Here is a 126,686-nt window from a genome sequence, read left to right as displayed (position 1 = left end):
CTGAGCCTGGGTTCAATCCCAGGTTGGGAAACTGAGATCCTGCAAGCCACGTGGCATGGCCAAAAAAAAAGAAATAAAAGAGGAAGATACTTTCTCTCTCTCTCTCTCTCCCCACACCCCCCGCCTCTGCATGCACAAACCGAGGAAGGACCATGTGAGAACATATCAAGACAGCCATCTGCAAGCCAGGAAGAGAGCTCTCACCAAGACCGAATTGGCGGGCACCTTAATCTTGGGCTTCCCAGACAGGAGTGAATTGGGAGAATTTCCAGTTAAACAGTTGTCTCCTGCCACACATGGAATCAGCTATATGCACTCATTTCAAGAGTAAGTTCTCTATGAGAAATGAATTTCTGTTGTTTAAGACACTCAACTATGGTATTTTGTTATGACGCCCAAGCAGACTAATACACTGCCCCATGTAGTGAACTCCACCTTGCTCTGACAGGAGTTGCTGAAGATGTGGCTGTAATCAAGGAGGATATTTAATCCACGGCAAGCAGAGGAAGAACTTCTGGGGCCTTAGAGTGCCCAGACTGGAGATGGCTGTGGACTTGGTAGATGGACTCCAGGGAGAAGAGGGACACATGAGACAAACTCCTGTGCTTGAGCGCCAACTTTCCTTTCACCCCCAATTTATGACCAGTTTATCTGTGTGTGTGTGTGTGTGCGCACACGCACACACACTAATGCATATTTTATTATGCCTCAAGTATCTTCAGAATTAAGACATTTTAAATATAGTTTAAAGTGAGTACAAGAAGAATGAAAGGGGAGGCATTAAAGAGAATAACCATAGAAAGCAAACAGAAAGAGGCAGAGAGAAAGAAAAAGGAGGAAATTCGAAGATGGGAATAAATGGTGGAGGAAACACGGATTACTAGCATGAGTTCCCTGCATTCACATCAGTTGGCAACATGAGAAGTGACTAAAGAGACAGCAGGGTCAAGAAATATTCAACCACGGACGTAAAATGTTACATTGATTATCACTGGGAGAAGTTGGGTGAATGCATATAGGAACTCTCAGTAGTACTGTTTTTGCAACTTCTTGTGAGTCAAAGTATTTAAAAATTGAAAGTATATGGGGGCTTCCCTGGTGTCGCAGTGGTTAAGAATCCGCCTGCCAATGCAGGGGACACGGGTTCGAGCCCTGGCCCGGGAAGATCCCACATGCCGCGTAGCAACTAAGCCCGTGCGCCACAACTACTGAGCCCGCGTGCCTAGAGCCCGTGCTCCGCAACAAGAGAAGCCACCACAATGAGAAGCCCGCGCAACGCAAAGAAGAGTAGCCCCCGCTCACCGCAACTAGAGAAAGTCCACACACAGCAACGAAGACCCAACACAGCCAAAAATAAATAAATAAAAATAAAAATAAAAAAAGAATATGCATATTTAAAATATATAAATATATTTTAGCTTAGAAGAAGAGCTACATCTAAAACTCCACTGAGCAGGTAATATAACATATTGTCAAATAAGAGTATAGTTTATATCTGTTAAGTGATCTGTTGAATAAATATTCTTTTTTTTTTAGTAATATTAAAGTTTTATTCGAGGGATAGACACCTACAAAATGTTAAAGGGCAAATGGCAGAGGTTTAGGTCTGATACTATTTAATTAATTTTAACTAATAACTAGGGAAAAATATGAGGGACATACAAAGAACAAAATATGGACATTTTCCACAGTTATGAAATTGAATAAATATTCTTTTATATAGATCTTGTGCCAACCAATGTGCTAGGAGCTATGAATATAGAGGTGAAAAGATAAGGTCACTGTCCACAAGGAATTGATGGTTTAGTGGAGAAATAGACACACATAAAATAAATATAAATATATTTAATAAATATAATGTGACCACTATTTAAAGGAGAAATGGACAAATTCGGTAGTGGACATTTGTTTGTTTTGGTTGGCCAGCTTCTAAATATCCTTCCTATTTGGAAGCAATCTCAAGACCAACAAGAGGTAGGGCTTCACTGCCCAATATGGAAACCTAAAGGGGGCCCTGCCATTGTCCCCTGTATTGGCAGGTGGATTCTTAACCACTGGACCACCAGGGAAGTCCCAAGTTACTGGTCATTCTTAGCTGCAGTGGTATGTTGGAGTCAGCTTGTACCTGCTCATGAAAGCTTATTGTAAGTTATTCAGGAATATTGTGAAAATATTGTGACAATGCTGAGTGTATTAATTTCCTGTATCTGGTATAACAAACTGCCACAAACTCAGCGCTTTAAAGCATCACAAATTTATTACCTTATAGCTCTAGAAGTAACAAGTCTAACATTGGTCATCAGGGCTGCATTCCTTCTGGAAACTCTAAGGGAAAATCTGTTTGATTGCCTTTTCCTTTCCTTGGCTGTAGGAATTACCTTCATCCATCTTCAAAGCCAGCAGCATAGCATCTTCTACTCTCTCTTTTTCTGACCTCTGCTTCTATTGGCATATCTTCTTCTCCTCCCAGTGATTACATGAAGCCCACCTAGATAATCCAGAATAATCTTTCCATCTGTAAATCCTTAACTTAATCACATCTGCAAACTCCATTTTGCCATTTCAGGTAACATAGTCACAGGTTCTGGGGATTCAGCTGTAGACATTTTTGAGGAGCCATTATTCAGCCCGCCATTAATGATCAATCTTTCAATTCTTACTGAGTACAGACTTGGTCTCAGATTCCTAACACAAGCACTTCATAGCAATAGGTCTGAGTCAGCACAGGAGATAAAAACCTATATTCCTCTCTTTAGCCAATGTTAAATTTGCCCAATCATTCAACATATATTTATAAAGTTTTTACTATGAGTTATGTGTTGTGCTAGACAAATGTTGATGGAAATGGATGCAGACCCTGCCCTAGTGGAGGTCAAAGTCTATGGAGGAAGAGAGGCACTAACCAAGTAAGCAAACCAAGAAATACAATAAAAAAGTAAGAAGAGTGCTAGCAAGGGAACAAACAGGGTCCTGATAGAAAGCAGGTGTGATGGTCAGGGAAGTCGTGTGTAAGAGGGTAACAAGCTGAGGCTTGAAGGATTGGGAACCAGTGCTGTGAAGAGTGGGGAAAGATGTTACCAGCGAGGGGCCTCTGTGTGGGAAAGCTCTGAGGCCGGACTAAATGCTTTCATGCAACCAACACTGACAGTGCTGAGAGAGAACGCTGTGGCAGCCCAGATTGCTTCCTTGAGGTACAGATTCTCTGAATAAAGCTGACATTTCCCCACAGAGGACTTACCATGGTGAGACTGTATTCACCTATGGCCAACTTCTGTCCCCACCTGGCCACAGCCCAAGCCACACCCTTTGACTAGAGACATCTAGCAAAGAAAGCTGTTAGAAAATAACCTTTGCTCTCATTCTTCACCTGTCCAGATTGCCACGCTGCAGCACTTGAGTTTGGCCAGAGTCTTTCAACAGTCTGTTTTCCTGTGTAGGAGGGAGAAATTGGACTTGTGCATTAGTTCAGAGGGATATAACATTCTAGACAAGTAGGTATTTCTTTTATTTTAAAAGAGCAACTAGTATGTTCTCTGCCCACGAATCTGTTACACACACTGACACTGTTAAACAGATACACTTTAACTGAATAAAAAAGGTACAATTTTACCTATCTGTTGAATATTTGAAAATGTCGTAGTAGCTTTTTTTCTTCCAGAACTGCTGTTTCCGTCTTGCTTCATATTTCATGTTTGATTAATACTGTCATTGTTCCTAAATGCCCCTACTGTTAACTACGTTTTATTCACTGGAACCTCTAATTTGTCTTTTATTATTGTCCTTTCTGTTTTCAAATTAAGGTATTGATATTATTCCCACTTTTTAAACTTTTTTAAATTGAAGTATACTTGATGTACAGTATTACACAAGTTACAGGTGTGCAATATAGTGATTCACAATTTTTAAAAGTTATACTCTGTTTATAGTTATTATAAAATATTGGCTATATTCCCTGTGTTGTACAATATATCCTTGTAGCTGACATTATTCCCATCTTAGGACAGAATTCTTGAACTCAAAAACAGAAGCTTTAAAAATCTCTATTGTCTCTTGTCATGAAGAACTCTTTGGTAGGAATGTCTATTTTAAGGAACTTCAACACAGTACAGGGAGGGAAGGCAGAGTTTAATTCTGCAAGTTGCTGTACTGACTCCATATGGCCACCAGGGGGAGACAAAACTGTTGAAGCTCTTTTATCTCCAGAGCTTCTGCAGTATTTTTCTTTAGCTGTAATCTTTGCCTTTGACTTGTTCCAACCCAAACATGTACATAAATTAGGGAAGCAACTTGCATAAAGCAGCTCAGTCCTGTTTTCCTAATATAATATAATTCCTGGGAGCCTTTCCTATTTATTTACTGCTCCACCAAAATGGTTAAGGGGCGCATGTGACAAAGTGAGCTTTGTAAGCAAAAGTGAGGTCATGAGGATCCAAATTCTAACCACTACTGCGTGCAGACATGCCCCAGTAGATCATGTAGCAGAGAATCAAAGCGAACTCAGCTTTTCACACAGATGTGTGCATCTTTTACACTTCAGATAGAGCTCTCAAAAGTGGCTGAAAAAAAAAGGAAGGGGCCCTGGATACTGAAAGGGTAACAGTGCCTTAGCCATGCTAAAAGCAGCACTAAACTATAAAATGACAAGTGCAATGTATTCTGAGTGCTCCCTGCCACTTCACAGAAGAGGAACTGAGAGCATAATCTCATGTAAAGAAGTTCTGGACAATATTGCAGTCATTTGATCACTGACAGGCAGCAGGAATTACTCAAGCAGGTAGAAGTACAGATGCAGAGGTGACAGGTCATTTTATAATGATCATCTAATAGATTTCATGAAAAAGTGCCTCTATTTATATCTCTATTGATGAATTTACTAAAAGGAATGTGCTCAAATTTATCAAAAAACTGATAGAGTCAATTCAATTTAGTGAATTATTGAATTATTTTAACCATGTCTTCTGGATTCTCTCCTAATGCTCCAATCACTCATGGACTCAAACAAACAAACAAAAAATGATTGGCACTGCCTTCTTAAATTTAGGTTCAATAGATGGGGCAATTGGGCTCAGATATCTAAATTTTTAAAAAGTTGTAGAGATGAGTTTGATTCATGGTCAGACCTGAGAAAAGGTGATATGGATTCACCAAGATGAATTCATTATTTCTGACAAATATGTCAAGGTGGGACTTCCATGGTGGTCCAGGGATTAAGACTCCATGCTCCCAGCGCAGGGGGTCTGGGTTCAGTCACTGGTCCAGGAACTAGATCCCACATGCGGAAACTAAAAGATCCCACATGCTGCCACCAAAGATCCCGCACACGGCAACAAAGTTCCTGCGTGCAGCAACTAAGACCCGGCGCAGCTAAATAAATAAATAAATAAATAAATATTTCTTAAAATGTGTCGGGACCTCCCTGGTAGCGCAGTGGTTAAGAATCTGCCTGCCAATGCAAGGGACACATGTTCGAGCCCTGGTCCGGGAAGATCCCACATGCTTCGGAGCAATTAAGTCCGTGCGCCACAGCTACTGAACCTGCGCTCTAGAGTCCTCCAGCCACAACTATTGAGCCCGTGTGCCACGACTACTGAAGCCCATGCACCTAGAGCCCGTGCTCCGCAACAAGAGAAGCCACCGCAATGAGAAGCCCTCACACGGCAAGGAAGAGTAGTCCCTGCTCACCGAAACTAGAGGAAGCCCGCACATGGTAACAAAGACCCAATGCAGCCAAAAATAAATAAATAAATAAATTTATTTTTAAAAATGTGTCAAGGTTATGGAAGATGGAAGCTGGATGAAGGGTATACAGGAACTCTCTGTACTTTGCAAATTTTCTGTAAATCTAAAATTATTCCAAAATAAAAGTTTATTTTAAAGTTAAAAAAAAACAATAGATAGAACAAATTTAATTAAATAACCGTTAAATATTTTATCTAAATGTTTCCGATCAAAAGATATTTTTTAATTGTCAAATTTTTTAAAAAATGAGATTGTAAAACAGTTTTATATGTATAATATAGATGAAATACAAGTAATTGAAAAGATAACTCCATACATTTGCCAACACTTGCTATTTTCTGTTTTTGTTTTGCTTTGTTTTATCATAGTTATCCCACTGAGTGTGAGAACCACCCACATTTTATATGTCATGTGTATTCTTAGCAAGCATACTACCAACAAACAATTATACTTGTTTGTTAAGATTTGCCACAATAATTAATAATTGACCCAGGACAGTTGAAAAGCAAAGTTTGCTGTTTACTGTCCCATCTCCAAGACAGTGTGTTAGAAAACAGGCACGGGACTAGATTGCCACCAGAAAGCAGGACTAGAGGGGGCAGGAGGGCTTCTGCTGGAAATACTGGAGAGGCAACCAGAGCCCAGAGGAAACCAAGCAAAGCCAAAAGCACACGGCAGGGGGCGCTTTCAAGATGGCGGAGAAGTAAGACGTGGAGATCACCTGCCTCCCCACATATACATCAAAACTACATCTACATGTGGAACAATATCTACAGAACACCTACTGAATGCTGGCAGAAGACCTCAGACTTCCCAAAAGGCAAGAAACTCCCCATGTACCTGGGTAGGGCAAAAGAAAAAAGGAAAAACAGAGACAAAAGAATAGGGATGGGACCTGCACTTCTGGGAGGGAGCTGTAAAGGAGGAAAAGTTTCCACACACTAGGAAGCCCCTTCACTGGCAGGGATGGGAGTGCATGGAGGGGAAGCTTGAGAGCCACTGAGGAGAGCGCAGCAACAGGGGTGCAGAAGGCAAAGCAGAGAGATTCCCGCACAGAGGATCAGAGCCGACCAGCACTCACCAGCCCGAGAAGCTTGTCTGCTCACCCTCCGGGGCGGGTGGGGGCTGGGAGCTGAGGCTCGGGCTTCGGAGGTCAGACCCCAGGGAGAGGACTGGGGTTGGCTGCATGAACACAGCCTGAAGGGGACTAGTGTGCCACAGCTAGCCAGGATGGAGTCCAGGAAAATGTCTGGACCTGCCTAAGAGGCAAGAGACCATTGCTTTGGGGTGAGCAAGGAGAGGGGGTTAGGAGCACCGCCTAAAAGAGCTCCAGAGATGGGCACAAGCCACTGCTATCAGCATGGACCCCTGAGACAGGCATGAAATGCTAAGGCTGCTGCTACAGCCACCAAGAAGCCTGTGTGCAAGCACAGGACATTATTCACACTTCCCCTCCCGGGAGCCTGTGCAGCCCGCCACTGCCAGGGTCCCATGATCCAGGGACAACTTCCCCGGGAGAACACACAGCGCGCCTCAGGCTGGTGCAATGTCATGCTGGCCTCTGCTGCCGCAGGCTCGCCCCGCATCCGTACTCCTCCCTCCCCCCGGCCTGAGTGAGCCAGTGCCCCTAATCAGCCGCTCCTTTAACCCTCTCCTGTCTGGGTGGGGAACAGATGCCCTCAGGCGACCTACACGCAGAGGCGGGGCCAAATCCAAAGCTGAACCCCAGGAGCTGTGCAAACAAAGAGAAAGGGAAATCTCTCCCAGCAGCCTGAGGAGCAGCGGATTAAACCTCCACAATCAACTTGATGTACCTGCATCTGTGGAATACCTGACTAGACAATGAATCATCCCAAATTGAGGAGGTGGACTTTGGGAGCAAATGTAGACCTGGAGTTTGCTTTCTGCATCTAACTTGTTTCTGGTTTTATGTTTATCTTAGTTTAGTATTTAGAGCTTATTATCATTGGTAGGTTTGTTTACTGATTTGCTTGCTCTCTTTCTTTTTTAATTTCATATATATATTTTTTTTCCTTTTTCTCTTTTTGTGAGCATGTATGTGTATGCTTCTTTGTGTGATTATGTCTGTATAGCTTTGCTTTTGCCATTTGTCCTAGGGTTCTGACTCTCCACTTTGGTTTTTTTGTTTCTTTGTTTGTTTTTTAGTATAATTTTTAGCGCTTTTATCATTGGTGGATTTGTTTTTTGGTTTGCTTGCTCTCTTCTTTCTTTCTCTTTTTTTTTCTTATTAATTTTTTAAAATAATTTTTCTCTACTTTAATTATTTTATTTTGTTGTATTTTATTTACTTATTTTTTCTTTCTTTCTTTTTCTCCCTTTTCTTCTGAGCCGTGTGGCTGACAGGGTCTTGGTGCTCTGGCCAGGTGTCAGGCCTGAGCCTCTGAGGTGGGAGAGCCGAGTTCAGGACATTGGTCCACCAGAGACCTCTGGGCTCCATGTAATATCAAACGGAGAAAGCTCACCCAGAGATCTCCATCTCAACGCTAAGATCCAGCTCCACTCAACAACCAGCAATCTACAGTGCTGGACACCCTAGGCCAAATAACTAGAAAGACAGGAACACAAACCCACCCATTAGCAGAGAGGCTGCCTAAAATCATAATAAGGTCACAGACACCCCAAAACACACCACTAGTTGCAGACCTGCCCACCAGAAAGACAAGATCCAGCCTCATCCACCAGAACACAGGCACTAGTCTCCTCCACCAGGAAGCCTACACAACCCACTGAACCAACCTTACCCACTGGGAGCAGACATCAAAAACAACGGGAACTACGAACATGCAACCTGTGAAATGGAGACCCCAAACACAGTAAGTTAAGCAAAATGAGAAGACAGAGAAATACACAGCAGATGAAGGAGCAAGGTAAAAACCCACCAGACCAAACAAATGAAGAGGAAATAGGCAGTCTACCTGAAAAAGAATTCAGAGTAATGATAGTAAAGATATCCAAAATCTTGGAAATAGAATGGAGAAAATATAAGAAATGTTTAAAAAAGACCTAGAAGAACTAAAGAGCAAACAAACAATGATGAACAATACAATAAACGAAATTAAAAATTCTCTAGAAGGAATCAATAGCAGAATAACTGAGGCAGAAGAACAGATAAGTGACTTGGAAGATAAAATAGTGGAAATAACTACCGCAGAGCAGAATAAAGAAAAAAGAATGAAAAGAATTGAGGACAATCTCAGAGACATCTGGGACAACATAAAACGCACCAACATTCGAATTATAGGGGTCCCAGAAGAAGAAGACAAACAAAAAAGGGACTGAGAAGATATTTGAAGAGGTTATAGTTGAAAACTTCCCTAATATGGGTAAGGAAATAGTCAGTCAACTCCAGGAAGTGTAGAGAGTCCCATACAGGATAAATCCAAGGAGAAACATGCCAAGACACATATTAATCAAACTATCAAAAATTAAATACAAAGAAAAAATATTAAAAGCAGCAAGGGAAAAGCAACAATTAACATACAAAGGAATCCCCACAAGGTTAACAGCTGATCTTTCAGCAGAAACTCTGCAACACAGAAGGGAGTGGCAGGACATATTTAAAGTGATGAAAAGGAAAAACCTACAACCAAGATTATTGTACAAAGCAAGGATCTCATTCATATTTGACGGAGAAATTAAAACCTTAACAGACAAGCAAAAGTTAAGAGAATTCGGCACCACAAAAAACCAGCTTTACAACAAATGCTAAAGGAACTTCTCTAGGCAGGAAACACAAGAGAAGGAAAAGACCTACAATAACAAACCCAAAACAGTTAAGAAAATGGTAATAGGAACATACATAACGATAACTACCTTAAATGTAAATGGATTAAATGCTCCAAGCAAAAGACATAGACTGGCTGAATGGATACAAAAACAAGACCTGTACGTATGCTGTCTACAAGAGACCCACTTCAGACCTAGGGACACATACAGACTGAAAGTGAGGGGATGGAAAAAGATATTCCATGCAAATGGAAATCAAAAGAAAGCTGGAGTAGCAATTCTCATATCAGACAAAATAAACTTTAAAATAAAGACTACTACAAGTGACAAAGAAGGACACTACATAATGATCAAGCAATCAACCCAAGAAGAAGATATAGCAATTGTAAATATTTATGCAACCAACACTGGATCACCTCAATACATAAGGCAAATGCTAACAGCCATAAAAGGGGAAATTGACAGTAACACAATCCTAGTAGGGGACTTTAACACCCCACTTTCACCAATGGACAAATCATCCAAAATGAAAACAAATAAGGCAACACAAGCTTTAAATGATATATTAAACAAGATGGACTTAATTGATATTTATAAGACATTCCACCCAAAAACAGCAGATTACACTTTCTTCTCAAGTCCTCAAGGAACATTCTCCAGGATAGATCATATCTTGGGTCACAAATCAAGCCTTGGTAAAATTAAGAAAAATGAAATCATATCAAGTATATTTTCTGACCAGATATCAGTTACAGGAAAGAATCTGTAAAAAATACAAACACATGGAAGCTAAGCAATACACTACTAAATAAGCAAGAGATCACTGGAGAAATCAAAGAGGAAATCAAAAAATACCTAGAAACAAATGACAATGAAAACATGACGATCTAAAACCTATGGGATGCAGCAAAAGCAGTTCTAAGAGGGGAGTTTATAGCAATACAATCCCACCTCAAGAAACAAGAAGCATCTCAAATAAACAACCTAACCTTACACCTAAAGCAATTAGAGAAATAAGAACAAAAAAACCCCGAAGTTAGCAGAAGGAAAGAATTCATAAAGGTCAGATCAGAAACAAATGAAAAGAAATGAAGGAAATGATAGCAAAGATCAATAAAACTAAAAGCTGGTTCTTTGAGAAGATAAACAAAATTGATAAACCATTAGCCAGACTTATCAAGAAAAAAAGGGAGAAGACCCAAATCAATAGAGTTAAAAATGAAAAAGGAGAAGTAGCAACAGACACTGCAGAAATACAAAGCATCCTAAGAGACTACTTCAAGCAACTGTATGCCAATAAAATGGACAACCTGGAAGAAATAGACAAATTCTTAGAAAAGCACAACCTTCCAAGACTGAACCAAGAAGAAATAGAAAATATAAACAGACCAATCACAAGCACTGAAATTGAAACTGTGATTAAAAATCTTCCAACAAACAAAAGCCCAGGACCAGATGCATTCACAGGTGAATTCTATCAAACATTGAGAGAAGAGCTAACACCTATCCTTCTCAAACTCTTCCAAAATATTGCAGAGAGAGGAACAGCCCCAAACTCATTCTACGAGGCCACCATCACCCTGATACTGAAAGCAGACAAAGATGCCACAAAAAAAAGGAAACTACAGGCCAATATCACTGATGAACATAGATGCAAAAATCCTCAACAAAATACTAGCAAACAGAATCCAACAGGACATTAAAAGGATCGTACACCATGATCAAGTGGGGTTTATCCCAGGAATGCAAGGATTATTCAGTATATGCAAATCAATCAATGTGATACACCATATTTAAAAATTGAAGGAGAAAAACCATATGATCATCTCAATAGATGCAGAAAAAGCTTTTGACTAAATTCAACACCCATTTATGATAAAAACTCTCCAGAAAGTAGGCATAGGGGGAACTTACCTCAACATAATAAAGGCCATATATGACAAACCCACAGCCAACATCGTTCTCAGCGGTGAAAAACTGAAACCATTTCCACTAAGATCAGGAACAAGACAAGGTTGCCCACTCTCACCACTATTATTCAACATAGTTTAGGAAGTTTTAGCCACAGCAGTCACAGAAGAAAAAGAAATAAAATAAATCCAAATTGGAAAAGAAGAAGTAAATCTGTCACTGTTTGCAGATGACATGATACTATACATAGAGAATCCTAAAGATGCTACCAGAAAACTCCTAGAGCTAATCAATGAATTTGGTAAAGTAGCAAGATACAAAATTAATGCACAGAAATCTCTTGCATTCCTATACAATAATGATGGAAAATCTGAAAGAGAAATTAAGGAAACACTCCTATTTACCACTGCAACAAAAAGAATAAAATAGCTAGGAATAAACCTACCTAAGGAGACAAAAGACCTGTATGCAGAAAACTATAAGACACTGATGAAAGAAATTAAAGATGATACAAACAGACGGAGAGATATACCATGTTCTTGGATTGGAAGAATCAATATTGTGAAAATGACTATACTACACAAAGCAATCTACAGATTCAATGCAATCCCTATCAATCTACCAATGGCATTTTTCACAGAACTAGAACAAAAAATTTCACAGTTTGTATGGAAACACAAAAGACCCCGAATAGCCAAAGCAATCTTGAGAAAGAAAGACGGAGCTGGAGGAATCAGGCTCCCTGACTTCAGACTATACTACAAAGCTACAGTAATCAAGACAGTATGGTACTGGCACAAAAACAGCAATATAGATCAGCGGAACAGGATAGAAAGCCCAGAGATAAACCCACGCACATATGGTCACCTTATCTTTGATAAAGGAGGCAAGAATATACAATGCAGAAAAGACAGCCTCTTCAATAAGTGATGCTGAGAAAACTGGACAGTTACATGTAAAAGAATGAAATTAGAACACTCCCTAACACCATACACAAAAATAAACTCAAAGTGGATTAAAGACCTAAATGTAAGGCCAGACACTATAAAATTCTTAGAGGAAAACATAGGCAGAACACTCTCTGACATAAATCACAGCGAGATCCTTTTTGACCCAGCTCCTAGAGAAATGGAAATAAAAAGAAAAATAAACAAATGGGACCTAGTGCAACTTCAAAGCTTTTGCACAGCAAAGGAAACCCTAAACAAGACCAAAAGACAACCCTTAGAATGGGTGAAAATATTTGCAAACAAAGCAACTGACAAAGGAATAATCTCCAAAATATACAAGCAGCTCATGCAGCTCAATATCAAAAAAACAAACAACCCAATCCAAAAATAGGCAGAAGACCTAAACAGACATTTCTCCAAAGAAGATATACAGATTGACAACAAACACATGAAAGGATGCTCAACATCACTAATCAGTAGAGAAATGCAAATCAAAACTACAGTGTGGTATCACCTCACAGCAGTCAGAATGGCCAAAAAAATCTAAAAAGTCTACAAACAATAAATGCTGGAGAGCGTGTGGAGAAAAGGGAACCCTCTTGCACTGTTGGTAGGAATGTAAATTGATACAGCCACTATGGAGAACAGTATGGAGGCTCCTCAAATAACTAAAATTAGAGCTAACATATGACCCAGCAATCCCACTACTGGGCATATACCCTGAGAAAACCATAATTCAAAAAGAGTCATGTACAACAATGTTCATTGCAGCTCTATTTACAATAGCCAGGACATGGAAGCAACCTAAGTGTCCATCGACAGATGAATGGATAAAGAAGATGTGGCACATATATACAATGGAATATTATTCAGCCATATAAGGAAATGAAATTGAGTTATTTGTAGTGAGGTGGATGGACCTAGAGACTGTCATACAGAGTGAGGTAAGTCAGAAAGAGAAAAACAAATACCGTATGCTAACACATATATATGGAATCTAAAAAAAAAAAATGGTTCTGAAGAACCTAGGGGCAGGACAGAAATAAAGATGCAGACATAGAGAATGGACTTGAGGACACGGGGAGGGGGAAGGGTAAGCAGGGACGAAGTGAGAGAGTGGCATGGACATATATATACACTACCAAATGTAAAATGGGCAGCTAGTGGGAAGTAGCTGCATAGCACAGGGAGATCAGCTCAGCACAGGGAGATCAGCTCGGTGCTCTGTGTCCACCTAGGGGGGTGGGATAGGAAGGGTGGGAGGGAGATGCAAAAGGGAAGAGATATGGGGATGTATGTATATGTATAGCTGATTCATTTTGTTATAAAGCAGAAACTAACACAACATTGTAAAGCAATTATCCTCCAATAAAGATGTTAAAAAAAACAAAAAGCACACGACAAAGAGATAAAAGAAGAAAAAAGGAGAAAGATTAAAGAGTTAAGGGGAGGGAGTAAGAGACCAAAAATTTAAAGGAGATTTTACCCAAACAGAAATATTACCAACTGCCACTCATCTGGATCAAGCCTGCCTCCAGAAAAGCCAGTTTGGCAGGTTGGAAAAAGAAAAGGGTAAAAATCAAAACTTCTGATTTGAGTGTTAAAAAAAACATATCTGGACATGACCCTTTTATATTTTGATCCTTTTTGGTTACTTCTTTAATCCCCACCCCAATTAAATTTCATAATTTCAGAAATTAAGTGATTTCTGAAATTAACCTGGGCATTACATAATCACAAAATTATTCAGGCATCTGCAGTGAGACTCCTTTCACCAGTTTTTAAGAATAGATGTCTGGGTGTGTGCAATCAGGTAATTACCAAACCTGCATGTCTCACACCATCCTGTCCCACAAAAGAATTTTGAAGATTGACAACATAGTTTATATTTTAAAAGATGTTTTCAATTTTTTACTTCCTATTTTTTTCTAGAACTGTTTGGTTTTAATGAAAGCCTTCCATTTCAACTGTAAAGGATTAATCTCTAAGCCTTGAGTAAAACATTTTAAAGTATATATAATATTTTTGGTTGCAATAATTGACTCCTATTCCTAATGACTTGTTTCCTCCATTTCACACTGGAACTTGGTGATCTGAAAAGAGATTTTTTTTAAAAATCTTAAAATTAAAAACAACACTTGTGAAAAATATTCTTCCTGAAAAATATTTTAAATATTCTCTTGAAACGTTTGTCATAGAAAAAGAAAAAACTGAATGAAAAATAGAAAAATTCTAAATGGGACCTTATCTATTATGCTACTCTCCCAAACTAATTTCATTTCTAGGCACAACTAACTGGACATCTTTGGAGACCTTCAGGGAAAACCTACTGTGCTTTGGGACATAATATAGGTGATTTAGTAAAACAAAATTTCCTCGTGAGTCAGCAGTGAGACAATCTTGTTTATACTTAAAATGACACATAAGGCATAAACAGGAATCTCAGGCTGACCTTTTAAGGTGCCAAGTAGGCATTATCTTGTCTATTTTACTATATGTCATTTCAAGAACATATTTATTTACAACTTATCTTCTTTTTCTTAATTTCTGCTGAGGTTCCTTTTTTATACTGTCATTCAATTCCTCTATATCAGAGAAATAATCACACACTGTTTACTGAGCCTCTTTTGTGGACAGCACACTAGCAGACATCATGAGAGACAGAAATAAGGTAAAACATAATTCTTGGTCCTTAAAAGAAGTGACTTTTTTTTTAAGATTTCACGAGAGCTGTGTGGCCTGTTTGTGAATGTACGTTTTGCCTTCTGATATAATTAGTTATTTAAACATCTGTCTCTCCCAATAGACTCTACCTGTGAATTCCTGAAGATAGGAATAAAAACTATCCAGGAACCAGGCTTTATTCTTCCATGGATCCATCACAATCCAATAAACAGATGGGCCACAATTTACAATATCATGTTTCTATAGTTTGTTAAGTTTCAGGAGCTCAGCACAAGATTTCCCATAGAAAATTTTAAAATTGGTGGTTCGATGACCAAACTGTTAAAAATGGGAGCTCAGTGGCCAAACCCACAACACTGGAAGTTGAATTTGGTACTATATTCTAGTACGTAAGGTGTAGGAGAGCAGGAAATGTTTCTGTCTTGGTGTATCAGTAAGAATAATTTTGCTACAACGCAACATGAATCAACTCTAGGGGAGCTTGACGTGTAAAGAATCATAATCAATGAAGCATATGACAGAAGAAGAGAGTAGACTATAAGAGCACACGATAGAGAAGGGATTTGGAAAGTTTCCAAGAGGTTGTTTCATTTAAGGTGAATCTTGGAGGAACAAACACATTTCCAGGCAGAAGAGAAGAGAAAGGACTATCCCAATGGAGGTGGCAGCCCCTGCAAATGTGAGAAGGGGAAGTGAGAGGTTACTTGAGGTATCCAGGGAATGGCTGTTTAATAGGACAGGAAATAAAATTTTCAAGTATTCAGTCATTGATTCATATAAAAATATTTATTGAGTGCTTACTATGTGCTAGTATAATGAATGTTTGTTGTTTTTTTAGCTACCAGGTATCCGTCTTCTCTTCCCAAAATCATCTTATTTCCTTTCAAGAAATTGCCTCATCCCAGTTCATCAGTTATATGGTACTTCATCAGGGGCCCTGCTTTCATGGCTAGGGATGGGCATAGCTAGGACAATTGGATATTCCTTTCTTGAACTTTGCCCAGCCAAAGAGCCAGAAAATGGTTGGAGTTCATCCAGTTTGCTCCAGCTACAAGACTGTTCTGTCCACTTCTGTTTCCTATTTCTTAAGAACAGCCCTGGACCCTTCCTACTTCCAAATCTGGCTCTCCATCCTTCCCTTCTATGAACTGATATCCCTCCTGTAAATTCCCTTTGGTTTAGGTTAATTAGAGTCGGGCTTCCATTGTTAATAGCAGAAGACTCTTAACAGATACAGCCAGTCCCTATGTTAGCAATGAGAATATACCACTAAAAAAGTGGTGGTTCTTATTCTGAAGAAGCATATTTTCCAGAATGGGGTTGGGGTCGTAGTGAGGATTATATAAAGAAACATAACTGGGACTTCCCTGGTGGCGCAGTGGTTAAGAATCCGCCTGCTAATGCAGGGGACACGGGTTCGATCCCAGGCCTGGGAAGATCCCACATGCCACGGAGCAACTAAGTCCACACGCCACAACTACTGAGCCTGCGCTCTAGAGCCCGCGAGCCACAACTACTGAGCCCGCGTGCTGCAACTACTGAAGCCCATGCACCTAGAGCCCGTGCTCCCCAGCAAAGAGAAGCCACTGCAATGAGAAGCCCACGCACTGCAACGAAGAGTAGCCCCCACTCACCACAACTAGAGAAAGCCCACACGCAGCAACAAAGACCCAACACAGCCAGAAAAAAGAAAAAAGAAAAAAAAAAAAGAAACATACTTGAGTTATGTAAAAGATATAATGAGAGCATAAGGAGAGCAACCCTACGTCTGTCTGGGAAAATCAAGACAGACTACACAGAAAAGGAAGCTCTTACTCTATCTCCTGAAGGAGAGGAAGGAATTTATGGATAGGGAATTGTGGAAGGACATACCAAGAAAAGAGAACTTTATGCAGGAAGGAAAAATCATGGCTTATTTGGGGAAACTACAAGTATATTTTAGAATGTGAAAAAGACCTTGTATAGGATGCAGAAATGTTTGCATTTTATCCTATCAACAGTGACAAGTCATTCAAGAAATTGTAGGCAGTAGAATTATATGACAGGATTTATATTTAGAAATATAACTCTGCAGAGTATTGAGAATAAACTAAAAGAAGGTAAGAGATGGGAAGAAGGAAGAAGTGTGAAGTGTGAGTAGGAGGGGTGGGATGGAGAGGAGGGAGGTATTAGCCTGGAAGAAGAAAGAGTTTACACAAACAAAAAGGTTATTTAGGTGAGAGATGGCAAGGGTTCAAGTCTAAAAATTATAGTGGGAAGGATTGAGTCTAGAGATATTTCAAAAGGTATTTGACAGATATTTCAAAGGTATTTGAAGGATTGAGTCTAGAGATATTTCAAAAGGTATTTGAAACCTATTTGCTGTGGGAATTGAAGGAGAGCTGAGGGAGAATAGTATGGTCTAAGATAAAGGATAAATCACTGGGTAATTGGTAACAACTAAGATAAGGCATGCAGGGGAGGAGCAGATTTAGGAAAAGATGATGTGGCACGTTCAGGAGGCTATGATTGCATGTCAGGTCTAGAGTTCAGGATACATGGATGTGAGTCATCATGAACCAGTAATTAAAGATGTGGAAGTAGATGAAATTACCTGGGAGAGTATGTGGAATGAGAAGGAAAGAAGGAGGGCCCCAGATGGAAGCTTGATATGTAGCAAGTCTCCAAACATGGCCCCAGCGAACCACACCTCCCACTATGTATGCCCTTTTATAGTCCCTGCTTACATCAAGTTTGAGGTGTCAATGTTCTATATCTTGATCGTAGTCATGGCTACACATCGACATGCATCTGTCAAAACTCATCAAATTGTACACCTAAACTGGGTGAGTTTTACTATATGTCAATCATACTTCAATTTTTTTTTAATTAAGAAGAGAAATAAAGCCAAGAGAATGATATTCTAGTTCTATTATCTCCAGTGTCCTTGAGAACCAGGATTTTTGGTGAGGAGAAAATAAGGCACAGTTGTAATATAGAAGGTTATATAAAAATCTCGTAGTCCTGAATTAGAATTGAAAATACCGTATGACTCATGAAGTATTTTATCACAAAGAATGAAAGGAAGAAAGAAAGAGATAAAGAAAAAACAGAAAAGAAATAATGACAAACTCAAAAGCAATTAACAACTCTAATACTCAAATGTGGTCTTGAAAATGCTTCTCGAGAGAAAAAGCTGATTCCAGGACTAAGGTAGTAAATGTGTAAGATGAACCTAGAAAATCATGTCATACCAGAGAGAAAAAAAGATCTATCAAAAACTGATAAACTACTGAGCCTGCGCGTCTGGAGCTTGTGCTCTGCAACAGGAGAGGCCACGATAGTGAGAGGCCTGCGTCCCGCGATGAAGAGTGGCCCCCGCTTGCCGCAACTAGAGAAAGCCCTCGCACAGAGACGAAGACCCAACACAGCCAAAAATAAATAAATAAATAAATAAAAAACTGATAGTATGTTACAAGGACTTGGGAGCTGGGGCAGTTTGAGTATCAATAAAGATAACAATATGTTTAAATCCATGTGTTTCATAATAATAAAAAAATAATAATAAGTTAATAACAATATAATAAATGTTATAAAATAATATAAAATATGTTATATTTTAATATATTATAAATAATAATAAAATAATTTTAAAATAATCAATTTATAAAATAATAAAAGTTCAGGGGACTTCCCTGGCAGTCCAGTGGTTAAGACTTTGCCTTCCAATGCAGGGGTTGTGGGTTCGATCCCTGGTCAGAGAGCTAAGATCCCACATGCCTCGTGGCCAAAAAACCAAAACATAAAACAGAAGCAATAAGAGGGAAGAGATATGGGGATATATGTATATGTATAGCTGATTCACTTTGTTATAAAGCAGAAACTAACACACCATTGTAAAGCAATTATACTCCAATAAAGATGTTTAAAAAAAAAGAAAAAAAAAAGAAGCAATATTGTAACAAATTCAATAAAGACTTTAAAAACGGTCCACATCAAAAAAAAACTTTAAAAAAAAGAAAAGTTCAGTCATCTTGGGAGGATGATTGGGAACCAACTCTTTATTTTGAAAATGGTTAAATAAAGCGAAAGACTCAAGAATTATCTTCCTTTCCCATGAATATACCACCAGATAGCCAAATTACTGATGAAGAGAAGTTTCTCCTTATAAAAGCATTTCAAACTACATGTGGAGGGACTTCTCTGGTGGCACAGTGGTTAAGGCTCTGTGCTCCCAATGCAGGAGGCCCAGGTTCCACCCCTGGTCAGGGAACTAGATCCCACATGCATGCCTCAACTAAGGAACCCGCTTGTTGCAACTAAGACTGGCACAACCAAATAAATAAATAAATAAATATTTTTTAGAAATGCGCGTGGCAGGGATGCTTAAATTGCGATATCATCATTTTGCATCCCCTGATGAATTGAGCCTCAGTGGCTGCTAGCAACGCAAAAAGAGCCACCTGGACACCATGTGCTTCTTGAGAAACAAGACAACACTACCTACAAAGGAGTCTCCCCCCATACCCCCCAATCAAGCCTGAATCTGATAAAGCCTCTAGATTCAACCATCAATTTGGGGGAAGTACAGAGGACAGACAGGGTATAATGATAAATAAACTGTTTTATAGGGTTGCAGTCAACAAAATCATGACTCTGGGAAACCTCTAGGACAAATGATCCAGTTTCTTCAACAAATAAATTGCAAGGGGAAAAAAGAGTAAAAAGGCGAGTCTATAGAGACCTAAAAGACATATTTCACAAAAAACAAAAAAAAAAACAAACACATAACTGCAATGTTTAGGGATTCATAGTTGGATAAAACTGCAAATAAAAGAAGGTAACAATGAACATAGAAGTCAGGATGGTGGTTATTCTTTGTGGAGAGGGGGAGGATTTGTGTCTGGGATTGGCACAGGAATTGCTTCTGGAGTGACTGGCCAGGTGTCTTCTGGGTGGTTACAGGGTGTTTGCCTTGTAACAATTTATTAAAATACATATTATTTTTTGCTTTTTAAAATATTTGATATAACTAGATTTTATAGAAGATTTTAGGTTTTAGATGGTGCAGTAAAGATGTTTCCATTCCCTTCGCCTAAAACAATAATGATAATAACAGAAAGACATCTATATGCCCTGAATTTTCCAAGCAATGATTTGTAAGGGGAACTAAACACATCACTAGAATAAATTTGAAATATTGTACCAGTTAACTTGGTTTTCCGCCTGAATCCTCACAGAACTGATAACAAATAAACAATATTTTTTTAGAGAAATGAAAAGCCATGCCTTGTTAGAATTGATGAATCTTTTTTTTATTATTGAGGTTTACTTGACTGATCTTGGGTGATTAATTTTGTGACCTGAATGTATGATTTGTATGATACAACTAAAAAAGGAGGCTCCAGCCCCAAGATTTTCCAGCTGACAGTTTCCTGGAGTCTAGTGGTCACAAAAATGAAATTCTTATACTGAATAAAGCATAGTGTAGGGCTAGTTACTGAGGGCAAGTTATTATATTATCTAAATTTTCAATGGTTTTAGGGGCTTCCCTGGTGGCGCAGTGGTTAAGAATCCACCTGCCAATGCAGGGGACACGGGTTTGAGCCCTAGTCCAGGAGGATCCCACATGCTTCGAAGCAACGAAGCCCGTGCACCACAACTACTGAGCCTGTGCTCTAGAGCCCATGAGCCACAACTACTGAGCCTGTGAGCCACAACTACTGAGCCCACGGGCCACAACTACTGAAGCCCTCGTGCCTAGAGCCCGTGCTCCGCAACAAGAGAAGTCACCTCAATGAGAAGCCTGCACGCCACAACAAAGAGTAGCCCCTGCTTGCTGCAACTAGAGAAAGCCCACGTGCAGTAACGAAGACCCAACGCAGACAAAAATTAATTAATTAATTAATTAATTAAAAAAAAAAAGTGTGGCACTGCCATTTAAAAAAAAAAATTTTAAGTGGTTTTATATGTCTCCCAAAATGTAACATGACACATCTACTTTGGAAAACTGGCAGTTTCTAATAAACTTATATATATGCCCTATGACCCAGAAATTCTGCTTCTTAGTAACTTCCCCAAAGAAATTAAAACATACATCCATGAAAAGAGTTGTATACAAATGTTCAGAGTAGCTTTATTCATAACAGCCTGAAGAGATCTGGAAACAGTCTAAATGTCCATCAATAGGGGAATGGAGGAATTCCCTGGTGGTCCAGTGGTTAGGACTCCATGCTTCCACTGCAGGGGGCACGGGTTTGATCCCTGGTTGGGAAACTAAGATCCCGCGTGCCATGTGGCATGGCAAAAAAAAAAAAAAATTAGGGGAGTGGATAAACAAATCTGTTATATCCATACAATGGAATAGCATTCAGCAATAGAAAGAACTATTCCATGCAACAGCATGGGTAAATCTCAAAAATGCGACGAGTGAAAGAAGCCAGACCAAAAAAAAAAAAAAATCACATATTGTCTCATTCCATGTATATGAAGTTCAACAACAGGCAAATCTAATCTACAGTAATAGAAGTCAGAATAGTAGTTATCTCAGGAGGGCAAAAAACTATTCTTCCCAGGAAGTTTGGAAAAGTATATATTATAAATCCTTTAGTCCGAGTCATTTTTATTAATAGAAAACTAGTTTCTCTCCACCCTTACTAAATAAATGTTGAACATTTGCAAAATATCTGTTATTTGAAGGGATACCAAATTCTCATTCCAGCCCTGGGAGTAACTGCCACCTGTATCATGAATAAGGGACATGGAGAAAAAAAGGAACCATACCATTGAGGTGTTGAGGAGGAGAGTGTAACTGAATACAGAAATACCTTGGCCTTCACCACCCCACAGAGAAAGCCAGTTCTCCTGAACCCCCCGAGTTGAGAGATTCTCCACTGCCTGGGTCCTTCTGGGAACGGAAGCTGATGATGGAGGGAGTTTAGAAAGAGGGAGTGTTGTCATTGCTGTCAGAAATGAGTGTTTTCAGTTTCAGCTGCTAGGGGGCAGAATTGCAGCAGCAGTAATGGTGGAATGTTTCCAGATACGGAGAGGCTGGAGGCCGAATTAGGCATCTAGCCAGTGAAAAAGCAAGAAAAGTTACAGGCCAGGAAAGGCACAGGAAACATAGGCTCAGCAGAGCTGGTAGGTTGGAACGAGGGTGTGGACGGACCAGGAGCATAATGCTGAGGTGGCAGTAGGCTACTGAAAACTACTGAGATGCAGGGTGAGAAGGGCCCAACCAACCTCCAGAACCTGGCATTGCCTCTGACAAGGGTACCAAGGTGTAGCTACTGCAAGCAAGAATCCGTAAGCCTGGACACTTAAACATATATTGGGGGTGGGGGAAAACTAGAGGAACAGTTTTCAGAGGAAACCTCCCAGGAAAGTTAGAAGGAATCCAGAAGCAAGTGCAGAGAGAAAATGGGGGTGGCCTCTGTGAAAATCGAGGTAGGATTTTTCAGGACAGTGGTGAAGAAATTCTCCTCGGTCAGTAAATTGATGATTGAAATCTCACTAGCTTGCTTCTTCTTTTTTTTTTTTTAATAAATTTATTTATTTATTTTTGGCTGCATTGGGTCTTTGTTGCTGCACGAGGGCTTTCTCTTTGTTGCTGCAGAGAGCAGGGGCTATTCTTCGTTTCAGTGCGTGGGCTTCTCATTGCTGGGGCTACTCTTGTTGTGGAGTGTGGGCTCTAGGCGTGCGTGCTTCAGTACTTGCGGCACACGGGCTCAGTAGTTGTGGCTCGTGGGCTCTAGAGCGCAGGCTCAGTAGTTGTGGTGCACAGGCTTAGTTGCTCTGAAGCATGTGGGATCTTCCCGGACCAGGGCTCAAACCCGTGTCCCCTGCATTTGCAGGCAGATTCTTAACCACTGCACCCCCAGGGAAGTCCCTAGCTTGCTTCTTCTTGATCTTAAAGCTTTGATCCCAGGTAAAATGCAATGCCCCCCAAAAATGGAATACTTGGAGTACTTGTCAGTCATCTGTACTATTGTGCAAATGACTGATTTATTAGACAAATGTTAATTGAGCACCTGCTTTGTGGGGCTAGAGCTTGCATTCTAGTGGGGCTGTACCAGCAATAAACAAGTAAACAGATACATAAATAAAAATTTCACACCATGAAATGGCAAAGAAGAAAATGAATCAGATACTGAGAAAGAGAAAGACTAGGCAGGTTGGGAGAATCTTCAGTTAAGGTGCTCAGAAAAGTCTCAAGGGTGATGTCTGAGGAGTACCAAGGAGTCTACAATGCAAAGATCTGTGGGAAGAACCTTCTAGGCAAGAGGGGACAGCAGTTCAAGGGTTCAGACTTTGTAAGCTCCAAAATAAGGGGTTGGATTTTATTCTACTTGCAATGAAAAGTCATTGGAGAGTCATAAACAGAAGAGTGGTCTAGCCTCATTTACATTTTTAATAGTGCTCAGTGAGACATCAACTCTAAGGAGGGCAGAATGGAAGCAGAGAGACCAATTAGGGACCAAGTGCAATAATTTCAATGAGAGATGATGGCGCCTGAACTAGGGAAGAAGCCGAGGGATGGAGATGGGTAAAGGGGTATTGACTATTTTCTAAGTGAATGAGAGAGGTCAGCAGAAGCACAGATGATGGCTAGATGTTTAGCTTGAACAACTGCATGGTGACGGTGCTGTTAAACGAAAGGAGGAAGGCTGCAGAACCAGTCAGTGGTGGTGTCGGTTGGGGGGATCAGGGCTCTATTTTGGACATGCTGAGTTTGAGATGCCTAACAGATATCCAATGGAGATGTCAAGTAGGCAGCTCTGGAGGAAGGTCGGGGTGGAACTGTACGTGCCATTAGCATATGGAGAGTAGAGGTGCTAGCGTTTGGATGGCATTTAAAGCCGTTTGCTTAAATGAGATCACCTAGCAAAAGAGTGCAGATGGGGCAGAAAAGGGAGCCCAGCCAGAGCTCCAGGCACGGGACCTGGAGGAATGAGGCCCGGGAGGTGGACAGCAAATGAGCTGAGAAGGAAGAATCTAAGAGGTAGGACAGCCCAACATGTGGAAATCAAGAGTTGGATGTGTTTCAAGCCCAAAGGGTGTGCCGCCGTGTCTAACGCTGCCGAGCTGTTGAGCAAGATGAGAAAGAAGTGATGATGACCTCGACAAGGGTAGTTCCAGGGAGTGACGAGGTTGAAAACCCACTGGAAACAAGGTTGTGATAAAAGGAAAACTTTTTGAGGACAGAGCTTCCTGGAGAGAGGAATACCCAGAACTGTCAGAAAAAAGTCTACAGGGGGCACCGAAGGCAAATCCCAAACAGAAGAGGTTCCCAACCTGGCTGAATGTCAGGATCATCCGAGGAGCTTAAGAATATTTACACAAGTTTCCTGGTCCCCGCCCAGATCTACTGACTTAGTAGGAGTGGGAATTGGAATTTATTTGTAAATTATTATTTTTATCATCGTTAGTTTTGAACTTAGTTTTTACTAATTGAACCTATATTGTTTTAAAAGCTCCTCGGGTAATTCTGATTTAGCTGATTAGACTGATTTAGCTGATTAGAGTAGAAGGTGAGCGAGGCAGGAATATTCCCACCAAAACAGGATAAACACTTTCTCCTGGTTTGGAAAAAAAAAAGGTTTATTAACCTATAAACATTTTGGTAGAACTTTCAAATTTTGCTTATCTCCTCTAAATATTTCGTCTACATTTAGAGCTTGCTGTCACTTTTCTTTTGATGAACTTTAGCAAAACACAAAATGAATATTCACAGAAAAACTCAGAAACAGGTAACCATACTTAGGCATCCTGCTCTTTTTCATGGATATGTCTGCTCACGACTGTGATTTTATACTGCATACATAGAATTAGAGGTATTTTTTTTCTGCCATTGAAACTGTTTTTTGTACTTAATAGTGGCGTTGTTTTTAGCAGTTTTGACAGTGTTATGCAAATTGCCATCAGAACAGGTTTGAGAATTGTTAAAAAGTGCCCTGAAATCTATTCATGCTCTCTCTCTCCCTTTTCTTCTCTAAATCTCTCTCCCTCTCTCTCTCCCTCCTCCCCCATTGTGTCCCCCCCCCCTCCGCCGCCCCACTATCACCACTTTTCTCTCGCTGTCTCTGCTCAAGTAAGCAATTTCCTCAAGGGAGGAAGGCCTGAAAGTTAAATTCCTGTCCCCCTTGAGTTCAGCCGGCTGGAAGAAAATCCCCAAACGGGAGTAATTTGATATGTCTGGAAGAAGCAGTAGAAACAAAATTCAAACTAGGAGCTTCCCTCAAAGAAGCCATTATAACGTCTATGTGCATCACTTCACAGTTCTCAGTGCATCACTATGTCTATTACTTCGTCTGACCTTCATACCAATCCTGGGAGAAACTACGCTCTTAACAACCCCCCCACCATTTAAAAGAAAAAACAGATGAATAAATGGAGGCTTAGAAGGGTTAAGACAGTTTCTGGGGGCCTTTAGGTAGAAAAGCACAAACTTCTAAGGGACTTTTTCACAATCACAGAGTGAAAAAGTGAATGAACTCAGCAATGACAAGGAACAAACTATTGTTACATCCAACAGGTTGGATGACTTTCCAGGTAATTATGCTGAGTGAAAAAAGCCAGCCCCAAAAGATTACATACTCTATGATTCCGTTTATATAAAATGTTTGAAATGATGAACATTTAGAAACACACTAGTGGTTGCCAGGGGTTAGGTATGGTGGAAGGAGGTAGGGCAGGAGGGGGTGGGTGTGGCTGTAATAAAGCAACACAAGGGATCTTTGTGATGATGGAACTGGTCAGTATCTAAACTGAGATGGTGGATACCTGAACCTGCACGTGTGATAAAAGTGCATAGATCTAAATACACACACACACACACACACACACACAAATGAATACGAGTAAAACTGGAGAATTCTGAATAATAGATTATTTCAATGTCAACCTCCTGGTTATGATATTGCACTTTGGTTTTGCAAAATATTACCATTAGGAGAAACTAGGTAAAGGGTACACTGTATTTCTGTTTAATTTCTAAGAACCGCATATGAATCTGTAAGTATCCCAATAAAAACTTCAATTAAAAAAAAGAAATGAGTCAGGGTGTGTCCCTGGCTCCTGGCTCTTGTCTGTGCATTACTTACCTTCCCCAAGTGTAACGAAATGAGATATGGCCTTACTCTTGGAATCCTTAGTTTGACTCAATGCCCTTGGAGTGAGTGAGTTAGAGATGGGGTATATCCAAATTTGACCATGGAAGGTATTGTTAAATCAGGCAAGGAAATAGTTTCCCTAAATAATTAAACTCAACAACAAGGATTTACTGTGTAGCACAGGGAACTATATTCAATATCTTGTAATAAACTATAATGGAAAAGAATTTTTTAAAAGAATATAGATATAAACATACATATGTATAATGGAATCACTTTGCTGTACACTTGAAACAAACACAGAACTGTAAATCAACTATGCTTCAATTTAAAAATTAATTTAATAGAAAAAAAATAGGGCTTCCCTGGTGGCGCAGTGGTTGAGAATCTGCCTGCCAATGCAGGGAACACGGGTTCCAGCCCTGGTCTGGGAAGATCCCACGTGCCGCGGAGCAACTAGGCCGGTGAGCCACAATTGCTGAGCCTGCGCGTCTGGAGCCTGTGCTCCGCAACAAGAGAGGCCGCGATAGTGAGAGGCCTGCGCACCGCGATGAAGAGTGGCCCCCGCTTGGCGCAACTAGAGAAAAGCCCTCGCACAGAAACGAAGACCCAACACAGCCATAAATAAATAAATAAATAAATAAATAAATAAATAAATAAATAAAATAAAATAGACTCCCAGAGTGTTTCCTACATTGAGATCCAGAAGAACTTAGATTTTTTTTTTTTGAAAGTATGGTTTTGGTTCCGCCTCGCAGGATCTTAGTTCCCTGACCAGGGATTGAACCTGGGCCACAGCTGTGAAAGCGCCGAGTCCTAACCACTGGACTGCCAAGTAATTCCCAGGAGCCAGGAGAAGTTAGATTTTACACCGAGCATTGCAACATTCTAATTTTTCTGAGCTAGCTATTCCAACACATACATCCTGAGTTTTCCCTGACTTTGGGGGCTCAGCTATGGATAGGGGACAGTGGTAAGGGTAGAAAGGAGAGGATAGTAATACAGCCTTAGATATGTGAGATGCGGCAATCGGGGTAGGTGGTGGGAAAGGTGCTGCTTTCTAAGTGATTATCTGTGTGACAGACCCAGAAGCTGAGGGTCGGTCTGACCAACAGGCTGGAGCAGAATGCTCACCTGTTCCATGCCTTAGATTTTATTTGCCCTTTTATTTCTCTTCTCTTCTTGTCACATAAATTTAGTTGCTTTTCTCTCCCCTCTCCCCACTGCAACTTCTTGTCTGTCTCTTTCTCTTGATTTTTCTTTTTCTTTTTTTTGCTACATTTTTCTACTAAGACCACATTTTAATTAATACACAATTTTAAAATATTAACCAAAAAAATCACAAGAGAGTGGCTGAAGGCTGGTACAGTTCTTGCCATGAGCTCAGGACGGCAGCTCCAGTCCAGAGTGGTCTCCACTGTGCAACAGCTCCCTGACACAGGTGTGCTTCATTGTGGGGAAGAAAACCTGAGTTACCACCTGGGCGACACCACTAACTGGCCACTTGACCTAGAGCAGTTTGCTTCCTCACCTACAGAACAAAAGGGATGCACTCAGAACTCCCTCTCCAAAGTCTCTAAGTTTTGTCTGAGTCTCAGAAACGAGCCTTTCTGGCCAGGAGTGGTGAAATGCTGCAAAAAGGCTGGCAGATGTAGGTGAAATTAGAAGGTCACTTCATTTGGAGCCTTTCCCGGAGGCTGGGTGTTCCTAGAGCCAGTAAGTTATGATCAAACCATGTGCCATCAACCCAGGGCTGTGCAGGCAAACGCTGTAATTACACTTAGGCCTTAATGGCCGGCAAGACCTGTAGGCATTGGACCACAGAAAGGGGGTGGGTCCTCAGGAGAGGAGGAGGGATCTGACCTGTGCAGAATGACTGTCGAACTAGAAAAGGGAGGTGATTCATTTCATGCATCTAGGCAAAAGTTTGGGTGGGGTGATTCAAACAGTGGCAGAGAGAAGGAAGAATTGGCTCTCCTTAGGGACTGAGTGAAGAATAGAAAACAGAAATAGAGTCAACTAGTGGAAAACACTGAAGAAAGAGAAATGGCTATTCCCCAGGCTGATTCCCATAGCAACAGCAAACCCCAACCCCTAGGCCCTCACAGGTTAGGAGCAAAGTGGAGGAGAAATTGCTCGTTGGGGGCAGGATACACAAACGTTTATTGTGCTCTTAGTCTGTGCCAGGCACTTTCCTGGGTGTTACCTCATTTATTCTTCACAGCAGTTCTACAAAATAAAAATATCTCCATTTTATTGGAAAAGAAACTGACACTCAGGGAGGTCAAGTCACAAAGTAGGACTTTGGGCAGAGCCAGCACTGGAACTGGGTTTGTCTGAGTCCTAAGCCTGAGCTCTTCCTCGGGGAGAGCTGGATACTTCTTTTTAGGTCCTTTTTAGCAGCTGCCGAGCCACCACCTACTCTGAAGTCACTTCTCACCTTGCCACTGACCATACTTGCTCATACACTAATGATAGCTCTAGGAATGCCCCATTATCTGGCAGTGGGCAGGGAGCTGTGGCCCAGATTTTGAATCAGAAAATCCTGAATTTGAATCCTGACTCTGCTAACTTGGTGCCTGTGGGCAAGATGCAAAACTTTATTAAGCCTCATCATTCATTTCTTTAAAGAGGGAATACTAATACTAAAGTCCTAGAGTTGTGAGAATTATATATAAGTGTAATGAGAAGCTCAATGCTTGACACATTATAAACGCTTAATAAATGATGGCTATTAAATTATATCAGCATGAGCTTAAGCAGGGGTTCTCAGGCTTGGCTGCACATCAGAATCACCTGGGGAGCTCTGGAAACACCGAGGCCTGGGCTGGCTCCACACACAGAGATTCTGGCTTAATAGGTCTGCAGCGCAATCTGGGTTTGGGAGTTTTACAGACTCTCCAGGTGATTCTCCCATGGTTCTCAAGACTTCAGAGCATGCTTCAGGATCACCTGGAGGGTGTGTTGTAACACAATTTACTGGGCCCCATTCCCAGATTCTACATCTGAAATCTGAAATCTTTCAGACAACCTCCAAGTTTTCCAGCTTCCTTAATGAAAATAACATTTTGATTGACTAGCTATCTTGTGAGGTTGTATTGACTAGCTATCTTGTGCAGACATTATACTAACTCCTTTACAGGTAGTGCATCTCATTTAATCCTTACAAAAACCCTATGATTATTTTTCATTTTACACATGAGGAATCTGAGGGACTTCCCTCGCGGTCCAGTGGTTAAGACTCCGTGCTTCCACTGTTGGGGGCGGCGTGGGTTCAATCCTTGGGCGGGGAGCTAAGATCCTGCACGCCGCTGCTCGGTGCGGCCAAAAAAAAAAGAAAAGGGATGTATAAAAAAACAAACAAAACAACTAATACTAAACTTTCATTAGGTTAAAAAAAAAAAAAAAAAAAAAGAAAAGGGAAAGAGGAATCTGAGTCCCTGAGTCTCTGAGAGGTTAGGTGACTTGTTCAAGGCCCCGCAGCTGCTCAGTGGACAGAGCCAGTTTGGACTCCCAAGCGCATCTTCTTAATCAAGACCCTGTAGGCCCTCTTTTCCCCCTAATGCAACTGTCCTTTGATCGTACTGAGAACTGCAGGCCTTGGCCTCTTGTTTCTCCCAGTCTCTCAGCTATCATCCTTCCTTCCTTCCCTCTCTATCCTCCAGCCATGCCAAGGGTGGAGCCTGAGAACTTGCATTTCTAACAAATTCCCAAGGTGATGGTGATGTTGCTGGTCTGAGGACCGCACGCTGAGAACAGCTAGCCTGAAGGAAGTGGGGAGGGGGTTGAAAGGTGGAAAAGCACTTGTTTTAAAATCCCACACCCAGGAATCATGGTTAGGTCTCCAGAGATTCACCAAGCATTTGCTTCCAGAAGCAGAACAAGGTTCTAAGCCTGGGTTTCCTCACATGTTGAGTGAGGTTGTTCAGAGTTGTTGGGAGATGTGGTTATAAGTGCCTGGGATCTGTGGGTGGCATCGAGTGGGCGTCCAACATCTAACCTGGTAACTGGCAGAAGGGGCACCTTTGCCCTAAGTCCTAATATATTTACAACAGGTAGTCCCATCAGGAAAGGAAACGTTCTTACAAATTCTTTACACCCTGCTAGACAAAACCTCCTGCCCTCTGCACAGCTGTCCTTCAATGGCCCCACTCAGGGAGTCACAAACAATGGCACTCAAACTCTGCACAGCAAAGCATCCTGGGTTTACTCTATGATCCCTCCCTCTGCAATTTAAAAGACTTTGATAGGGAGTGTGAAGTTAATCACAAATTGAATTACTATTAGATGGAACTATCTAGAGCTAATAAAAAAGCCTTTCATTGGGGAGATAGATAGCTGAGTTAGAAGCTATCGAGCTACCACCAGGCAGGGTCCTTCGCTCTGTTCAGTTTCCTTGTTAACTCAGCAGCAGTGTAGGGTCTAGACACGGGCTGACCTTGTCTGAGTAGAGGTTTAGCGAGGTCACTGGAGGGGGTGGAGGATGGATTTAAGAGGGCAACCCTGGAGCCAGTGTTCTGTTCAGAGGGTCTGAACAAGGCAAGAAGAAGCAGCCAGGGAGCGGAGGTGCTGGGCATGAGATTTTAAGGAACAAGAATCTGTAGGCCTTGTGATACACTGAGCATGAGGGGTGACATGGAAGAAGAAGGGTCTAGCATGATGCAGGATCCTAACTCCCAGAAGAGAGTTTAGAAAGAGGAGTGGGTTTACAGGTAGAGAAAATAACGAGTTTAGCTGGGGACACAAGCAATTGTATTCATGTGTTTGGAACAGCTGAGTGGAGGTATCAAGTAGCTAACATTTACTGATCAAAATAGATACTGTGATCAGTGCTTCATAAACCTTATTTCTCAAGTCTTTTGGAGAGGTACTTCATTTTCAGGTGAGACAAAGAATTAATCAATAAGCTAAATAAATTGTCTAAGGTGGGTAATAGAATTGGGGTTGAAGCCCAGTCCCTGCACTGGGAAGAAATGTTTGCCCTGAGGCCCTGAGACTTGGGAGTGGAGCTGGAGCCATGGCAATGAGGGAGAGAAAGAAGGTGGAGGGAAACGGGTGTTCAGAGGATGAGAAACCTGCAAAGGCCACCGAGAAGGCCCTGCTGGAGAGGTAGGAGGAAGACCAGGATAGACGGTTCCCTTAAAAGCCAAGCAAAAGGAAGCGATGCATCAAATGAAGGGACAAAGTGCCATATAGGAAAGGACAGAGCAGCAGCCGTGGGATTTAGCAACTTCCCGTTGGTGACCTTTGCCAGAGTAAGTTTCAGCAAATTGTGGGGACCTAAAGCTAGAAGATTATTGCTGGGTTGAAAGAGGCACAGAGGAAAGGAAGAGGAGAAAGATACTAAGTTTTTTGAGGCAGTGGCTGAAGAGCAGGAAAGAATAAAGGCTTTATCTAGAGGAGCATCCAAGAAAAGTTTTCTTAATGAGAGGGAAGATGTGAAAATATGGTTTAAAAATATGTGTATGTATTTATAATCACCTAAACTTCTTTTTTTTTTTTAAAAGTAGGTGAAAGCTTTTGTTTTTGTTTTTAATATTTATTTATTTGGCTGTGCTGGGTCTTAGTTGTGGCATGCAGGATCTAGTTCCCTGACCAGGGATCAAACCCAGGCCCCCTGCATTGGGCACGTGGAGTCCTAAGCACTGGACCACCAGGGAAGTCCCTAAACTTTGTATTATGAAATATTTCAAGCATACAGGAAAATTAATATTATATAATGAATATCCTCACCCACATTTGTCATATCTTAATGTTTTGCCACATTTTATATACATATACACATTTCATGTTAAAAAATTAGCTGCATCGTGCTTAAGTTTTCAAATGGTGACTGTTATTGCCTGTCTTCTGAGAGACTGTTGAGATAATGATCTGATTTATTTTCACTCATTAAGCGCCAGGGCCCTTTGCCTTGTGTGATGCCTGTGGTACAAGCCTGCTTAGACAGGGTGGGGAGACTTGACTCTGTGTAACAGAGTTGCGTTGTACCCACATTAAAAACAGGATTAACACGTAAGTTTTTTCTTTCTGGTTATTATTCTTGTCAAGTTTTTAGAATCAAAATCACATTAACCTCATGTTACTCAAAGGGTACAAACTTTCATTTACAAGATATGTAAGTTCTTGAAACCTAATTTACAGCATGGTGACTATAGTTAATAATTTATACTTGAAATTTGCTAAGAGACTAGACCTCAAATTGTTCTTACCACCCCCAGTCCCACTCCCATGCATATCCAAGCATGGTGGTAACATGTGAGGTGATGGATATGTTAATTTGATTGTGGTGTCAGGATGGCGGAATGGGAGGACGCAGAGTTTGAGTCTCCCCACAACTAGGGCACCTACAGGATGCTGGTGGGGGGCCTCGATGCACAAGGAGACAGGAGGAACCCCTGGGCGACCAGGTAGGACATGGGGGGGAGTGGGAGGAGGAGAAGTGGAGGCTGGATGGGACTGGCTCCCCTGAGTGGTGGCTGTGACAGGGGGAGGGGTTCCCACACCTGGAGGGACCCTCCGGGGCTCAGTGGATTCGGGGGAGTGCGGCTAGTGTTTCCCCCACCCAGTCGGCCCTGGGAAGCCTGCTGGGCTCCTGCGCAGGGTCCTCCTCCTTCGGAGGCCCCCTCCAGCCTCCTGGGTCCTAGGGGCATAGGAGGGAGGGAGAGGGGGAAAGAAGAGGAGAAGTGGAAGGGGAGGGGCCCTCTGGGATTGGAGGATCAGGGGAGACGCGACTAGTTTCCCCTGCCCACTCAGGTCCCAGGAGCCTGCTGGGGTCCCCGACCAGGTCTTCCACCTTCCAGGGCCCTCCCCAGCTGCATTGGTCCTAGGGGTGTAGGAGGGAGTGGGGGGAAGAAGAGGAGGGGCCAATGGAGAGGGACCCTCCAGGATCGGAGGATCGGGGGCAATGCGCCTAGCACTTCCCCAGCCCACTCAGGCCCAGGAAGCCTGCAGGGATCCTGGACCTGGTCCTCCACCCTCTGGGGCCAGAGGCACTCCTGGGCCCCTCTGTGGCACTGAGCCTAAGCCCTGCCCCCAACACCCCAGGGCCTTTTCCAGCCCTGTGGATCCTAAGGATAGCCCCCCCACCCCCGCTAAACCTCGCCCCTGACTGAGCCCCTCCCACCACAGCTAAGGCCTTTTCCAGCTTTTTTTTTTTTTAATTTTTTTCTTGCTGTGGTGGTTCTGTTTTACCTTCCAGTTGTTGTTTCATCTATATTTTTATTTTTTCTAATATATCTTATTTTATTTTATTTTTTACTTTCTATTATTTTATTCTTATTTTATTTTATTTTTTACTTTTTATTATTATTCTGCTCCTTTTTTTTTTCTTTTTGCCACCCCAAGTGGCTTGCAGGATCTTGGTTCATGAGCCGGGGGTCGGGTCTGAGCTCCTGTGGTGGGAGCTCTGAGTCCAAACCACTGGACTAACAGAGAACCTCAGACCCCAGGAAACATTCACTGGAGTGAGGTCTCCTGGAGGCCCTCATCTCGGCACAAAGACCCAGCTCCAGCCAACAGCCTAAAAACTCCAGTGTTGGAAGCCTCAGGCCAAACAATCAGTAAGACAGGAACACAATTCCACCCATCAAAAAAAAACAAACAAAAAAAAGCAATGAGACAACAAAAAAATATGTCACAGATGAAGGAGCAAGGCAAAACCCTACAAGACTAAATGAATGAAGTGGAAATAGGCAACCCACCTGAAAAAGAATTCAGAGTAATGACAGTAAAGATGATCCAGAATCCCGGAAATAGAATGGAGGCATGGATTGAGAAAATACAAGAAGTGTTTAACAAAGACCTAGAAGAACTAAAGAACAAACAAACAGAGATGAAAAACACAATAACTGAAATGAAAAATACACAAGAAGGAATCAATAACAGAATAACTGAGGCAGAAGAACGAATAAGTGAGCTAGAGGACAGAATGCTGGACATAACTGCCAAGGAGCAGAAAAAGAAAAAAGAATGAAAAGAATTGAAGACAATCTCAGAGACCTCTGGGGCAACACTAAATGCACCAACATTCGAATTATAGTGGTCCCAGAGGAAGAAGAGGAAAAGAAAGGGTCTGAGAAAATATTTGAAGAGATTATAGTCAAAAACTTCCCTAACATGGGAAAGGAAATAGCCACCCGAGTCCAGGAAGAGCAGAGAGTCCCATACAGGATAAACCCTAGGAGAAACACACCAAGACACATACTAATCAAACTAACAACAATTAAATTCAAAGAAAAAATATTAAAAGCAGCAAGGGAAAAGCAAAAAATAATATACAAGGGGATCCCCATAAGGTTATCAGCTGATTTTTCAGCAAAACTCTGCAGGCCAGAAGGGAGTGGCAGGATATACTTAAAGCGATGAAAGAGAAAAAACTACAACCTAGATTACTCTACCCGGCAAGGATCTCATTCAGATTTGACAGAGAAATCAAAAGCTTTACAGACAAGCAAAAGCTAAGAGAATTCAGCACCACCAAACCAGCTTTACAACCAATGCTAAAGGAACTTCTCTAGGCAGGAAACACAAGAGAAGGAAAAGACCTACAATAACAAACCCAAAACAATTAAGAAAATGGTCATAGGAACATACATATCGATAACTACCTTAAATGTAAATGGATTAAATGCTTCAACCAAAAGACACAGACTGGGTGAATGAATGCAAAAACAAGACCCATATATATGCTGTCTACAAGAGACCCACTTCAGACCTAGGGACACATACAGACGGAAAGTGAAGGGATGGAAAATGATATTCCATGCAAATGGAAATCAAAAGAAAGCTGGAGTAGCAATAATCATATCAGATAAAATAGACTTTAAAATAAAAACTGTTACAAGAGATAAAGAAGGACACTACATAATGATCAAGGGATCAATCCAAAAAGAAGATATAACAATTATAAATGTTTCTGCATCCAACATAGGGACACCTCAATATATAAGGCAAATGCTAACAGCCATAAAAGGGGAAATCAACAGTAACACAATAATAGCAGGGGACTTTAACACCCCACTTACACCAATGGACAGATCATCCAAACAGAAAATAAATAAGGAAACACAAGCTTTAAATGACACAACAGACCAGATAGATTTAATTGATGTTTATAGGACATTCCACCTGAAAGTGGCAGAATACACTTTCTTCTCAAGTGCACATAGAACATTCTCCGGGATCGATCACATCTTGGGTCACAAATCAAGCCTCGGAAAATTTAAGAAAATTGAAATTCTATCAAGCATCTTTTCTGACCACAACACTATGAGATTAGAAATCAATTACAGGGGAAAAAAAAACTATAGAAAACACTAATACATGGAGGCTAAACAGTGCACTGCCAAATAACCAAGAGATCACTGAAGAAGTCAAAGAGGAAAAAAAAATGCATAGAAACAAATGACAATGAAAACACGACCACCCAAAACCTATGGGAAACAGCAAAAGCAGTTCCAAGAGGGAAGTTTATAGCAATTCAATTTCACCTCAAGAAACAAGAAAAATCTCAGATAAACAATCTAACCTTACACCTAAAGCAACTAGAGAAAGAAGAACAAAGAAACCCAAAGTCAGTAGAAGGAAAGAAATCATAAAGATCAGAACAGAAATAAATGAAATATAAACGAAGAAAACAATAGCAAACATCAATAAAACTAAAAGTTGGTTCTTTGAGGAGATAAACGAAATTGATAAACCTTTAGCCAGACTCATCAAGCAAAAAAAGGAGAGGACGCAAATCAATAAAATTAGAAATGAAAAAGGAGAAATCACAACTGACAACACAGAAATACAAAGGATTATAAGAGACAAACAACTATATGCCAATAAAATGGACAACCTTGAAGAAATGGACAAATTCTTGGAATGGTACAACTTTCCAAGACTGAACCAGGAAGAATTAGAAAATATACACAGACCAGAAAAAATATAAACAGACCAATCACAAGTAACGAAATTGAAACTGTAATTAAAAATCTTCCAACAAACAGAAGTCCAGGACCAGATGGCTTCACAGGTGAATTCTATCAAACATTTAGAGAAGAGCTAACACCCATCCTTCTCAAACTCTTCCAAAAATTTGTAGAGGGAGGAACACTCCCAAATTCGTTCTAGGAGGCCACCATCAACCTGATACCAAAACCAGACAAAGATACTACAAAAAAAGAAAATTACAGACCAATATCACTGATGAACATAGACGGAGAAATCCTCAACAAAATACTAGCAAACAGAATCCAACAACACATTAAAAGGATCATACAGCATGATCAAGTGGGATTTATCCCAGGGATGCAAGGATTCTTCAATATACGCAAATCAATCAATGTGATACACCATATTAACAAATTAAGGAATTAAAACCATATGATCATCTCAATAGATGCAGAAAAAGCTTTTGACAAAATTCAACACCCATTTATGATAAAAACTCTCCAGAAAATGGGCACAGAGGGAACCTACCTCAACATAATAAAGGCCACAGCAAACATCATTCTCAATGGTGAAAAACTGAAAGCATTTCCTCTAAGATCAGGAACAGAGGAGGATGACCACTCTCACCACTCTTATTCAACACAGTATTGGAAGTCCTAGCCATGGCAATCAGAAAAGAAAAAGAAATAAAAGGAATCCAAATTGGCAGAGAAGAAGTAAAACTGTCACTGTTTCCACATGACATGATACTGTACACAGAAAATCCTAAAGATGCCACCAGAAAACTACTAGAACTAATCAATGAATTTGGTAATTTTGCAGGATACAAAATTAGTGCACAGAAATCTCTTGCATTCTTATACACTAACAATGAAAAATCAGAAAGAGAAATTAAGGAAACAGTCCCATTTACCATCGTAACAAAAAGAATAAAATACCTAGTAATAAACATACCTAAGGACACAAAACCTGTACTCTGAAAACTATAAGACACTGATGAAAGAAACCAAAGATGACATAAACAGATGGAGAAACATACCATGTTCTTGGACTGGAAGAATCAATATTGTGAAAATGACTATACTACCCAAAGCAATCTACAGCTTCAGTGCAACACCTATCAAATTACTAATGGCATTCTTCACAGAATTAGAACAAAAAATTTTACAATTTGTATGGAAACACAAAAGACCCCGAATAGCCAAAGCAATTTTGAGAAAGAAAAACGGAGCTGGAGAAATCAGGCTTCCCTGACTTCAAACTATACTACAAAGCTACAGTGATCAAGACAGTATGGTACTGGCACAAAAACAACAATATAGAGTAATGGTACAGGATAGAAAGCCCAGAGACAAACCCACGCACGTATGCTCACCTAGTTTATGACAAAGGAGGCAAGAACATACAATGGAGAAAAGACAGCCTCTTCAATAAGTGGTGCTGGGAAAACTGGGCAGTTACATGTAAAAGAATGAAATTAGAACACTCCCAAACACCATACACAAAAATAAACTCAAAATGGATTAAATACCTAAATGTAAGGCCAGACACTATAAAACTCTTAGAGGAAAACAGGAAAAACACTCTTTGACATAAATCACAGCAAGATCTCTTTTGACCCACCTCCTAGAGTAATGAAAATAAAAACAAAAATAAACAAATGGGACCTAATGAAACGTAAAAGCTTTTGCACAACAAAGGAAACCACACACAAGACGAAAAGACAACCCTCAGAATGGGAGAAAATATTTGCAAATGAAGCAACAGACTAAGGATTAATCTTCAAAATATACAAACAGCTCATGCAGCTCAATATCAAAAAAACAAACAACTCAATCCAAAAATGGGTGGAAGACCTAAATAGACATTTCACCAAAGAAGACATATAGATGGCCAAGAGACACATGAAAAGATGCTCAACATCACTAATTATTACAGAAATGTAAATCAAAATTACAATGAGGGGGCCTCCCTGGTGGCGCAGTGGTTAAGAATCTGCCTGCCAATGCAGGAGACACGGGTTCGAGCCCTGGTCTGGGAAGATCCCATATGCTGCGGAGCAACTAAGCCTGTGCGCCACAACTACTGAGCCTGCGCTCTAGAGCCTTCGAGCCACAGCTACTGAAGCCCTCGAGCCCAGAGCCCATGCTCAGCAACAAGAGAAGCCACTGCAATAAGAGAAGCCACCGCAATGAGAAGCCCGTGCACTGCAACAAAGAGTGGCCCCCGATCGCTGCAACGAGAGGAAGTCTGTGCACAGCAACGAAGACCCAATGCAGACAAAAATAAATAAATAAATAAATATATTTAAAAAAAATTTACAATGAGGTATTACCTCACACTGGTCAGAATGGGCATCATCAAAAAATCTACAAACAATAAATGCTGGAGAGGGTGTGGAGAAAAGGGAACCCTTCTGCACTGTTGGTGGGAATGTAAATTGATACAGCCACTGTGGAGAACAGTATGGAGGTTCCTTAAAAACCTAAAAATAGAACTACCATATGACCCAGCAATCCCACTACTGGGCATATACCCTGAGAAAACCATAATTCAAAAGGACACATGTGCCCCAGTGTTAATTGCAGCACTATTTACAATAGCCAGGACATGGAAATAACGTAAATGTCCAATGATAGATGAATGGATAAAGAAGATGTGGTACATATATACAGTGGAATATTACTCAGCCACAGAAAGAACAAAATTGGGTCATTTGTAGAGATGTGGATGGACCTAGAGTCTGTCATACAGAATGAAGTAAGCCAGAAAGAGAAAAATATCGTATATTAATGCATATATGTGGAATCTAGAAAAATGGTACAGATGAACCTATTTGCAGGGCAGGAATAGAGACATAGACATAGAGAACAGACATGTGGACACAGGGTGGGAAGGGGAGGGTGGGACTTATAGGGAGATTAGGATGGACATATATACACTACCATGCATAAAATAGATAGCTAGTGGGAACAAGCTATAAAGCACAGGAAGCTCAGCTCGGTGCTCTGTGACAACCTAGATGGGTGGGATGGGGGGTGGGGGTGGGAGGAAGGTCCAAGAGGGAGGAAATATAGGTATACATATAGCTGATTCACTGCACTGTACAGCAGAAACTAACACAATACTGTAAAGCAATTATACTCCAATTAAAAAAAATTTGATTGTGGTATCATTTCACAATGTACAGACATACCTTGTTCAACTATTGCAACTGGCAGATATTGTGTATTTTACAAATTGAAAGTTTGTGGAAACCTTGCGTCAAGCAAGTCTATCTGCATTATTTTTCCAACAGCATTTGCTCACTTCTGGAATTCTCACAATATTTGCCTCTGTGTCACATTCTGGTAACTCTCACAATATTTCAAACTTTTTCATTATTATTATTTTTGTTATGGTGATCTGTGATCAGTGATCTTTGATGTTATTACTATGACTTGCTGAAGGCTCAGATGATGGCTAGCATTTTTAGTAATAAAGTTTTTTTTTTTTTGGCCGGGTGGCTCGCGGGATCTGACCAGGGATTGAAACCTAGGCCCTTGGCAGTAAAAGCACAGAGTCCTAACCACTGCAATAAAGTATTTTTAAAATTAAGGTATGCACCTTGTTTTTTTTAGACATTATGCTATTGCATACATAATAGACCACAGGAGAGTGCAAACACAACCTTTACATGCACTGGGAAACCAAAAAAAATTCTTATCTGTGTTGTCTGTATTAATTATGGTTTTCCCATTAATAATTACTTACTTGGGGGACTTCCCTGGTGGCGTAGTGGTTAGGAGTCCGCCTGACAATGCAGGAGACGTGAGTTCGATCCCTGGTCGGGGAAGATCCCACATGCCACGGAGCAACTAAGCCCATGCGCCACAACTACTGAGCCTGTGCTCTGGAGCCCGCGAGCCTAGAGCCCATGCTCTGCAACAAGAGAAGGCACCACAACGAAGAGTACCCCCACTCGCCGCAACTAGAGAAAGCCTACGCGTAGCAACGAAAACCCAACGCAGCCAAAAATAAAGAAAGAAATAATTAAAAAAAAAAAAAAAGAGGTACCATACTTTGCGAAAAAAATAAATAAATAATTACTTACTTGGAAAGTAATGTTATTAGGTCCTGGTATTAAAAAATCATTGATGATTCACTGGTTTATATGCTGCAGTATCTTCATTTACAGTTAACTTTACTAATTTTTACTTCACTTTGGATCACTGTTTAACAAAGATACTTGGTCTTGTGTTTGTTTTAATGAGATATTTAGGGTTATAGAAATGTTTGCCCTAATAAAAGTCTACTTGAATATTGCAATATTCACTTTATTGTGGTGATCTGGAACTGAATCCACACGATCTCCAAGGTCTGCCTGGTATATATGTGTATCAAGACATCATGTTGGGGCTTCCCTGGTGGCGCAGTGGTTGAGAATCCGCCTGCCAATGCAGGGGACACGGGTTCGAGCCCTGGTCTGGGAAGATCCCACATGCCACGGAGCAACTAGGCCCGTGAGCCACAATTACTGAGCCTGCGCCTCTGGAGCCTGTGCCCCGCAACGGGAGGGGCCGCGAGGGTGAGAGGCCCGCGCGCCGCGATGAAGAGTGGCCCCCGCTTGCCGCAACTAGAGAAAGCCCTCGCACGAAACGAAGACCCAACACAGCCAAAAATAAATAAAGTAGCTATTAATTAAAAAAAAAAAAAAAAGACATCATGTTGTACACCTTAAATGTATACAACTTTTATTTATCAATCATACCTTAATAAAAAATAACACATTAATCTCATAAAATAAGTAAAATTGTAAAACATGCCCCCATCTTTTTTTTCTGGGACATGGCTTGCAGGATCTCATGTCCCCACCAGGGATTGAACCAAGGCCACGGCAGTGAACTCACAGAAGCCTAACCACTAGACAACCAGGGAACTCCCAGCCCCCATCTTTTTTAAAACTGTAATGTAATTTAACATATGTAATGTAATATGGGGTTTGTACAGTTTTTAAAAGTTTGGAGAAGTCTTCTCAGAGTCTTTTGAGACAAGTGACCATTTTTTCCCAAATATCTTCACTGATTTTACCAATTTTAGTCACTGTAAAAAAATCAATTAGAAATGTTTTAAGTAAAAGAGAAATCTTCAAATCTTATTCATTAGAGATAAACACTATTACAGTTTCATACACTTCATCCTCCCAGTCTTTAGAAAAATTTCAAATTGGATTATATATATATATACCTTTGTAATCTGTGTTTTTTTCTTCTATCAATAGATTTTGCCCATCACTTATGTCATTACATAGAAAATTATACTGTTTTTATACCACATCAAATTTCCAAAATTTTTACTCTTAAAAACAATCTATGGGGCTTCCCTGGTGGCGCAGTCGTTGAGAATCTGCCTGCCAATGCAGGGCACACGGGCTCGAGCCCTGGTCTGGGAAGATCCCACATGCCGCGGAGCAACTAGGCCCGTGAGCCACAACTACTGAGCCTGCGCGTCTGGAGCCTGTGCTCTGCAACAAGAGAGGCCGCGACAGTGAGAGGCCCGCGCATCGCGATGAAGAGTGGTCCCCGCTTGCCGCAACTGGAGAAAGCCCTCGCACAGAAACGAAGACCCAACACAGCCAAAAATAAATTAATTAATTAATTTAAAAGAAAACAATCTATGATAATATTGTAAATCAACTATACTTCAATTTTAAAAATCCTTTGAATTATCATTAAAAAATATTTGTGATGAACAATCTCTCTTTCTCTCCTTGGAACATTCATATTCAAACATTTAGTAAATATTTAAAGTATAATTGCAGGTTCAAATATTTGCTCCCCCCCCCAAAAAATCTTGATATTTCTAAATGTTACTCCAGAAAAGTTCTACTACTTACACTCCCAGTAACAGTGCATGAAATGGTGGCTTGTCTGTTATTGTTCTACTAATCATCTGGTAAGTGCCTGCTGCTTTCTCTGCTGTGTAGATCTTCATGGAGTCTCTCTGGCCACCTTGAGTTTGCTAACCTTACACTATCATAGGCAGTATCCTCTTCTATTTCTTTAGCACATTTTATAAGCTTGTGGCTTAAAATAACATTTCTGTCATTAAAACATATGTCTGAGTTATACCACTTTTTTCTGTCTGTGATTTTGTTAATTTGAATTTTCCTTTTATTTTATTAATTAAGCTAGTGGTTTCAATAATTTTTTTCCAAGCCATACTGTTTGTCATCAATTACATAAAGGTAAAAAATAGAATTGATAAGCAAACCAATATAGTTCTTTTAAAAATTAACAAAACTAATTTTTCAAATCCCTAATTTTATATGAAATATGTCAAAATGTTAAGGTATGGCTCAACTGGGTTGTAAATGAAACAGATACTTTGTTTCTTTTTATCATCTTTAGTAGAGACTTAATTCATCATTAGTTTCTTTCTTAAAAAATTTTTTTATGAATATTTTAAAAAATTATTTAAGAGCAAAGAGATTTTCTTCTAAATACTGACTTAACAATATCTGATATGTATTATACCTTACATTTTTATTTTTGTTCTTAAGAAAACTGATATTTTCATCTGGATTTGCTTTATTACTTAGGTCTTATTTAAGAGACTATATGTATATATACATATGCACACACACATTACACATACATGTATGAATGTATTGATTTGAAAAAACACTGCACTAAAAACATATTTAAATTTTGTTTTGTCATTGTCTAAGAATGTCCTATATAGAAATATTATCTTGAGATATTAACTGTATCTTTGTCCTATAATACAGGATAAAATTCTGTGAATCTCACAACTACACTTGCGGAGAGTGTGTTCCCCATGTTCTACCAGTAAGATCTTTTCACATGAAAGTCTACCATGAATTTTCCAGTTCTGTAATTTAAATTTTTCAGTATTAGGAGAGTGACATATTAACTTTTCAAATATACTCTACTGTTATGGTTCCTTTTTATCTTTCACTCTGCCAGCTTTCCAATGGGTTTGGTAGCTTTGTGATTTGGTTCATCCAGGCAGTGGGAACAATGTGTACAAAGGAGGTGCCAGACCATACACTGGTGGGGTACCTGTGTGGTTTGGTGGGCCTAGAGGATAGAGAGTAAAGGGAGGAAGGGTGATGGCCAGGAGAATGGGGAGAAAAAGGAGGCCAAGGCCTCAGTAAGATCAAAGAACAGTTGCCTTAGGAGGAAAAGAGGCCCTATATGGTCTTGATTAAGAGGATGCACTTGGGAGCCTAAACTGACTCTATTCCCTTAGCAGCTGTGGGGCCTTGAACAAGTCACCTAACCTCTCTGAGCCTCAGATTCCTCTGTAAAGTGAAAAATAATCATAGGGTTGTGAGGATTAAATGAGATACACTACCTGTAAAGCAATTAGCATAATGTCCAGTACATAACAGCTGATCAATAAAAATGTTATTTTCATTAAGGCAGTTGGAAAGCTTGGAGGTTGTCTGAGGTTTAAGATTCAGATGCAGAATTATTCTTAAGTATAAGTAATTGTTTCCTACACGTAAGTAATTTTTTCCTAATTTTGTTTATTAAGGAAATTTCCATATCATTATATCACTTGCCCATTATAGCATGTATTCACATTGTATTTTAATTATTTGCTTCCCTAATGTAAACCTGGGGCTCTGAAAGCTGGGATGGGCCTCATTCTTGTTTATATTCTCAGTGCACCAGGCATTTTGTCACTCCCATAACATTTGTTGAATTGATTTTGGAAGTCATTCACACAGAAGCTGATGACTAAGGTAAACAAGAAAGATCTCCAGGAGAGAACTTTGGGTCAGGAACTGCGCACTTTCCTAGAGACTAACAGTCTACAGATTTGATTTCTGTTCTCATTAACTGTGCACTTACAAGTCTCGCAGAAACATATTTTCACAATGTTGCCATCTGCTGCATTCATTACTTGGCTTCATGACTGCTGCCTGTTTATAGAATTGATAATAAGCACAGTGGTGATTTATTAAAAATTAAAAAAGAGCAAACGTAGGGACTTCCCTGGTGGCACACTGGTTAAGAATCCGCCTGCCAATGCAGGGAACACTGGTTCGAGCCCTGGTCCGGGAACATCCCACATGCCGCGTAACAACTAAGCCACAGCTACTGAGCCTGCGCTTTAGAGCCCGTAAGCCACAACTACTGAGCTTGCGTGCCACAACTACTGAAGCCCACCTGCCTAGACCCTGTGCTCCTCAACAAGAGAAGCCACCGCAATGAGAAACTCATGCGCCACAACAAAGAGTAGCCCCCACTTGCCGAAACTAGAGAAAGCCCGTGTGCAGCAATGAAGATCCGACGTAGCCAAAAATAAATGAATAAATTTTTTTTTTTTTAAAAAGAGCAAACCTAACAGTTCTCTGTTGCCTTATTGTTTACACATAGGCAGAGGCAGCTGCCCCCAAGAAGTCAGACCTTCTTGTCTCAGAAAGGGGTAATGGAAAAGCAACCAATTAGAGGTAACAGCGGGGTACCCAAGCCGACTTTGCTGCGTACTAGCTGTGTGAAATGAAGGAATCATTTAACCTACCCAAATCTCACTTGCCCCATCTGTAAAATGAAGATAATACTTCCCCTACCCTTTTTAATAGATTTGAGTAACAAATGGAATATTGCATGTGAAATCCTTAAATACTGCATAGTTCTCTTCTATTTAAATGCAAGACAGTATCCTCACTCATTCACTGGAGCCTGGTTTTTAAGCTCTTTCTAAAATGTTGCTACTAATAGCCCAGTGGAAATGCTTCAACTCAACATTGGACGCTGTGACATATATTGAGAGCACACTTTATTTATTCACTGCCATATCCAGTGCCTGGCACAATGGCAAAAAGTAAGTGCTTGATAAATATTTGTTGAATGAAAGAAGGGAGGTATGAAGCTGGGCAAGTAGGTACAAACAGTAGGTTTCTGGTTTTAAACTGTGTGAAAGCAGGGCAGAGTAGTGTGAATGAAGCATGCTGATCACCTTAGGCTTTTTTTTGGCCACACCCTGCTGCTTTTGGGAACCTGTGCCCTCAGCAGTGAAAGCGCGGAGTCCTAACCACTGGACCACCAGGGAATTCCCACCTTAGGCTTTTTTTTTTTTTTTCTGTAATTGAGACAAGTCTTTTTCCTATTTATTTTGGCTGTGCTGGGTCTTAGTTGTGGCACTCGGGCTTTTAGTTGCAGCAGGCCGACTCCTTAGTTGCGGCATGCGGACTCCTTAGTTGTGGCATGCATGCGGGATCTAGTTCCCTGACCAGGGATCAAACCCGTGTCCCCTGCATTGGCAGGCAGATTCTTAACCACTGCGCCACCAGGGAAGTCCCCCACCTTGGCTTTGAAAGCAGGATTTCCAGAGTGAACAGAGTTGGTTGTGGCAGACAAAGATGAAACTATTTTCCTTCTCTGTTTTGTTCCAATTGAAGCAAATTCCTTTGTACCTTTGTCTAACCTAAGGAGGTAGGAAAAGGCTTTAGGAGAGGGCTTGAATCAGCATTTTGTCTGAAAATATTTTTAGTTAGTGAAACACCATCAGTTAACAATATTTAACAATAATTAAAAATGGAACACACTTAGCAGATAGTACCACCCTTACCACCCATATCTAGACTGCTTCCTCTCCTGTGTCTCCTAGCCTGGGGAATTGCTGGCTGCTCCAACCTGGTGCTTTTCCTTCTTTACGCCTCTGCTCTGCCACCAATAATCTTTCCTTCCAACTGCCTGCTAAAGTCTTAAACTTCTTTCAAAGATTTCAAAGAATTACTGGATCAACAAGTATTTATTGTGTTCATTGAGTACCTCCAATGTGTAAGGATGAAGGAAGTTCATAGTCTAATTCTAGTAGGGGAAGAAATACATATGAACACACAATTTTAATGCTATATGATAGGTACTTTTTATACACCAGCTTTATTGACATATAATTCACACACCATAAAATTCATCCTTTTACAGTGTACAGTTCCATGGTTTTCAGTATATCACACAGTTGTGAAACCAACATCACTATCTAAATTTAGAACATTTCATCACCACCAAAAGAAACTCCAGGTTCATTAGCAGAAATTTCCCATTCTCCTCTCCCTCCCTGCCCCTGGCAACCACTAAACTACTTTATGTCTCTATGGATTTGCCTGTCCTGGACATTTCATGCAAATAGAATTATACAATATATGGCCTTTTGTGACTGGCTTCTTTCACTCAGCATAATGTTATCAAGTTTCACGCAGGTTGTAGCAAGTATCAGTACTTCATTCCTTTTTATAGCTGAATAATATTCCATGGTATAAATATACCACATTTCTTACAGTTAGGTCTATGATCCATTTTGAGTTAGTTTTGGGTACAATATAATGGAGGAGGCCTAACTTCATTCTTTTGCATATGGCTATCCCATTGTCTCAGAACCACTTTTAAAAACACTATTCTTTCCCTATTAAATGGTCTTGACACCCTTGTAGAAGATCAACTGACCATAAATTTAAGATTAAAAAAATATATTTTTTAATTTTATTGAAGTATAGTTTACAATGTTGTGTTAAATTCTACTGTATAGCAAAAGGATTCAGTTATACATATGTATATTCTTTTTCATATTATTTTCCATTATGGTTTATCACAGGATATTGAATATAGTTCCCTGTGCTACACAGTAGGACCTTGTTGTTCACCCATTCTGTATATAAGAATTGCACCTGCTAATCCCAAACTCCCAATCCATCCCTGCCCCAACCCCCCACCTTGGCAACAAGTCTGTTCTCTATGTCTGTGAGTCTGTTTCTGTTTCGTAGATAAATTCGTTTGTGTCGTATTTTATTTTATTATTTTTTAAAAAAAATTTAATTAATTTATTTATTTTTGGCTGCATTGGGTCTTCGTTGCTGCATGTGGGCTTTCTCTAGTTGTGGTGAGCGGGGGCTATTTGTTGTGGTGCGCAGGCTTCTCATTGCAGTGGCTTCTCTTGTTGTAGAGCATGAGTTCTAGGCACGTGGGCTTCAGTAGTTGTGGTGCACAGGCTCAGTAGTTGTGGCTCACGGGCTCTAGAGCGCAGGCTCAGTAGCTGTGGCGCACGGGCTTCATTGCTCCGCGGCATGTGAGATCTACCCAGACCAGGGCTCGAACTCGTGTCCCCTGCATTGGCAGACGGATTCTTAACCACTGCACCACCAGCAAAGCCCTGTGTCATATTTTAGATTCCACATATAAGCGATATCACATGATATTTGTCTTTCTCTGGCTTACTTCACTTAGTATGATAATCTCTAGGTCCATCCATGTTGCTGCAAATGGCATTATATCATTCTTTTTTATGGCTGAGTAGCATTCCATCATATATATGTACCACATCTTCTTTATCCATTCATCTGTCGATGGACATTTAGGCTGTTTCCATGCCTTGGCTATGTAAATAGTGCTGCTATGAACATAGGGGTGCATGTATCTTTTCAAATTATCATTTTCTCCAGATAAATGCCCAGGAGTGGGATTACAGGATCATATGGAAACTAAGAGTTTCTTTTTTGATTCTCAAGTCTATTCTATTGATCTATATGTCTATCCATATACCACACTGTCTTAATTACTATAGCTTTGTAGTAAGTTTTGAAGTTAGGAAGTGAGAGTACTCAAACTATTTTCTTCTTTTTCAAGATTGTTTTAACTATTCTGGTTCCTTGGCCTTCCATATGAATTATAGGATCTGCCTGTCATTTTCTGCAAAAAAGGCCACTGGGGTTTTGATAGGGATTGAATCCATAAATCAATTTGAAAAGTACTGCCATCTTAACAACATTCAGTCTTCCAGTCTATAAACATGGGATGTCTTTCCCTTTATCTAGGTCTTCTTTAATTTCTTTCAGCAATGTTTTATAGTATTCAGTGTACTCATTTTACACTTTTGTTAAACTAATTTCTAATTATTTTATTCCTTGTGATGAGATTGTGAATGGAATTGTTTTTTAATTTAATTTTTGGGTCATTCAGGACTACTGTATAAAAATACAACTGATTTTTACATATTAATCTTATATGCTATAACCTAGTTGACAGTTTTTTAATTTTTTTTAATAACTTTTATTGAAATATAGTTGATTTACAATGTTGTGGGGGGTTTTTTGGTTGTTTTTTTGGTTGCATTGGGTCTTTCTGTTGTTCAGGTTTCTCATTGTGGTGGCTTCTCTTGTTGCGGGGTCTAGAGCGCAGGCTCAGTAGTTGTGGGTGGCGCATGGGCTTAGCTGCTCTGCGGCATGTGGGATCTTCCCCAGCCAGGGCTTGAACCTGTGTCTCCGGAATTGGCAGGTGGATTCTTAACCACTGCACCACCAGGGGAGTCCTTGTTGACAGTTTTTTAGTTCAATTTTTTTTATGTCGATTCCTTAGGATTTTCTATTACAATATCATGTCATCTGTGAATAGTTTTATTTCTCCTTTTCCTATCTGGATGTCTTTTCTTTCCTAATTTCTTGGGCTAGAACTTTCCAGTATAGTGTTGAATAGAAATGGCAAGAGCAGACATTCTAGTCTTGTTCCTAAACTTAGGGAGCAAGCATCCTGTCTTTTACCATTAAGTATGAGGTTAGCTGTGGGTTTTTCATAGATGCTCTTTATCAGGTTGAGGAAGTTTTCTTCTATCCCTAGTTTGTTGAGTGTTTTTATCGTAAAAGGGTGTTGGATTCTTTCAAATGCTTTTTCCGTGTTAATTGAGATGATCATGTGATTCTTGTCCTTTATTCTATTAGTATGGTGTATTACATTGATTTTTTTGTATATTGAGCCAATCTTGCATTCCTGGGATAAATTCCACTTGATCATGGTGTATAATCTGTTTAATATGTTGCTGGATTCAATTTGCTTTATTTTCTATATTCATAAGAGATACTGGTCTGTAGTTTTGTTTTCTTGTGATTTCTTTATCTGGTTTTGGTATTAGGGTAATACTGGCTTCACAGAATGAGTTGGGCAAGTGTTCCCTTCTCTTCCATTTTTCAGAAGAGTTTATGAAGGATTAGTCACTTCTTTAAATATTTGGTAGAACTACCTGTGAGCCATCTGGGTGGATAGGTTCTTTAAATACTATATGATAGGAAGTTTGAGCAGTTGTGGGAGGTTGGATGAACAAGTGACCAACTCTGCCTAGAAGAAAGGAAACTGGAAAAAGAGGAAACAATAAGAGTTTTATTTATATAGCTGATATGTTCAGGGTAAGGAGAATGAGAGGAAAGGGGCTAGAAAGACAGGCTGGAGACAATGAAGCAGGACACTGAATGTGTGATCCAGACCCTCACCAGAGATGATCTGCTACTTCTCCTATGTGGTTGTTCTTGCCATTGTTTTGAGGGCAGGGGAGGTGAGGGAGGTTAGTTGAGGGTTTTTTTTACTAAAGAGCAGAGCCACTGACCAAATGATGGTGGAAATTTAGCTAGCAGACAGTAAAGATCACATTTCAAGTGGAAGAATGTAGTTGAAGGCTGAGTGGCCAATAAGGAAGATGGAGAGCTGATAGAGTAGGTACAAGTTGGCGGAGGTAACAAAGTGAGGATAGAAAATGGGTTAGCCACACTGGTGACCTAGGGGTTCAGAAAAGCATTCCTGTGCAGATCATCTGCTGCAGCATCCTTATGCTTATGCTTTCTCTGGGCTAGGGCCATGTTCTTAAGGGGTCCACATCTCACCAAGGTCTTTGAACTTTGCCTGTTTTACCAGATTTCGGTCTCCTTAACAGCAGAGATCATGTCCTGTGTGTCTGTATCTTCTACAGAGAGATTTACTAAAATCAAAAGAATGCATCCATTAAAATTTCTTTGGGGCTTCCCTGGTGTTGCAGTGGTTAAGAATGTGTCTGCCAACTCAGGGGACAGGGGTTCAAGCCCTGGTCTGGGAAGATCCCACATGCCATGGGGCAACTAAGCCTGTGCGCCACAACTACTGAACCTGCGCTCTAGAGCCAGCGAGCCACAACTACTGAGCCCGCGTGCTACAACTACTGAAGCCTGCGTGCCTAGAGCCCGTGCTCCGCAACAAGAGAAGCCACTGCAATGAGAAGCCTGTGCACTGCAACAAAGAGTAGCCCCCGCTCACCACAACTAGAGAAAGCCCGCGTGCAGCAATGAAGACCCGATGCAGCCAAAAATAAATAAGTAAGTAAAATAAATAAAATTTAAAAAGAAATTTCTTTGGACAGTTTAAAAAAACAGAATGGCTCATCTAAAGTCCACCTCCTACCTCCTGCCCCACCACCAAAACTCTTCTGAATTCTCAATGTGTCAGGCACTAGCTCCAGAATCAGACTCCAGGAGAGTAAGAACTGTGTCAGCATCAGAGGTGGACTCCCAAGTCTTATTTCCACCCCCTAGGCTGCAATGAAGAAAGAGCTCTCAACCAAAATGTCTTTTCCCTACCAAAAGAGATAATTGTAACCAAAACCAGCTACACAGACATCTCTGAGTCCCATCTAGAAATCCTGTTGTATTCTCAGAGGGAGCACACTGTCTGGGTAGTCATGGACACAACAGGGAAAGAGCACTGGGTTGGGAGCCAGGAGACCTGAGCTCCAAGTACAGTCCTGCTGCTAATTAGCTGTGTCATCTTGGTTGGGCAAGTCACTTAACTTCTTTGGCCTCTTGTGAAACAAGGATGTAGGAATAAAATTTTCAAAAGTCTCTTTCAAATATGAAAACAGTAGACTTTGATGACACATTTGATACTTATTTTAACTACCATGCTATTTATAACTATTCTAGAATGTTACTTCTTCTAATGGGTCTCAAGGATACTTTATAATTCATGATTATCTTGTAAACAAGCTGAAGTATAAAATGCAGATTACTTTATAAAATTTAAGGTGTGATATTACTAAACTGTTAAGTCAGTTTACCGTAGCTTTGCTTTTGTGGCTTATTATTGGTCATGTGTATGTGTTGAAGCTCAACTCTCATAAGGAGATAGGTTTTACTCTGTGACAGTTTGCCTATTCCATTTTTTAAAAAAGATTTCTAAAGTATAAAAGTGGTTCACGTTGAGTATAGTATAGTGGCTAAACACAGTTTCTGGAGTCAGAATCCCTAGGTATAAGTCCCAACTCTGTCAATGCCACTTGTCATTTTCACCAAGTTATTCTTTTTTTTTTTTAAGATTTATTTATTTATTTTTGGCTGCGTTGGGTCTTAGTTGCCGCACAAGGGATCTTCGCTGAAGCATGTGGGATCTTTTGTTGTGGCGTGCAGGTTTTCTCTTCTCTAGTTGTGGCGCGCAGGCTCCAGGGCACATGGGCTCTGTAGTTTGCTGCACGTGAGCTCAGTAGTTGTGGCACGTGGGCTTAGCTGCCCTGCCACATGTGGGATCTTAGTTCCCTGACCAGGGATCGAACCCATGTCCCCTGCATTATAAGGTGGATTTTTTACCACTGGACCACCAGGGAAGTCCCTCACCAAGTTATTCTTAACCTCCGGTTTCCTCAGTTGTAAAGTGGGGGTTAAAAAACAGTACTTTTAAGTACCTGTGAGAATTAAATGAGATAATGCTTGTAATGGTGTTTGGTATGTAGTGATGATTCAATAAATAAAAGCTATTTTATTGTTGTTATTTATATATGTAAGGAGAAAGATCTCCTTTCTCTTCTCTCTGCCATCAACTTCCTCCCAGGGAGTAAGTACAAATGATTTTTTTTTTTTAAAGATGTCTTACCTTTTTTTAAAAATAATTTATTTATTTATTTATTTATTTTTGGCTGCGTTGGGTCTTCGTTGCTGCACGCAGGCTTTCTCTAGTTGCAGTGAGCGGGGGCTACTCTTCCTTGCGGTGCACAGGCTTCTCATTGCAGTGGCTTCTCTTTGCTGCGGAGCATGGGCTCTAGGCACGTGGGCTTCAGTAGTTGTGGCACTCAGGCTCAGTAGTTGTGGCTCGCGGGGTCTAGAGCACAGGCTCAGTAGTTGTGGCACACGGGCTTAGTTCCTCCGCGGCATGTGGGATCTTCCCGGACCAGGGCTCGAACCCATGTCCCCTGCATTAGCAGGCAGATTCTTAACCACTGCGCCACCAGGGAAGTCCCCAAATGATTTTTTGTGTTGCCTTTCAGAATGAAGATGTGATTCAAAATATTGTTTGCAGAAATGAATTCTGATTAAAATCAGATATTTCCCCTACTAGCTAAAGCAGGGATACCAATTTGGACAAGAAAGGAGCAGTTCTATTTCAGAAGTGTTTATTCTTCCCTCTAAGGCTAGCAAAACTGATAGATACCCTCACCAAATTTCTTTCCCAAGTTCTAAGCATGAGCAATTCTACTGGTTGTTAAACTGCATATAAAGAGAATTTAACAATGGGAATGAAACCAGCCATAAGGACAGTGACCAATAATTGAGAGTCTAGAATTTTAATAAAAGAAAGTCATTGTTCACGTGAAATAGATAATACAGGGCAGCATTTTAAGTATATAGTCTATAGTGGTAACCACTAAGGGCTTTGCTATCTGGGAAGCATCATAGATGCATTTGAGATTTTACAGATATACAAAGAGTATATATTTTATTCCATAGCTCCAGTTCAATTTGAAAAGCGGAGCAACACAACTGAAGTTGGCTTTTAGACTTTAAAAAATGGTGTTTAGGATTAGTAAGTACTTGTTATTTACAAACGAGGAGGTAACTACCAAAACAGAAAAACAGCTTAATGTGGATAGTAGCTGCCTCTGGGAAGCAGGAATCAGAGTGCAGGGGGAGTGCAGTTCTTTATTATAAACCATGTGCAACTACTAGATTTATAAAACGATGTATTTATATTACTTTGACTTAAATAAATACATATTAATTTTAAAACAAGTGAGTTTTAGGAAAATCAATTTGTTGATAATTTTCAGAAGCGATCAAGGCACTGGGCTCCGAAACCCTGGCATATAATTTTCCCAATGTGAGGCTGAATGAGTCAAAAAAGGACAATGTGGCAAATTTTTCACAAAGCTGATTCATACAACTAATATAAAAACTGTCTCTTTTTCTGAGATGAGACTTTCTTTTTGGTGTTAAAATAGCCTTTCTTTTACGAAATAAAGGAGACAGTAAATGGTAATTGGTTTTGTTTTGTTTTAAAATACCCTTCTTGGGAATTCTCTGGTGGTCCAGTGGTTAACACTTGGTGCTTTTACTGCCTTGGGCTGGGGTTTGATCAGGGAACTAAGATCCCACAAGCTGCACAGCATGGCTAAAAATAATAATAATAATAATCCTTCTTAGCAAAATTAAAAATTGAGGGACTTCCCTGGTGGCGCAGAGGTTAAGAATCCACCTGCCAATGCAGGGGACACAGGTTCGAGCCCTGGTCTGGGAAGATCCCACATGCCGTGGAGCAACTAAGCCCGTGTGCCACAACTACTGAGCCTGCGCTCTAGAGCCCACGAGCCACAACTACTGAGCCCGAGTGCCACAACTACTGAAGCCTGCGCACCTAGAGCCCGTGCTCCGCAACAAGAGAAGCCACTGCAATGAGAAGCCTATGCACCGCAACAAAGAGTAGCCCCTGCTCACCGCAACCAGAGAAAGCCCACACGCAGGCACGAATACCCAATGCAGCCAAAAATAAAATAAAATAAATTTTTTTAAAAATTGAAATTCTTTCTATGGCAGTCACTGTTCCCTCCTTTTTGGTTTAATTTTAAAGGTCTGTGAAATCCAGTATTCCTAGAAACTACTGGATGTGCGGGAAAGGTTAGAGCACACAGTGGACGGTTGCAGCCATTGGAAAGTTTCTGCAGTTTTGGCCCAGAAAAGTCACATGAGGAATGGAGCGGGAGTGAGTGTGGAGACTCCAAGGGACTTGGTGAAAACGTAGACATGGGGGGTGGGGGGAAGTCAAGGGTGATGCCCAAGGTCTTGCCTTCTCCTCAAGCACCCTCAGTCTTTATTTCCATAGCCAGCACCCTCCCATCATAGGCCTCTGCACACTGTGCTGCTGAGACAGCTCTTTCCCTCTTCCTTACCTGCTCCTACCTCTGCTTATTTCACTACTTGTGGATTTTAATTCAAATACTGCTGCTCATTGGCCTCTTTCTGGTCTCCCTGATAGTGTTTATGTCCCCTTGTGCAATCCCAGAGCACTGTGTACCTTAAAGACACTAAACACTGTTTGCAGTGATACATCTGTTTTTGTGATTATTTGTGCCCCCACTTAATATGGGCAAGGACCCTGTTTGTGTTTATTCACTATTGATTGTGTTTCCAGTGCCTAATACCTTTCTTGCCTGGTGCATGGTATGGTGTCAGTACATAATTGTTAAACAAATGACTGAATGTATCCATCAGGACTGACACTCTGTATAGACTTTTATAGTCATTTAGGAATCTCTAGGTGAGAATGCACTGACATGCAAATGAGATATAGGCCTCTCATAAAAATTATCTTAATTGTCTTCAAATGGCGGTGTCCACCAAGTAAACTATCTCAACAGCACTTTAAATACTACAAACAGACACACAGCAGGGCAACAATGATTTCTTGGTCTTTGGGTTACATTTTACCAGAATAACAAGACTGGCCCTTTATCAATCAAATAGGTGGATGAGTAGGCAAAGTACAGGGGAAGCAGAGGAACTTAGGAAATAAGAGTAACAAAACTTCTTTCCTTCCTAAAAATCTTTAAACACTCCCATCAACCCACCTTGACTTAAAATATAAGGTCTGCTGCTGTTCTTTCCTCTCTGACTGGATTTTGAGAGAGGCAGGGAGGTACAGTCATCCCTTGGTATCTGTGGGTAACTGGTTCCATCCCCGCCCCTCCACATACCAGAATCTGAAGATGCTCAAGTCCCTTACATAAAATGACGATAGTATTTGTATATAACCTAGGGCAATCCTCCCATTTACTTTAAACCATCCTTAGATTACTTATAATACCTAACACAATGTAAATGCTGTGTAAATAGTTGCACTTTCTGGAATTTTTTTTCCCTAGTATTTTCAATCCTCGGTTGGTTGAATCTGCCTGTGGATGCAAAACCACAGATACGGAGGTCCGACTGTACTCCAGAGCAAAGGACTTGAGGCCGGGAGTGAGGAGGGAGGAACTCCTTAGGTGGCATCTTCTCCCTGGATGCCCAGTTTAAATGGATCAGTTCTGTGGTCCCCAAGGAGAAGACATGTCTTGCCCAGATTCATGGCACATTTCCCTAGGTGTAGTTTTTCTGTGCATTTTCCTACCACCGACAGTAAAATCTCATTTAATGTTTCATCCTCACTTGATGGTGTCTTTAGTCCAACCTAAGGCCAGAGCCTTTGTGGTTGTTGTCTGGAGAGACCCCTCCTCTTGGGGAGATTCCTATTTTGTAGTAACCTTCCTGGTTCTCAAGTTTTTTTCCCTAAAGAAGACACTTCTTTATACATTTCCTCTCCCCTGAAAACCTATGAAGTGTACATTATCATAATCCCCATTTTTACAGGTGAGAAACTGAGTCCTTGTAAGGCTAAGGAACATGCCCACAGCCACGAGGTAGCACATGGCAGGGCCGATTATTAAACCCATACTTTGTCCACACAGACCACCTATAATAATTGCTATAATAAAGGTTCAGACCAGTAATTTGCTTAAATGTGTAATGCACTGAGTAATTCATAGAAAATTATATATAATGTATTTAGTTACCCTGACCATCATTTCCCCCTACCTCTCCACTTCAGAGAGATTGGATTAGTCTAGGGAGTATAAAATGTGATCTCTTTTACAACTTCATCCAATACAAATAACTAAGAAACACCAATGGCTTGTGGTAGCCTCAGAATAGAGGCTTTTACTTTGATTTGCTCTTTTAAAAACTGAGATATAATTTACATACCATAATATTCACTTTTTAAACTGTACAATTCAGTGGTTTTTAGTATATTCACGTTTGTACAACCACCACCACTATCTAATTCGAGAACATTTCATACTTTGATTCCTTTTTGAAGGCTGTTTTCTTACAGGTATAAGAGAACAACTGAGTACGTGCAAGTGAGAACTCCAAGAAAGATCTAGAGACCTCAAAACAAAACTGGAGCCAGCAAATGCAGTGCTGCTACTGTAGTCTTTAAAAGAGAGCTGCATTGCAAGTAATAAGAATATGACATCTAGGTACCACTGTGTCAATTGTCAGGCCACAGTGGACACGTTTGTCTTCTGTCTAGTTCAAGAGCTGCTCTCTAAAAGTGGTAAGAGGAGAAGGGTCCAAGGAGCGTAATGAAGATAATTAAAGGATAGTAAGATTCATGATGAAAACTTTAAAGAGCTTGCAGTAATTTAGTCTAGTTATTTAAGAAAACCTTTAAGGATATGAAACAATTTTTATACAGAAAATAGTGACCTTTTCTTTCTCCTTCTTTCACTAAGGAAAAGACAAAGAAAATGGATTCATTCTATACTATGGAGGATTAGGTTAACCTAGAAAGTCATGAGACAGACCCTTTGTTAAACACCAAATGACGGTGGCAGCAAAAAGTCCTCTGATGCTTTAAAAAAAATTTTTTTAAGTTGCAAAAATCAGTATAAAGAATTCCTTCACTCAGATTCTACAACATTAACATTTTACACATTTGCTGTATCATTCTCTCTCCATGTATGTATATCTATATATGTATATATTTTTTTCAGAATCGTTTGAGAATAAGTTGTAGACAATGATTTCCCGTTATCACTAAATACTGGGTACTTCCTAAAGCAAAGGATATTCTCTGCTGAACCAGTCATATTACAAAAATTAGGAAATTAACAGTGATACAATATTATTATTTAATGTTCAGACCTTATTCGATTTTTTTCCTATTGTCCCAATGATGCCCTTTAAAGGAAAAAAAAAAAAAATTTTGTTCTGGCCCAGGATCCGTATTGCATTGAGTTGTCATGTCTTGTAAATTCCTTTAATCTGGAATAGTTCTTCAGAAATTAATTTCAAGGTCTTTCATGACTTTAAGAATTTTAAGAATACAGGCCAGTTATTTTGCTGCCTGTCCTTCAACTTGGGTCTCTGCTGCTTTTAACAAAGATTCGCTTCTGGTTTGAGAGTTTTAGGTGTGGTCTTGAGTGAAGACCATCGGTAAAAGGAGCCTCTCTTCTCAAGGTTCCTCTCTCGTACAGACTATTCCTGCTATATTAGAAATGTTTGTAGCTGGTGGGATGGACAATAAAACGTTTTTGTATTCGGAATTGATCTTTTTGTATTACATAGTTTTCTCAGCATCCCTGCATTTTACAAGAGTTTAATTTCTTAAACAGAAGCAGATCCGTCTGTTAGCAAAACAGGCAATAATAATAATTGTATAATTAGCACCTACTCTTTTAAAAAACATTTGAGACTTAAATTACCTGTAGACTCCCATTTTCATAATCTCACCGTTGCAGTGATGAACTATGCCCTAGCTCAGAAGACAAAGAGCTGCAAAAATGGGTGTGTGTTACTCATTAAAATCATTCAACAAATATTTGAGTACCTGGTGTATGTCAAGCTCTGTTCCCAGCCCTCGGAATACATTCGAGAACAAAATAAAACAAAAATCCCTGTCCTTGTAATCTAGTTGGTCAAATTAAAATTTAAATTAAAAAAATCGCACACCAGGAATCCGACTTCTTAAAGAGGAAGAAGACAAGTCTCTGAAAAAAGGGACAGCTCTGAGGTTCGAGTCTAACGTGGATAACGCCGCTGAACCCCTGGCTGGTCATCAAGTTCTCAGTTTATCCAGACGCGCTACTCAAATGATTAATCCGAACACCAAAGACCTGAAGGGACCGGCGGGGCAGGACTTCCTGAGCTGTTCTAACCACTCTTTCAGCAACAGTCTGCCGCCCGGTGTGGGGCCTGACCGCCCCGCGGGGACCACGCACCTGGTCTCGCGCCCCTGCGCGGTGGTACCTCCGGCGCCCGGCAGGGCCGAGCACCTGGGAATCAGTCGCGCACCGAGAAAGCCCCGCGGGGAGATAGCTCTGGAGAAACGGCTCCTCCGGCGGCCTCGCCCACTGCAGTGCAATCTGGGTGGTTTTTCCAGGTCCCTCCCTGCCTCGTTCCGCGCCCAGCCCCTGCCCCCGCGGCGCCTGCGGGCCCGGGAGGGTGGCTGGGAGACACGAGGACTAGGCGGGGCTGCAGCTGCGAGCTAGCTGAGGGGCGGCGGGGGGCTCTTTCCGGCCCCCGCACCCTGAAGTCCAGGAGCCGAAAGCACGCGACGCTGGAACTCCAGCTGCGGACGAGGGTGGTACCCAGCACCCTCGTGGGCCCTTGCAAAGCTGCCTGGCCCTGGTAGAGCCCGGCCTTCTCCCGCTCTCTGGGGACGCGAGCTGCGCTACCTGTGCCGCGACCGTCGTCGCCAGCACCCTCTCCAGCCAGGAAGCGCGGCGCCGTCGGCCTCAGACTCCTAAAACCCTTCCGCCACCTCCCCACGCAGTCCGCGCTTCCTCCGCGTCAGGAAAGCCGCATCTCCAGCTTCCCCTGACATGCGTCCTGAAAGGTTCTCAGATTTGCACCTGGAGTGGGTTACTGGCCTGATAGGTGTCTGGTTGCCCGTTTTCACATCAGGAATAAAGGGCTGGACACCTGGAGCCGAATTAGTAGTACTTCAGACGGAATTGTGTTCCCAAGAAGAGATCAGTTTCAAATATAAAAGCCGAAGAAACTTCATCTCTAGCGCTTTTCTCTCGAAAATGTCAACAGGACCCACCACACTGCCGTCCGACTTGGTGGCAGGGCGATGGGGGCGGTGGGTGGGGGGCGGAGGTGGGCGCTGAGGCCCCTGGGCAGATCTAACTGCGCTAGGTAGGGAGACCGCTCGGGAACTTGCCCAAATCGACACAGAAGTACAAAGGCGAAGGTATGAGGTAGAGGGCGGGAGATCAGAGCGGGGACCTGTGGAAAAATCTGGCTTTGGCCTGATTTAGGAAAACATTAGGTACTGTAGATACATTTCATTTAGGGCCCAGGGCAAATCAAAGGAAGTGGGCCCCTGCCCGGGAGGAGGCTCCAGTCTCGAGCTAGAAGCCAGGACCAAACAAGGAGTAAGCAATTAAGGGAGTAGTTGAGAGAAAAGGGCGTGAGTTCCATTGTGCCTGAACTTCCTCACGGGGGACCCCCTGCTGCTTTGCGCGCCGCAAAGCGTCCTCGGGCGTCACTTGGTGGCTGGGCGTCCAGCCCCGCGAGTTCCGCTCAGCCGCGCGCGGGGGTTTCACTCCCCAAGGTGGGCAGTACCTCGGGGTTCGGAGGAGCGGACACCCGGAGAGGGGGAGGGCCCGAAGGGTTTCGCCTGCTGTTTGCACTTAAAGGTGTGTTGGGCTCGGGAGAGGCTTTTCCGGTGCTTGGCAAGTGCTCCCGCCACCTCCCGGCTGCCGTTGGCCGGTCCCTCCCTCCGCGGTTCGCCCTCTCGGGGCGCCGCGCCCTGGGTAGCTCCGCACCCGAGCCACACCTCTGGCCTCCTTTCTCCTCCCCGCGCCAGGCCTTTTCGCTTGACCCTTTAGGACCTCCGGCTTCGCTCCCCACAGCCGGCATTTCTCCAAGACCCCCACAGCTCGGCTACTTCCAAATGGGTAACCCGTCCCTGCGCGCCCTTTACCCCTCACCCTTTTCCCGTGCGGCCTCGGCTACCCTCTGGGTGGCAACCGCCTCTTCCCCGCCCCTCGCGTCTCCCCCTCCTCCCTTCTCGCCCTCCCCTCTCCAATCATCCAGCCATTGTCTCCCGCCCCCTCCTCCCCTTCCCCCGGGCGGCCTCCTCCCCCACCGCTGCCACGTCGTGGTTTGAAGGAGCCAATGGGCAGGCGCCGCCAGGTGTCTCCTACCTGCACCACGTGGGGGAGGGGGAAGGGGCGGGCAGGTAGAGCCACATCCCAAAACAGAAAAGCTTTCAGCCATTGCGCGCGCCTCCCGCGGGTGCAGCCCTGCTCCAGGCTTTTTGCATAGACGCACGGGCAATTGAATACAAAAAGGGCAGGCTTCCTCCTCCCTCCTTCTCACCCCCCTTCCTGCCCTGGGTGTGGAGCTCGGGCCAGGTGTGGGCTTGGGTGTTGGTTACCGCCTTTTGCACCAGCGGCGGCGAGGAGGGGGGGGTGGTCGCTCTTTCTTTTTCTCTTAGAAGAGGTTTTAGCACAGGTTTCCTCGTTCTCACTTCCACCTCACCTCACCGCCTCCCGACCCCCCTTCTCCCCCTCCCCACCTATCGTCATGACGGCGTCTCCGGATTACTTGGTGGTGCTTTTTGGAATCACTGCTGGGGCCACCGGGGCCAAGCTGGGCTCGGATGAGAAGGAGCTGATCCTGCTCTTATGGAAAGTCGTGGATCTGGCCAACAAGAAGGTATTTCTCGACGTTTCCATCCAAATGATAGGAGTGGGGCAAAAGCTTGTAAAAGTTTGGGGAGTCGGTAAACAAGTGCTCTTGTTTGCCCACTTGGGAGGCTGCACCCGGGGCCTAGAGAATCCAGAATAAAACCAAACCTCTTGGCCAACCGCCTTGGAACCGTTTCAGTCCTCCAAAATCTGGCCCAGGTGGGGAGGCCGGGGGCCGCCAAGTCATGCTCTCTACCGGACGGGGGACGCCCCGGGAAGGCGGGGTGGGATCCCTGGGGGCCCAAGTGCTCACTTCCAGGGCCTTTCGGACCTGATCCGGGTGGGGGTGGGGCTGGGGGCTGGGCTGCGACGACCTCTCGGCTACTGGAGCCGCTGGCGACAAGTGAGCTTTGATTCTGAGGCCAGACCCGTCGAGAGGTGTGGGCCGCCCCAGCAGGGGAGCAAGGAAGGAGAGTGAAGGTAGAGGTTCCCAAACTGAGGAAGGGAAAACTGACCCCTAATTTTTTCCCCCGGAGGTGGGACAGTTGCACGAAGTACTAGTTAGACCGGATCAGTTGGAGCTGACGGAGGATTGTAAAGAAGAAACTAAGATCGACGCCGAGAGCCTGTCCTCGGCGCCGCAGCTGGACCAAGCCCTCCGACAGGTGACAGCCCTGGGCCGCGCGCCGCCCACCCCATCTTAGCTACCCGGGCGTCCCTCCAAGCCAGCCCAACCCTATCAGGTCCCACGCCCTCGCCGGGCGGTCCACGCGTGTCCCCGGAGCGAGGGGGCGAGACCCGGGCTTGCAGCCCCTGGTGGACTTTCTGCGAGGAGGTCGCCGCTCCTTTTCGCCTCCCAGCCCCCAGGGTCTTTGGGCCAAAACTTGCTAGCTTTCGAGTTGCTTCCTGAATTATTCCTGGGGCCAGAGAATCGGCCGAGTTTTACCAATCGAGTGATGAGCGGAGTTTGAATCCTAGCGCTCCAGCTCCAGGCCCAGACCCAGACCCAGACCCAGGCCCGGACCCAGACCCAGACCCCGACCCCAGACACGCCAGTCCTCTGCCGGGTTTGGGTCTGCAGCTCAGCCCTGGGACAGGGGGCGCTGTGGTGTAGACGAGCTGTGGCGTGGTGGAGGCGGCCCCAGCTGGGTGGGAACCTGAAGGTGCCTGCTTGGGTTTAGGCTCCTGAACTGCCAAAGGCCCGGTTCCGGTTCCGCTTACTTCTTTAGTGGCCTTGGTCCTAGCGCCGGGAGGGTTTGCAGACCCGGACATGTGAGGCTGCTCCTTGGGTCACCGTGAAAGTAGTGGAATCCCCTTACTGGGATTGAGGTGACCTAAAAACCGGCTGCTCCAGGGTGCCGACGGGTACTGGATCGCGGATAGGGCGGGGCGCTAAACACCTGTGCACAGGTGAGTGTCCGGCGCTCTCACGGCTTCTGCCCTAGCACAGGAGTTGCGAATTATAGGGGAAAGTTATCATTTCTGGGGTGTGTTACAGGAAACGTATTACTAGATTTTCCAGAGGTCTGTATACACATTACCCACATTCGTATCAGAAACTGACATCTTTCTTAAGTCTAGAACATCCTAACATAAAAAAAAGTAACACCAGAGAATGATGTAATCAGAAGGCAACTTGCTGATGAAATGAGACCTCTGACTTAAAAGTCTCGAATGCATTTATCACAAAAATAGAAGGCGGTGGGTGTTGAACGGGAGGAAGAATGCATTTACTAAATTCTCCTGTGCGTAAACTGAGGATTGACTGGAAAGCTACCCTATATAAAGGAAGCTAGACAGTTTGTGGGAACGGAGTCTTTCTAATGTTGCCTCCAGCAGCGGTGTTCTTCACAGCAGTTAGCGTGGTTTTCTCAGGTTATAACCAAGTGGGGCCACTTTTCAGAGTTTGTAAATCCTGCATCCATTGCATCCCTGGGTGTGTTTTGTTCTTTTCAGTTTAACCAGTCAGTGAGCAATGAACTGAATATTGGGGTAGGAACCTCCTTCTGTCTCTGTACTGATGGTCAGCTTCATGTCAGGCAAATCCTGCATCCTGAGGCTTCCAAGAAGGTAAGAGTGCTGGCTTCTCGAAAAAACGATTGGACCTTAGGGGTGACTGGAGGCTTAAAAAATGGTTTATCCAAGTTTCTCCATTTTAAAAATATGCATATGAGGAGTTAGTATTTCATGGGTACAGAATTTCAGTTTGAGGAGATGACAAAGGGATGGTGGTGATGGTTGCACAACAGTGTGGATGTACTTAATGCCACTGAATTGTACACTTACAAATTGTTAAAATGGTAAATATTGTGTTATGTATATTTTACCACAATAAAAATGTCACAACACTTTCAAAGAGATATTTGAGATTACAGTCATTTTATAGATACCCTTTGGTGACTTAATAAAAGTTTCCTTTTTGTTTATGTCAAGTTTTTGAGATGCTTGACATTCTCCCTTTTCCAGAGCATATTAGCTGAATTTTTGACATTTAAAATAACTACAAGTAAGTTGAACTGTATTTTAATACATTGTAATATTCCCATCTGTGTGCCTTACCCTAGAAAGGAAAGAGCAAAGAAAAATCCAACTAAAACTTTTAAATTGCAATTCTAATAATTTCGTTAAAAAGTTTTGTACTCTGACTTAACCATATAACTAGTGAAATGTTAATTATAGCATACTGTACTTTGTCTGACTTAAAGTAAATGTTCAAAACTGATTGAATTTTGTATCAAAACAATAGGGTCACCCCCATCTTTTACCTTTACTTATCTTTCTGGTATGGAAAAGAGTATGAAATGAGAAAAATACTAGCTTACTGTAGATGTGATTTCTCTCTCTGGGAAGAATACTGAGGGGCTGAGAAAAAATGGTGAGCACAGACAGCAGACCCAGTGTAATCAATCATTGCTAATATAGTTGATCTTATCAACTTAATTAATTAGAGCTGTAACTTTTTATTGTGGTAGGCAGATACTGAACTTGAAAAGATGGAAGTAAAATATTTTTAAGGAAACTTTGTGAGGTAAGTCTTGCAATGAAAAGTTTAGACTGGCAATTGATGTCATAAGTGAGTAGTCAGTGCAGATTTTCTTTCTTTTTACTCCAGTAGGGAAAAGGGAAGAAATGAACTAAATGTATAATGACAACTTCAAAAGTTTGAAGGAGAAACTCAAGATCCTATATCTGGAGGCTTGAAGAAAACACTTCCTTTTACAGCAACCTTATTAATTATTTGATTAAAAGGGGGGAGTATTTTTTATTAATTAAATGCTAGACAAATTGCTATACCCTTAATCCAGAAATAGATATATATGAGAATTTTTTTTCCCCTCAAACTCATATAAGGGATAAAACTTAATCCTTCCCTATTGGGCTGGAGGAAAACAGCTGTTTTTGTTATTTTAGGTACACTGCTTTGGATGTGGGAAAACCTCCAGAGAAAAATTGAGACATTTTCCTGAGCCACTTCTATTAGGATTTTGATAAAGAAAACTAAAACAATTAATTTAGTATCATTATGAAAATAATTCTATTCATTATAGAAAAATAAGGAAATGGTAAAACATAAAAGAAAATAATCCTTCCAGTCAGAAAACATTAAAGTGGTTTTTTGAATGTGAACATAGTTGAATGTATTCTTTCAGAGTCTTGAAGAAAAACCTTACTTTTACAAGGAGCATTCATACTACACAAACCTTTTAGCCTACTTTAAATTTAATATAACATCAGTATCTTTTGTAAGCAGTAAATAAAATATTCAGTATTTTAAATGGATATACCTATTGAAACCAAACATTTATTGTTGGACATTTGAGTTATTGTCATTATAAACAGCTTTTACATAAGCATTTTTGTAGGTAATCTTGAAGATTCACAATTCTTTTGGTAACTGTTTTGGAAAATGTCACCATGATGTAGTGATACCTATTTCAAATATAGCATGAGCAGGTCACATCTAATAGAATCCAATAAAGGAAATTTAGATAGAGACATTATTACATAAATATTATGGGTCACAAACATTAAAAAGTATTTATTTCCTTGACTATAGTGTACAAATTCCCCATAAGTGAATACAAATTATCTTGAAATTTTTAAAAAAATCTAAATTCAGTGTAACAAAATTAAACTTTGAAAATTATTCAATGAGGATTTTTTTTTTTTTCAGGAAAAAAAAAGTGACACAATAGTATAATATTTGCTCTGACAGTTGAGCTTTGTTTAATTACCACAAGAGTGATGCTAATAGCTAAGAACGACTGGTAACAATTTCTCCTTTGCCGTTGAGATTTGTGATATATTTTTTTTAAGTGTAATTTGAGTTCTCAGGTTTAGCCAAAATAATAATAGTCAGGAAAACTAATATGGGACTATAATTTAGCACAAAAATAATCCTCTTCAGGTAATCAGGAATTTACTATCTTAATCTAATTTTAATACACAGAATATGTATTATTAGAACCCAGTATTTTAAACTACTAGGTTTTAATAGAAAACTAAATTTTGATAAACACATAGAATCCTATGTCTAGATATATATTGAAAACATATGAATCTGTATGAAAACTGAGAGGGCTAATATTGCTACGTGAAAATACAGATGGTCTAAAATAATTATGGCTAGACAAAGTACATAATGTTATCAAACAGAAAATATAATAGCCCAAATGTTTTATAGCTTCAGAACTGTTTTGAATGGAATACATAATGGAGCACAAACATATAATCTATTGCCTTAAAATAAGATGAACTTTTTTTCCATGAGACTTTTATGTAGGATGTAATACTGTAACAGAAAATGAAGACACCCTAATGTTTAATTTTAAAATATTTTTTTAAATTGTGGTAAAATATACTTACATTCAATTCTTAGGTTCCTAATTGTTAGGGAATCACTGAACTAAATTTATCTAGTTAACAGTGTCTACCTTGTCCTTCCTCAGAATGTATTATTGCCTGAATGCTTCTATTCCTTTTTTGATCTTCGGAAAGAGTTTAAGAAGTGTTGCCCTGGTTCACCTGATGTTGATAAACTGGATGTTGCAGCAATGACAGAGTGTATCCTTTAAGTGATGACCCAGGAATCATTTGAAAAGACAGCTCTAGAAAAAAATGGCAATTCAAGAAACTTTAAAACATTTTTAACTTTGACAGTGTATGAAAATTGACTTGTCCAAAATTTGTCTACTGTGCTAGGAAAAATGGTGTAATTACTGGCATCTTTCAAAGTAGTTATAATTTACTGAATTTGAATAGTGATTTAGATGGATTTAGACGTGGATTTTTGTTAGGTGAACACATCTAAAATAGAATTCAATTTTGGATTATGAGAGTGGTTTTGTTTTGTTTTTTCAGTTGATGACGAATTGATGAATGTGAAGACCACATTCTTTGCCAATTCTAAGGCCGCTTGTTCTGATTATCTTGGTTTTAGGGTTTATTTCATCTTCTTTTGAATGGATAAGAATTTTTTAAAGTTTGGATGTATACTCTTGACAAACAGCTGTTCATTGGCACCCCTTTTAACCTTCTCTGGGTTTGTCAAATACATGTAGATTGTGGTAATTATTACAAGCCATCTTTTGAGATGATAAAATGAAGCTGAGATTTTACCCCAAATTATTTCATAATCAAGATAATATATCTGATGCATTATGTATTGTAAAAGTAAATTTTATAATCACAAATCTTGTCATGAATGACCCATCATCTTTCATCCAGTAAGTCTTTAAAGTGCTAACTAATAAGAGTCATGTGCTAACATATCAGATGTAACACTGAGTAATAGAAGGGTTGGGGACTCGCCCAAAGCCACTATGAGAATCATCATGAAGTCAGATTCAAGTTATTTTCATGAATGTGGGGGTATAGATGTTCATTCTAAAAATTTCTCATCCAGTTTCAGGAGCTAAAGCTTGATTTTTGTTTTATTTCAAAATTTCTTGATGAAAAAGATTGTTTGGATATTTTTCCTAACCATTTGTAAACAGATCAAACCCATTTTATTTGTCTTCTTCTTGGAAGTAGGTAGCTAGAATTTTGGTGTAGCTGATTTCGCTACTAGTTAATTACTGGTTTAGCTCCCAGCAGTGCCGGGAGAAGGGTAGAATAAGCTCATTTGAGTGAATTCTTACAAGAGTTTCATTAGAAGGTTGAGACAGTAGAAAAAGTTGCTATGTGTTTTGTTGGTTTAAATGCTGTATGAATTAGCTCAGGCTGCCATAACAAATACCATAGACTGTGTGGTTTATTAGCAACAGATATTTCTTTTCTCACAGTTCTGGAGTATGGGAAGTCCAAGATCAGGGTGGCAGCATGGTTGACTTCTGGTGAGGGCTCTTTCTGGCTTTCAGATAGCTGCCTCTTCCCTGTGTCTCAAATGGCGGGTAGGGGGAGTGGCATGGCCAGGAGTGTTGGGAGAGATATCTTTCTTTTCCTCTCTTTATAAGGCCACAGACCTAACAGGTTAGGGCCCCTTCCTTATGGCCTCATTTAACTTTAATTGCCTCCTAAATACTCTATCCCCAGATACAGTCACATTGGGGGTTAGGGCTTAAACACATGAATTTTGGGAAGGGACACAATCCCATCTATAGCAAATGCTAAACCATTTAATGTTCTGGTACAAAATAGAGAATGAAAAATTCTGGCAAAGTATTAGTAGATATTGAAGGGAAAGTGTAATAAGTTATCTTAATTTAGAAAAAGACAACTTGAGTAGGAAAGACAGTATATTAAGAACCGTTTATCCCTGACTGCTCTGTTTTCTCTTTTAGCAAAGAAAATCTTTCCCTAGTAACTGTAGGTCAGATATTAGTAAAAATTTCCATAGCTACAAATAAGAGGTTCTTATATTTAGGTATTTCAGTTTTCTCAGTGTGTTCACAGTTCAGAGAAAGCTTGTTAAAAGCTTACCTATTTTTTTTCTCCTTGGTTTCTTCTTAAGAGCTTCACATATATAAGCTTTGGGGTTATTAGTAAACATCTTCAGTATGGTAACCTGGGCTTTTTACTTGCTCTATGCTGTATTATCTACACAATATATACATACTTTTTTAAAGTACTATATACTTTTATATAGTTTTTGCATTATCTGAGCTTAAAGGTGACCTAAGGTGAATGGGTAAGATGCTATGCTGATTTTTTCTGTCATTCCTTTTTATCCTAGCTCTATAACTATTTGTTGGCAGTTTTTTTTCCAAGTACCATGGAGATGAAAATCAGAAATATTTGACTACAGTAAACAGGTGAATTGTGAATAAAGCTAAGCTGGGCTTCATTTCAGGCATATAACACCTGACATTTGAGGAAGGATCTCATGACCATTAAGTAATGCATTCATTGAAAAATTAGGGAATTTTTCTGTTTATTTTAAAATAGCCTAATGTTAGCCTAGTTTCTTTGGACTTACACTGGAAGTCTTAGCTTTTATAGTTTTATTGCCAATCAAAAAGTGGATTTTTGTTTTTGTTTTATTTTTTTGTTTTTGGCCGCACTGCATAGAATGTAGGGATCTTAGTTCCCCGACCAGGGACGGATCCCATGGCCCCCTGCAGTGCAAGAGTGGAGTCCTAACCACTAGACTGCCAGGGAATTCCCCCAAAAGTGGATTTTAATCTTAAATGTTTTTATTAGTGTTTTATTTGCATACTTCTTTCCCATTTAACAGGTAAGAAATGTTATTACGCCTTTCTATCTGTGGTTTTTGTTTTATGTTGCTGCTGTGATCAATTACTTTATGACTCCTAGTCAGAGGATTCATTATTTCCCTGACTAGGCCATCAAACTAATTCCTCAGGTCAAAGACAGTCATACCAAATTTGACTGTGCAGAGGATTTCTACAATGTCTGAACTAAAGAGCTGTCCAATTCTCTCAGACGACTAAACATTTTCCTTTCTAATATGGAAATGGCACTGGATTTGGAAACATAAAGATACTCATTACGCATCCTTGATGGTTTTGCCAAGTAGATGGAGAGTCATTTGCTCCAGAGGGATTACCTGTTCCACCAGGTAATCAGCGGGGGAGGGAGAGAGGCTCTTGCCAACCCTCAGAAAGGAACAAGTAAGAGAATTTGCAGCTTTGCTTCCTTGGGAAAGTTACTGGCCTTCTCCAAGCCTCACTTTTATCTCAGGTAGTCCCCAGTGAAAGCTTTGTGAACTGTGGGTGCTATGTAAGTGAAGCAGTACGACCACTTTGATAAAAGAAAAGGTTTAGGCATTTCTTGAATGCAGTCTTGGTTCTTTTTTTTTTTTTTTTTTTTTTTAATTTTTTTTTTTTAATTTTTATTTATTTGTTTATTTATTTATGGCTTGTGTTGGGTCTTCGTTTCTGTGTGAGGGCTTTCTCCAGTTGCGGCAAGCGGGGGCCACTCTTCATCGCGGTGCGCGGGCCTCTCACTATCGCGGCCTCTCTTGTTGCGGAGCACAGGCTCCAGACGCGCAGGCTCAGTAATTGTAGCTCACGGGCCCAGCCGCTCTAGCGGCATGCGGGATCTTCCCAGACCAGGGCCCGAACCCGTGTCCCCTGCATTAGCAGGCAGACTCTCAACCACTGCGCCACCAGGGAAGCCCCTTGGTTCTTATTTTAGCACATATTTTCCCCTTTTGTCTTTGTGTTTGTTCTAAAACCATTTCTGGTGTTAGTGTTGATCCTCTCTGAGTTATTCCTGCTGCAGTTTTGTTACCTGCTTTGAGTTATGCAGTCCTAGCTGGAAAGAAGACCTCATTTAGCAGGTGAACTGTGGGTGGCATTTTGTAAGCTTTTTACTTAATCATGTGAGATGGTGAGGGTGTGATGATAGGAATTGGGGCCCATGTGATTTTTTTTTTTTTAAAGGAAGAAATTTATCGTAGATCCCTTGGGGAAATTAATGCTAGTTGTCCCCTGCTGAAAGTACATTTTGATTATGAGGCTATTTGTATAATGACTTATCTGTTTTTTTAAAAAAACAAACCTATTTCCCCCACAGTATTGGATGGAATTACTTCCTCCTGGTTTCTTAACCTATTTTTTGTTAGCTTTGTAACTCATGAGCTGATTTATTCTCCTTAATCAAGACCTCCACCGTTGTGTTTATTTCATTTTGCCAAGCCTTTACTAAGAACTCATTTTAAATGAAGTATGGCCTCCGGAGAGCAGGTGAAAGAAGAGAACTATCTATCAACTGGGTGCTTACTATTTATCCCATCAGTAGCCTCCCAAGAGCCCAGTGGAGGAGGTATTGCCCCCTTTTCATAGCTAGGAAAACTGAGGCTTAGAGATTTTATCTTAAGTTAGAAGTGTCAGCATTTGAACCTGAGTCTGAGTGCAGACAGTCTGCTTGTTAACTAGGGGATAATGTTCTAGAATTTATAAAGATTATTTGAGGGTGGGGTTGGCTATTTAAATAGATGATCTCCCTTTATAAATTTATAGTCTATGTTTCCTGAGACTAAATATTCAGGAGAAAAGGGAAGTTAATTTTGTAAAATTTCAAAGTTTTAGGGTATTGCATCCATATGTGCTGTTTGATATTATAAGCATATGCCGTTTCACTAGTGCAGCTTTCCATTAACAGGGCAAAAAAAAAAAATCACTAAACCACTCGTCTACCCATCCAAGTGTTAGTAGGGGTGTGTGTGTCTTTCCCTGTGTTTGTGTTTCACCACTTCTTGTTGGGGGTATACAATATGTGCTTCTGTGGGTGTGCTACTGACACAGTGACGAGGGCAAGTTTTTCCCATATATTAAAGATGGAGATAATAGCCTTACTAGCAGAGTGGTTAAGAACACGAGCTCTGGAGTCAGATTTACTGGGGATGAATTTACTGTACTTCTCAGCCCCAGTTTTCCCATCTTAAAATGGGCATAACTATTGCAAGGAATAATGAGCTAGTACATGCAACCACTCAGCCACTGCCTGCCCTACTGTGTGCTCTCCAGTGTTGACTGGGTTGTAGCATGTCTCCAAAGAAGAAAGCCATCTGCCAAAGACTCTGAAAGGACTTCCTTATTGATTTAAGACCTTATCTAAACTATCTTACACCTAAAAAATTTTTTTCTAATCTTTCATGAGACTGGTTATAGACCTTTTAAAACATCAGCTACATGTTAGTACAGGTAAGCTTTCAGGGTTTAGCTTCTCCATTTGTAAAAATAGTGTGTGCAAGTGTGGTTCATTCTGCACTTATGTGCTTATTTGTTATGACTAGTTGAACTGGGCCTTTGCAGTCGCAAAACTGTCATTGCTCTTCTTAAAAAGTGGAGGCAGATGCTGAATCCTCCTTGGCACCTTTCTGCGTATGAAAGGGATTTTAACTATCACCAAGTGTACAGTTAAGTTGGGTTAGTAGTTGACCTTGTTGGCTGGAGGGGAGAAGAAATTATCTTTGGCACCACATTGGTATGATGTGAGCCAAACTGGCGAATACTCTGGTATGTGGTCTGTAATACGTTAGGTGACTAGAAATACTGTATATTCTTGGCCAGCACTCAGAGTTGTTATGTTAATTTTGTGTGGTTTATTTTGATTATAAAATAATTTACTTTTAAAATGTGAGTTCGGGAATTCCAGGATAGTTTTTTTGTTTTAGAAGGCTTTGGAAGACATTATCATGGAGTCTCCCTTTCCTAATTTATTTATGCCATATAAATGTCTTTTTCTAAAGTAGAAATTTTTATCTTTTTTTTTTTTTTAACATTAGTTCCTACTTCTACCTTATTTCTTCGAAGGTATAACTGACTTGTCAGTTTTGCGCTTTGTTAACAATAATACCTCCTGAAGTAATATTTGTTAGGATGGATCTCTCTTTTTTTGTTTGTTTTTCCCCCTTTTGGAAAGAGTAAGCTTCTGAGGAATAGAGTTAAAACTATGGTTTTAGATTCCCCAGCATTTATTACTGGTATAAAGAAAGTTTTTGTTGCTTTGGCTCTTAGTTACATTCTTTTACACTGGCATTCTTGATTTGCTTCTTTCAAAGCTCATTTTAAAAATATAGCAGGTTATTTATAGAACCTGTTTTTTATTTTTGTATTTTATTTATTTGGCCATGTGGCAGGTTTGAGGGATCTTAGTTCCCCTACTAGGGGTCAAACCCCTGCCCCCTGCAGTGGAAGCATGGAGTCCTAACCACTGTACCGCTGCAGAAGTCCCTAGAACCTGTTTTTTTAAATTATACAACTCCTATAAGGGTAATTTATCACTTTCTGTTTTCTCCTTCACATAATTGTAGGAAATTCAGTTCTTAGTTGGAGCACAATTTCAACTTTTCTCATGATATTTTATGCTTGCTATTCCTTTGTTCCTTTAGCATAGGAATTTTATTGAAAAATGTCTGGCAATATGGGCAGTTATGTTACTCTTATAAAAGAGTAAACAGAGTAGAAGGGGAAGAAACAAACTTGTTGTCCGGGGTGGGGCGGTGTTTAATGGTAATGAAAAATGGCTTTGAGTTGGAATTTTGAATTGGGATGCAATTTTAACATAGTTTAAACTTAATTGCTCCACAATGTATTTATTTTATATGTGTGCTTCTTTTATTTTTCTTTATTTTTAAATTTTTATTTATTTATTTATTTTGGCTGTGTCGAGTCTTAGTTGCGGCGTGTGGGATCTTCTCTAGTTGCGGTGTACAGGCTTCTCTCTAGTTATGGTGCGTGGGCTCCAGAGTGTGCGGGCTCAGTAATTGCGGCACACGGGCTCCCTAGTTGTGGCTCGAGGGCTCAGTAGTTGCGGCGTGTGGGCTCAGTTGCCCCGTGGCTTGTGGGATCTTAGTCCCCACAACCAGGGATTGAACCTGCATCCTCTGCACTGGAAGGTGGATTCTTAACCACTGGACCACCAGGGAAGTCCCCTACGTGTGCTTCTTTTAGATAGAAACTAAGAACTTAGTTTTAAAGAGAGGTTATTTACTAGGGAAAATTGAGTGTTCTGAAACCAAATGTGTCCATTTTCCGCAGTCAGAAAAGGTAACTTCTTTTGAATGGATAAGTTAATATTGATGGACTTTGTGGCACTAAGGAAACGTTCCTTCTGTTCAACTATAGGCGAAGTCTCTGGACTTCTCTAAGTTCTGTGTAAGTGCAGCAATTTGCTCAGTTGTATCCTGACATGCTCATTTTGTTCCCACCATGTCTGGCTTTACTCTTCCTCGTTTCCTCATGGCGTTTCTCATTTGCAAAGCTGGCTAAGCCTGTTGGTGCTGTCGTGGCTGCCTCAAGGGCAGAATGACTAAGTTGCATGACAACCATAAATCAGGAGGCACAGACTCGTCTTTCCTTCTCTCAAGATCAGACGTGCAGCAAGTAATTCAATATATAATTATAAATTGATAGGAGAAAGAATTGGTACTAAAAGTTTTTTCTCACTTCCGTTTATTTGTTGTTCATGCTGCATTCTGGTAAGAATTATGAAAAACTGAATGAATCTTCCGAAGACAGTGGTGTGAGTGAGTGGGTGGGCGGTTTGGGCATGCAGGAGGTTGGGTGACTTTTAAAAGTTGCTGGGAGCTTAGAGCTGCTGATCTTCCTGGTGTGTGATGACTTGAAGGGAAACATGTTGGGACGTGTTACGTGGGACCAAGTTAGCCAAATGTCTAGAACATATTCTTAATTTAAAAAGTAGAATTCAGTAAAAATAATTCTTCAGCTACAAATCTATTCTACACAGACAGGATACTTTACGTTGTTGCTTTTGAGCTACCTTTTTCACTTGGCTTTCATATCATACATTTAGAAAGCTTCTAACAAACTATTGCTCAAAACAAAACAAATTAAGCAAAGCTTCTTATCTTGGTTCAGGGAATTACAGACACATTGTCAAATCAGAGCTGGGAAACTTGAATGACTTACAGAACTTCTCTCAATCCTAGTTTCTTCATCTGTTTGGTTTTACTGTTATCTACCTGGCAGGACTACTGCAAAAATAGGAGGAAATAGACAGTGTTTGGCACAAAATGGTGTGTAGTAAATGCCATCATTTATGTCAGTAGAGTCTTAGAAGTAATATAGGTGCTGTGGTAGATGGAAAGAGATGAGAGGAAAGCGGACCTGTGCTCAGGAAATGCATAATACAGTTGAAGAGAGTAATATTTTATAGGAATAGTATCTAATCAACTCTTAACTTGATGGTTGTGACCTAGAGCAGTTAGGGAAGGCTTTGGTGCTGAGTGGGAGTGATCCATGGTCTAATTTGGTTATGGGATTGAGAAGATACAAGGGTTTTATAGGGGAGTTACCTGAGCAAAGGTGAGAAGGCTTATGCCTCTTGTCATTGATAGAGGAGAAAAAACTGGTTTGAATTGAATATAGTTTCCAGTTCCTTCAAAGCTTAATTTTCCCCCCAAGATTCTGTTTTGGGATAGAAGGTTACGATGTGGCAAACATTGCTGTGGCATTCTCTATTTTTGGCAATTTTCATTCCTCTAGGTCAGAAGTCAGCAAACTTTTTCAGTAAAGGGCTAAAGAGTCAATGTTTTAGTTTTTTGCAGGCCACGTACAGTCTCTGCTCATTCTTTCTTTACAATCCTTTAAAAAAATGTAAAAGCCATACTTTTCTCTGGGCTGCACAAAAATAGGGTGAGGATCAAGGGTTGACTCTTGCTGTGTTTTCATCCATGTTCCTTACGGTGTAGGGTATGCGTGTGTGTGTGTGTGTGTGTGTGTGTGTGTGTGTGTGTGTGTGTGTGTGTTTGTCTCTGCTGATAGGGGTTTTGCCACAGCATCAGGTTGGTCCTTACGCAGTGTTTCCTTGGTCAGATTTCTTCAAAATTTCTGTCTAGTAATGGTCTCCTACATGTAAAAGTTTTCTCTGAATCAATAGATGGTAAGGGGTTAAGTTGCCCTTCTTGGGAGCTGTCGGCTTATACCTGCGGTTCTCAACCTGGGCTGGGTTTTGCCCACCTGGGGACATCTGGCCATGTCTGGAGACATTTTTAATTGTTATTCCTGGAGGTAGGTAGAGGTCAGCATGCTACTAAAAATCCTATAGTACACAGGACACCGCCCCACCCCCCAACAAAGAATTATCTGCCCTATGTGCCAATAATGCTGAGGTTGAGAAACACTGGCTTATACGATGGCATTGGTCTCCATTTCTTGGATATGTTTCTCTTTACTTCATTGTACGCCCTTACAAGGCTGAAAGTGTTATTAGAATTGCAGGGTTCCAGACATTTGGTGGCAGAGTTTACATGATAAACTATAGCTAGTCACAGCTCTTCTTTCTTAGTTCTGTAAGGATCCATAAAGTTCCTCCCATCTCCCCAGAAAACTTAGGGCAGTTGTCTCCCTAAAGCATCTTCATCCTTTGGCTCCAGTTTTTCTGTCCTATCATTATGTTCTTTGAAAATGGTGCTGAATTAATAAATACTTTATAGTACAGCTTTCCAAGGAAAATCATTTTAATGACCCCAGTCAGTGGTCATTGCTCTGTTGCTTGAACATCTCCTGGGATAGATTTTCTAATCCCTCAGTGGGCAGCAGATTTATTTCATCACTAGATGATTGATGTAAAGGGCGGGATTGCAAGGGGAAATGCAGAAATTATCCACCATTTTAGCTTGATGATTATCCTGTGAGCATACAAATAGGCATCTGGTGAGTTCAGATTTTTTAGTCATAAATGTGACCCTCTTAAAGTGTGATTATCATAAGTTATGAAAGTTGGTCACCTGAGGGTTCTAGGAAGAGTGGGGAGAGCATCACGTATTAAATGCCTGCGTTGTGTCCTGGGCTTGTTTTATCTCATTTAATCTTCACAAGAGCCCAGGGAGGTAAAGATTATCACAGCTTTGGCTTTACAGATAAGCTGAAGTTTAGTGGGGTTAAGTAATTTGCCAAGGAACATATGGCTGCCTGTCTACATGTAGCATATTTAACTACAGAGAGATGTAACCGGTTGAGAGACGACACAAAAATGAATTTGCTTAGCATGTCTCTTTACTGGAGAAAGACAAGAGGAAGCTGTGAGGATGAAATAGAAAGGAATTTTGAATTGAGAATAGAATAGAATATTACTCATTCAGAAGACTGGCTATAATTCTTGGTGGGGAGAAATCTCTGAGTTGTTTTTATATCGTATCCTCTTTGTTTGCAGTAAAATAGTACCTACCGACTTTTTCTTAATATTTGTCTTCATTTATTACCCTTGTTACAAAATACCAGTCAGGAAACATTTTTATAAAATAAGGCAAACATCTTAATAACCACCACTTAGATGGCTGTTTTCATTTTAAACTCGAGAAAAGATAGAGTCCCATAGTATTATTTGTTATGTGCATTGTACTACATTATAAAACTTATACAAAACTTGATGGAAATCTCTTCTGGCTGCACCCTCAAACCCAACTTGAGCCACGCATTTCTTGAAAAGCCATGTTTCCTGGCTTACCCAAACAGTGTACTCACTTAATCAAAAGCTACATTGGCCATTGTTGGCTCTGAGTGCTTGAACCGTTTCTACACATCTACTCTAAAAGGACAAGCATTTGCTGCCGTCCAAGATGGCTGTGTTATGGGGTTCCAAAAATCTTCTAGAAGGGAGTTCTGAATAAAAATGGAGTCATAGATACGTCTTCAGTAATCTGAAGTGTTCTGAACATTAGGCTTAAAAAAGTCATTTAATACCTTGTGGTCTTGAAGGATGTAACTGTATCTTTAAATCAGCATGGTAATTGCCTTGTGTGTGTTGTAAAGACAGGATAGGGATTCTGTTAACTTTGTTGTACGCTTCATGGTTTGACGCTAAAGTGCTCAGTATTCATGCATTTGCTACCACTCAATAAACATTTTATTCCTAGTATTATTATTATTATTCCTGGTAATCCTCAGGACAGGATTGGTTTGGCCATCTTAGCCCCATAGGGCAATTGGACACTTCAGGAAGCCTGGGTGAAGTCCAGACTGATGGGAAGCAGCTATTTTGAGATTTCAAAGAATTGTCAATGTAGATGCATTTTACTTGGCTTCTTGGCTCCATGAGAGTTTAATTTGGGGTAAAAGCAACCTCATTTTACCTCCCCAAAATGTTTCCTTAACTTAATCTCCCAGGTTTAAATTTTGAGAAGAATAGTTCAGCCTCCCGGTATGGAGCCTGTCAAGTTGAAGATATGGGAAATATAATTTTAGCAATGATTTCAGACCCTTATAGTAAGTATTGGTGTTGTAACAATGCGGGCCTAGTATCTGATCCCATCCACTTTCCCTCGCCTATACTTCTGAATCACCACCACCCGCCCCCTCAGCTTTGTCTCCCTGATGGCTAAGACGATGACTTGTATGTTCTCATTTTAGATCACAGGTTTTCAGATCCAGAAAGAGTAAATTACAAATTTGAAAGTGGCACTTGGTAAGTACTTGAATACTATTCCATTTGAGCCTTTTAATGTGTTTTTATTCATATTGTGATATTTAACTCCTGTTATATTTTAGTAACTTTACTAAACCTTTCGGGTATCCATTTTTAAATATTAGGTCATTTGTTAAAGAAGATTGTATTTTAAAGTAAGCTTGGATGTTGGGATTAACATTTAATGAAATATTTGTATCCTTAGTCACTATGACTTTAGGTACCTCATATGTTTGTGCTGTTTGTGTCTGCGATTCTGATTTTAGCCTCTCTGAACTGTCCATCCTCACTGGAAAACTTCCAAAGGAAAAAATCATAAGCTTTAAAAGAGTTCACAAGGTTTTTACTGAGATAATTTTAAGTATGTTCTATCAGCTCCTACTTTAAAGCAAAGGAAATAACTGGGGAGAAGTATGAAATGGTGGTATCTCTGTTTGTGATCACAAGTAGACCTATTTAAGTTTGTAAATCACTGCAGTGAATTACATGAGATTGCTTGGTGCCTGAAGTGAACAGAAACTTCTGACATGTTTGCCCATAAGAGAGATGTTGAGGCCTATTTAGTTGTGGAGAAAGTGACTCATTAGGAAATGTCCTAGGAGTACTGAAAATATAAATATGGGAGGAATAGAACATCAGAAGGTGTCAAAATATAGAATAGGTGATTTACAAATGACTCATTAAGGTGTGGGAACTCCCAAGCATTTCCATAAACACTCTCTGTGATGCCTCCCTGTTTGATAGGGGAGATATTTTAATGGCAGACTTCTGACCATGTGCACACATTACTGATGTGGGTTAATTACCAGCTTTAGGTGGATCTTAAGTTTTGCTGTCAAACTGGATTTAAACCCCACTGGTGTACTAGCCAGATCAGAGAATGAATTTAAACCTTCTCAGCTGTAGGAACTTGCAGGCCATGAGAGTATTGGGAGAACTTTACTTCCTGTGAATTGTTGCTGCGTTCTTTTGAGAACAAGGAAGCAGCAACTCAGCTGATAGGTGGTTTGCTGGGTGAGCAAGCTGTGCTGAACTGGCATGGGCAGTTGCCTCTGTATAAGTAAACCACCTAAAGAATACTTTGAACTGTGCCCAGATAATTTTTGAGGTTATGAAGTAAGTTGGGCAGTACTACAAGTCTGTCTGAACTCCAAATAAATAATACCTCAGGTGTAAATAGGCCAGTTGTCTTATGGGGATAATAGGTCAGACTGCCTAGCATTAATCATGCAACCTGACGTTTTGCTTGAATCCGCAGCAGCAAGATGGAACTTATTGATGACAACACGGTAGTCAGGGCACGGGGTTTGCCATGGCAGTCTTCAGATCAAGATATTGCAAGATTCTTCAAAGGACTCAATATTGCCAAGTTGGTTTTCCTTAATCTCTATTTTATTTAACAATCCCAAAAGGATAATAGATTTTCTGTCACTTTCTCCTCACTGTTTGTTTTTTTGTTTTTTTCCCTATTGCTTTCTGTTCTGTTATTTTCAAAGGGGAGGTGCAGCACTTTGTCTGAATGCCCAGGGTCGAAGGAACGGAGAAGCTCTGGTTAGGTTTGTGAGTGAGGAGCACAGAGACCTAGCACTCCAGAGGCACAAACATCACATGGGGACCCGGTACATTGAGGTACGTCCTCACAACCTGACATGTGACACCCTGACAACCCTGGCATCTTGAATGAGTGTTCACATCAGAAGGCTCAGAAACTGTATTTAATTTCCCTTTCTTTTCTTAGGTTTACAAAGCAACAGGTGAAGATTTTCTTAAAATTGCTGGCGGTGAGTACCTTTTATATAATGTGGCTATAATAAGAAGAATCTAAAATTTTACTTATATAGCAAAGGTAGATAAATGGAGTCATGAATGGTAGATAAATAGGGTCATTTTATTCCCAATGAAACATAAAAGTTGACTTTTTTTTTTTTTAATAGGAGGAAGAAATATCCAGTAGTGTCAGTGTAATGTGTAACGCTTGCCCTAAGGCTTGAGTCAGCCAACTGTAGTTAAATAGCCATTAAAAATAGTGCTATACAAAGGTCAAAGGGTCATATAAAGTCGTGTACAAAGGGAAAGAGTAGTTCATGAAAGAAATTAAATGGTCTGAAAACTACTTTCAAACGGCCATATCAGAATATCTGGAATTGTTGCATATCTGCTTCTATTTTTTCTCTTAACTTTTTTACTCATCAGTGGCTGGGAATATGGTAGCATTCTGGCTTCTAGTATTTTAGAATATATGGTGTTTGTAGTAATATGGTCAGAAAGAAGTGGGAACAGATAAAGTCATTATCTAATTCTTGAGTGATTCATAACTTTAAAACCTAAAAATAACAGATGCATAAAAAATGTTAACTGTGGTTTGTCCAACAGATGTTTTTCTATATGTGTACCTACTCTGTAAGTGTCTATTTTTCTGCTCATATTGTTTTAATTTCCTTTCTCCTTTTAGTATATTATGAATATCTTCTTATGCTACTCAAATTTCTTAAATGTTAAATGCTGTACAGTATTATATGTACCATAATTTTTTAAAAAAACAATCCTATTGGGCATTTAGAGCTTACCTCCATTTCACTCTATGTTGCAGTGAATATTTTTGTATCTCTGTATGTGCCACTCATTAGGATAAATCTCTAAAAAGAGGATAGCTAATTCAAAGAATGTGGGTGGACCTTTTAAGGGGCTTTTGACACCTATTGCCAAAATATACTAAGGTGATTTTCACCTGAATACAGAGAACATTTATATCCCTTCATTATATAGTCCTGATAAAAATCTTTGCAACTGTAAAACTTGTAGTAACAACATCCTGTTTATACAATGTGCTGGTATATTTCTTGCACTTTTTTCTTGAGATAAACCAAGGCTTCCCAATTCAGAGCTTCAAGGTTAATAGTGTTTCCATTGTTTGATATTGGTTGGGGATAAAGTATATTTGGAGGTGCTGTGGTCCTGAGGTTCCATGGCAGATAACATTGTAGATGGCAAAGTTAACTAATGTCCACATCAGTGCCTGGGACTTCATGGTATACGGGCAGTATGATAAGAATTTGCGCTTAGGGAAAATGTTACTAGTAAAGGATGTATATTTGAGTATTTGCTGCAGCATTGTACAAAATGCTTTATGTCTGGCAGAGTGTTGATAAGTGTTGAAACTGGCTGCTAAGTATATTCATTATTCTCTCTACTCGAGTATGTTTGGACCTTTCTTAATAAAAAGTAATCAGGAAAATAATACCAAAAATCACTAAAGAGCTTTCTATGTAATAACTTATTCTCATAATTTATGAGGTAGGTAATTTTACTCCCATTTTACAGATGAGGAAACTGAGATACAGAGGTTAAACTTGGCTGAGGTCATAGCTTGGTAAATGGTAAAGCCACATTTGCACCCAGACATTTCTAGTTCCAGGGCGTGTGCCCTTAACCACCATGATGACTAGTTGCCTCTCCTTGAGAAGAATATGGTGGTTGGTCCACGATGTAACTGTATGGCTACCTTCCTATATTAAGAGGAGTATTTTATGAAAATGGTAGGGGGAACGTTTTAAATTTATGGGAAGAGAATTCTGATTCCTGGGATGTTATTATGAATTCATATGGGAGTGTGGGACTTATGAATTAAAGACATTGCCAAAAATTTTACTTTTTAAATTTGGTAAAGTTGATGTCTTAACCATTTCCCCCTGTGCTTCCTGATATTTGTGTTCCCTAGGTACATCCAATGAGGTAGCCCAATTTCTCTCCAAGGAAAACCAAGTCATTGTCCGCATGCGCGGGCTCCCATTCACGGCCACAGCTGATGAAGTGGTGGCCTTCTTTGGACAGCATTGCCCCATCACTGGGGGGAAGGAAGGCATCCTCTTTGTTACGTACCCAGATGGTAGGCCAACAGGGGATGCTTTTGTCCTCTTTGCCTGTGAGGAATATGCACAGAATGCATTGAGGAAGCATAAGGACTTGTTGGGTAAAAGATACATTGAACTCTTCAGGAGCACAGCAGCTGAAGTTCAGCAGGTTGGTTTTTAAGAGCATGTTGGTGGCTTTGCGTTATTTCTATTCTTTCTTTTTTTAAATTAATTTATTCTTTAATTGAAGTATAGTTGATTTACAATGTTTCAGGTATACAGCAATGATTCAGTTATACACACATATATATATTCTTTTTCAGATTCTTTTCCATTATAAGTTATTACAAGATATTGAATATAGTTCCTATTCTTTATTTCTGAAAATAATACATTATTCATTGTGTTAAAATAAAACTTGGAAATTACAGAAAGTATAAATGCATGAAAAAATATTCTGTAACCAAATGATAGCCACTGTTATCTTAATATACACACAGAAAAAAATACCGTGTTTTTATATAACTGGAATATTGCTGTAGATATACTTTTGTATTCGGTTTCAAAAGTTTACTCATGTCTGAAAATTTTAATCTTTAAGTTAATACTATGTTTCACATGGGCATATAATTTATTTATTAATTCTATTGTACATTTGGGTTGGGTTTTTTTCTATCAAGAAATTTCTAGGTAAACATGCTTATCTGTCAATTTCTTCTTTTTTTAAATTAATTTTTATTTTTGGCTGCGTTGGTCTTCGTTGCTGCGCATGGGCTTTCTCTAATTGTGGCGAGCGGGGGCTACTCTTCATCACAGTGCGCGGGGCCTTTCATTGCGGTGGCTTTTCTTGTTGCGGAGCACGGGCTCTAGGTGTGCAGGCTTCATTAGTTGTGGCTCGCAGGCTCTAGAGAGCAGGCTCAGTAGTTGTGGTGCACGGGCTTAGTTGCTCCGCGGCATGTGGGATCTTCCCAGACCAGGGATCAAACCCGTGTCCCCTGCATTGGCAGGTGGATTCTTAACCACTGCGCCACCAGGGAAGTCCCTATCTGTCAATTTCTCATTGATTTCTTTAGAACTGGATATAGAGTGTGAAAGGTTTTAATGTCTTGCCAAATTTTATTTCCCAAAAGGCTTGATCAGTTCCATATTGCTGGTGACAGTGCAAATTGTCCTTTTGTCCTGTTACTACCTTTCAGAATTCAGCGCTGTTTTTGAGGCACAGATGGGACAGCCAGCTCCTGAAGACACACTAAGATCCAAGCATAAAACCATCTGTAGGGTCTCAAGCCTTGCGGCTATTCTTCTTGACTTACCAGCTGAACATTTCTCTTCAAGGGTCAGTTAGTATTACCTTTGCACCTGAGATCCTATAGACTGTTTCACATGGCTCTTCAACTTATTTTACTTGGCTCCATAGTAGAACATAGTCATTTCAATGATTCCTTTGGTCTTTTGCAAGCAGTTCAGACACTGACTCTGTTCTGTTTCTTTTTCTTCTTCTTTTTTTTTTTTTTTTGGCTGCGTCGGGTCTTCATTGCGGCTCGCGGGATCTTCATTGTGGCTCGCAGGCTCTTTGTTGCAGCGCTTGGGCTTCTCTGTAGTTGTGGCTTGCAGGTTTTCTCTCTCTAGTTATGGCGTGCAGGCTCCAGAGTGTGTGGGCTCTGTATTTTGTGGCACACGGGCTCAGTAGTTGTGGTGCACAGGCTTAGTTGCCCTGTGGCATGTGGGATCTTAGTTCCCTGGCCAGGGATCGAACCCATGTCTCTTGCATTGGAAGGTGGATTCTTTACCACTGGACCACCAGGAAAGTCCCTGTACTGGTACTCTTGAACCCTAAGCTATGAGCATACTTGTAGTTTAAACAATTCTGTACTTTGTTGAAAATGAGTATCATAAATTCTGAATCTCTAAGATATGCTGAGCATGCTTAAGACTTCAAACACCCTTCCCAAACTAGAGGGGGAAAAATGAGATTTTTATTTTAGATCTTTAATTCGAAGACCAGTTTCATGGAAATCATGCCTTAGAATGGACTACCCCAGAGCCTTGGCTACTGTACATTAATTGGCTTGGTTGTAGAGTATGCTTTCTCTGTTCGACTCAGCCATAGGTCGTTTTGAGTGTGGGTGAACTTTTCGCTTTCCAGCCTCCCATCTCTAATAATTTATTTAATAAGTGTTGAAGTAGTCGTAGACTTTGCACTGTCTTCTTTTCATTAATAATAATCATATCTTTCAATAACTTTTTACTGATCTCCTATTTGGCAGGTACTGTAGGTGCTAGACCCTTTCCTGTCCCAAGTTTGTTTATAACATTTATTTTCTATTCGTGTTCTTCCCCCTAATGTTTGTACTGTGTCTGAATTGTTCATATAGTTTCTTAAAGTCTTGCTTTCTCTTTGGCTGTGTTGTGTTTACTCTTTGATTGTTTCCACCTCTTATTCAGATAGCAACTGGACAGGGTGTGAGTGAGGAAATTAGGGCAATTTGCGGGGAGTTCATTGATTGTCTTATATTTAGTTATGAACTGATAAAGGCTGCAGTGGTAAATGGTTGAGAAATCCTGGGGATTCCGCACACGGCATTTGCACAAAGGCCTCCTCGTATTATCAACTAGTAGGCATATTCTAAACTAAGACAAAAGTAGACAACAACCTTGTAACATGAGTTTTGCCTGGGAGCAATTCGTTCTCCAAAATGTACCTGATCTCGCATCCATTCTCAAGATAGCAGGATTCCATGAATTTAAAAGGTAGCCAAGGGACTTCCCCGGCAGTCCAGTGGTTAAGACTCCACCTTCCAATGCAGGGAGGCATGGGTTCGATCCCTGGTCGGGGAATTAAAATCCCACATGCTGTGCAGTGTGGCCAAAAAAAAAGATAGTCAAGATCCCCTGTTTTGCCACTGTCTCAAATTCACATGATTATTTTTATTTTCACTAATTGATTTTTTTCAGGTTTATGTTACCCAGCCATTCTGCCTTCTGCTTTATTCGTTATAAATGTGACATATATTAATATAATACAGTCACTGTTTGACCGTGGTTCCTTTGCTGGGTCATTTTCTTTATATTGCTTGGGTTTGGAGGTGGAATGTGAAGACAATATTGAGAGAAACACTAGTGAAATGAAATCTAATAGGCTGTACATAAGTCCATATTTTAACAATATGTCCCGATTCTTATAAAAGCAACAGACTTTAAAGATACTTGTCTCACGGCAGATAGTGAGACATTTGCCCAGGTGGATAAGTTCTTAATCTAAGTGCATTGTGTTGTGTGTGGTGTATATCTCAGCAGGCGTCTCACAAAAGTTGGTATCATGCTTTCCCAGCTGAAAACCATGAACAACTTTCTCCAAGAGTGCTTCTCAAACTTTATCATGCTTGTGGATCACCTGGGGATCTTGTTAAACTGCAGATTCATATAGACTAGGTCAGGGTGGAGCTGAGATTATGCATTTCTAGCAGTTCTCCAGGGATGCCAGCACTGGTCTGAAGACAACATTGGAGTAACAGGGCTCTAAACCACTTCTATTTTGCTTTGAGTACAGGTGCTGAATCGATTCTCCTCGGCCCCTCTCATTCCACTTCCAACCCCTCCCATTATTCCAGTACTACCTCAGCAATTTGTGCCCCCTACAAACATTAGAGACTGTATACGCCTTCGAGGTCTTCCCTATGCAGCCACAATTGAGGATATCTTGGACTTTCTGGGGGAATTTTCCACCGATATTCGGACTCATGGGGTCCACATGGTATTGAATCACCAGGTAAGAAAGTCACTTACTGGAAAACTGATTTGCTTATTCTTATTAAATACACCCTTCCAATAAAAAGGTAACAAATGTTCATCAGTTGTATAGTAAGTCTTAAAGGAAAGATTTTAACTATAAATGCATGGGGTCTTTAAGATGAACTCCAGAAAGAATGCTATCATTGGTATGGTAATTCAGATTCACCTGATTCCATCATCACACATATCCATCAAATTATCAATAGCATCAGGTAGGAGACAAATACATTACCAGTCTAATACAACATTTTACTGTTGCAGTTACTGAAGTCTGCAGCTCTGCTGCTGTAGTGTGAAAGCAATCATAGACAATATATAAACCAATGAGCATGTCTGTGCTCCCAAGTATTTTGTATCCATAGACTGTTTAGAAATGACTTATTTTATTTCACATATATATAGTAGATATCAAATTACATTCAGTAGAGTGCAAACTCAAAAAGAACTTGTATATATACCACCTAGAACAGTATGTGATTATAAAAGGCGCTCAAATGTATTAGTGAATTAATTGTTGAGAATCCTCTATCAAAACCTAATCAGATTCTTATAGTATGCAGTATATATTCTAAGCATATTAAAAGTAGTTCCTGGCTTGGTATCTCTCATTTTTTAAATAAAACTAATTATATTAGTTGCTGGGCAATTTGCCAGTATTTTGTGCCATCATAAGCAGGACAGAACTTTAAAAACCCATAAAGCACGTAGTTGTAATTAAAATTTTGGAACTCTTTATTAAAAGCAAAGTTGTATCAATTTTTGAAAATAAGATGTTTTCTGTGCATCATAGTCTGAATATAGGTTTGTATTAAAAATACCAATTTTTTCTAAACTGCTAGTCTCCCACTTTCTCTTTTCATGGGATGATTTGGTCACATTCATAACCATAATCCTGTCTCACTGGAAAGTGCATGCCACTGGGTACAAGGAATCAGAAAACATTGAGCCCCTGTTTGGTGTTCCACACCAGCACATGCTCATTCTAACTCTCACGTCAATATTAAGCTATGCAGCATTTTATCTGACTAGGAATCCTCTCAGCATGCTTCACTGATGGGATTCGTTTTGAATAAAATTCCCCACAGTTCAGCATCACCAGGGAATTGTTCGGGTTCTCTCTGAGTCACCACTTCTAATAACCTAGGGGCTATTATTACTCTATGATTAACAACAGTGGACAGATTTGCCTCTCATTGACCCTTGTGACCTATTGTGACTACACTTGGGAGAAATGCTTCTTTGATGATGGACAAGCTCTTAGCTGCCTCGAAGATGTTAGTTTTCCATCTTGGACTGGGTTTCCCTGGTGTCCTTAACTTCCCTGGTATGGTAACTCTTATGGTAACTTGCATGGTAATAATTTGCAATAACTAGTCCCTTAGAGACTTTAAAGAAATCCGTAAAATAAAAAAGGAGTCTTATAAGCTGGTTGTGCCTTTTTTCTCTCCCATAAAATGTCTGTGCTAAATAAAACTAAGGCATTCTGGTTCTGTGGAGCAGAAATCTACCAGCTTTGTTTTAAATAGGATCTTTAGCAAGCTATTAGTAACAGAGGAAATGTCTATAAACATCTGTCGGCCGAGGTTTAAAACAGAGATGCAAGGGAAGAGGTGAGAGAAGGGCTCCCAAGCAACGCTGATGATAACAGCTCTCACCACCCTTCACTGTGCTTTGCAACTCCCAATTCCTCTCCTCCTTCCCTATCCACAAGCCACGTCCCAATCTAGGCTTCAGGGAGAAGGGGAAGGGATGTTGCACGTCAGTGAGAGACAGACTTGAAAGACAAAGGAGAGCACTGGTTTGTTCAGTTTCATGTAGGAGGATGCATAAAGCTCTAATACTGGTTCTGTTACTAGCTTTTCTCAATTGAGTAAGATTTAATTGGATTTTTCAGAAAGGAAAAACCCAGTATACAAGCCTATACTTTGAAACTGCAGTCACAAGGAGACGCTTTCAAAAGTCCATAAATCTAATTCTAATTGATACAAAAATCAAAAAGGATCACATTCAGCTATGAGCTCTCAAAACTATTTCTTCAAGGTTTTGTGGGCAGTTCTGTTGATTAGGTGATGAAACATAAGTCTGATTTCAGTAGATCATACTGTCACCCAGATGTTATGGCCAAAATGTCTGTACTATGGGTGATTGTCACTGTGCATGTTTTGTAAGCAACCACTTCCTTGTTGAAGGAGACAGTCTCCTTTTGTTTTTATTCTTCCCCCACGTGCTCAGGGACGCCCATCAGGAGATGCCTTTATCCAGATGAAGTCTGCGGACAGAGCATTTATGGCTGCACAGAAGTGTCATAAAAAAACCATGAAGGACAGATATGTTGAAGTCTTTCAGTGTTCAGCTGAGGAGATGAACTTTGTGTTAATGGGGGGCACTTTAAATCGAAATGGCTTATCCCCACCGCCATGTAAGTTACCATGTAAGTTTTTCTTGGGTCTTGGCGCTATTCTACGCTATATGCTGGTAGGTGCTTAAGCTGCTTTCATAACTTTCTGTGCCCCTGGTTCTTTCTAAGGCAGGTGAGGTGGTTACCTAAGGCTTTCCCATCTGAAATCGGTAGTATCTGGTAATCATTTAAGACCTTGGTTGTGGACACCCATAATTAGAGATTCTACAAATACCTCCTTTCAAATTATATTCTTGCTTTTCCAGTGATAAGCACTTGATTTCTGAAGCTTAGTGTGCTCAAGATAAGCACTGACTCTGGGAGACAACCTGGCTATGTAGATATTTTAATACATAATAAATATTACATATTAAATACATAACATTTAAAGGTAAAATAAGTATGGACAGATCCTTTCTTTTTTTCTGCAACACATTAAGCGTTTTTGTTTTGTTTTTTTTAAAGAAGGGTGAGTTGATGCCCGTTTTGCATTTTTAATTTTTTGAGCAGTAAGTATTTTTGGGGAAGGGTAACCTGAAGAGCATCCCTCTTGCTCTCCAGGATATCTGGAATGAGCAAGTTAGTAAAAAAAAAAAAAAGATATAAATGCGTAAATAAATTAGCCAAAGTTACCATTGGATCGCAGGATCAGTGCTTAATATCAAGCCATGCTCTTGCTCATTGGCACCTGGGTGCACGCCATCTGGAATCCTGTTTGAGAGGAATAAGCCCTTTAGTCGGGAGACCAAGTTCTGGTTTGTGACTAAGGAACATTTGGGGATCTGATGTTTAAAACTTGAATTTTCTGACCAAGTTTTCACTTTTGAGTAAGACATACCTTGTTAGGAAGCATGCTGGGTATGTTTAAAGAAAGTAGCACTTGGAATACAGTCCAAAGATAACTGAGAAAGTAAACTGGATTATGTGCTTGATTCCAATAAAGTGGGGAGTGTTAAGACATCACTTTCTAGTAAGGAGGGATCTATACCAATAAACCTATTTGATAAAGTATTATTCATAGGACATTCAGTAGGGCTTAATCCTTTATTTCCCTTGGAATTCCTAACTGCTAATGTTCCATTTATCTGCTGCTTGCTATTGGTGGATATCTAAGAGTTGATCATTAATGAGTATCAAGTTGTAAAAATTCATGATTGGGCTTAAGTGGATATCTTAATGTAATCTTAGTTGTAGGTTTCCTGTCCATAAACCACTGATAATATCAGTAACTTTTACAATTTCTCGTACTGATAATCTGTCAGGCATTATGAGATAAGGGAACTTCTCCATCATGTGTAACCCAAATTCTTTTGCTGTGATATCCTTTTACTCCTCTCTTCCTGGTGGAAAAGTCGTCATTACAGACTTTGTAAGACTTTTACTTCTTCCCTTTTCCCCCTCACAAGCCCTAAAATAATAATTTCCCTGGCGGTCCAGTGGTTAAGACTCTGCACTTCCACTGCAGGGGGCACGGTTTCAGTCCCTCATTGGGGAAATAAGATCCCGCATGCTGAGCAATGCGCAGCCAAAAAAAAAAAAAAAATTTTTTTTTTAAATCTAAATGCATTTTTACATAAGATATATTTCCATATCTTTTAATACTTTCTAAAAATTTTATTTAAAATTTGGCCATTTGTCAATTTAAGTGGAAGAGTTCACTCATTAAAAAATCAGAATTCTAATTTATGCATGCTAATATGCTTCTTCTACTGGACTTTTTTTTTTCCTGCCAACTCGCTTTAGGCAACAATCTCTTTATGACTTAGGTGCCTCGGTTTGTTCTGTTTGCCCTTTTTGTGGACTCTTTTAGGCCAGGGATTATAATTTTAAAATTATCTACATTAGGTATCTACCATGTAGCAATTTTTGATGGGTATGAAGGTGGTACCCAAAAATTGAATATGAAATCAATATGTTGGTCTTGGGGTTTTTTGTTTGTCTGTTTTTGTTTTTTTTTTTTGGCCGTGCCGCGCAGCTTTCAGGACCTCAGTTCCCTGACAGGCGTTGAACCTGGGCCACAGCAGTGAAAGCCCTGGAATCCTAACCATTAGGCCACCAGGGAATTCCCAGGTCTTGGGTTTATGTACCCATATTCAGCTGACTGACTCATCTCCATAGACATATAGAAACTCATAAGAAGAGCAAAAGAGACAGTAGAGATTTTCCTGTGAAAATTATCCAGTGGGCTTCAGCTATTTGCAACATATATTAGGTGGTTCTAGGTTTGAAAATTAAAGTCAGGAATTCCAAATTCAGGCAACCTCTCAGTTATCTCTTCTGTTGGGTGCAGATGGCTTGGAGAGTTGTGTTCATCCTACACGTTAAAGCTAGTGACCAGCAAGTGGTCTGACTTAAGTGAGTTACTGGGCCTTGAAGATGTTGCATAAGCAAAAGACAAAGGAATTCCATCCTTTCTATTTTCTATTTAATCTGAATCAGATTTTCATCAGCTGACTCTCAGGAAGACTTGCACATATATTTCTTCAGGGTTATCTCCCAGGTTGGATTTTTTTTTTATTTTTTAGACTGGTCTGAAGATGTAGATTAGCATCAAAAACCCATCTTCCGGGTTGCCTTGAAGTGTACATGATCCAGAGTTAATCTACTCCTTTTCGCTCAGTTTACTCTGGCACAGTCTATGCTTTGGCCTAGTACATGGTCCTGGTGAATAGTGTTTTATCATAACTGTCTTCATGTTGTACTATAGAGTAGATAACAACACGAACTAGCAGCATAGTGCTCAAAGGGGGAAAAAACCCAGCTTTTGGTTTGAAGTTACACTAAATGTCAGTCTGTCCCATGTTTCTTTCCTCAAAGAGTTAGTTTGTGGTAACTGGCACTTAGGAGTGGGGGAAAAAAAATCACATGTCATGAAATGGTTGCGAAGACTTGAAAGTCCACTTGATACTGGTTTTTCCAAATTTCAGACTAAGAACCGTTCTTTAAGTTGACAGAGTGTGTGAGATTTGAGATTGCTTCTAGGTGTTATCTGTATAACCAAAAGGAAGATGCTTGGGATGGTATACTGAACTGGTCTCTTTCTTTCAAATGTATGTAGGGAACAGCGACCTTGTAGCTTTAGTGCTGGCACATGTATCAACTACTACAAATATATCTCAAGGTCTCTCTCTTTGCTTATTTAGGCCTGTCTCCTCCCTCCTACACATTTCCAGCTCCTGCAGCAGTTATTCCTCCTGAAGCTGCCATTTATCAGCCCTCTGTGCTCTTGAATCCACGAGCACTGCAGCCCTCCACAGCATACTACCCAGCGGGCACCCAGCTCTTCATGAACTACACAGCGTACTATCCCAGGTAAGGCTCTGATGGAAGTGGAAATGAGGGACAGAAACAAAGGACTCCTTTAATAGCCGCTGCCTGAGTTCACAAAAGAATGTTGTCTGCCACGTTGAAGGTTAGCATGACCGGCAACGGTTTCTGGTCATATCTCTGACCAAGAAGGTTGTTTCAAGACAAACCAAAATGTTTATTTTTTAACCATCTATTGACAGCATGATCTTTTAGGTTACATGTGTATACAACTTGCCATTTTTCCTTCTATTTTAGGGTTGTTAGTGAGTAGCACAGTAATCATTGTAATAGGGTGGCAGTATCATGTGAATGAATTACAAAACGGGAAAATCCATGGTGAGGACAATTATATTTTTAAGTAACATGAGTTCATGTTAACCCAAAATAAATAAAAACTGTTGCTTTGAATTTTATAGGGCTTGTATTCTTTCCCTTCTAAATCTTTACTAACAAGTCCAGAATGAGATTATTCAGTACTTTATTAGAATCAACATATTTTAAATCTGATTATTTTTAGTTGTCCTCAATTTCTTGGAGGCAACAGGATATAACGGAGAGAAATTTGTCAGTCTGGAAATTGGGAGACCGGAGTTTTGGTCTCATCTGTTCTTCTACCTGAGGCAATTCACTTGACCTTTCTGGTTGTTACAAGATGATGAGATCAGCCAAGCTTTTGGAGTCCCTCCCAGGTCTGATTGCCTGTGATTCTAACTTGGATATATAATAACCTCTCGTTCTCAATTTCTCTTTTCAAAAAAAAAAAAATTTTTTTTTTTTAAGTCTTTGTTTGGACTTCCCTGGCGGTCCATTGGTTAGGACACCGCACCTCCTCTGGAGGGGGCCCAGGTTCGATCCCTGGTTGGGGAAGATCCCACATGCTGCAAAGCCAAAAAAAGAAAAAGTCTTTGTTTAGCTACTAACCAGTTCACTTTATTAAAATAAAATTTTACTTTGGCACAAACAATATTGCTCAAAAAATTTTTAAAGTATACCAGACCTTGTTTTTTCCTTCTCAAGCATTTAAAATAAATGTTTTGAGTACATCCACCAATGTGTATGTGAGGTTTCTGATAAGTGGCCTGGAACTTACCTATCTGATCTCTGTGTGGTGTTTTTTTTTGGGTTTTTTTGTTTGTTTGTTTTTGGCCTTGCTACGTGACTTGCAGGATCTTACTTCCCCGACCAGGGATCGAACCCAGGCTCCCTGCAGTGGCGGTGCAGAGTCCTAACCACTGGACTGCCAGGGAATTCCCTGTCACACTGTATTTTTTATTCCCTCTCCATCTACAGTTTCCCAATAGGGAGCAAGAACTTTGGAATCTTGGTAGCAGTGGAGCTGGTAGCCACTATTAATTAAATTTGTTTAATTTTTTTAGGAATTTTAAAAACATTCATTAATGCTATTGAAAATAGCATTATTGAAAATAGCATGCTATTGAAAATAGCATTTTTGTTTGTTTGTTTTGTTTTGTTTTTTGAAAATGTTCTTTATTCTCCTGGGGAAGGAGAATAGGGAGAAAGCCATGATAATCATCAGCTGGCCATCTTTTGAAAACTTGAAAGGGCTCAGAAGCATGAGTAATTGTTCATGGTTGAGTACTATGTCAGACACCCAGCCCAATCCCAATCTGTCACCTTCTCTAGACCCTGTGACAGTCACTTGCTGGTAGTGACTCTGGTTATAAGAAAGATCTCTGTCTTCCTGTCTTACACCATCAGAATGTCAGGAGTGGAATGCTTTGTGCCACTGGATGCGTGGTGCAATTTCTTGTGCCTATAATACACTTGCAAAGTATCCAATTCCACCATTGCCTTGCTATCTGGACACTGTTAAAAGAAGGAATCTCTTAGAAATAGTTTTCCATCATAGTGAGATGGGAACTTGAGTCTTGAATTGAAGCCCCAAAGGCAAGGGGGAACTGACATTTATGGCTTAATAGCTCCTGTAATTTTGGGCCCCTGCTTATATGTTAATTTTTTTCTACTAGTAGTTTTAAAGTTTGTAATGTCCTCATTATTAAGTCTAAGAGGATAGAAGTAGTGAGTAAAAGTAGACTCCCATTTTACACAACACCAAGTCCAAAAGTAACCACTATCAATTTGATAACATACACGTATCTGTGTGCTTGTAAATAATGTGGCGTACTAACGTACTGCCCACTGGTTTGTTTTGTCTGTTTGTTTGCTTTAACTTGCCAGTATGTCATTGACTTCTTCCCTAAGGAATATCTGTATATTTACCTCACTCTTGTAACTTCCATATGATATCCCAAGAGTGAAAATATATCATAATTTAACAATTCCTTTATTTTTATAGACATTTAATTTTATTTTTCTGTTAAACAAAACTCATATTGATCTTTAAATACTTCTATTTCTGTAGAACAATTTCACAGGAGTGGGATTTTTAAATCAAAAGTCATGTGTATTATATTTAAATTAATATTTCCAAATAACTCCTAGTATGGTTCACTCTCTTAATTTACATTTCCCTAATTCTAGTGAAATTACTGACACAAACAAAGTGTTCAAACATGGGGATGTGCTGTTAACCATACTTAAAATCTGTAATAATTTAAAAAGCAAATTCCAAAAATGATAAAATATTTTACAGTTTTGGGAGAAAGCCATTAATTTCTAACATCACATGACTAAGGCATTTGAGGCTCTGTAACGTAAATGTTTAAGTATATTTTGGCCTATTCTCTGATACATAGGAAAGTGTGAGATAGCATACTTTAGGCTAAAACAGGATATTAAATCAGAAACTCTGGAGTTTGTCTCTTTTTAAATTAAAAAAAATTAAATTCCCTTCATTTTTTTTTTTGTATTTCATTGAAGTATATTGATTTACAGTATTGTGTTATTTCTGCTGTACAGCAAAGTGATTCAGTTATATATTCTTTTCCATTATGGTTTATTACACAATATTGTCCCTCCACTTTTTAATTTTTAAAAAATTTTTATTGGAGTATAGTTTATTTAAAATGTGTTATCCACTTTTTAAATGAAATATGTCTGTTTGACTTCAGATCAATACAACATGTTTATTACTTTAAAACATCAAGATGCTAACATTTTGCAGACTTTTAAAAGTATGCCCCTCAAAAAAAGTGACTGTTTTAACTGTTTTTAACTTTGAATTTATCTGGGCAAACTATTATTTAGTACCTCTGTGTGCGACATATTGGGAATATTAGGGTTAATAAAATATGGACCCTTTCTGGTGTAGAGTAGCTGACAGAATTCATCCCTGTGCAAAGTCAGTGACTTCAAAGGGCTCCTTCAGCTAGCGGGCATTTGTTCTTATTTTATTTCCTCTAACTTGGTATATTTGGAGATAGAACCTATGATGGGTGTTTCATCATAAGGATTTGGGTTACTTGAGGAACATTTAAGGAGAAAACAGTGAACCAGTGATTTACTTTTTTTTTGTTTATTGTTAAATGAGTTTTTAGCAGTCTAAATGTGTGGCTGTAACAACAGCATCTTGAAGAGCAAGTGAAATTAAAGCAAGTGGTTCTATTTTCTGCTTATGAACATTGGTTTTTCCTTTCACCCCTTGGAAGAAGATTTCGGTTACCCAGTATCCCAGAGCTTAGCCCAGGGTACAAAACAATTAGAAGGGACTATCTGTTCATGCCCACCCTGCTTATTACTCGGAACTCTGTTTTATCACACCTTGTCTCTCCCATTACATAAAGTCCTACCTTTTGTTCTGACCTCTCATTTTTCTTAGAAAAGAATATTCTCTTTTGCATCAAAGCTGTAGCACAGGTAAGAAACATGCTGGGTCTTCAATGAAATGTCATGTAATTTAAAGAAAGATGGATTAACAGAAATGTCTTTTGTGTATCCATTGCCGCACCTTTTGTAGGACATTATAAATAATAACATATCACCTTGAACCAGAAGAGAGGGCAAGAGATGTTTGACATTTTTAATGAGTGATGCTTTATTTGCATGCCCATGAGAAAGGTTTGGGAGGTGTAGGAGGGGACTTTTATTTTTTTGATAACCATTACTTGTAAAATCATATTCTTTCTACCCAGGCAATGAATACATATATTTAGTAATATTGAGGCATTCTGCAACGCTTGGTTTGTTGTGTGGTGCTTTTGTATTCTATTCTGAAATTCTTTGCACTTGAGCCAAAAAGAATACCAAGCCTCTGAGAGATGCATGCATTTCCTATTTTGAACACTTGGCTTTCTTATTCCAGTTTCCTTTTGTTATTGAGATAAGTATAGGTTCACAAGCGGTTGTAACAAACAGTACAGAGGCATCCCATATACACTATAACTAGTTTCTCGCAATGGTAACATTTGACAACCAAATGTAAAGTTAAATTTGCTTTCTAATTTACTCATTGAAGGCTTTCTTTTTTTTTAGTATATATTTTATTTATTTATTTTTTGGCTGCATCAGGTCTTAGTTGCAGAACGCGGGGTCTTCCTTGATGCATGTGGGATCTTTCGTTGCAGCGCAGGCTCCAGAGCACATGGGCTCTGTAGTTTGTGGCATGCGGGCTCTCTCTTTGAGGCGCAGGAGCTCAGTAGTTGTGGCACGGGGGCTAAGCTGCCTTGCCGCATGTGGGATCTTAGTTCCCTGACCAGGGATCGAACTTGCATCCCCTGCATTGAAAGGCGGATTCTTTATCACTGGACCACCAGGGAAGTCCCGAAAGCTTTCTGATAGGACTAAGAAAAAGAAAGAATTCTTGTTTTAAAAAAATTATATTTATAACTTAAACATTTAGTGCCACAAATGCAAACTGGAACTCAGCATGCAGTGAAATTATAGTAGAACATTGTAACAATGCAATATTAATGCCATATCAGGCAATGTTATTATAATGGAGAAGCACCAGATAACTTTTGTTGGTGGGAACAACCCTTTTTTTTTTTTTAGTTTGAATGACATTGCTAAATGATGTAAGCAGGAACTGCTGTGGGCAATTCAGTCTATACTATCAGTCCCTGAGAATTCAGTGTAGTTTCATGGAATAGTCATTTGTTAGCCTAAAGACCTTATTCATATGATGAGCAGTTCAGGGAATTTAAAATATGCTTAAAATTCTTTTTAGCACTGTAGAAAATTATCAAGTGCAGTGAACTTCAAGGAAAAAAATTTTCATTACCCAAAACACTTGATTGATTTCAATGTATAAGGTTTTTTTCCCCTAAGGATTTTTTTTCTTACAAAATTGGGATGGTATTACACATGTTACTTTCAAGCATAACTTTAAAAGAATCTGTTACAGAAATTTTCAAACTAACATAATTTGGGAGAATATCTATTACCCAATTTCAACAATATCAATATTTCCCAATCTTGTATCATCTGTTTCCTTGTGTACCCTGCTATACCCTTACCCGCAGAACATTTTAAAGCACAAAAACCTAGAGATCATTTCTTTCACCTGTTGCTATTTATGTGCCCAATATATCTTTAAATTAAGCACCTTATTCTTAAGCATTAATGACTTTAGTTAAAGCAGAACTTAACTAAAACACATGTGCCAATCTTGATAAACCTATTTTGCCTCCATTGCCCTATTTAAGCATTTCCTTGGTATATCTTTAAGACATTAGCTTGAAGTAGGCTTAAAGGAAAAATTGACATTTGTCTATGAATTTTATCTAATAATACAGAGTAAAGACTTTTGATTTTCTTTACTGTGTGTTATGTGGTCTTTTAAGTTGCCTTTTTTTTTCTTTTGGCTGCTTTGGGTCTTTGTTTCTGCACAGGGGCTACTCTTTGTTGTGGTGTGCAGGCTTCTCATTGCGGTGTCTTTTGTGGATCTCGGGCTCTAGGCTCACGGGCTTCAGTAGTTGTGGCTTGCTGGCTCTAGAGCATGGGCTCAGTAGTTGTGACTCACGGGCTCTAAAGCGCAGGCTCAGTAGTTGTGGCGCACGGGCTTAGTTGCTCCACGGCATGTGGGATCTTCCCGGACCAGGGCTCGAACCCGTGTCCCCTGCATTGGCAGGCAGATTCTTAACCACTGTGCCACCAGGGAAGTCCCTAAGCTGCCTTTTTTAAACCAAAAGCAAAATGGCTTTATTAGCAAACATTTTCCATTTAAGTTCAAAATAATCAAACCATAATAACCACGAAGCTAGAATGGGATTGCTTCTGGAGAGGTTCTGATCTGGAGGGGGAGGGGTGTGATGAAGTCATACTGCTGGCTCTGTATTTGTACCCTTCAATGTTGTATGTTATTCCTATTCCAAAACAAGACAAAAGCTCATTTAAAAAACAGAAACGCCAAAATAGTTTACAAAATAATAACTTCTGTAAATGTGCCTCTCTGGAAATTGTTGTCTTCTGTTACAAATATCCATGGTTAACAGTGTGTTTTGCTTCCTTCTTCATCTAGATTTTTCATCAAAATATTACTTTTAAAAATGTCACTGTTTTCTAAACATGTAAGATCAGTTGTTATCATTTTATACTTTAAATGAAGCAAAAAGATTACTTATAAAATAATTTCTACTATAGGATTCAGTTTTCAAATTTAAAATGAAGCTTTGTGAGGGCAATTCTTTTTTTTTTTTTTTTTGCAATTCTTGTTTTGAGTAAGCAGTCTGTAACTTTACTATGTATTTGGAGCATATTATGATAACTGTAGTAGGGGTTTTTTTTGTTTTTGGTAATCTTTGACATAATTAGGGTAAGTTAAGTTTAGTTACCAAACTATTTTGACAGTACCTAAATTTGCTTACTATTTCAGTGAAATAGATTCTTAGAAGAAGATTTCTTTATTCCTTCCAAAGTGTTTTTATATTTGTTGGTTGCTTAAACTTTCTCCAAGAGGCAGATGCACATGCACAGAGCAGCTTGTACAGCCTTTAGGAAGAGCTAACAGAAATTGAGAATCCAGATGTGATCATCAGTCCCTCTACCTCAGTATTAAACTCAAAAAGAATGTTGAAAAGTCATCCTTCTTGAGATTGCTCATTTCAGATGAACAAGTTAGTTCAGAAATTTCCTACATGAAAAGTGACTCCAGCTTTTGCACTTGCTAGGATTAAAACATTGTTTCTCCAGTCACTTTCCAAAAATATATGGTCTTTGTAACACTAGGGGGTGTTAATAACCTTAATACAAAGGCTCAGTGCAGTAATTTTGCAAGAAGTGGAAACCAGATTTCTTTTTGCAAGACTCCTCGGCGTGTTTTCTATGTTAATGTGTTTTTATGTGTTTTAATTTTCTATGTTTTTTATGTAATTAATGTGTTTTAATTTTCTATGTTAATGTCCTCTCATCCAGAGGAGAGAATATAGTCTTCTATTCTTCTTTTCCCTTAACCTCTTTTTCTAATAGGACAGATAATGCTTTGATCCTCTCTCCTCTAGAGAAATATGGCAAGTCCTCAAATTATGAATATTGTCATGCTATGACTACTTCTATTTTGGAATGCTACCTGATAACATCAGTGTTACCAATGTTTAGTAATTTGTAATTATTAGATGAAAGGGTGTTATGAGAATTGTTTCCGATAGAGTATATATTGTGTTGTTAGACACCCTGGCCTTCAGTATTTTCATATCTTTCCCTGCTCTACAAAGAATTTTCTATGAGTTGTTAGGATACATAGAATATTATAAAATTAGATTATGTAAATTAGGATTTGAAAAAATATAAGATAGGAAGAAATGTTTGATAGTCTGACAACAGAATCTTGGGCAATTAAATTAATATTGGCATAACAATCATGGGCTCTGAGCAGGAGGAAACTTGAATTACAAAACTCATAATTTCAAAGGAAAGAAAGTCATTAATTCTCAGGGAAATACAGTTTTTCTCTACATTGGGTTTGAAAGTTTTTACCCAAATACATAGAGAGAACATGGAGTACTGCCATGGAGGAAATCTTCACCAACTTTATAATGTAGTCACTGGTGTGCTTCATTCAGTAGTTTCTTCCTTTTTTTTTTTTTTAATTTATTTTTTTATTTTTGGCTGTGTTGGGTCTTCGTTGCTGCGCACGGGCTTTATCTAGTCGTGGCGAGGGGGGCTACTCTTCGTTGCTGTGCATGGGCTTCTCATTGCAGCGGCTTCTCTTTGTTGCAGAGCACGGGCTCTAGGCGTGCGGGCTTCAGTAGTTGTGGTGCGTGGGCTCAGTAGCTGTGGCGCATGAGCTTAGTTGCTCTGCGGCATGTGGGATCTTCCCGAACCAGGGATCAAACCCGTGTCCCCTGCAATGGCAGGCGGATTCTTAACCTCTGCGCCACCAGGGAAGTCCTCAGTAATTTCTTTTTTTTTTTTTGTCTTTTTTACGTTTTTTTCCCTGTAATTCATTTCTAATCTCATAGCGTTGTGGTCAGAAAAGATGCTTGATATGATTTCAATTTTCTTAAATTTACTGAGGCTTGATTTGTGACCCAAGATGTGATCTATCCTGGAGAATGTTCCGTGCGCACTTGGGAAGAACGTGTAATCTGCCGTTTTTGGATGGAATGTCCTATATATATCAATTAAATCTATCTGGTCTATTGTGTCATTTAAAGCTTCTGTTTCCTTATTTATTTTCATTTTGGATGATCTGTCCATTGGTGTAAGTGAGGTATTAAAGTCCTCCACTATTATTGTGTTACTGTCGATTTCCTCTTTTATAGCTGTTAGCAGTTGCCTTATGTATTGAGGTGCTCCTATGTTGGGTGCATATATATTTATAATTGTTATATCTTCTTCTTGGATTGATCCCTGGATCATTATGTAGTGTCCTTCCTTGTCTCTTGTAACATTCTTTATTTTAAAGTCTATTTTATCTGATATGAGTATAGCTACTCCAGCTTTCTTTTGATTTCCATTTGCATGGAATATCTTTTTCCATCCCCTCACTTTCAGTCTGTATGTGTCCCTAGGTCTGAAGTGGGTCTCTTGTAGACAGCATATATATGGGTCTTGTTTTTGTATCCATTCAGCCAGTCTATGTCTTTTGGTTGGGGCATTTAATCCATTCACGTTTAAGGTAATTATCGATATGTATGTTCCTATGACCATTTTCTTAATTGTTTTGGGTTTGTTTTTGTAGGTCCTTTTCTTCTCTTGTGTTTCCCACTTAGAGAAGTTCCTTTAGCATTTGTTGTAGAGCTGGTTTGGTGGTGCTGAATTCTCTTAGCTTTTGCTTGTCTGTAAAGCTTTTGATTTCTCCATCGAATCTAAATGAGATCCTTGCTGGGTAGAGTAATCTTGGTTGTAGGTTCTTCCCTTTCATCACTTTAAGTATATCATGCCACTCCCTTCTGGCTTGCAGAGTTTCTGCTGAGAAATCAGCTGTTAACCTTATGGGAGTTCCCTTGTATGTTATTTGTCGTTTTTCCCTTGCTGCTTTCAGTAATTTTTCTTTGTCTTTAATTTTTGCCACTTTGATTACTATGTGTCTCGGCGTGTTTCTCCTTGGGTTTATTCTGTATGGGACTCTCTGCGCTTCCTGGACTTGGGTGGCTATTTCCTTTCCCATGTTAGGGAAGTTTTCGACTATAATCTCTTCAAATATTTTCTCTGGTCCTTTCTCTCTCTCTTCTCCTTCTGGGACCCCTATAATGCGAATGTTGTTGCGTTTAATGTTGTCCCAGAGGTCTCTTAGGCTGTCTTCATTTCTTTTCATTCTTTTTTCTTTAGTCTGTTCCGCAGCAGTGAATTCCACCATTCTGTCTTCCAGGTCACTTATCCGTTCTTCTGCCTCAGTTATTCTGCTATTGATTCCTTCTAGTGTAGTTTTCATTTCAGTTATTGTATTGGTCATCTCTGTTTGTTTGTTCTTTAATTCTTCTAGGTCTTTGTTAATCATTTCTTGCATCTTCTCAATCTTTGCCTCCATTCTTATTCCAAGGTCCTGGATCATCTTCACTATCATTATTCTGAATTCTTTTTCTGGAAGGTTGCCTATCTCCACTTCATTTAGTTGTTTTTCTGGGGTTTTTTCTTGTTCCTTCATCTGGTACATAGCCCTCTGCCTTTTCATCTTCTCTGTCTTTCTGTAACTGTGGTTTTTGGTCCACAGGCTGCAGGATTGTAGTTTTTCTTGCTTCTGTTGGCCGCCCTCTGGTGGTTGAGGCTATCTAAGAGGCTTGATGGGAGAGTAATTTCTTAATGCAATCTCAGTGTGACTTGCTGAATGAGTCTCAGCAGTAATGTCTTCATAACTGCGATGCTCTAGCAGTTTTCTGAATATAAACCTTTGGGGAGACCCCTCTTGTGCTATTTAGTTTTTCCCTTCATTTCCTCTCATCTCCCTCCAGTTCTTTGCCCATTCAGGCAACTCCAACAGGGTTTCTTACCCAGCTCAAGTGCATCCTTGTTAGTTTATGTGATGCGGTACAGTCCCTCCATGCACTGTAGGACCTCGGAGTTCAGGGTTACATTGACTCACTCATTTGGCCCTTAACCCTTGGGTTCCTTTGTAGTTCTATCAATTTTTGAACCTCTGTAGCTTTTGAGTAGCGGTTACATTATTGTTACCATGTACACCTGAGACTGATAACTACTGACACTTGAGAATCTGAAACCTAACTAAAGATATAATGGAGGTAAAAACCCAAAACAATGACTTAAAATGAATGTTAGGATGAGCTACTGGCATAGTCTTGTTTTGATGGACAGTTCTCTTTTTTTTTTTTTTTTTTTTTTAAGTTTTTTTTTTTTTTTTTTTTTACTTGATTTTATTTATTTATTTATTTATTTTTGGCTGTGTTGGGTCTTCGGTTCGTGCGAGGGCTTTCTCCAGTTGCGGCAAGCGGGGGCCACTCTTCATCGCGGTGCGGGGACCGCTCTTCATCGCGGTGCGCGGGCCTTTCTCTATCGCGGCCCCTCCCGTCGCGGGGCACAGGCTCCAGACGCGCAGGCTCAGCAGTTGTGGCTCACGGGCCCAGCTGCTCCGTGGCATGTGGGATCTTCCCAGACCAGGGCTCGAACCCGTGTCCCCTGCATTAGCAGGCAGATTCTCAACCACTGCGCCACCAGGGAAGCCCGGACAGTTCTCTTTTTGCCATTAGTTAGGGTGTGGTTAAAAAATTCCTTATCTTTCTCTAAACCACCACCACAAAGCAAATGCACATAATTTTTACATTATCCTTATTCTGTGGTGATGGCATAATCCATTTATTCTGTGGTGATGGCAGCATCCATTTATACTTTATACTTTGAAGCTATTCTTATGTTTAAAATTGTTTCCCTTATAACATACAGCACTCCCTACCATTCCTTAAATTACATGGGATTTGAAAAAGGCTAAAATTTTCTGATAACTGAGTAACTTTCCATGGAAAGCATTAAATATCTCAAACATTGACTGTAAATTGTACTTAACTGAATTGGATTAGTTGAAAAGTTAATTTATTTACTTATTTTTTAAAATATATTTATTTATTTATTTATTTTTCCCTGCATTGTGTCTTCGTTGCTGTACACGGGCTTTCTCTAGTTGCGGTGAGCAGGGGCTACTCTTTGTTGCTGTGCGCGAGCTTCTCATTGTGGTGGCTTCTCTTGTTACGGAACATGGGCTCTAGGCATGTGGGCTTCAGTAGTTGTGGTGTGTGGGCTCAGTAGCTGTGGCTCGTGGGCTCTAGAGCACAGGCTAAGTAGTTGTGGTGCATGGGCTTAGCTGCTCCTCAGCATGTGGGATCTTCCTGGACCAGGGATCGAACCCATGTCCCCTGCATTGGCAGGAGGATTCCTAACCACTGCACCACCAGGGAAGTCCTAAAAACAGCTTTATTAAGGTAGTTTACATATCATAAAATTAACCTATTTTAAGTACACAATTCAGTGGTTTTTAGTGTATTTACAGAGTTGTGCTGCTAATTTTAGAACAATTGTGTAAACTAATTTTTAGATAATATAACAATCTAATTTTAGAGTAACCCATTACCCCCAAAGGAAACCTGGTGTCCATTAGTAGAAACTCCCATTCACTTCTACCCACTTTACTTGCCCCTCCCCCATCTCTAAATAACTATCAATCTATTTTCTGTTTCTATGGATTTGCTTTTTCAGATATTTCATATAAATGGAATCATACCATATGTGGTCTTCTGTGACTGGCTTTTTTTGGGCAGCATTGGGTCTTCATTGCTCCATGCGGGCTTTCTCTAGTTGTAGAGAGCGGGGGCCACTCTTTGTTGTGGTGTGCGGGCTTCTCATTTCGGTGGCTTCTCTTTTTGCAGAGCACAGGCTGTAGGCACACGGGCTTCAGTAGTTGTGGCATGCGGCCTCAGTAGTTGTGGCTCGTGGGCTCTAGAGTGCAGGCTCAGTAGTTATGACGCACGGGCTTAGTTTTTCCGCGGCATGTGGGATCTTCCCAGACCAGGGCTCAAACCCATGTCCCCTGCATTGGCAGGTGGATTCTTAACCACTGCGCCACCAGGGAAGTCCGGCATGCGAACTCTTAGTTGCAGCATGTGGGATCTAGTTCCCTGACCAGGGATTGAACCTGGACCCCCTGCATTGGGAGAGCAGAGTTTTAGCCACTGGACCACCAGGGAAGTCCCTGCACATTTTTTAATTGAGTTATTTTTCTTAACTGGTTTTTAGTTGTAAAATTTCTGTATATATTCTAGGTAGGAGAGCTTATATGACTTACAAATATTTTCTCCCAGTCTGTGGGTTGTCTTTTAATTTTCTTGATGGAGTCCTTAAGCACAAAAGTTTTAAGTTTTTTTTTTTTTTAAGTTTTTTTTTTTTTTAAACTTTGGGTTTATTTATTTATTTATGGCTGTGTTGGGTCTTTGTTTCTGTGCGAGGGCTTTCTCTAGTTGCGGCAAGTGGGGGCCACTCTTCATCGCGGTGCGTGGACCTCTCATTACCGCGGCCTCTCTTGTTGCAGAGCACAGGCTCCAGACGCGCAGGCTCAGTAGTTGTGTCTCACAGGCCTAGTTGCTCTGCGGCATGTGGGATCTTCCCAGACCAGGGCTCAAACCCGTGTCCCCTGCATTGGCAGGCAGATTCTCAACCACTGCGCCACCAGGGAAGCCCAAAAGTTTTAAGTTTTGATGCAGTCCAACTTAGCTATTTCTTCTTTTCTCACTTATACTTTTGTTGTCAGATATAATGCAAGGTCATGAAAATGTATTACTGCATATTCTTTTAAGAGTTGTGTAGTATTAGCTCTTACACTTAGGTATATTATCATTTTGAATTAATTTTTTATATGGAGTGAGGTAGAGGTCTAAATTCATCCTTCTGCATGTGGATATTTCATTGTTCCAGCACCATTTACTGAAAAGACTATTCTTTCCTCATCAAATTGTCTTGGAACCCTTGTCAAAAATCAATTGACCAGGGAATTCCCTGGCTGTCCAGTGATTGGGACACCACGCTTTCACTGCCGAGGGTCCAAGTTCGATCCCTGGTCGGGGAACTGGGATCACGTGGGCTGTGCAGCGTGGCCCAAAAAAAAAAAAAAAAAATCAATTGACCATAAATGTAAGGGTTTATTTCTCACCTCTCAAATTCTATTCTATTGATCATTGCCTACCCTTATGGGAGTACCACACCATTTTGATTACTGTAGCTTTAGAGTAAGTTTTGCATTTAGGAAATGTAAGTCCTCCTACTTTGTTCTTTTTAAAGAAAGTTTGGCTATTCTGGGTCATTTGTATTTCCATATATGTTTTAGCTGTAGTTTTGTCGTTTTCTGCAAAAAAGCCAGTTGGAATTTTGATAGCTATTGCAACGAATCTGTACAATTTAGAGATAGTATTGCCATTCTAACAAAATTAAATCTTCTGTTTATGAACATGGGCTGTCTTTCCATTTATTTAGATCTTTTATTTTCTAACAGTGTTTCATAGTTTTTAGTGTACAAGTCTTGCTCTTCCTTTGTCAAATTTTTTTCCTAATATTTTGTTCTTTTTGATGCTATTGTGAATGGAATTGATTTCCTAATTTCCTTTTTGGATTGTTCATTGTAGTGTATAGAAATGTAGTTAATTTATTTTGTGCATTGATCTTATATCTTGTAACCTTGCCAAACTGGCTTATTCTAGTAATAGTTCAGCAAACTCTATTCGATTTTCTACGTATAAGTTTGCCTTGTCTCTATACTATCATTTTTACTCCACAAGTTACTTTATTTCTTGCTGTTTTTTATTTCAATAATCTGAAAGACCTGGAATTTAGGTTGAGAGAAAATTCTTATTCTCATGCCCTGTCAGGTAGACACAGATTATTTAATTTTTCTTAAGATATCTTGTCTACAGCAGATAATCCTAGTGCAAAGAATAACAATGTGAATCCCAATTGTATTGTGTTTTGGCTTCATTGGACTAGGCGCTACCCTACAGATGCTGAACAAAATTGCCATTTATAGCCTTAAATTTCCAGTTAGATAACTTTTATTTTATCTTGGTTGTATTTTGAAGGTATTGGGTTGGCCAAAAAGTTCCTTTGGTTTTTAAGTGAAAATAAAAGACACATTTTTCGTTTTCACCAAGACCTTTATTGAACAACGTATTCACCATTTTGTTCCACTACCTTCTGCCATTTTTCAGGCAACTTCATAATTCCATCTTCCCAAAAGTTTTTATCTTTTTGAGCAAAGAATTCCGAGTGCCTTTTACAGTCTTCCAGGGAATTGAAATTCTTTCCATTAAGAGAGTTTTGTAGGGCTTCCCTGGTGGCGCAGTGGTTGAGAATCTGCCTGCCAATGCAGGGGACACAGGTTAGAGCCCTGGTCTGGGAAGATCCCACATGCCGTGGAGCAACTGGGCCCGTGAGCCACAATTACTGAGCCTGCGCATCTGGAGCCCGTGCTCCGCAACAAGAGAGGCCGCGATAGTCAGAGGCCCGCACACCACGATGAAGAGTGGCCCCCGCTTGCCACAACTAGAGAAAGCCCTCGCACAGAAACGAAGACCCAACACAGCCATAAATAAATAAAAAATAAATAAATAAATAAATTTTTTAAAAAAAGAGAGAGTTTTGTAAAGACCAAAATAAATGGAAATCTGAAGGTGCAATGTCTGGTGAATACAACAGATGAATCAGAACCTCCCAGCCAAGCTGTAACAGTTTTTGCCTGTTCATCAAAGAAACATGTGGTCTTGCGTTATCCTGATGGAAGATTATGCGTTTTCTGTTGACTAATTCCGGACACTTTTCGTCGAGTGCTGCTTTCAATTGGTCTAATTGGGAGCAGTACTTATTGGAATTAATCATTTGGTTTTCCGGGAGGAGCTCATAATAGAGGACTCCCTTCCAATCCCACCATATACACACATCACCTTCTTTGGTTGAAGACTGGCCTTTGGTGTGTTGGTGGTGGTTCATTTCACTTGCCCCACGATCTCTTCCGTTCCACATTATTGTACAGTATCCACTTTTTATCACCTGTCACAAATTTGTTTTAAAAATGGGACGTTTTCATTATGTTTCAGTAGAGAATTGCATGCACAAATATGGTCAAGAAAGTTTTTCTCACTTAACTTATGTGGAACCCAAACATCAAAGCAATTAACATAACCAAGCTGGTGCAAATGATTTTCAACAGTTAATTTGGGTATTTTGAGTATGTCGGCTGTCTCCTGCATGGTGTAACATTGATTGTTCTCAATTAATGTCTTGATTTGATCACTATCAACTTCAACTGGTCTTACCGACCTTGGAGCATCACCCAGCTTGAAATCTCCAGCACGAAACTTCACAAACCACTTTTGACACGTTTGATCAGTCACAGCACCTTCTCCATACACTGCACAAACCTTTTTTGCATTTCAGTTGCGTTTTTACCTTTCTTGAAATAAGAAAGCATAATATGCTGGAAATGTTGCTTTTTTCCCCCCATCTTCAATGTTAAAATAGCTACACAAAAATCACCAATTTTGATAAGTTTTTTTGTTTTTTTGTTCTTTTTTTTTTTTTTTAATGCACGCTGATATGACAGCTGTCACAATGCAATCTAACAAAATTGTTTCAAATGAAGTTAAGACAACTAAGCGCTACTAGGGCCATCTTACGGAAAAAACCGAGCGAACTCTTTGGCCAACCCAATACTAGATACCTAGATTTAATTTATAAGAGATCTTTAACCAGAGACATAGAATATGCCAGGTCAGAGTCATAGAAGTGAGTTGTATACTGTGGAAATGATCTGATTTTCATATCCAGTGTGGAAAGTCTGAGTAACTCAGCAAAATACACAGAAGTCTTGATAGTCTTTGAGTATTAGTGTTACTATCTATCAGGCATTTGACATGAGCAAATATGGTCTTTGAATGAATGGTGCTTGTATAGGGGGGAGATACTGAAGTAGAAGTTGAGAAATCTGGGTAGTTCTTCAGTTTTGTGAAGAGCTAACTGGTTGTGTGACCTTTGGGAAATTATTTAACTCTTAGTTTCCATTTCCATCTCTGTAAAAGTGAGGAGGTGTGGCTAAATGATGGCTAAAGTCCTTCTCAGGCCTAAAGTTCAGCATTCCCTCTCTTTGCTCTGACAGTTACACACAGATTGACTCTTGATCTCTAAAGAGACTCTCCTCAGAGAGTTGTAAAAATCTCATCAAGTGACTCTAATATGCAGACAAGTTGAGAATCACTGTTTTAGAGACTTAACAGGTTATGGGCAGCTTGATGTCAAGTAATATTTTCAGGCTCCCATATTTTAGAAGTGAAATGGAAGAATGATTATGGAAATAGCAAGAGTGAGAATAATAATAGAACAACAAATTATTGCATTTTATGGTTTGTGGAGTAATTTGATATGTTAAATCATTGAAGCTGAAGAACAATTCTGTGAAACTAGGAAGTGTAATCCCCATTTAACAAATGATAAAAATGGAATTCAGAGACATTAAGTGACTTGCTTAAGGTTACTGTGCTACTAAAATGGAGTCTGGGACTGGATTCACCATCTGGTATCGTTCCTATTAACCCATCAGTTACGATTATGTAGGATAGATAATCTCAAAGATTTTTAGTCCCTTCCATTATGTGTTTACTTGTCTTTGAAATGGGATAATTACCTACTTAGAATGATTTATAAGAGTTAATAATCTAAAGCTGTGGGTCTTTATTGCTCTTTAAGCTAATGACTACTTTAAAAAAAATTTTCCCTATGCGTATATATTTTTAAGTATGGGTATCTAGCAACTAACTGTGGTGGGAAACAGATTGCGTAAGGGACAGAGTGAAACTAATTTCATAATATAGTAATTAGTTGAGTTACCACATAAAGAATGCTTAGGGGGACTTCCCTGGTGGTCCAGTGGTTAAGACTCCGTGCTCCCAATGCAGGGGGCCCAGGTTCGATCCCCGGTCAGGGAACTAGATCCTGCCTGCCGCAACTAAAGATCCTGCACGTGGCAACGAAGATCCTGAGTGCCACAACTAAGACCCAGTGCGGCCAAATAAATAAATAAACATTTTTTAAAAAAAGAAGAAGAGGGCTTCCCTGGTGGTGCAGTGGTTGAGAATCTGCCTGCCAATGCAGGGAACACGGGTTCGAGCCCTGGTCTGGGAAGATCCCACATGCCACGGAGCAACTGGGCCCGTGAGCCACAATTACTGAGCCTGCGCGTCTGGAGCCTGTGCTCCGCAACAAGAGAGGCCGCGACAGTGAGAGGCCCGCGCACCGCGATGAAGAGCGGCCCCCACTTGCCACAACTAGAGAAAGCCCTCGCACAGAAACGAAGACCCAACACAGCCATAAAATAAAAATAAATAAATAAATTTTAAAAAAATAATAATAATAATAGTCACAGCAACATTTAAAAAAAAAAAAAAAGAAGAAGAAGAATGATTAGGTATTCATGTGGCTTTTGTTCCTTGGAGGTAATTGCCCCAGATACACAAAGAGGACCCATCATTAGTTTCCCCTCGTGTTAATGGTGGGTGATGTAGATTGATGCATCCCTTCCAATTTACTTGTTCCTCCCCACCCCCCACACTTTTTTTTCAGTCAGGTTGGAAGCAATAACTCATGGGTGCTATAGTACTTTGCTGTCTTATTATGCTGTACTTACTGTGTTGTACACTTGTGTATACGAGTAAAACAGTCTATTCTTTGAAGCAATCATTTTGTATACTTTTTGGTCTCTGTGGCTATGGTTTCTATTATTCCTTTGTGTTCATGCCTTTTCATGCCTTAGTATTCCAGATAACTAGCCAGTTAATCATCAATAAGCTAGGCTTTGGAAGTGGTGCTTTGTGGTTGAGTGGCTGCAGAAGTTTCCTTCTCTCCTTCCTTCATTTAGGACTCTCAGAACTGGATCTTTGGGGAAACCCTGTATTTAACTCTGCATTAACCCTTCTATCTTTCAACTTTTGGCTTTTGTGGAACTGTGGGACAGAATAGCTATGGTGTACTTGTCTTGGGAGAGATAACTCTTAAGAATTCTAAGAAAGATCACCTTGAGAAAGTCTGTTTCCTTAAGTAACTAATGTTTTTAGAGTAAATATTAGACATTGTCTATTTCTATTGGTTCACTGTGCTTTCTCTCCCTTTAGCCCCCCAGGTTCGCCCAATAGTCTTGGCTACTTCCCTACAGCTGCTAATCTTAGCGGTGTCCCTCCACAGCCTGGCACGGTGGTCAGAATGCAGGGCCTGGCCTACAATACTGGAGTTAAGGAAATTCTTAACTTCTTCCAAGGTTACCAGGTCAGTACCTTGAAGAAGAAAAATACTCAGTGCCCTTATTACTTAAGTTGATGTGCCTAAAGAATGCAGCCAGGAAAGAAGCAAATTCTCTGAAACTCGTGTGTACAAGTGTTAATAAATAGATTTTCTTTATGAAGAACCAGAGTCAAAGTCAGGGGGACTGGTTGTCTGAGTGCTAACTTCAAACTCATCCCTTTAATAGGATTGGGGCTTTTCCATGCTGTTTTAATTACTTCAACTTAATCTATTGATGCTTTTTTTTTTTTTTTTTTCCCAATTGGGCTGCTTTGAGAAAGCTCTTTAGGGCACACAGTGATGTGGGTGTTTCCATCTATAGTAAGATTGGCTAAGAAGGAATTTTCCTCAAACGTGGAGTTGGAGTATTTAAAAAGTAGTCCGAGGCCTCTCTGTCTAATCTGGAAAAATAAGGGTGACTCAGTGAATCTTTAGATGGTAACTCCTTAAAATGAGCTGTAAGATATTCAGTGAGTCTTTTATGATCTGTTAATTCTTGTGAAACTGATATTTACTCTTGTCAGTTTTTCTACGACTGCCTGTGTCCATCAATTGTTCTTTGACTTAAGAACAGCTTGGTAAGAGCTCCTTCACAGCAAGCAAAATCTTCTCATTGTCATCTCACCTGAACGGACACCTTTCCTTCCTTAAATCACATGGTTAGAACCCGAACTCCTTCCTTTCCTGCAACGTCTGAAAATCAGTATCTTGCAGCCTTTTAATTGCACTAAAAGCCAAAATGGTCTTTCCTCCTGGAGCTGAGCCGTGCTTGAGTCTTCAGAGTTGAGAAGCACTTGTAGGCATAATCATCAAATCCTAAAATAGCCCTTGAGCATTTACAGTACAGCATGATAAGGGCTGTGCCTGCAGGTGCCGTTTCACTCTTAGAACAGGTTTACAAGCTCTTGGTATCCATGAATCATGGAGGATTGTGGACCTCAGCTAAAATGATGTCAGTGGGGATGCCCCGGACCTACCAAGTTACCATCATGGGATATTTTTGACAAATGAAGAAAATCTGTGTGATAGTGAAAGACTGAATGAAGGTGGACAAAAGTTATCTTTTGTTACTGCTTGGCTTAGCACATTCTTTCCAGAAGTAAGCTATTTTTCAGAGATCAGTAGATACTTTACTTCTTCCCTAAACAATTATGCTGCCTGTTGGAAACCCCTGCAGGAGTAAAAATGTTACTTTCCGAACTTTGTATCTGATTCGCTAGATTATGAAAAGAGTAGAGAATTTTACTGAAGGCTATTGTAAAGATTATTTAATCTCATGGAGAATACAGTTGAGTTTTGTATTTTCTCCCATGGTTTTCCAGTTCTAGAAAGTATAAGCAAAGTTTCAGGTTTTAGTAGTCAATTGAATTAATTTCTTTTGTTTTGACTAATTAACTTTTATTACCTTCACACTGAATAGAATTAAGTGGTCATACACATATATTGGTTATGAGAGTAAGCAAAATTGCTCTTACTATGAAGAGTGCCATGGCTGGCTTTTGTGGGTATTTATTATACCACAGACACATAATAGCAGCTATTTCTAGATTTATGGCTAAAAGATTGACATGCTTCAAAATTAAGATAAACTGCTACAGACTGAAGTTATTTTATTTTATTTAAAAATTTTATTTACTTCTTTAAAAGATTTTTTTGATGTGGACCATTTTTAAAGTCTTTATTGAATTTGTTACAATATTGCTTCTGTTTTATGTTTTGGTTTTTCGTCTGTGAGCCATGTGGGATCTTAGCTCCCCGACCAGGGATCGAACCCATACACCCTGCATTGGAAGTCTTAACCACCAGATGGCCAGGGAAGTCCCTGAAGTTATTTCATCTTCTAGTGGCTTCTAGGGAATCATTCAAGATTGGAGCAGACCTAGTATCATCAGAAGCACAAAGATTCTGTGAAATTATTTTGTCTCAAGGCATTTGCCTTCATTTCTGAAGTGCTTGGAATTTATGAACTGGATCAATAAAGTAGGATTACATAGGAACCTGAATTATCTAATTCAGTATATCATATTATTCTTCAGTAGTTTGAGCTTTAAGGTAGTTACAATGCATACTTTCAAAATCTTTTGTATATAACCTAATTTCATGTCACTCTTACATAAAAGCTTATATTTTCTACTGCCTTTAAGAGTCCTTCCTTGCCTTCTTATTTATTTTTGCCTGTTCTCAGTTATTTTAGTAATAGCCGCTAACCATGAGAGTCTAGATTCTTTTAGATATGGCTTTGTCACAAGACAAAAACCAATGGATGGCTTTTAAAAAAAATTGTTCTCAAATGTAATCTGTGTCTATCTTTACCTATGGTGATTTTATTGCTGTTGCTGATTTCATGGGAGGTTTTCATTTGATTTTTGGTTATTTATGATTCATCCTACATAATTATGTAATTTACTTATATAATTAAGCAAATCCTTGGTAATAATTGGTTGAATGAATGAAATCTCTTAATGGTTTCTGTTTCTGTCTTTTAAAATATATATATATATTTTTATATATAAAATGGCATATGTCATCTTTATAAATGTTATTTTTAATTTTTGGATGTATGTTTCCTCTATCCTCAGCAAAATTCTTTCTATAAAACTACTCCAACTTAATTTTTCCATACTTCATTTGGGGTAGAGGGGGCTGTAAAGTTGGAAAGGGCAAGGATTTACAAAAAGGGAAGAATTCTGATGCTAAAGCAAGATACAGGACATGGGTTCTGCTATCAAATCTGCATTCTTGTAAAGTAAAAGTACCGGAGTTAGGCCCATTTTGATAAATGAGATTAATAGAATGAGGATTGAATTTACGAAGGCAAAAGGACTACTATAAAAATATTTGGTGATGAGGATGTCATTCTGGTCATGGAAGTAAATCTGTGTCTATATTTTAGTTGATGGGCCTCTTATTCTGAAATGGGCTGTTAGGTATCCTTATATAAGTCCTTTAACTTTTTCATTTGCTCTTTGCATTAACCTTTACTGTCAACGGCTTTGCATTTTCAGTAGTGCTAGTTTTTGTTTCTCCTTGAAGTACTGCCTTTATTCATTATCTCCTTGGGCCTCTCACTGCTTTTTACTTGCTGCACTGCTGAGAGAATTAGGTTGATATTACAAATATATCTCATACTATTTAAAGTTCACCAAGTTATATAGAGAATTTGGGCTTATTGTAGAATACCTTGAAAATAGTTGGTGCTCAAATATTTGATATCTAGTCACACTTGTGGTGTGATGGAAACTGTACTATTATCAAGATCTGAAGTGTTTGGTGGCGTTGCAGTACGATGTTCTTTTTCTATCCACGTGCTCAATCTAACTTCCCTCCTAGTAGGGATTTTTATGGTATTTAGACATGTTAAGTAAGAATTGATGACTTGGGATTAGCAGTTACATATATGGCTTGTATCAGCGTTAACTTGTTTCCTATGGTCTAAATGTCCTGTAATTCAGTTGGTAGATCTATTCAGTTGAAATACTAACCATCCATAGTGACAGTTTGTCCATCTTTTGATCCTGTTTGTTTTAACTTGCATTTTAGTATGCAACCGAGGATGGACTTGTACACACAAATGACCAGGCCAGGACTCTATCCAAAGAATGGGTTTGTATTTAAGGGCCCCAGCAGTTAGACCATCCTCAGAAAAGAAGGTAAGGCTCTATGATGTGAAAGTTAAATTATAAAGGGCCAAACAAATAGAGGTCAAAAATCTCAAAGTGTTTTTTAGAAGTCAGGTGGCAGATGCCATCTTCCCTTTATGTGATGTAAGAATGTCAGAAATCCTAGAAGGAATGGAGACTGGAATTAAGGTTGTCATCTAAGTAGATAGTATCTAAGCAACATATATGGAAATACTTTTCCATTTGGAAATTTATTCATATCATGTGGAATACAGGTTGGGTATGCTTTCTTTCTTTCTTTTGTTTTTTTTTTTAATTGAGGTAAAAACCACATAACATAAAATAAATCATTTTAAAGTATACAATTAAGTGATTTTTATCAACTCTGAAAGAAAATCCTATACCCGTTAAGCAGTAGCTCCCGATTTCCCCTCCCCATAGACCCAGGCAACCAATCTGCTTCATTTCACGTTTTTGATGTTTATCCACATTGTAGTGTGTATCAGTACTTCATTCCTTTTTGTGACCGAATAATATTCCATTGTATGGCTATACCACATTTTGTTTCTTTCATTTATCTGTTGATGGGCATATGGGCTATTTCTACCTTCTGGATATTGTAAATAGTGCTGATATGAACAATTATGCACTAATATTTGAGTATTTTAAATTATTTTGGGTATATATCTAGGAGTAGAATCACTGAGTCATATGATAATTCTATCGAGTTGGTTACACTTTTTTGTCCTAGTTTCTTTTTTTTTAAATGTTGTGGTAAAATAATACATAATGCCATTTTAATCATTTTTAAGTATATGGTTCAGTGGCATTAAGTACATTCACATTGTTATGCAAACATTACCACCATCAACTTTTTCACCTTCTCATACTGAAACTCTAAATACATTAAACAATCTCCTTTCCCTCTTTCCCCAGCACCCTGGGAACCGTTATTCTCTTTTCTGTTTCTATGCATTTGGCTATTCTAGGTACCTTATAAATGGTATAACACAATATTTGTCCTTTCATGACTGGCTTATTTCACTTAGCATAATGGTTTTAAGCTTCATCTGGGTATACTTATAAATATGCTCCATTCCAAAATGACTGTGAGGTTTTTGTTGCATGTCTTTCTTCTCTTTTAAACTAAATCTAGAAGAAAGGGATCCTGATAGTTCTCCCCCCCCCCGCCCCCCATTAATCTATAAACTTCCCTTAAAGGATACTGACATTGCCTATGAGTCTCCTCAAAAGAGATAGAGTTATAAGGACATGGTCCGGAATTGGTGTGGCTTATTTCTTCATTTTTTATTATTGGGTTTGCTGAAGTTGGTTTGCTGGCATGTCATTTTCAAATTTTGTAACCATTTTCCTGGCCAAGGACCATGTGGGCTTCAACCACATGGATTCTGAATTAGAAAAGAGGTTGCCAGTGCAATGTCATCTTTGAGAAATGACAGTTATAGACTTAGCCTCTCATTCTGAAGTTGTAAAAACCCCCATCCTGGGTTGGAAGTGTTGATTCTCTGCCATTTTCAGTGAGGTTTCAAGATATCTTGGTACTATCAAAAAGCATGCCCAGATACGAGGTAGTATGAATGGGGTATTTTCTAGTCTAGTTCACAGTGATGAGAGCACATTATTCTAACCTGCTGGTGTTATTTTTGGTTCATACTTTGTCTTTTCAAATGTTCTTTATTCAACCCCTTGATGCTGTCTGTGAACTTGACAAGCATATTGTCCATATTGTAAAATGAGTATTTTGAATAAGAAATGACTAGAATTGGGGAATTCCCTGGCATTCCAGTGGTTAGAGCTCAGCGCTTTCACTGCCGGGACCTGGGTTTGATCCCTGGTCAGGGAACTAAGATCCTGCATGCCTTGCGGTGTAGCCAAAACAAAGCAAACGAACAAAAAAATCTGACTAGAAGTGGAACCTTTTGAAATTACATTAGAAATGTCCTAAATTGACTATGACCATTACTCAATACCTCTATTTCTATCTTATGTATTGTATATTTGGGATCATGATAGGATAACATATCAGCTGCTTTGTTAAAATCCAGACTTTTGCATTTTCTTATAACATCAGATTAATCTGCCTTTATATTGAGGATTTTTAAAAATTCACATCGAGTACTATGTGAAATACTGAACATAAGTTATCTCATTTAGTTAACAACCCTGGGAAGTAAGGATCATAAACGTATTGTGTGCTTATTATAAAGAATTTGGAACATATAGACAGGTACAAGGAAATCACTAATAATCCCACCATCCAGAAATAACCACAGTGAATAGTTCCTTTCAGCTCCTTTTTTTGTATGCCCTCAAGGAACTTTAGACCTGTTTTTTCCCCTTAACCTTATATTGTGACTGTATATTTATATATTTTTTCTCCTCATCCATATGAATATCAAATTCATCATCACCAGTCATCTTTGACACCAATAGAGTGGCTTACGCTCTGAGAGCACTTTTATATCTGCAGTCTCCTTTGAGTTTTACCACAGCCCTGTGAGGTATCAGGACAGGTACCCTGACCCCATTTGACAGATGAGATGAAATCCAGAGAGATTAGACAACTTTCACAGAGTCATACAGCTAGTGACCAAGCTGATAAAAAGACCGATAACTTCTAGCTTCAGTCTTGGTGCTCTTTTCCTTTGGGCAAATAAGAGCACAGCAGAGTAATTGCTTGCATTGAACTGAACAGTGACCGAAAATATATGTCTACATCCTAATCCCTGGAACCTGTGACTTTTGCCTTACGTGGCAAAAGATATAAATTAAGGATCTTGAGAGGAGGAGTTTATTTTGGATTACCTGTGTGGGCCCTAAGTGCAATTACAAGAAAGAGGCAGAAAGAGATCAGGTAGACACATATAAGAGAGGAGGTGGAAGTGTAACTACAGAGAAAGAGATTGGAATGATGTGGACACAAGCCAAGGAACACCTGCAGCCACCAGAAGCTGGAAGAAGCCAAGAGTAGATTATTTCCTACAGCCTCTGGAGGGTGTGCAGCCCGGCTGACACCTTGATTTCTGACTTCTGGGCTCCAGAATTGTAAGAATAAATTTATGCTGTTTTAAGCAACCAAACTGTGGTAATTTGTTATAGCAGCCACAGGAAACTAATACAGTGCTCTAAAAATTTATTGAAAGAACAGTGTCACTGCTGGTTATAGAATCAGATAAGGGTAGCCAAAGCCCATGGTGAGGTCTGGTAAAAAGTCACACTGGGGCTTCCCTGGTGGTGCAGTGGTTAAGAATCCACCTGCCAATGCAGGGGACACGGGTTTGAGCCCTGGTCCGGGAAGATCCCACATGCCGTGGAGCCTGTGCGCCACAACTACTGAAGCCCGTGCACCTAGAGCCCGTGCTCTGCAACAAGAGAAGCCACCGCAATGAGAAGCCCACACACCGCAACGAAGAGTAGCCCCCGCTCACCACAACTAGAGAAAGCCCACGCGCAGCAACAAAGACCCAACACAGCCAAAAATAAATAAATAAATAAAATAAAAACGTCACACTATCTGTCTTCTCATGTAGCCTTGTCCTCTCACACCAGCCAATATTTGTTGACTGCCCCAAGAATTACTGTAGATATGCCTCTTTTTTTGATCATAAAAGACCCCCAAGGACAGCTCACAGTCTATTAAAGATGCCCAAGTTTCCCTCCAGAGAAGGAGATTGTGATGGCTGGCTGGAAAGAATGCCTCCTCAGACGGCCAGGGTTCTGGTACCCCCCACTTTCACTGTGAGTTCCAAGTCTCATACTCCTAGGATCTCAAAGGGGCAGGGTCAGCTCATAAATTTAAATCTGTCAACAAGTGCTTCTTAACTATATTTACAACTATATTTTGCATACATATGGAGATGATAATTCTTTAGAGGTGACATTTCCCTTCTCTGTAAAAATTGGGAAAAAATCTCTTCTACATATGTAACATTTTTGGGGGGTGAGAATTAGGTGGATTAATGAGTATTACGTTATACAAACTAAAGTTCTTTACGTATACAAATAACTATTTTGTTGCTATGATCACAATAATCATTACATGGGCAATGTTTTTGACTACTATCTACATTTCAGACATTATTCAGATTTCACCAGTATTTCCATTAATGTCCTTTTTCTATTCCAGGATCCAGTCTAGGATTTCACATTTAGTTGGCCTGTCTCCTTAGTGTCCTCTGGTCTGTGTTAGTTTCTCAGTCTTTGCTTATTTTCTAGACCTTGACAGTTCCGAGTTATGCTGCTTTTGAAGTCTTATGGGCTGTCCTTTAGTTTGAATTTGTTTAATGTTTTTCTTGTGATTAGGCTGCGGTAATGGGTGTTAGGAAAGAATACATAGAGGTGAAGAGCCCCTCTCATGAGATCTTGTGATACATAATATCTGTTGTACTATACCCACATGACCTCCCTGGTGGTATTAATTTGATCATTTGGTAAATGGCTTCATCCATTCAGGCTGTCCTAACGCAATTCGATTTCTCACAGTTCTGAAAGCTAGGAAGTCAAGATAAAGTGTTTATAGTTTTCTTTGCTTTTTTTGTGAAAACTTTTGTCTGTATACTAGGTATTTTTGGAGATTCTTGCAATATATTAAGCCTGGTATTCTCACAATAGCTAAATTTTATGCAAAAAACAAAACAAAACAAAAAATCTCCATGTAACTCTCATTTGAAGAGTGTTTTTTATACTTGGTCTCTTAAGTGTATAGTTTAGATTACTTTGTGGATTGAAAAATCTTTTTTTTTTTTTGGATCAATATTTTAGTTTTTGGCCAAAAAATTCAAGGTATCTTTTGTTTGTTTTTGTTTGCTTGATTTTAGAGATTTCAGTTTTGTTTTTTAAATATTTATTTATTTATTTATTTATTTATTTATTTATTTTTCTGCACCTGGGTCTTGGGCACCCAGGGTCTTCGTTGCGGCATGTGGGATCTTTAGTTGCGACATGCAAACTCTTAGTTGCGGCATGTGGGATCTAGTTCCCTAATCAGGGATTGAACCTGGTCTCCCTGCATTGGGAGCATGGAGTCTTAGCCCCTGGACCACCAGAGAAGTCCCTCAAGGTATCTTTTGGATAAAAAAAGCAGCTTTCAAAATTAGACAAAACTTCTGTCTTCCTCCTCCAACTAGTATTATAAAAATGGGCAAGAACAACAGATAAATGCTGATTCTATTGATTTAAATGACCAACAGGCTTTCTTTGATTAAAGAATCTTGAGTTATGGGTTTTATTTTATCTTTAATATAAGGAAGAAGAAACTGTTCTTCTGTCCTAACAAAAAAATCTCACCTATGAATTATACTTTTCAGAAAAGAGGTGTCAGAATTACTGGGAGGAAATAAAATATTACAACTAATCAGAATTGCAAGCTTTTTTTTTAAGGGGTTTAGGTTCATTCCATAGGGCATAACAACAGTTGGTGAAATCCAGATATCTTAAAAGAATTCTTTGTACATAGTACTTTTAATGACAGTTTAGTGCAAAATACAACATTGTATGTTTTAACACAGACCTTACTAGAAAGGAAAGACTGATTTGTGGATACTTGCAGTTGTAGCTTCAAAATTGTCTTTGCATAATAGTGTTTGCTTTTCTGCAGCTAAAGGGGAATAGGAAACATTTTCTCCTTATTTGTCTGAGATTTTCTATTTTTTGCTGGCAGCTAGGAATGTGCTCATTGCTAAATGCTAAAATTCCATTGGATACCACTGGGATTAAAAGGCAGGTCTGAGAAGGTTAAACTTTTAATTTCTTCTGAACTCTTCCACATTTTGACAAAATATGAAGGTATAATTTTCAGCATCTACAATGGTTTCCTACTAGAATACTAATAGTATGGGCTGAGAATGAGGAAGGTGGAATTCATTGACTCTGATAACAGACAGGTCCAGAGTTGACTGACTTGGCTGGATCCAAGGGCTCACTCTCAGCCAAACTCTCTTCGTGACGTACCCTCAGCAACTCCTGCCTTCCCACCCTTCCATTGCAAGTCCGGAGGAAGCCAGGAATTCAGTGTCACTGGCCCCACTTTAAGTCCATCTCTGAAACCACTGTGGCCAAGGACATGCAGGGCTCTTATTGGCTATATCTGGGTCACTTGTTGGGCTCAGCAGTAAAGTTGCCTCTTTATGGCCTTGAGATTGGGTGACGGGCAGTCATTTAAGGAAAATCTGTTGCTTTTGCCAAAAGGAGGACAAAATAGTTATTGGGCAATAATGTTGTTGGGTCATTGATAGAGATTTTCTTGTCTATACCAGGGAGGAGGTTTCAATGCATAATGTTTAAAGCTAAATGTTAACTATGGTCACTTTATAAACCACATTTTAAAAACGAATTCTAACAAATAAATGTTTCTCTGTTCTTAAAGTACCTGAATCTAAATCTGTACCAATTTTGGAATCTGTTCTAAAAGCAAATCTAGTCTTAACCACAGTTACAAACTGGCCATATGAATAAGGCTGAACTCTGAACAGCTATCTTTATTTCTATCTTCATTTCTGTTTCTCATTTACATGTCAGAGTATACACATGCCTAGTTACAGTTTTCATTTTAAAGATTTCATGTGGTGTATAAGTAAAGTAGCACAGTGGAACCAATTTACATTCAAATTCTAGATCTTCCAATTATTGGCTTAATTGCTCTGTGCCTCAGTTTCCCCATCTGTAAAGTGGGGATAACATGGTAATATAATAGGGTGGTTGTAAGGATGAAATAATCCACATAAAGGTGGCTTTTATCGATTAGTCACTGACATGTAGAGCTCATGATTGCTACAGTGTCAGTGTCATTCCGCAGTGCTTCTTTTTTTTCTGGCCGCCCCACACGGCATGTGGGAACTTAGTGCCCAGACCAGGGATCGAACTTGCGCCCCCTGCATTGGAAGTGAGGAATCCTAACGACTGGACTGCCAGGGAAGTCCCCTTTCAGTGCTTCTTACTGATACAAATATTCTTGTTTGAAAATTTTTTTAATTTCTTATACTAGAATTTAATTTAAAATTTTTGTCTTAATGGTTTAATTTATTTTTAAAATGGTATTAAACCTCTAGTATCAGTAAAATGTTCTGATAACTCGGGGACCCAGAATAAGGAATGAGGAGAATAGTCTCTTCACAAAAGAGTTAAGTGGGGAGGTGAAAACACACACATTATCCCATGCATGATAATACAAAGGGTAGGGTATTGTGGAAATGCCAATTATCACATAAACTTCACTTGTCAGCTCTGTATTCCCTGAGAATTTGCTGTGTAAATCCCAATTACGTCTGTGTAAAATAAATATTTGGACTACCTAAAGGCTTTTTCAGACCGTTTAGAATTCAGAATCTCTTTTTTTATGGCTACTAAGAATTGTAAAATTTAGAGACTATAATTTTTCCTTTTGTTCATTTTTTTCAGTGTTTGAAAGATGTATGGTGATCCTGAAACCTTCAGACATAAGACAACTTCTAGCAACTTCAGGAGAAGTTTGTCTACACTCAGGCTGCAGTATTTTCAGCAAACATGATTGGACAGTGGGCCTGTGCCCTATCTTTTGGTGGAGTGAAAAATTTGAGCCAGTGAAGCCAAATTCTTATTGCAAGCAGCATGCTTGGCTCCTTGCTGATTGCAAATAGGCATTTAAAATGCGAATTTGAAATCGGGTGTCTCCATTACTACCAGCTAACGTGGCATCATAGGTGTTTCCTAAGTTTTAAGTCTTGGGGGAAAAAAAAACCACTCCACTAGTGTCTACTATCTCCATCAGGAACCCTGTTATGGAAACTTCATTTTTGTGTGTTCCAACTCTTTTCTCCCCATCTCCTGCATAATCACGTGCTCTTCCCAAGTAACTCAAGAATAAGGTCCTGGAATACTTAAGTCACAAACTTACAAAAAGAAATAAAACTAATATTTTCCCAGTCTCTTGGCCATCACAATGTCTTACAGTTAAAAGCCACCAAAACTATTTTTAAAACACCTTAGAAGAAGTGAGAAGAAATGGCACACGCACCACAAAACATACATAGTTAAAATGTTGGATTTTTTTCTCAGTAGGTATCAGTTGTAAATAAGAATGAACTAGGGGCCAAAATGTAAAACCAAAAATGAAGCAGCTACGTGTAGTTAGTAATTTCTAGTTTGAATTGTAATTGAATATTATGGCTTCGTATGTATTATTTTATATTGTACCATTCCCATTATTGATGGTTTGGACTTATTCCATAGTTTTTAATATCACAAAAATGAGATATTTGAACAGTGTATTCTAGAAAGCAATATACTAACTAAAGTGAATGCTTGTATATATTAAGATAGCCTTAAAACTTTTTCTCTAATGCCTTAACTGTCAAATAATTAAAACTTTTAAAAGCATAGGGTTATAGTCAGCATGCTAGACTGAGAGGTAAACACTGATGTGGTGAGAACAGGTACTGACGCTGTCAGTGTTTAGCACTATGTGTTTAGCTGTGTTTATGCTCCAAAAGTGCAATATTAGACACTAGCTAGATAGTACTGCTGCCTCGTGTAACTCCAAAGAGGAAACAGGATTTGATTAATTGAGTGCACATGTTTCTTTAATTTACTCATATTGTCCTTAGCTTGGATGCAATGCCATGCAGATTTATGTGGCTGCTATTTTTATTTACTTTGCATTACTTTAACACCTTGAATGGAGAGCCAAACATTCCCTCTTCACTGACCAGCAATGGCCCTTTAACTGCAGTAGGAGAAATAAAAATAAGAAAAAACCATTTTGTGTGAAAATTGGTGATAACTGGCACTTAAGATCAGAAAAATAGTTCTTTATACTTGGCTACCTTAAGATGCTGTCTGCCCAAAGCTCTGAAAGACTTTAAGATAGGCAGTAATACTACAATACTACTGAGTTTTTGTAGAATTGTTACATTTGATAATAAAACTTGCCTGTTTAATCTCAATGTTTGCATTCTGTTTTGTTATTAGAAGACTTAAGGGTAATGGTGGAAGGGCGTGGTGGGTAAAGCCTTTTTTTCCTGAGGTGGTAGGATATTTACCTAAGTTACTATAAGTATTTGTAAAAGCTATCAATGATTAATGCACTTTAGATACAGATCAAACAACCATCCTTAGAACATAAATCACTGAGACTTTGATTCTGAAATTCTTAAGTTATGGTAGTGATAGATAGATACTAATATGTGGTCCTTGCATCTTACTACTAGAGCTCTATTTGCTTGACAATTTGAAAACCTATTCAAGCCACATAAGCCTTTTTTTTTTTTAAGGATTTTTTTTAAAAATTAATTAATTAATTAAATTTTGGCTGCGTTGGGTCTTCGTTGCTGCGCCCGGGCTTTCTCTAGTTGCAGCGAGCGGGGGCTGCTCTTCGTTTTGGTGCGCAGGCTTCTTACTGCAGTGGCTTCTCGTTGCAGAGCATGGGATCTAGTCGCCCGGGCTTCAGTAGTTGTAGCATGCGGGCTCAGTAGTTGTGGTGCACAGGCTTAGTTGCTCCGCGGCATGTGGGATCTTCCCAGACCGGGGCTCGAACCCGTGTCCCTTGCAATGGCAGGCGGATTCTTAACCACTGTGCCACCAGGGAGGTCCAAGCCATTTCTTAAAAGCCATATAATAAGAGCTAGAACTTTAGTGTTTCTGAATCCCACATGCTCCTCCTTTATTCCAATCACTCTCTTTGCTAAGGCTGAGTTCTCCAATATTCTCTCTAAGCCAAATTTCTTTAGGACCCTGGTTAAGTCTTGTGTGACTTACACCACTTTAGAGTTACATATATTGTCAGTATCACTTATTTGATGTATATACTCTATTGAGTTCAATTTCAGATTTAGGCTATAACCTCAAGGGCAGCAAGTACCTGTATTTCCCTCAATGTCTAGTACATTTCTACATACATGTTCTTGTTAAGCATTCACCAAATGAAGTTTAGTTCACCTGGACAGTTTTTCAGTCTCAGTCCTTGCCAATGTCATTTATAAAAATGAAGCAATTTCTTTCAATTTTGTGCTTCAGCTTTGGGTCTCTGTTATCTGCGAGGAGGCAACAGAGCTCTCTGGGCAAGCTGAGGTTCTGCTGCACGTTCCTTTGCGCTTTGATGTCTCTGGCAGGCATTTAACATTGTCCAGGCTATTCCTTGCCTTCAAGAAACACAGGTTGCGTGGACTAAGGGGATTTCCTATTTACCTCCTTGAAATAGCACCTCATGTAGCTGCCCTCCTCATGGCAGAAAAGGAACACAGGCAGTCAGGAGGGTATGGAATTGAGTAAAGCTGGTGGGGAAGGAAGAGAGTGAGAATAGAGCGGACTTGAATATATTAAAAAATCTTAAAGGTCCACCTCTTCGGTTTATAGTTGATTTCACAACTTCTCTTCCTCTCTCTGCTTCCCCTAGCTCTTCGGGGGAAAATATTTTTAACATATACAAAAATAGAATAATGACCACCATGTCTCTTTCCAGCTTCAACAATTATGAACTCAAAGCCAATCATTCCTATAGATTGATTATGTAATCAATTGTATAATCTGTTATATATAGGATTATGTGTAATTATATAGATTATCCATATTCCTTTCCACTTTCCCCACTGCTGTATTATTTTGAAGCAAATTCTTTGGGTCATGATTAAAATGGAGTTCCAGGTTTAAAACTGGGCCACGGTAGGAAGTGCTCTTATTGAGAAGAGGAAAAGGATAAATAGGACTGAACTGGTGGAAGTAATTCAGTTTCCGGATGTCTTCTGTTTCAGGTTGAATCTCTACAGTTGTGCTCAGTACTCCATTCCCTAGCCCATGTGCTAATATGAGACACAGACTAGACAGGAGGTGATGTAAACTTTGAGGACTGGAAGGCCACCAGGGTGAGATTCAGGAGTAAGAGAGCACTGAGTGGGTGCATAGGGAGAAATTGTTTTTCGACGTTTTTGCTGCCTCCTTTGTGTTATGTGAGATCTTGAAGGCCAATATCCCAAGGTGTAGCCTGAGGGATAAAAGGTTCAGAAACAAACGGCCTGACTTGCCCCTAGCTTAGACCTAAGTTAAAGGGCAAATGTCCTTATTTCAGTGTACTTCCCCTCAATTCCTTTATGTGGAAGGTGGAGGGATATTTCGGGCCAAAACCCAAGCTGGTAATCATTACCTTGGCAGAGTATAATATAAGCTACAACCAAAAAAAACACCGAGAATATGTGTGATCAACAATAAAAAGCATTGTATTGGTTAAATGAACCTTCACAACAACCTATTACAGTAGGTACCACTATTATTATTTTTATAGACCAGGAAATGAAGGGTAGGTTAAGTAACACGTGTCACGGTTGCACAGAAAGTACAGGAAAGGATCTAGACTATAAAGATCTGGATACAGGTTGATGTGATTAGTGCTCTCCTAATTGCTTCTTAGCTGCTCTGGCTCTTTTCCTAGCATTGCACAAATACAGTCCATCGTTACAGAGTCACAGAGCAGGGCTTCATAGTGTTCCTTTGGTCTGCCTTTTTACTTTATTGCCAGTATGCCATTAATTCAGCTGCTGAATTATTCAATAGCTATGTATTGTTGCTGTACTAAAAGTGAATGTTGATAAATGGGTAACAAAGCTGCTTATTACAGACTCGAATTTGAGCCGGTGTTTTATAATGCATATAAAGCCAATATGATAGTAGAGTTAAACACTAGAAACAATTTTTTAAAAAAATCAATGTGGAATTCTCAGCTGGTTCTGGACGGTTCTCATCCTGTGTGTGTGTGTGTGTGTGTGTGTGTGTGTGTGTGTGTGTGTGAGAGAGAGAGAGAGAGAGAGATTCATCCTTCCTTACCTGATGGTGTTTCTCATGATTTCTTCCTCAGCCACCTTCTCTACCTGTTCTCTGGGCAAACTCATTAATTTACTTCCACACGCTTCTTTGGAGCTACCGGCTTCTAAACCCAACAATGCAATAGATATTTCCATTTGGAGGTGTCCCTGGGCGTTTCAATTTCAACATGTTAAAAAAGAACATATCTTTCTGTGTCCAAAAACCTGCTGGTCCTTTTGTTCTCTTTACTTCAGGAACCAGCACCCCATACCACCAGGTATTACAGGTAAGAAAGCCATTCTTAACTTCCTTTCCTCACCATCCTAGTCATCAGTAACTCTCATCAGTTCTTTGCCTCAGTATTGGATTCTTTGTATCAAATTCTGCTTTCCTTTATTGCCAGTATGCTTTTTTAAAAGAACAATCTTTTAAATTAAAAACATAGATCTGATTACATGTTTTTTAAACTACTTTACTGAGGTATTATTGAGATATAAAAAGCTGTACTTATTTAGCATACACAACTTGGTGAGTCCTTGGAGATAAGTCTACACTAGTGAAACCATCACCACAATCAATGCCACCAATATCTATCACCTCCAAAAATTTCCTCCCACCCTCTTTATTTTTTGTGTGCATGTGTGATAAGAACACAACAAAGTGATTATGTGCCCTTAAAATCTTTTTATTAAAGGTTTCCATTTGCTGTAGGAAAAAATACCCAAATGTATGACTGCATGCTATTGCATGAGCTGACTCTTGCCTACCTCTTGAGCTTTTTTCAAGGCACTCTTCCTCTCACGCTCTACACTTTGTTGTACTTTTTCCAGTTCTTTGCAGGAGTGATGCACTTTTTGTTTCCTCTGCCTGAAACACATTTTTTTCCTGTTATTCCTCTCTTCACTGACTAACTGCTATGCAGAAATCTTACTTTCTAAGGAAGGCCTTTCCTGACTCACTAGACTCTGTAAGATCTCCCTATAATCTGCTCCCCATGTTGTAACTTCCATCAAGGTAAAATGTGTCTTCTTTCCCCCTGTATCCTTAGTGACTAGCCAGCCCTTGGGATATATACAATAAATATCTATTGAATGAATTAATGTATGTTCATTCCTGCAGGTGAAACTAATGTGCTTTATACAGTTTTCTTTTAGAGTTGTTTACAAATTTAAATGTTAAAAATCAAAAATTGTTTTTCTTTAGCACCGTTTAAAAATGTTTAAAATGTTAGTACTAATCTAGTTATTAATAGTATGCTTTTTACACTGAGGTACAAATTCAGAGAGTTGCATTTCACATTGATATACACATCCAAAGAGAGAGTTTGGTGTGAAATTTACCTAAACATGATTTTGGCTGCTTCTGCCATCTCCAGGACTCATAGTACTACTAGCTTTTCAGGGTCCTATTCTCAACCAGAGTGCCTATCTAGGATTCTAACAAGATTTTTAAAATATATCTATATTTAAATCATGTCATAATTGATGAACAGGTTTTTGTTTTTTTATTGTATTAAAAAAGTATATCATGGCCATTACTCTGTTACACATAAATTGTTATGGTGATAAGTCATAATTGGAGGGAAATATTTTTCCCCCCACAATCACTGTATGCTTTTGGTTTTAAGATGCCTAGACTTTGGAAGTGTGATTAGTCCTCCAAACAGCAGGTCTAGATATGCCCAGTCAATCATCTGCACTGGCTGGTTGACTAAGAAGCAGTTCAATGGCAGCTCCAGGACTGCACTAGACCCATCCAGTTCTAGCTGGAGCCCTTTGTAGGGTGGGGAGACAGCAGAAGCAATTTCATGTATCAGGGCATTAGGAATGGCAGATTCTTTCCTGAATTAATAATTGAGGTACTCAGAATCCATCTGCTATCTAACTACCTTTCCTCTATCGTGAGAAAGAATTCAATCTGTTATTTACATGTGCCCAGAAGGCCTAAGAGTAATCAATGCTAGGGAGCTCCTAGCATTGAGGGGGCAGTCTCAATCCATAAATAGGGTCAACAGAGGAACAAAAAATCAAACCAAAAGCAGGATACTCAATTAAATGGAAATTTCAAATAAACAATAAATAATTTTTAGCTTAAGTCTGGCCCAAATATTGCATGGAACATATTATACTAAAGTGTCCTATATTACCTGGCAATTCTAACAGTCAATTCAACTAAATTTCACAAATATTTGGAGGGCTTACTTATCTGAAAGAAGAGAGGATGGAAACTTGGTCCAAAGTCAGCAACCTTTGTCTACTAAAATAGCTTTGCCTGGGAAAATCTTGATAATAGGCCGCTTAGTACCAACAATGTTTTTCTTTATTTACGAATATTATTTCATATGATCAATTTGGTAAGAAAAAAGTCTCTTCCTGGAGGAGTTTTAACTGTAGAAAAAAAACGTACTTTAGAAAATGTCCTAAGATGCTTAATATGTTAATTCAAAAATATCTAAATAGAACACACATTGTTCAATGTGTCCCACTAGGGAGGATTATATGGTTCCCAGTTTGACTCTGTTGGTTTGTATGATTGTAGTTCTCCCAGTCAGTGGAAAAGGAAGACAGCAGATCCTTATGAGTGATAATAGAGCAAATATACTCAGGAGGCACTGCCGCATAGCTTCAAACAATGAGGAAGAAGTGAGGCCTGCTTGAGAAATAACTGCA

At 39.7% G+C, this 126,686-nt stretch overlaps 1 protein-coding gene across 7 annotated transcripts; it reads left to right on the top strand.

The window, feature by feature from the left end:
• Nucleotides 1-59,555: 59,555 nt before the first annotated feature.
• On the top strand, nt 59,556-121,149 carry ESRP1 (epithelial splicing regulatory protein 1). 7 transcript variants are annotated; one of them, XM_057532474.1, is made up of 17 exons: nt 59,556-59,575; nt 60,273-60,338; nt 60,847-60,975; nt 62,267-62,380; nt 65,260-65,374; nt 76,348-76,446; nt 76,591-76,645; nt 77,904-78,014; nt 78,142-78,274; nt 78,384-78,426; nt 80,364-80,665; nt 84,047-84,265; nt 86,521-86,719; nt 89,830-89,998; nt 108,445-108,595; nt 112,151-112,260; nt 119,647-121,149. In XM_057532474.1, exons 5-16 carry the CDS (start codon nt 65,365-65,367, stop codon nt 112,223-112,225), a joined length of 1,566 nt encoding a protein of 521 aa, XP_057388457.1. In that variant the 5' UTR covers nt 59,556-59,575; nt 60,273-60,338; nt 60,847-60,975; nt 62,267-62,380; nt 65,260-65,364; the 3' UTR covers nt 112,226-112,260; nt 119,647-121,149. The 7 variants fall into 7 exon arrangements, with proteins under 7 accessions (XP_057388457.1, XP_057388456.1, XP_057388451.1 ...); XM_057532473.1 differs by lacking the exon at nt 59,556-59,575 and having other exon boundaries at nt 59,963-60,338; XM_057532468.1 differs by lacking the exon at nt 59,556-59,575 and having other exon boundaries at nt 60,071-60,338; nt 86,521-86,707.
• Nucleotides 121,150-126,686: the final 5,537 nt, after the last annotated feature.

Source organism: Balaenoptera acutorostrata, chromosome 17 (assembly GCF_949987535.1).
Source record: "Balaenoptera acutorostrata chromosome 17, mBalAcu1.1, whole genome shotgun sequence".
In the NCBI taxonomy this organism is placed as follows: Eukaryota; Metazoa; Chordata; class Mammalia; order Artiodactyla; family Balaenopteridae; genus Balaenoptera; species Balaenoptera acutorostrata.
This window is presented reverse-complemented; position numbering and strand designations above follow the sequence as displayed.

Bases quoted from the DNA above. Each gene is read 5' to 3' on its own strand.
- ESRP1 (XM_057532473.1), top strand. From the start codon at position 60,207: ATGACGGCGTCTCCGGATTACTTGGTGGTGCTTTTTGGAATCACTGCT. The intron at 65,375-76,347 runs GTATCCTTTAAG...TTAATCTCCCAG, and splicing joins TGTTGCAGCAATGACAGAGT to GTTTAAATTTTGAGAAGAAT. The intron at 78,015-78,141 runs GTTGGTTTTCCT...TTATTTTCAAAG, and splicing joins AAAGGACTCAATATTGCCAA to GGGAGGTGCAGCACTTTGTC.